Source organism: Cupressus sempervirens, chromosome 3 (assembly GCF_028749045.1).
Source record: "Cupressus sempervirens isolate cs-2001-9-10 chromosome 3, ASM2874904v1, whole genome shotgun sequence".
In the NCBI taxonomy this organism is placed as follows: domain Eukaryota; kingdom Viridiplantae; phylum Streptophyta; class Pinopsida; order Cupressales; family Cupressaceae; genus Cupressus; species Cupressus sempervirens.
Window position 1 is genome coordinate 944,834,399 of NC_143120.1, and position 144,179 is coordinate 944,978,577.

Here is a 144,179-nt window from a genome sequence, read left to right on the forward strand (position 1 = left end):
GTGGTTATCAAAAATATCTACATTCAATATCTATGTATGAGACTCATAAATCCATGCATTTGTAAAGACATCCTTAATTCTACATCACATTCCAAGGTCAACTCTTTTGATCTTATGAACATGCAAGAATCTTCATGGATGTATGAGCAATTTCTACATATGTCCATTAGGGCTTATGCAAGGTGATTCTATATTTTATCTTTCTATTTACTCTCCTTTATGAAATTTTATTTTGAAGGTTGATTCCTAAATAGGGATAGACTAAGGGAAACCCCTTTACCAAAACCTTTTTTCCTTTTTTTTTTGTATGCATGAGCATGTTATGAAGTTTTTAGACAAAGTTTGGGAAAATTAGGAACAATTAGATATGCAAAAAATCTAGTCAACAACACTAGGGACAATGTCACATTGCCATTCAATTCCTTGCATTTTGAGCATACATTTTGGCCACAAGTCATATCTATCTTTAGGTTTTTCATTTCTAGATTTTTTTATCGAGTTTCTATTTGTCACAGTTAGTTTTTACCATTTCTTATTAATTTTATTAATTAATCATCTACATTGCTACATTTTTTATGAAGAAAATAAGAAGTTAGAAGAAGAAAAGAAAAAGAAGTTAGAGGAAGAAAGAAAGAAAAATGAAGAGGAAACAAAGAAGATAGAAGAATAAAAAAATAAATTGGAAGAAGAGAAGAGGAAGTTAGAGGAGGAGAAAAAGAGGAAGGAAGAAGAGAAGAAGAGGAAAGAAGAAGAGGGAGAGAATAACAAGGAAGAAGAGAAGAGGAAAAAGGAAGAGAAAGTTAAGAAGACGAAGACAAGTGAACCTAGTTCCTCTAGGTCAACACTTGAGTTTACATTAGCAATTTTGTTAGGAAACAAGTTAGATGATGACGATCAAGTTGAATTGATCTCATCATTAAGAAAATTGTTTAAAAATAACAAAAAGGTAAAGAGTTTACAAAGCTATTTGATTAAAATAATAGTGAACTTGCGTAGTGTAATATCTAAGAAGGTTATTGAAACTAAATCCCAAGATAGAGCAAAGGTAATGATCAAAGGCTTTGACATTGAATTCATGCACTTATCAAAAGTGGCAACCACCAAAGCTCAAAACTTACATGATGAAAAAATGTTCTGGAAAGTTTATGAAAATATTAAGGGAGATTTGAAAACTCTTGATGAAAAATTCAATGAGTTAAGAAAATGTTTGATAGAAGGCAAGACTATGTATGGGAAGTGTTCTATCACACACATTTATTAGAGAAATTTTAGATGAGTTGAGCGTTAAAATAAGAGAGTTAGAGGCACTTGTGAATGAATTGTAGAATCCCTCAATTTAGATTGTAGACCTAGAAACAAGAATAAGTAAAATTAATGATGAAATCAAGTTTTTGGAGCTGTAAAAGGAAATGATACTGAAGATATATTCATGTTAAGGGAACACCTTACTCTGGCAATTGATATTGTATGGAGACAATCAAAAGAATTCCTATCACTTAAGGCATCTAATGAGAAGTTTGTGTACATATACTTCTAAGTAGTAGAGATTTCTTCATATGCATTATGCGCAGTACTTAGCATTTTGGATGTAGTGAAGGATAAATGGGATATGGAGTTTGTTACTTTGAAGACAAACTTTTCTGATTGCATCTAACAAATATCCACTTAGAATCCAAGAAGGTAATGTAATTTTGACATGTATATGGTTCCTTTTTTAAAAAATTTCATTGATTTCAAAGGGGGGGAGATAAAGAAAATTGTATGTATATATATCAACACTGGGGGGGAGGGGCAGTGTAGAAATTGCAATCAGAATGAAGAATTACAATTATAGTCAAAGGGGGAGTTATAATGTAACTAGGAGATATAAGGAAAAGATGGTATATGTGATGATCCATTGTTTTGAAGTTTTGACATTTTGACATTTTTTAAGGCCACAAGTTTTGTAAATTTTGAAGTTTTTGAGAAGTCTTGTTTTGGGACTTAGCTGACTTTCAAATATATCGCCATCAACACCAAAGGGGGAGATTGTTGAAATTTTGGCTAGGTTAGACATTTTGATGTTGTCATGTATGGCAACATAGCAGTCACATGAAGTGTTCAGAGCATGAAGATGAAGTTATGGTAGTTAGACTTAAAAAATTGTTAAGTATTATATAATTTATCTCGTAAAACAATTAGAATTTTGATTGGTGAGATTCATAAGCATGCTATGGACACACAAGAAGTTAGGTAAGACTACCTAAGACTATGATGATGATGTTTGCAAGTTTTTAGGACAATACGCACAAAGTTACAATGAATTTACTGGTTACAACATTGTACATGCAACACATATCATGATAAGGAAATGGGAATTTAGGTTAAGGAATTATTTTATTTATGAAATAATTACTTAACTAGTTAGGGATGCCATCCTAGATTTTAACCCTAAGTGGGAAAAAGTAAATTTTGTATTTTGATAAAGTCTATAAAGGCGTGAAGGCCAACTGAGCAGATATTTGTTAATTAGCAATGTATAAAGGAAGATTGCTAATTGTGATGATATGTGTGAGTTATGTGATATTGATGTAATGTTTATGAGATGTGAATTCTGATGTATTATTAGAGGAATGAGAATTATGATAATTTTTTGTGAATAGCAACAAAGACAACATCAAACATTAAAGATATCAACAACAATACAAATGTTTTTTTATCTATCTCTTTGTATTGAAGAACTTTATTGTACATTGCATGTTTGGGTAGTGAGATCATCTTGCATATATTTTGTAATTATATATAACAAACCCTAACATGTTTGAGGCTTCTAACAAGGACTGAGACCCTATAAAAATGTAATAGACTCCTAATAGGGTCAATATCTTTAACCAAATACTTTTGATTAGTGGATCATTTTGTGGGTACCATCCCCACCGGGGTTTTCCCTTGGCCATGGTTTCCCTAGTTAACAAAATATGGTGTTATGAGTTACTTTATTACATGGTTATGTTTACTATTCAACATAGTTATATTACTCTCTCATGCAAGTTATAAAGTTATTAAAGATATCCAGTTTTGGGCAAAAGTTTGTGAAATATTGATCCATCCCCCCACCTCAAATTTCCTATTTCTAACAATTCATATTTGATCAATCACATATTTTTGTGGAGGAGCACTATCTCACTTTGTATATGAGTCCCCTCTTGAACCTAGTGGGGCATGTTTCTTCTAAAATGTGTAATGAATGAAAATGAGAATTGATTCTACCTATCTATATCATTACTTCCCTTTTCACCACACACACAGTAAATGTTGTGGTTACATAGTAAACTAGGGAAACCCTACTTGGTTTTGAATGACCAAAAGAGAAGGAGGTCTTACCTACTGCAACTATTGGTCCCCAACCACCCAACTTGAAGATAATTTTGTCATAATCTTCCTAGATTTAACACCCTTGACACATAGATCATCAAGCTGGGATCTACGATCTACAACTTTGATTACCGAAAACATTATATAATTTTATTTTTATTTAATATTTTTTAGCATTAAATATTTTATATATAAGTGCACTACATTTCTACATCAATACACTTATGTAAGACTAGTCTTATTGAATTAACTATATAACTATTATTTCTATATTTTTACTTAAATTACATTAATTGATTTGAGTGAAATTGGACCAAATAGAAGTGAAATCCACATAACTTTTTAATTTTATTATGATGAAAATTTAACACTCATGTTCATTCACTTTAGGTTTTGGAGCCCTTGGTTTGATTAAAGCATTTATTATTATTATTGAGTATTGAGTCTACAATAAGATATTTTCTAGTGAAACTTGACTTTTTGTCCTTACTCTTTTGTATTTCACCATCATTTATATTTGAAAATCGATCCAAATATCTAGATTAGAATCATGAGTATAGAATTAACTATATTATTTATTTAGTCATGAATTTGAACCTCACACTTTTATGTCCCAAAATTCATGATTAATCCCTTACAATCTATTCAAAGTCATTGTCACTCTCACACATTTGTGTTAATTTGTGTGCTACAATATTATTTTACAAGAAATTCACATTCCATTTAAAATCACATTCATTCCCTAATTCATTTTCACATCATCATAGCAACACCATTGAGAAGATTAACAACTTCATTATCTAAACACACACAATGCATCATCCTAGGTATATTGTATGCCTATCTCCCACCTTTGATCTTTGTTGGAAACTTACAATTGGAACAATTATTACTTTCTCATTGATGTCAAATCTATTGATAAGACATATTGCTACCTAATCTAAATGTCATATCTATTTGACTGATGAAGATGATTTGAGAAATTGCTCATAACAATAGCACCTAGAGAAAACTTTGAGTTATGGAAAGGAAGCTACAATGGACATTTGATTAGCTAGACCTTGATAAGACAACGTGATTGTGTATATCAAGAAAGTAAAGCTAAGTTGATCAATAGAGTAAAAGGTTAAAGAATACTGAGTGATGCTAGTCTCAACCGAGACACAGTAAGTGCCAAGCAAATCTAATGTTGATCAAGCATCAATATTTTCCAAGAAAGTTAGTTGATACTGAGCCAAGAAGTTTTTATAGTGATTAAGTGATGACCAAGTGTTAGAACTTAGTGATTGCCCAAGTAATAGTGTTAAGAATGAATTTGAGGAAATCATGTAGCCAACTTAGTTGATTTCTTGGGAGATGTAAATTGTGTTGAAGATAAGATTGATGAATTGGATCATTAAATTCAAGGTGAGGATTAGGTATAATATCTATGACCTAATTTAATGGATGAGAAGATTCTAGAAAAGAAGGAAGATGAACAAATACAATGAACCTGATCGTAAACCCTAAGATCTACAAAGATCATGGAAAATAGCAAAGCAAGAATTACCTATTTAAAGAGGTATAAAGCCAAAATTGAGTGAGGTGCATAGAGAAAGGTGGATTAGAGATGCACAAGGGTGAACTCAAGTGTAAGAGTGAGAGTGAAGCAAAGGGGGATTGCTTGCATAGATGTTGCTGATATTGATAAGTGAATATGAGCAGAAGGCTTAAGTTTTGTTGAAAGGAGAAGATTGATTGCTTGAAGGTTTGTTAAGTGAATCAAGATCATAGATGAAAATGGGGAGCTTATCAGTGAATCAACACATGAACCAAATAGTGATCTGTACCTGCAAAGTAAGTTGTATTCATATTGAACAAAAACTTACTATTTTCTTTCTAATCATTTTAAACACTTTGTATTGAAATCCTTTTAACAGAGGTTGATGTTATTACCAAATATTGCGTCCCTATCCAAAGTTTTTACCTAAGGACAAACTTGTGAAACATGGAAACAAACTCCAAGTTGTGGGACTTGAACTATGAGGTTGAGTCTCCGGAGAAGGTTGGCTTCCTTTGTTATCGAGATACACCTAAACTACACCTGGAGGGGAAAAGGGAGAAGGAATGCGTGAAAGAAACTACCTAATCTATTTTAAGGAGGTGATGCACAAGAATAGAGTGTTCAATCCTATCTCTACTCATACATGCACAATTAACTATTATGAAACTAAAAGATATATAGATTCAAACTTGTTTTAACCTATCAATCACATGTAGATCAGAGAACCAAATGAGTGATACAAGGAAAAGAGTTCCACTATATATCATTTATAGGCAAAAAGAGATACAATGATGCAAATTATAGATATCCACAATACATTAAAGAGAGGCAAGTAGATCTTGCACAATACATCAATGGCTGAAAGAGATGAGGCAAAATATCATGAATAGTTCAAAGGCAAAGGCAATTTACACTATGCATGCCAAAACATGCCAAGGAAAACAAAAAAGAATTGACCCTTCAAAATATTACAAAATGTGCTTTTATAGCTTAAGCATAACTCTAATAGCTTCTATGTTAAGACAAAACTTAATAACTGTATTCAAGATGGTAGAGAGTAGTCACTGCAAATTTGCGAAAGATCTAATCATGACACACATCCAAACATAGGAAAATCACTTATTCACCAAACAAAGCCCTTGAGAATCTAGAAATGGTAGCCATTAACATTCTACCTGATTTGATGGACCAATAGGCAGCGATGGAGTGTCTCTCTTCATTTATCAAACATACAGAATGATGAAAGTGGTTGCAGGAGATTGAAAAGATCAAATCTACCATCAAAGAGTTGCTTCCTTTATCATTAGTTTGCCAAATCAGGCAATTCATTGGCCAACTTGGAGTCAATCTTTAGAACTTTCCATGTGGACCAGTCGTTCTTTATTATTTTTCCACCTTGCTAGCATTCAACTTTTATGTTTCATGTTTGACTACCCATGATCACAGCTTCACAACTTGTCTTCAACATTTCGCACTAACTGTCATGACCTTGCAAAACTAAGATCCTAACCTGCATTCATGTCATCGCCACCTTAACTTGAGGATCACCTCTTAACCTTGTGACCAAGTGAAACAAAGGAAATTGCTTGATCACAACTCTAACCATAGTTCTTTCTTAACACGCCGTGATAGTGCACTAGCCATAGATCTAAAAGATCTAAAGGCAAAAAAATGCATCTTTAAAGAACTAAAGGTTTTTCCCTTATTACACTATCACAACTTAAACCATGGTCTATCAAATGAACCTTGTGATCAAGCAAAAATAACACAGTCACCCTGTCGAGACCCTGACCTTGGTTGAGCCAACTAACTCTGTGATGATGCTAATACAGTGTCATTGCACCTTTACCACTTGAACCCCAATTAACACTTAACCTACCATGATTGTGTGAACCAAAGGCTGATTCGTATGGTTACAACTTAAAATGTTTCAAGGCATGACATGAAAATAGGGCTGCAAGACTTAGGATGGAAGGGTATAGTCAAAGGTTTTTAAAAATAGATCCATATATAATATTTGATCATTTGAATATTTTAAAAGGTATGACTATTGGACATGTTTGATAGGAAAACTAAAATTTGGTGGGAGGGGAAATATGGCTAACAAATTTGGTGACTTAAAGAGGATGCAAGCCTACTATGCATGGACTGGTAACCTATGCATCCATTGGGTAACAGAGTCATAGAAATCACAAAGATCCACCCAACAAACAACCTAAAAATGTAGAAAAAACATGCCCAGTAAAACCTCAGAACTGATCTCTACAACTACAAAGTAGGAACCAGACTCATTGCAACAAAACATGTACTCGTGCACTTCCTGGAAAATAGGAAATAATAGGAAGCAAACTAACTAAATATATACATTAAACATTTATTTCTATCAAAAATAGGGCTTAAGGTATATTCCATTGACTGAAATGGGCAAGATTTCACCATAAGGCTTGCTCAACTGGAAAGCATTAGCCTGCTTGCAATTGATAATTACATAGGGACCACTCCATAGTGAATCAAATTTTGAGTGCCTCCTTGGTTTTTCTCTATCTACATCCCATTTTAACACAAGATCACCCTCTTTGAAAATTCTAAACTTAGCCTTTTTATCAAATCTCTTCTTCATCTGATCTTGGTGTGCTTCCAAGGTTTGCATGGCCTGATTTCTTCTTTCTCCTAGCTCCATCAACTTTGTTATTCTTATAGACATAGCATCATTTTCAATTAGTTCCAATTGATGGGCTAATTCCAAGGATGGAAACTCCAATGAGATAGGAAGCCTCACTTCCCTGCCATACACCAACATGAAAGGTGAGTTTCCAATAGCCCTTTTAGGTGTTATTTTGTCATCCCAAAGGGTAGTTCTCAATTTCTAATGCCAACACCTTTGATTATTTTTAATAGTCCTCTTGATGATTCTAATCAAATTCTTATTAGAGGAGTACTCAACCAAGCGATTACCTTGGGGGTAGTAATTGGGAGAAGTGCTCAGGTATATGCCATGATCAATTGCCCATGCACAAATTTGAGCTCTTATAAATGATTTCACACTATCTAAAATTATGGTGGAAGGGGAACCACACGTTGTAACCAGTCTATCTAAGAATTCAACAACTGAATTGCCCATGCACAAATTTGAGCTCTTACAAATGATTTCACACTATCTAAAATTATGGTGGAAGGGGAACCAAACCTTGTAGCCAGTCTATCTAAGAATTCAACAACTAAATTCTTAGTAGCATCTTTTAATGCAATTGCCTTTGTCCACCGGTAAAGTAATCTATAACAGCTAGAATCCATTTATGACCAAAGCTAGAAGGAGGATTGATAGGGCCAATAAAATCTAATTCCCATTGAGTAAAGTGTTGATCTACTTGAATGGGATGAAGTGGAAGGGTTGTGAGTCTTTGCTTACCTGAAAAGAAGGCACAATTTTCACACTTCCTTACACATCTGCGACAATCATGGAACAAGGATGGCCAATAGTAACCAGCTCTCATTATCTTCATGGAATTTGTCCTTGTTGAAAAGTGGCCACCGTTAGGACCATCATGAAGCTCCTTAATCATTCTCTCAGCTTGATCTACATCAATACATCTTATCAAATCTCCATTGAAATCCTTCCTAAAGAGAATACCATCAACTATAGCATAGGGGATTGAATGCAATCTGAATTGTCTCCTTTTAGCTTTGTCCAATCCTTGAGGATATCCATTTCCTACTAAGAAGGTCTTCATGTCATCTATCCAACTCTTTAGAATATCATCTCTCACCTCCTACTGTTCTGTCGACACCAAGGTGACTTCTTGATTTGATTCTTGAGATGAGATCATCTACTTGTACAATCCTTTCCCCCTTACCAACTTGGTGATCTGGATGTCTACATCATATTCCATCACTTTGGTGATCCAACCTACTCTTTTCTCATTAATATCCTTGCTTAAAAGGAAATCTTTCACATTGGCATGAGGCACTAGCAAATGGATTCTATTGTGAGATAGGAGATGTCTAAACTTCTTCAAATATTTGATAATTGCAAGGGCTTGTTTTTGCACATAACTTTACTTATCTTCATACTCCTTCAACCCTTCACTAAAGAAGGCAATAGGTTGTTCTCCATTGTTATCACTCAATTGAGTCAAAACAACATAATTGCTTGATTGTCCTCCTAAGGTGTAAAGAATAAAGTCTTTCTCAAAATTTGGATTGATGAGAGTAGGGGTTGAAGCTATGGCTACTTTGATCTCTTCAAAACCTGCTTTCCCTTCCTTGTTCCATGAAAAGACCATGTTCTTCTTAAGCATAATTGTAAGAGGTTTCACCATGGTAGCTAAATCAGGAATGGATCTCCTCACAAAATTTATTCTACCAAGAAAACTTTGTAGCGCTTTCTTGTGGTTGGGAAGAGAGAGAGCAAGTATTGTCTTAGTTCTTTTTGGATCAATAGTCAGACCATCCTTGGATATAATGTGTCCCAACATATTTCCTTGATTAGTAGCAAAGACACACTTGCTTGGATTCAAAGATACTTCATCCTCTCTACATCTTATGAATACTTATATGAGATGGCCAAAATGATCTGCTACATTCTTTGAATACACTGTAATATCATCAAGGTTGACCAACACAAACCTTTCAATCATGTTCTTGAAGGCCATCTCCATTTCCTTTTGAAATGTGGCACTTGTATTTGTTAGTCCAAAAGGCATCTTACTGTAGGCATAAGTGCCCCATTTTATGGTGAAAGCAGTCTTATATTTGTCAACCTCTTTGACTAACACCTAATTGTAACCAAAGAATCCATGAAGGAATGAAAATCTCTGTGAACTACTGACCTTGGATAGGATCTGCTCCATGGAAGGAAGGGGATGATCCTTAAGGGAGGCTTGGTTAAGATCCCTAAAGTCTACACATTATTTGAGTTCTCCACTCTTCTTCCTAACAGGGACAAGGTTTGCTACCCAAGAGGAATGCTTGATAGGGAAAATGATATTGGCCTCAATTAATTTGGATAGCTCTTTTCTCATTAATGACTCAATCCTAAGATTCACCAGCCTCTGCTTTTGCCTAACAGGTTTGACATTATCAACTAAATCTATGGTATGTTGAAACAAAATTGGGTCAAAACCCTTTAAATCATTATATGTCCAAGCAAATACATCATTAAATTCTTGACATATATGAACATAACTTTAAGCTCAGTTTTAGAACATACCATCCCCATGTTTAGAGTTCTTCCATCAATAACTGCAACTGGTATATGATCATCTTTGTTTGTAGCAAGGTTCATGCCTCTATCTCTTGCTTGATCATCAAGATTGAAGGCACTCTCCAAGGTAATCAGTGTTAGATTGTGGTGACTGATCAAGAAAGTATATGGCCGACATGTTATAACCCTAAAGCAGTTTAATACTTGTATAAAAGGGCTTAGGATTGGGTATTTTTCATAATGTTGTGATACAAAATTGGTTCTTGCGACGGTATTGAGTTGTAAGGGATTACGGATTGTAATTAGGTTGTAATCACTGGATTGTAATAAGATCGGACTTGCTGTTTGGTGGACGTAGCCCAGGGATTGGGTGAACCACGTTAAATCTTGGTGCCTTGTGTTCATTTCTGTGTTTTCTATTATTTTCTGTTATTGGTTATATTTGCATGTAGTTTTTAATTTCTGTCCATGGTTTATCCTAACAAGTGGTATCAGAGCAAGGTTGTCTTTCAGTTATCCTCTGCAAGAAAGTCTCATGGTTAAGTGGGAGTCTCACAGTTGAGTGGGAGCGATGGCAGATGAGGGTAAGTTGAGGGTTGATAGGTTTAATGGGCAGAACTTCCAGTTATGGAAGATGCAAATGGAAGACTATTTATATCAGAAGGATTTATGGAAGCCGTTGGAAGGAAAAGCCAAGAATCAGGGAACTATGTCAGAGGCTGAATGGGATCTTTTGGACAGAAAGGCACTCGGAAGCATTCGGTTATGCTTGGCACCATCGGTGGCATTTAATATTACAAAAGCAAAGACGACAGAAGATTTGATGAAAACCCTAGCGACACTGTATGAAAAGCCCTCCGCTTCAAATAAGGTATTTCTCATGAAGCGTTTATTTAATATGAAAATGGCAGAAGGTGGATCTGTTGCAGATCATTTAAATGAGTTTAATACTATTACTAGTCAATTATCTTCTGTGGGTATCAATTTTGATGAAGAAATTAGGGCTCTCTTAATTTTGTGTTCTTTGCCTGAAAGCTGGAATGGCTTGGTAATGGCGGTGAGTAATTTTGTTCCTGGATCTAGTACCCTAAAATATGATGATGTGATCGGTGTTATTTTAAGTGAGGAAACTCATAAAAAATCCTCAGGTGGATCTACATCAAGAAGTGCTTTGAATGCACAAAGCAGGGGCAGAACGACTGAAAGAGGAAGTAACTCTGGAAATCGTGGGAAATCAAGAGGAAAGTCAAAGGGGAGGAGGTCTCAATCGAGAGGACCAAATGATTGCTGGTACTGTGGGAAACCAGGGCACAAAAAGAAAGATTGCTGGAATCGAAAGAAAAATGAAGGAGATAAATCAGATGGAGACAAGGAGGCAAATGTGGTAAGTAACAAATCCGAAGAGGATGCTTTGCTTCTGTCTTTAGAGAGTGTTGATGATTCATGGGTTTTAGATTCTGGTGCTTCATTTCATGCTACACCTCATAGAGGTTATTTCATTGATTATGTCCAAGGGGATTTTGGGCTTGTTTATTTGGGGGATAATGAACCCTGTCAAATTGTTGGAAAGGGAAAATTTAAGATTAAGTTGCAGAATGGGAATCATTGGCTACTACATGAGGTAAGACATGTTCCAAAACTAAGTAGAAATTTAATTTCAGCAGGGCAACTCGGTGATGAGGGTTGTGTAGTTACTTTTAATGATAAAAATTGAAAGGTTTCAAAAGGTTCCCTTGTAGTAGCAAAAGGTGTGAAAGTAGGCACCTTATATCTTTGTACAGGTCATATTGTTCCTTCTACTTTGATTGTTTCAGAGAAAAATGAATATTCAGGAACAATTACTGCAGTTGAGCAGGGAGAACAAATAGCTGCTGTAGATTCTGATACAACGTTGTGGCACAATAGACTTGGGCACATGAGTGAGAAAGGTATGAAAGTACTTCATTCAAGGAAAGTTTTACCAGGTCTAAAATGTGTGAATATGGATTTCTGTGAAAGTTGTGGGTATGGAAAACAAAAGAGAGTGAGTTTTGTAAAGACAGGGAAGGAAAACAAAAAGGAGAAATTAGAGCTTGTGCATACAGATGTATGGGGACCAGCCCAGGTATCTTCCCTTGGTGGCTCTCATTATTATGTTACATTTATTGATGACGCAACTAGAAAAGTATGGGTTTATTTCCTTAGACAGAAATATGATGTATTTCAAACTTTTAAGAAATGGAAATGCTTGGTTGAAAATGAGACTGGTAAGAAATTAAAACGTCTTAGATCTGATAATGGTGGTGAGTATTGCAGTCATGAATTTGAAGATTATTGCTCCACTAATGGTATTCGTAGAAAAAAACTGTTCTAAGGACTCCACAGGAAAATGGAGTGGCTAAACGCATGAACAGGACTATAATGGAGCGCGCAAGGAGCATGAGGTTGCATGTTGGGTTGCCCTTACACATGTGGGCGGAGGCTGTCAATACTGCAGTATATTTGATTAATAGAGGTCCCTCTACTCCTTTGGGCTATGGTATTCCAGAGGAAGCATGGACTGGTAAGAAGGTGAGTTATTCTTTTCTCAAGACCTTTGGTTGTGAAGCTTTTGCTCATATAGACTCTGAAAATCGAACCAAGCTAGAAGCTAAATCAAAGAAATGTGTCTTTGTTGGATATGGCATTAATGAATTTGGTTATAGGCTTTGAGATTTTGAAAATCTTAAAATTATTAGAAGTCAGGATGTCATATTCAATGAGAAAGTGTTGTACGAAGATCTGTTGCAGCAACATGAGAAGAAAGAAGATGATTATGTAGTGCTGGATGATACTCCAAAAGCTGATGTTCTAGCCATTCCTCATGATGTGCAACAACTGCAACAACAAATACCACACACACTAGTGAATGTTAGATGGCCAACAAGGCAAATTAGACCTCCACAAAGGTTTTCTCCCTCTTTGTATTCTATTTTACTTACTGATGCTGGTGAACCTGAAAGTTATGATGAAGCTGTGCAGGTGGATACTAAGATTCAGTGGGAGTCTGCAATGAAAGATGAAATGGACTCTTTGCTGAAAAATAAGACATGGGATTTGTGCAAGTTGCCTACAGGTAAAAAGGCTTTACAGAATAAATGGGTTTACAGGTTGAAAGAAGAGGAAGGAGGTAAGAAAAGATTTAAGGCTAGGTTAGTTGTAAAAGGATTTGCACAAAAAAAGGGAATTGATTTTGATGAGATATTTTCTCCTGTTGTTAAAATGACTTCTATTCGTATTGTTTTAAGTCTTTTGGCTACTGAAGATTTTCATTTAGAGCAGATGGATGTTAAAACAACCTTTCTTCATGGTGATTTGGATGAAGAAATATATATGGCTCGGCCACAGGGTTTTCAGGTCAAAGATAAGGAGAACTTAGTGTGCAAATTGAAGAAAAGTTTATATGGCTTGAAGCAAGCACCTCGGCAATGGTATCTGAAATTTGACAATTTTATGCATGAGCATGGATATAATAGGTGTCATTCAGATTACTGTGTTTATTTTAAGAGGTTGGATGATGATAGCTACATTATTTTATGTTTATATGTTGATGATATGCTTGTAGCTGGGTCTAACATGGATCATATTAAGGGGCTGAAATGCCAATTAGCACATGCATTTGCTATGAAGGATTTGGGGGCAGCAAAACAAATCCTTGGTATGAAGATTTGCAGAGATAGGAAGAATAGAACATTGACGCTATCTCAAGCTGATTATGTTGAGAAGGTGTTGCAACGTTTCTCTATGGAGAATGCTAAAGTTGTCAGCACACCTATACCTGGTCATTTGAAATTGACTAAGGAGATGTGTCCCAAGACACAGGAAGAGGAGGATAAGATGTCCAAGGTACCCTATGCTTCAGCTGTAGGAAGTTTGATGTATGCTATGGTATGCACTAGGCCAGATATTGCACATGCAGTGGGAGTCGTTAGCAGGTATATGAGTCATCCAGGATTTGAGCATTGGAATGCTGTCAAGTGGATTCTCAGATATTTGAGAGGAACATCCAATAAGTGTTTACACTTTGGGGGCTCTACTACTGATTTACAGGGCTATGTTGACTTAGATTTGGCTGGGGATATTGATACCAGGCGGAGTACTACAGGTTATGTCTTTACTGTTGGTGGGGCAGCCATGAGCTGGGTTTCTAGGTTACAGAAGATTAATGCTCTCTCCACTACAGAGGCAGAGTATATTGCTGCTATAGAGGCAGCCAAAGAGATGATATGGCTTTAGTTCTTCTTGGAAGAATTGGGACATCCTCAGAAGGATAATTATTTGTTCACAGATAGTCAGAGTGCCATTCATCTTGCTAAGAATTCAGCTCTGCATTCTAAGACCAAACACATACAGTTGCGGTACCATTTCATTCGGTCAGTTTTGGAGGATGGACAGTTACAGCTGGAGAAGATACATACCAATGACAATCCAACAGATATGTTGACAAAGGTTGTAACAAGGGAGAAGCTGAACTCCTCTTCAACTTCGGTTGGTCTTTTAGATTGAACATGAATAAAAGAATAGTAGAGTCCAGGATGGTTTGATCTAGTGGGAACCCCATGTGGTAGTGGTATTGCTACAGGATCAGTCTCCAAGTGGGTGATTGTTGTTTAGTGTGGAGCCTGATCAGTCCCCAAGTGGGAGATTGTTATATTGTGGTGACTGATCAGGAAAGTACTGTACATACTTCATAAATAGTGGAAAATTTTTTTTGGGCAGTAGCCGACATATTATGGCCGACATATGGCCGACATGTTATAACCCTAAAGCGGTTTAATACTTGTATAAAAGGGCTTAGGGTTGGGTATTTTTTATAATGTTGTGATACGAAATTGGTTCTTGCGGTGGTATTGAGCTGTAAGGGATTACGGATTGTAATCACTGGATTGTAATAAGATCGAACTTGCTGTTTGGTGGACGCAGCCCAGGGATTGGGTGAACCACGTTAAATCTTGGTGCCTTGTGTTCATTTCTGTGTGTTCTATTATTTTCTATTATTAGTTATATTTGCATGTAGTTTTTTATTTCTGTCTGTGGTTTATCCTAACAATCAGACCCTTAGGCAACTTGTTAGAACTGAGATTGATGATCTGATCCCCATACTAGTCATGTAGCCTTGACTGATTTATATTTGAGAACTCTACTTCATTCTGCAAGAAACTTACAATTCGTGGATCAGATTAAAAAAACTTGTCAATTTACATTATTATTAGAGACAACAGGTCTAACCACCACTCTAATTTGCCACTTATTTTCATCTTCAAGGCTCCCTAGCACATCATAAGACATACCAACTACTGCAAGTCTATCAACATGTCTATTTTCTTTTCTAGGGATGCTTTGAATATTAAATGCATTGAAACTTTCAAGCAAGTCCCATACTCTATGTTTATGAAACTTTAGCAAACCATTCTTAGTGACATTTTGATTTCTCACCTAATTGACAATCAACTCACTATCTCCATAAACACTTAAGACTTGAATTCCTCTTTTTTGAGCAAGTAGGAGACCTTGGATCAATGCCTCATACTATGCTATGTTATTAGTACAACTAAATTGAAGCCTAAATGAGAAGTAGTACCTTTCTAGTGCAAGAGAAACCAACATCACACCAGCTCCTGATCCATTTTTATTTCTTGATCCATCAAATTACGTGCTCCATACCCCACTTGTGTCCTCTTTCTTCTTCATTAGGTTAGGGACAAAAGCATCCTTTTCTAAAATATAATAAGTACCAAGGCCTATCTCAAGTTTCTGATATAGGATCAAACTAGTATGCATTAGCCCATTCATCTAAGAGAAAATTAGGTATCTCTTCTAGGGAAGTGGCAAGCTCATTTGCTATGTCATTTTCATCTATCTCTAGGATAGTACAAATCATATTGATAAGATTAGGAGTGTGGGGCTCAATATGATTGAGGGCTAAAGGTTCTACTCTGATTGAAGCTTTAGTTCCATATCTTGTTCTAAAAAACATGTATGACCAATCAAAGGATATGTAGCCACCTATTTGGGTGGTGAAATCTCTTGAAAGGTAGATGGAAAAATGTGACTTAACTTCAGTAACTGATACATCTTAAACTACAATATAGCCAGGGCATGCATGTAGGGCCATATCAACATTCCTAAGGATTCCTACAGCCTTGACAATACTACCATCCAACTACAATATATCCCTAATAATAGGCTCATATTTCATTTCTAAGGCATCAACAATACACTTGGGCATTACCGAACTACTAGCCCCTGAATCAATCATGCAATTGTGGACTAGCTTATCCCTTCCAATCAGAGACACATAAAATGGAGGAGGTCTAACCCTTTTACATTTATGTACCTCCTTTGATGGTTGTACAAAACTTGTGGCACTCTCCATGCTAAGTGGTTGATCCTTTGGTTCAATGCTCTCCAACTCTCATTGCAATAGCTTCTTCTGTGATGGTATAGTAGCAACAACGTCCCACATGGAAATATTCACACATGTCTTCTTCATTTTATCTACCACACTGAATGATGCATTAGGTGTTTTGTCAGAAACCTTGGGAGCTGCATATGTAGGAAGTTGAGATGGGACGACCTGAGGGTCATTCAAATCTCTTTTGATATTATTTTGCTTTGCTGTCAAGGAGCGTTAGCAAGTTGATTAGTGTTGTGTTGCTGATCCATTGCTTGTGCATGAGGTGTTTCATTTGATGTTGAAGCCTAATTGTGAAGAGGGGGAGTAGCATCTTCAATGACTCTTCTTTTGTTCCCAATATTGCAAGCATAGGAATCTTGTTTTACATTACAATGCTCTTCCACCTGATGATTCATGAAATAACAACCACCCTGCTAAGAAGCATCAATAGATTGATTAGCATTGTGTTGCTAGCCCATTGTTTGTTCCTGTGTAGTTAATGCTAAATAAGACTCTGCCCTCTGACACATATAATATCCATAGGAGTAGTTACAAGAAGGGCAAGAATCTTGATCTTGAGCAAGATTATTTTGAGGGACTAAAGCCCTATTTAGGTTGGTATTCATAGTATGGGTGTTGTTAATAGGTCTATTCTGATTGTAGGGGACATGACTCTGGTTCAGAGGTCTATTATGTATGGGACCTTGATATTGAAGGTGGGGAGGCTTATTATTTTGAGCTTGTTGCCTCTTCATAGTCACCAACACATTACCCATTTTTTGCACTACTGTACTATTGTCCTCCATCTTCTTTTCTTGATTCTGCATCCTCTTGTCCACATTCTACATCAACACTTGCATCATGGCCTCAATCTTATCAAACCCATTAGAGGATGTGGAAGATATTGGGACCACAACAAGAGGTTGACTTATAGAGGAAGTATGAATATGGGCTACAATAGGCTGACAATTGGGCATGTCAGGAAAGAAGGGCATTGGAGGTCTTGGAGCTAACTTCCCTCCTTGTATCAAGATATTTTCTGCTCTTATGGAAACCTCACAAGCATTTGGTAAAGTGTCCCCTCCCACAGATTGTAGAGTGGTAGCAATATCGCTATTAAAGGCTCCGAGGTAATACAAGAATGCATTACCTAGAGAAGGCTTTATTGTAGTGGGTATTCTATCCCATGTCTTCTGAAAACTATAATTAAAATTTGTCATAAATTCATGGGGTGCCCTCTTGATAGTTGTTAGTTTCTCTAGAAGTGATAGGTGATCACTTTTGTCCTCAAAATGCTTACAATACCCTGCTCCTAACCCATCCCAATCAATAATAGAGTTATGAGACAAACCTCTATACCATTGTAGTGGTTTCTCTTTTAAGGACGAAGCTAGAAGCCTAACAACAACATCATCCTTAGATAGTCTATCTATATTACAAACATTTGCAACTTCTTGGATGTGTTCTAAGGGAGAGATGGAAGTTTTACTAGTGAAGTCAGGTATACTTTTGAGAGCTGACACTGGAATATCATGTCTTCAAGCCAAAAGGAGAGGACTCCCACCATCAAAGATGGCAAAAGAATGAGCTCTAGGTTGAGCCATATAAGAAGGTGATCTATTGATATGAGCAGATGGCTGTTAGGAATAAGGTGTCTCAACCTTGTATAATTCCTATTCTTATTATTTGTTTTGTAAAATGTTTTTCTTGCAAATAATGTTGATGTGTCGACATCTTGAATTGTGTGTAAGGAGATCATGACTAAAACAGTTATGACGGATTCCTATGACACATAAGAGCTATGTTAGGAAGATTCAATGACAAGTGAAGACATGTGGCAACTAAGATATTTGAGTACTATACACTCTACCCAAATAGTGGGGTTTCAAAAAAAATTTTGGGGTTCCTATTTTCTTGGAGAATGGTAAAACCCTAATACGGTTTACCTTTTGAGAGTAGCCCTAAAGTGAAGTGCATGTTATAAGCATTTTTAGGGTTGCGAAGTGGTGTGAAAAATGTTTATTGTTGGTACTGCAAGTAGCTATTGGAGTCTTATGTTGTTGATGTTGAACTTGCATTGCAAGTGTATTGTAATCTTGTTTTGAAGATAATACATTGTGCAGGTTTTGAAGGGGTGGGGTTGTTTTACCGAAAGGTTTTTCCCCACCGGAAAATCCTTGTGTTATGGTTTTCTTTCTCTGTCTAATTTCTGTATGCATGGTTGGCTGCAATATTGTTATTTACATGATATTGAATCTGTAAGTGTAGAAGATTTTAATAGGATTTGCATCATACTTTCCTTATGAGATTAGTGTAGGAAGCTATTTCCGCACCTGAGTTTCCTTACAAGTGGTATCAGAGCTTGATCAACTTTTGATCCTAGTTGTTGGGTAGGGTTTTTTGAGCTAATCTCAAGTTGAGTGGGAGTCTTGTGTAGAGCATCCTGAATCTTATTTGCAGATTGAAATGGCGAGTTCATCATATGGAAGAATGGAGGTGGAGAAATTTAATGGCACTAATTTTGAGTTGTGGAAACTCAAAATGGAAGACATGCTGGAAGATCCTGACCTATGGGAAGCGACTACAAGCGCTAAAAGACTAGCAACTATAGCTCAAGCAGATTGGGATATCAAAGACCGTAAAGCTAAGGGTCTCATAAGACTCTGTTTAACCGATGCAGTCCTTCTGAATGTTCTAGAAGAGAAAATCGCATATAGTTTATGAGAGAGACTTGGGGCCATGTATTAGGCCAAATCTTTGGTGAACAAGTTGTTCCTGAGGAAGAAGTTGTATTCTCTGCGAATGGAGGAAGGTGGATCCTTAACAGATCATTTAAATGCATTTAATCTACTGGCTGCACAGTTGACATCAGCTGGTGTCAAGTTAGAGGAGGAGGATCGTTACTACACACTTTTGTGTTCTTTACCAAATTCATGGGACCATCTTGTGATGGCTCTCGGAAGCACGTTAGTCACTTTCAAAATGGATGATGTGGTGTCTTCGTTGCTATCAGAGGAGATGTAGAGAAAGGCTTCTGTTTCAGAAAAAGAAGCCCTTGCCGTTCGTGGGAGATCCACTGAAAGAGGAAAGAAAAATGACAATAAGTCTAACAATAAGGGTAGATCCAAATCCTGTGGGAAGTCAAAGACTTCCAATAAGTCCAAGGCAAAATGTTGGAACTGTGATAAGACTAGGCACTTCTGTAAAGACTGTAAAGAGCCTAAGAAGAAGAAGAAAGCCTCAGATTCTGGTTCTGAAAAATCTCAAGAAGATGGCGATGCATTCATCATAGCTTTGGCAGGCCATGCATCTGATGATGTGTGGTTGGTTGACTCGGGTGCATCTTTTCACATGACCTCTCATCGAAATTGGTTCTCAAGATATGAAGAGTTCGATGGTGGAAAGGTGTACTTGGGTGATGATTCTCACCTAAAGATAGTTGGACACGGAAGGGTCACTATCAAATTTCCTGATGGACGAGTAAAGGGAATCAATGGAGTTATGCACATTCCAGGTTTGGCATGAAACCTATTATCTTTAAGTATGCTAAATGATGTAGGTGTGCAAGTTGTTTTTTCTAAAGATGGATGTAAGATGATAAGAGGAGCTATGGTACTTGTTAAGGGTACGAGGAGAGGTACTTTGTTTCAGCTTGATGCACACATTTCTCAGTGTAATAGTTCTTCTGTTTCAAAGAAGAGAGTAGCTATCACTTCATCCCCACCATCTGAACGAGCAGTAAAGAAGACTATGGTTAGTGGTTCTGATGGTAGTGCAACAAGTGTACCTAAGGGTGTAAACACTTTGGAAGGAAAGCTTCCTGCAGAAAAGACAATGTTGTGGCATATGAGATTTGGCCACATTGGTGAGAAGGGTCTCAAAACCCTGAAAAATAAAAATCTTGTTGAGGGGTTAAATGATTGCAATCTCGAGTTCAACTTCTGTGAACACTATGTATATGGTAAACAAAATCGTGTTGAGTTTTACTCTAGTTCTCACAAATCCTCTGATGTTTTGGATCTTATTCATTTTGATGTATTTGGTCCTGTAAAAGTTCCTTCAATCTCCAAGTCTGTATTTTTTGTATCTTTCATAGATGATTACAGTAGAAGGACATGGATTTATTTCCTTAAAAGTAAGACACAAGTCTTTAGTCAATTCAAGGAATTTAAAGCCCTTGTAGAGAATTAGACTAGTAAGAAGATTAAGTGTGTGAGAACTGACAATGGTGGTGAGTTTTGCTTAGCAGAGTTTGAACAGTTTTGTAAAGAACAAGGTATCGAGAGGCATAAGACAACTCCTTATACCCCGCATCAAAATGGAGTTGCAGACAGAATGAACAGGACATTGATGGAGAAAGCTAGCAGTATGCTTAGTGGAGGTGGTTTAGAACAAAGGTTTTGGGTTGAAGCTATGGCCACTACTTGGTATCTGGTTAACAGATCTCCTACATCAGCTCTTGTTGGTAAGACACCCATGGAGGTGTGGTCTAGTAAGAAGCCTTCAGTTAGACATCTTCGTGTTTTTGGTTGTGAAGCTTATGCACATGTTCCAATGGAGAAAAGATCTAAGTTGGAAAACAAAGCTATTAAATCTATTTTCATCAGGTACAGTGCTGGCGTGAAAGGATACAAGCTTTGGGATCCTGTGACTAGTAAGGTGTTGTATAGTAGAAATGTTATTTTTAGAGAGCTAACATCTTCTCCTATTGTGCTACAACAAGATGAAAAAGAAAAGGAAAAAGATGTTGTTCAGTTGCCTCCTACCCCTGAGAAGGCTGAACAGAGAGACCATGTTGGATCTAATGATGAGGAGAGCTCTTGCAGCTCTGATAGTTCAGAAGAAGAGGAAGAACAACCTCAACCTCAACCCTTGCGGAGATCCACAAGAGAAAGAAAGCAACCAAAAAGGTTTGGTTATTCTATGTTAGATTCCAATTGTGCTTTTGCTTTGATTACTAACACTGATGAGCCTAGATCTATGAAAGAGGCTTTGGGCATGGAAGATGCAGGTTCTTGGATTGAGGCTATGTATGATGAGATGGCTTCATTAGAGAAAAAAAAAACATGGGACCTTGTACCTTTGCCTAAAGGGAGAAAATCTGTTGGCTGTAAATGTGTGTTCAAGAAGAAATTCTGTGCAGATGGCAGTGTTGAAAGGTATAAAGCTAGATTGGTTGCAAAGGGGTATTCATAGGTAGAGGGAATAGATTATGGTGAAATATTCTCTCTTGTTGCAAAGTTGACATCCATTAGATTTCTATTATCTCTTGCTTCATCATATGATTTAGAGATAGAATAGATGGATGTGAAGACAACTTTCCTTCATGGTGATTTGGAGGAAGAGATTTATACGTCACAGCCTGAGCACTACATTGTTAAAGGTAAAGAATCCTTAGTTTGCAGATTAAAGAAATCGCTATATGGTTTGAAGCAATCTCCTAGGATGTGGTACCTTGAGTTTGATGCCTTTGTGTTGTCAATTGGATTTGTAAGATCGAAATCAGATCATTGTGTTTATTTCAGAATTGAAAATGATCGCCTTCTTATTGTTGCATTATATGTTGATGATATGTTGCTGTTTGGGAAGGGTAAGGGTATGATTTCTGATTTTAAATCTCAGTTGTCAGCACAGTTTGAGATGAAAGATCTTGGGGCAGCTAGGTACATCTTGGGTATGGAAATCAGTAGAGACAGGTCTAACAGAAAACTTTGGTTGAGTCAGAGTAAGTATGTGAAGTCTGTGTTGGACAAGTTCAGCATGGCAGATTGTAGACCACTATGTGTTCCTATTCCTGTGGGAACAAAGTTATCTGTAGATGATTGTCCAAAATCTCCTAGTGAGGTGGAGGACATGAGTAGAGTACCTTATGCTAGTGTAGTTGGCAGCCTTATGTATGCTATGGTCTGTACTAGACCAAACATTGCCCAAGTAGTGGGAGTCTTGAGTCAATTTATGGCTAATCCTGGACGGATACATTGGGATGCAATTAAGCGAGTATTCAGATATTTGAGGGGTACATCAGATTACTCCATATGTTATCATGGTAACTCTTCTGGATCTCAGCATTCAGATTGTATTCATGGGTTTGTGGATTCAGATTGGGCAGGTGATATTGACCGTAGGAGATCCACCAGTGCTTATGTGTTCACTATGTTTGGTGGTGCCATCAGTTGGATGAGCAAGTGACAACCCGTGGTTGCTTTGTCCACTACAGAAGCTAAGTACATGGCTGCTACTCAAGCTTGTAAGGAAGCCATTTGGCTTAACAGATTGTGTTCTGATGTTGGTGTTGATGCAGAACATATTACTATTTGGTGTGACAGTTAGAGTGCTATTTGCCTGGCAAAGAATCCAACTTTCCATGCCAGAACGAAGCACATTGATCTGCAGTATCACTGTGTGAGAGATATGGTGGAAGATGGAAAGGTAAATTTGGAAAAGGTAGATACTGTGAAGAATGTTGCAGATGCATTAACGAAACCAGTGGGCACTGAGAAGTTCAGATGGTGTTCAGAGTCTATGGGCCTTTCGGCCTATAGCGGTTAGTTCCTGTTATGTTCCTGTTGCTCTTACAAGGTGTTCGACAAGTGGGAGAATGTTAGGAATAAGGTGTCTCAACCTTGTATAATTCCTATTCTTATTATTTGTTTTGTAAAATGTATTTCTTGCAAATAATGTTGATGTGTCGACATCTTGAATTGTGTGTAAGGAGATCATGACTAAAACGGTTATGATGGATTCCTATGACACGTAAGAGCTATGTTAGGAAGATTCAATGACAGGTGAAGACATGTGGCAACTAAGATATTTGAGTACTGTACACTCTACCCCAATAGTGGGGTTTCAAAATTTTTTTTGGGGTTCCTATTTTCTCGGAGAATGGTAAAACCCTAATACGGTTTACCTTTTGGGAGTAGCCCTAAAGTGAAGCACATGTTATAAGCATTTTTAGGGTTGTAAAGCAGTGTGAAAAATGTGTATTTTTGGTACTGCGAGTAGCTACTGGAGTCTTCTGTTGTTGATGTTGAACTTGCATTGCAAGTGTATTGTAATCTTGTTTTGAAGATAATACATTGTGCAGGTTCTGAAGGGGTGGGGTTGTTTTACCGAAAGGTTTTTCCCCACCGGCAAATCTTTGTGTTATGGTTTTCTTTCTTTGTCTAATTTCTATATGCATGGTTGGCTGCAATATTGTTATTTACATGATATTGAATCTGTAAGTGTAGAAGATTTTAATAGGATTTGCATCATACTTTCCTTATGAGATTAGTGTAGGAATCTGTTTCCGCACTTGAGTTACCGTACAATGGCAACATAGGCTAAGATCTAACATTAGGAGGAGTGGAGATGGATCTTGCAGGAGTATGTGTTATTGTTGCACTCCTAACTGGTGATAGAGATACCTAGGATTTGAAAATGAGAGGCCAGTGTATTAAAAATTACCTGTAGAAGATGCCCTTGTATGAGCTTTGGGCATGAATCACAACAACTTGGTCTAGAAACCAGATATATTGTAGGATAGAGTGGCCAAGTACTTGAAAATGGACCTCTTGAAAGCCTAAAAATACTAAGAGCAACACTATCTTTTTAGCATGTATTAGAACTTTTCTTCCTTGACACTGGTGAACATATAAAACTTCAAGAGTGTGTCCCGCCGGGCATGCCAAAAACTATTGTCACAAAAGCTTGCACCCTTGTCCAAAGTTTTTACCTAAGGACAACCTTGTGAAACATGGAAATAACCTTCAAGTTGTGGGACTTGAACTATAAGGTCGAGTCTCTAGAGAAGGCTGACTTCCTTTGCTATTAGGATGCACCTAAACAACACTTGGAGAGGAAAAGGGAGAAGGAATGCATGAAAGCAACTACCTAATCTATTTTAAGGGGGTGATGTACAATAATAAAATGTTAAATCTTATCTCTACCCATACATTCATAGTTAACAATTATGACACCAAAAGATATACAGATTCAGACTTGTTTTAACATATCAATACCATGAAGATCAAACAACCAAACGAGTGACACAAGAATTTTTTTTTCACTATATATCATTCATAGGCAAAAAGAGATATAGTCATGCAAATTACAGATCCACAATACATTGAATAGAGGCAAATAGATCTTGCACAGTACATCAATAGCTGAAAGAGATAAGGCAGAATATCATGAATAGTTTAGAGGCAAAGGGAATTTACAATGTACATGCCAAAACATGCCAAGAAAAATAGAGAAGAATCAACCCTTCAAAAGATTACAAAATGCGCTTTTATAGCTTAAACATAACTTAGATAGCTTCTACCTTGAGACAAAACTTAACAACTGTATTCAAGATGACAGAGAGCAGTCACTACAAATCTGGGAAAGATATGACCATGACACACATCCAAATGCAGGAAAATCACTTACTCACCAAATAGAGCCCTCGAGAAGACAAAAATGAAGACCATTAATGTTCTGACTGATTAGATGGACCAACAAGAAACGATGGAGTGCCTCTCTTCATTTATTAGACATAAGGAATAATGAAAATGGTTGCAGGAGATTGAAAAGATTAGATCTGCCATCAAAGAACTGCTTCCTTTGTCATTAGTTTGCCAAATTAGCTGAGTCATCAGTCAACTTGGAGTCAATCTTTAGACCTTTCCATGTGGACCAATTGTCCTTTATTATTTTGCCACCTTGCCAACATTCAACTTTTATGTTTCATGTTTGACCGCCCGTGATCGCAACTTTGCCACCAACTTTCTTCATTAGCAGTTATTACTTGCGAAATCGTGACCAACTATCTATCACTACTTCGCAACTTGTCTTCAACATTTCCCACTGACCATCGCAAGCTTGTGAAACTGAGATCCTAACCTGCATTCGTGTTGTTGCCATCTTAACCCGAGGTTCACCTCTTAACCTTGTGACCAAGCAAAACAAAGGAAATCGCTCGATTGCAACTCTGACTACAGTTCTTTCTTAACACATTGTGATAGCACATTGGCCATAGATTTGAAAGCTCTAACGGTGAAAAAATACATCTCTTAAGAACTGAAGGTTTTGCTCTTATCGCACTGTCGCAACTTAAACCATGGCCTATCAAATTAACCTTGTGATTGAGCAAAAATAATGCAATTGCCCTGTCGGGACCTTGACCTTGGTTGAGCCAACTAACTTTGCGATGATGCGAACATAGTGCCATCACGCCTTTGCCACTTGAACCCTAGTTAATGCTTAACCTACCATGATTGTGCAAACCAAAGGGTGATTCACATGGTCCCAACTTAAAATGTTTCAAAGGCATGACATGAAAATGAGGCCGCAAGACTTAGGACAGAAGGGTATAGCCAAAGTTTTTTAAAAATAGATCCTTATATAACATTTGATCATTTGAATATTTGAAAAGGTATGACCATTGGACATGTTTGGCAGACAAACTCAAATTTTTGTGGGAGCGCAAATATGGTTAACAGTTGACCTAACAGTCATTTGAAGGACTTAATAGTCTATGTAAATCCTTTAACAAGGTGACATTCTAAATGGAATGATCAAAGTCCTCTAACAAGGCCACTCCTAACAGGGTGATTAAATCCTCTAACCAGGTCACATTTAACAATGTGTATTATAAACCTTCAACAGGATTGGCTCCTAATAGAGCTCACTTCGAAAAAGTGGTGACATGTTGCTGGTGGTTTTTCCCAAATTGGGTTTTCACATAAAAATCATAGTGTCAAACTTGTGTTGAATGCTTCATATGTTTTACATTTGATAAAGTTTACATTTGACAAAGTATGTTTGAGATAGTACAATAGATACTGAGCAACAACAGTATAAGTATAACAATGAATGTTTTATTTTTGATTGTTCAAATGGTACATATGGACCTTGAGTAACTGATTCACCCCCCCCTTAGTTATTCTAAATATTTCTAATAGATTCATCATCATTTAATTGATCTACCTTGAGGCTTCACTTAGAAGAATTTGATACTGGCTCAACAAGCTCTTAAATAATGTCTTAGAGATCTCTCAATTTTATACAAACATAATGGGCTAAGTTGAATTTATTACAAATATTCATTCTTTACCTATTCAATTTTGCTATTCAAGATTATTTTTTTGTGCTACATGAATTTCACATAATCTAGAAACAACAAATAATCACTTTAGAAAAGTTGAAATGTTCATTTAAAAATAGGATTAAGAATTTTTTTAATTAGATAGAAAAGGAAATAGATATCTTCATTCATGTTTGAAGAATGCTAAGTAAGAGTCCAATGTCAAATTTTGGTTGTGCCTATAACCCTCCATGATCTTCATATACACACAATTTAGATTTATTAAACTTAAAAATTTATATTGTACTCAATATATTTTGTAAAAAGATTTTTATTTCATCAATTTTAAAACATCAAGAAAAGAAGTAGCAGATCAATTAGTAATGCATATACACCATATTTATAATTAGTTTTATATAAATTGTATAAATAAATTTATATTTTTTTATTTTTTATTGATTATTCGTTCCACCCCTAAAATTCAGTGATTGTCTATTTGTTTAATTGTTTACTCTATAAGAAGTTTAAAATCAAAACAAAACTAGTAAACTGGTTTTGATTCTGATAGAAATTGTTCCATATTCGTCGATCTCCGTGCAAAAATAAGTGTTTCGAGTGATGTTTCTGCGTTACTAAATTTATCGGGGACGCAGGCTAATGAATTGCGTACCCAAAAAAAAACAAAATCAAATCGCTTCACAGACGAGGTATGTACGGGCTTCCCTTGTTGCTAAGCTGTAATTCGACATTCATTCACTCTGCAGTAGAATTTTTTATACGTTTCTAAACCCTATTTCTTCACTCTCTCAAGTTTTCAAGTACCATGAGTAGTGGTGCGTCTCCATGACAGTTTAATCACCCATACCTATCTTTGTTATTGCGCGAGAGAAAAACAGGAAGAGTAGATATCCTCTCCCTGTTCCATTCACGTGTTTGAAACCCTACCTATGATGAAGAATCGTCTAAAGCTTTCAACCATATATTTAACTTATGTCAATTTGAGCATAACGAAAGGCTTTGTAAGGGATGAGTGACCCTCTTGGAAATTCAGGTTATGCGTGTATAGATGACAGTTAGTTCATTTGGCTACTTCAAACTTCGAACTGTCACCAGCATCACCTGCTGCATTCAAATGTAATAATTTCTATTCACTTTTGCACCTAAACATTATCAAATACCCTTCCGCAGGTATGCATAGCCTCCGATTCCGGTAAACCCATAACCAGAAGTATAGCAACGTGAAAGTGATCGGGATATCGGTACTAACCCAAAACCTATGATCAGACAAAATGATCTCTTTCCCCTTTATTCTCTGAACTGCTCTCAGTGTTACATCGTCCACGTTGTCATTGATTATCCTACTCCATCTTTCTTTAGTACCCCCCCCCAAAGAAATCCACTTGCATTGGGCTCTTAATTAGTAGACAACGTATAGCCGAATCCATTTGCAAAGACAAAACCTGTGGAATCGTTCCAAGTCAGGAAAGGGAGGATGCAACCTATGCTAAATGCTGAAGAAATAGGAAGACCGAAAAGGCTGCCAATTTGACATCAACGGGAGGATGTTTTCATGCTCGTCTATGCTTACATGTTTGGAATTCATGTCCATGAGGGTCGCAGATGTGCTGGTGTTCGATTTTTTCATTCGCTCCCTGCACTATAATTATGTGATTGCAAAAGATCTATAGGTGGATTATGAGGAAATATAGACAATAAAGAGATACATATTTTATGATTATAGCTTTGAATATTGATCACGAATTTTTCAGTAATTCATATTTATTCATGTTACAACATTGGGAACAGTATATGCTTTTAGCATTGATCTGTACATTTCTCTTCATGAGTAGTTTGATTCTATGAACTATTGCTAATCTCTCTAAAAATGCTTCCAGGACGGATTGAGAAGCAACAGAATGATGAGAGGTTATCATTATATTCAAAGTCTTGCGGGCTGTAGAAAAGAACACACGTGGATGCTACCTGCAACCATGGGACTGAATTGGTGGCACATAATTTCATTAAAGAGGAAGTACCTATACAAATTGTCATTGTGATTAGTTTCTTCAAAAAGGAAGAAATGACATTCAAAAGGAGACTATACAGCTACAAAAATTAGATTGAGAGGGAGCTTGAATGGCAAGGGGAGAGTGTTAGATCCTTTTGCTGAGGATGAACAAGCTCATGTAGTAGTATGATTGCTGAAGCTCCTTGTTTGGTCAAACTTGGAATCAACTTTTTATTGTGTTAATCAAAGCAATGAGAATGTTGTTCCTATGAAAGAGATTCCTATCAAGAGAGAGTCTCAACTTATGTGATTCTTATACATGTTGTTAACGAGTTCTCTGTAAGGGAGAAAATCCCTTGTTAATGAGTTCTTCTTCGTGAGGGAGAAGTTCAAGGTGCAATTTTTTGTTAATGAGTCCTCCATGAGGAAGAAGTTTGAGGTGCAATTCCTTATTAACAAGTTCTTCTACGTAAGGGAGAAGTTTGAGGTACAATCCCTTGTTAACAAGTCCTTCTCTGAGAGGGAGAAGTTTAAGGTACAATCCCTTGTTCCACCCTTTGGGAGTTGCCATTGTGGAAGTTGTGTGAGACTCCATGACTTAGCTCGTGTAATTCACCCTTTGGGAGTAGCAATGGTGAATGTCATGTTGAGATGACAATATCACATTGAGATAGTTTGTGATAAAGTTTTGTTGTTGACATTTATGGGTGTAGCCATTGTGTTTATCACAATGACATGAAAATCTGGAATAATATCTCTTCTGCCAAGAGGAAGTGTTAATGTTTGTAGCTGCAGTAGATAATATTCTTACCTATGATGGACATGTTGTCTTCATTGTTGATGCGCGGTTTGAATTTGCTAATCATGGTTATTTTTAATTTGTTCCTTTGTTTAAGTTCAATCACTCTGTTAGCTTCATTGTTCTCTATTAATCTATATTGGAACCTAACTGACTCATCATTGCCAACTCAGATGCCTTTGTGATTCATCTCATGGTTAATATATGCAAGACTTTGTATGCTTTGAGGGTGAATTGGCTATTCTTATAATCATCATTGCTCTCGCATTGTAAGTCAATGAACAAGTGTCAAATAGCATTTATCTCGGGTGAATGTGCGATGTATGAGTTCCTCTTCATGTTTACATTCATCGCTGGAGGAACTCGTAATGTCTCTATGAAACTGTCACCAACTCATACATGGCAATGGTAATGACACTTCAGTTACCAACTTCTTCTCAAATTGATACCATTTTAGTTGGCTTGTGATTTGGAGTAGAGCCAATTTTTGGTATTAGAAAAGTGGAGTGCGACTTTCGTAGGAAAGATGTCATTATGTAACAATCAGATTTCCCGAGTCTTAATTAACAACTAACATATAGTTATTACTTCAATTTCATAGGAAGATAGTTAAATCAGTTTTATTCATATGAAAGGGATTGACGGTTAAAATTAGTTTAACAAATTTTTCTTAACTAAGAACTTAGAACACTATCATATGAATTTACTACAGAAATTGAAATCCATATACCATGGAATTTGGATCCGAGAAATTATTGTAAGAATGCTTCTGCAATCGCCTAGATTAGTCAACAAATACCACTATAACGACTATCATTCAATACTTCCATATCAAAATCAAATGACGTTTACTATTAAATACCACTACATAAAATTAGGGCATCACAAATCACTGTATCAATTAGGGCATTGATTACCATTGAATCAGTTAGGGCTTCGAAAACCACTGTATCACTTAGGGCTTCAATCTCCATTGGATCATTTAGGGCATTAGATACCATTGTATCAAATTAGGGCTTCAGATACCACAGAATCAATCTAGGGATGCTTTAGATACCATTGTATCATTCCTTTCCTTTCAATTGCTTAACTATGGCAATAACTCAAGATTAGAAAATATGCTCATATTTATTATTCATGTAAGACAATCCATAAATCTATCTTTCGCATCTAGGTGTAAAATAATCGTAATGATGAAAAAACTCAATTAATCTTACCTTCTTGCACATACATCATAAAAGTGATAATACCTGTATCCGACAACAATTGAATGTATAGTTTATCTTTGTCTGTTGTACGTCTGACAACTTGGGGAGAGGTGAAACAATGTTAGTGGCTTAACCACCCAACCTCGGACCATAACATATCCCCACACAATCTCTAACAAGAAAGGCCCTTCCTACTTGGAATTGGACTTGGAACATCTTTCATCTACTGGGCAATTTTGGTATCACACCATTTGTCTTGGCAACAGGAGGTTACAATTAACAGGATCATGCATGAGCTATTAAGTGTTTCATTATTCAAATCTGATTTCATTGTTGATTCTTGCAGGTTAATTCCACCTCTTCACCCTTCCGTGGCTTCTATGCCCAGGTGAATCCTAGGTGTTTGAAATTTTATGATCACTTTGTTATTATTTACACCTCTTCACCAATTCTATGGCATCTTACCGGTGAATTCCTCAGTGTCTGTAAGATTGTAATCATTCTATTTTTATTTACACCTCTTCACCATTTCATGGTTTCATCGCTTGGTGAACCTAGGTGTTAAAGATTTTAAGAGCATTCTGTTCTTTGTTTCGGGAGTTATAATAGCATGGTTATTGATAATGGTTCATAAAATCATTTAAAACTCGTTCAGCTACCATTCGGTTTCATAAATGATATTTCAATCACAGAGCTAAAAACTAAGAAGATCTACAATGGAACTCTATGAAATGCAAGAGATTAACAACAAGGTATTTTGCATTTAAACAATGTATAATTGGCTGTATTCGGACTTCGAAAAGGAAGGCTTATGATATATGAATGCATGTATTGTTTTATTTACAGTCCTGGCAATGTATAGCTGGCTGCAATCGAACTTATACTTCAGAAAAGGAGGAATTACGAATGCATATATTGTATTATTCACAGTCCTAGCAATGTATAGCCGGCTGTAATCGGACTTATATTAAAAAAAAAGGAAATAGGAAATACAAATGCATATATAATTCATGACTTGGGGTTGTGCTTGAGGTTTGTCTGGACGTGGCTCCTCCCGTCCTCAGCTGGAACTCTTGTTAGCTATTTGTTCTGCCTGCTAGTAGAGACTTGATTTCAGATTTCGAACGCTAGAGTAGTAAGGGAGAACAAAGTAATGTTGGCTGTGTAGTCAGAAAGAATGCTTCGGCTGGGAATGAATATACTCGGATTGAATTGGGAAACATAGCAGACAATAAAAAGGAGAGAAGAATTTCAGAAATGTGTAAACAAATGGAATAATAAAAGTTCGGCTCCTCTCATGGTTTCCTTAAATGAAGAGCAATAGGACTCCTTGGCTCCCACCGGTTACAAAAAGATTATTTCCCATTCGAATTCCAAGCATTAAATTGATTGGAAAAAGAGAAGGAAAAGAAAATAAAAAGGTTGGAAGAGAAGTTGGAAAGATTAAAGTTTGATTATTACCAATTTATCATGCCAAGTGTTTTAATCGGTTAAAAGCAAAGAATATTAAAAAAAGGAAAGAATAGAGTTGAAAAATTGTAATTCGAATATTATTAAAATTCAAACGTTATTATATCTTGAATATTATTATTTATATAAGCACATGTAAATATATTAATGAGGTGAGAACACCTAATTATAATATAATGGTGCAATTTCATTTTTATATCAATATGCACGTATATAGATATATCTATTATAATAATATGATGAAAGATTATTTAACTTCTTTTAAGGTACGTTTTATAATTCAATTATTTTAATTAAATTATTAATTTAAACAGCTCATGCGGGTCCCATAGATGTATCCTATTTTCAAGTTGGTAGGTCCTCAACCCATTTGCCTAGTGATGGTGATGTTCCCGACTGATTCTTTTCTGACAATGCTTCCACCCTTTCGACATGCTTCCTACAAGGAAATTCTCCACAGTTAAATTATATTATCATAATAAATTATTTAATTATAAATAATCACAACGGTTAACCATCTTCTCAATTTTATGAATTAGTGATTAATAATCAACTAGCATGTTATCTTCACTTGAAATTATAACGACTAACTATCTTACCATTTCATAGGATTACAACCAATTTAACTGTCAACTAACTTCATGTGAACCTCAACGGGTATATTTCAAATTAGGTCAAAAATTGGAATGTAACACATTATATTAATAATATCAGATTCCACAATCCATTTTCAATGATTTTTGTTTTTGGATTTGATTGTGTATTTTTTTTGACATCAATGTTTCAGATCACACTCGGTGATCCATCATCAAGATCATAGAAGGATGTAAGATGAATATGTAGAATAGCTCGACAAAGGAGAAATAAAAAGACTAGAAGAGAGAGAGAAGCACGCAACACAAAGAACATAAAAAGAAAAAAAGAAAAAAATATACAAAACAACTAAACCAAAAACTAGAAACAAAAAGAAGAATTACAAATATAAACATAGAAGAAAGCATAAATACACCCAAGAGAGAATATTAAAGCAAATAAAAGAAATAAAAGAAAAAACAAATATAAAAATAAAAATGAAAAAATAATAAAAAATGGAGCACAATATATATATAAACAACACAATACTCAAAAAACAAAAAACAAAAAAGAAGTATAAGTTTATATATGTCAGTATATACTATATATGAACAAGCTCAATATATAAAAAGCCTGTTCATATATATGCGTATAAATTTATACAGAAATTAAAAGTTGTCATTATATTGTTGAGACTGTGAGGAGTATTTTACATCAGTAATAATCAGGAGGTTGATATAATGCAACTGTGATTATCGAATATGACTCTGATCATTGTATTGGTGCTCCAGCAAAATTCTGTATCTATTTAGATACTATGTTTATGATCAGATCTTGATTATTCTTATCGTGCCTATATTTTATTTAATATCTGTCAGATACTTAGTGTATTGATTGTACTGTAGGAGTTAAGCAAACTATGCTTGAACTCTCAAGGAGTTAGAAACATCTGAATTGTTTTGATCATCTGTTCAAGATTGAGATCTTTGTACAGAACATTTGAGTTTTTGAATAAAATGATCAATTTTGAGTGGGACTGGAATTTTCCCTCGAGCAGGAGGGTTTTCCTAGGGTAAATCTTAGTGTCTCAGGTGCTTACGTGTTTTGATTTTCCTGCTATTTATCTGTTATTCTGGTTCTTGAAAACTTTAACAGATATTATCTTCTTTCCCCACCCCTTCAGTATTCCCCCTCAAGGCTTTCTTTTTCATTTTTGGACATAGTCTTTTATGATTATTCAATGGGATCAGACCAAACTGGGTTTGAAATTTACAACCGATTTTTGTTGAGTTTGAATGCATAACTTCTCCTCCAATTTGGAAGGGCATGGTTCACCTTCTCACACTGGACAGTAATGATGAAATTGTCTCATCTTCCTCCAAAGGTCCAGTGAGAATTTCTTTTCTAGTGTTTTCAAGAGAGGATTGATGTTTTTCCATTACCCTTTTGACTTCCTCTTCCCTGAATCCATATTTCCATCCCCTAATTCCTGACTAAAATCTGATCCATCTAATGGCATTGCAGATTTCCTGCTACTATTTGGGGTTTCCCCTACCCTTTTTTGGAGTCACCAGGGTGACCACCTTATTACTATCTGGTCCATCGTCGCAATTTAGATTATTGTTGAATGATTGAGTCCTGCTTCCAAATTGGTAATGGTATCATCCTTTGCTCTACTTCCCTGCAACTGTCTTCTGACAATATTTGATCTGCAATTCTTCAATTATTTTTGTTTATCAAACGAGCACCTCTGTACAAAGGCTTCCATATCATGATTGGTTATATGGGCATCAACACATAGTTTATCCTTACAGAGATCCTTTGGATTCAAACAATTCAAAAAATTATCTAATCCCTCTATCATTAACATTATAAACAGATATAATGAGAAATGTTCTTTCCAACAGATATCACACCATTATTTTTAGATGGTGTATAAACAAGTGGCTAGAAGAACTCAAAGGTCTCCACAAGAATTGTTGGTTTCATAGACATATAAATTATGGTGCAATCTTGTTAAAAGAATTTGGCTTATACAATGCTCCAGAATCATTAAGATTGAAAAATCCTTGGAGTTTTGAGTTACATAACAAGTTGCATTTTTGTGATTGGCACCCCATCTCAGAAGAGCTGTTGTGAAAGTTTCAGCATTATTTCTTGTTAGTGACATATATGCCTCTAGGTATTTGTTTGAGAACAAGACAAATTATTTGGGGAACTAGAGCTTCAAATGGCCTGAGTTTTTAATAAAGATAAAACTTGACTTCGTAAGCATTTCAATGCCTCTATATTCCAAGAACTGAATACTATCCACTTGGATGGGATTGGCCTCCAAAAGATGTTATCGAAGATGACATTGTCAAAGTATGATCAATTTTATTTGCCAAATGTATTGAATGGAATCAAATTTGTTAATGTTATAATTCTGTCGGATAAATTATATTTTATATATATGAGATATATAATATATGACAATGTTATATATGGAATAATTAACTTATATTAAGAGTGATATATATATATATATTATTATATATATATTTCATTATAATATATTGAGAGTATATTATTGTGTTATAACTATAACTAATGTAAGTTAACATATTAAAGAGACATGTCTCTTCAAGAGGCATGCCTCTTTATATCATATATATATTCATTGGAATAGTAACTTGCAAAACACATAAAAATTCCACAAGTGCTATTACAAGTTACAGATCGTATTTCACTAACATGGTATCAGAGGAGATTCGAACTCTTAGAATAAAAGATTATAAAACAAACAATGTCTGATCTTCTATATGCGATTAAAACCACAATGGATATATTCCAACCACATTAAATCAAGACATTACTACAGATATGATTTCTCCCAATTTGTCACATACTGCAGATGCCCTATGTGGGTAAAGTTGGCACGGTTATTCCACCTTGCGTAGACGAAGAAGCTCCCTGTATGAAGTGATCTAGCCAAAAACACTCATCATTCATGTGACAATTGTTGCTGCAACAACTTGCCATTGAATACTCACAGGCGTAGTTGTGGTGATTACATCTTGGACATAGACAGTCAAAGTACTGTCAAGATTGGAAGTACAACAGTATCAAATCATGAAGAGAAGGACTCTACTCACATATAAAAGAAAGATCCGTGTACTCTATGTTGACTGGTTGAACTTTTGAGCAAGCTTGTGTTTGCCCTATTTCTTCCCTGCGTGATCTTCACGGAGCTAGGGAAATCGGTCACTTTGGAGAATATGAGAGAATGGTGGTTTATCCCCGTTAATGTTATGATCAGCACAGAAATAGGGTGCATTTTGGGTTACTTGGTAGCTCTGATTTGCAGACCACCTCCTTAGTATTTTAGGTTTACCATTATAATGATGGGGCTCGGAAACACGGGGAACCTTGCAATTGCCATTATTGGATCTATCTGCCATACTAATAAGCAGCCATTTGGGCAACACTGCAATACAACGGGAGTCGCTTATGTTTTCTTTGCACAATGGGTTGCTGTGATTTTGGTCTACACCTTTGTGTACCACATGTTGGAGCCTCCCAAGAAATTTTATGAGATTTTTCCTAAGGATGGGGAGATTGAGAGGGAGGAGATTAGGGATGCAACGGTGCCATTGCTCTTTGAAGCTGAATGGCACGCGATGCATCACAAGGAGATGGAGCATTGCAAAACCCCCTTCATTGCAAGGATCTTCAGGAACATGTCTGAAAATATGGAGTATAATTCTGGAGTTCTGGGTCATTACGAGGAGGAGATGCATGTTGAAGGCAGTAGAAGTCCTAAATCTGTTAGGTGTTTGACGGAGCCAAAAGTGGTGAGAAAGGTGAGGATTGTGGTAGAGAGGACTCCAATACAACATATACAAATACCCAATTAAGGCAAACATTAAAGGGACTCATGTTACGAGAATAACCACATTAAGGAAGGAGAGCACTAGTTAGTATTAAGGTATCGGGTCCCAAATAAGGTACGTCAAAAATTTCCATATAAAAATATATTAGAATTGATATAGATGAGCATGGAATGGTGGAATTTACAATGTTCAGAGGTATTTATGAAATGGAAACCAATCCAAAATGCCTTGGATCTAAGTAAAGACAAGGTCTGCAATCACTTGGAACTATTCCAATGTGATTTAGAATAGTGAGATAAGTATTCTCTCTCAAGATTAATATTTTTTATTTTGCAATCAGGCTCTTATATGTATCCTTGTATGTATTAAAAGTGTTATTTATCTCCTTATGCTTTTGTTCTTTTCTTTTGTCTCTGAGTATGTTCAATAATATAAGAGTGGGAATATAACATTGTAAGGGGAAATGATAACCAATGTTCTATTACCATTTGATTCATCCTTATATGGGAGCAGAAAAGACCTACTCATATTGTTTGACAAATTCGTATTACATGTATCCACTCATTGTAGTCTCTCACTCATTTTGTATTTCTATAATTACTATAAAGAGTTATTTGCCTTGATCTTTTCCTTTGTCTCTGAGGATGTTTTTGTAGGAAAAGAAAATTGGTACATTAGGTATGCTACCAAATATTGTGTAGACTCAATCTTATGATAGTAGTTCCAAAGAAGTTGTGATTTAGGATTCATGAATCATTTGATGATTAGGTTGGATAATGTGAGTTTCTTGAAGCAAATATCCTTGATAAGTGAAATTATGAGAGGGAGTCTGATAGTTCATTAGAGGCAACCTTGGAAAAAGAGAGGGAGCAGAAAATAAAAAAATGCTTAAATCAAACTTTTGACGATATTGGTTCAGAAGGAGTAGACCTTGTTGATGGATTCAACACTAGTCAGAAACTATAATAGCTAAAAGACTATGATTCATGGGATAAAGTCTCATGTATGTAGGCTGGAAGGCTTTATGCTATCAGGATACCCATTGAACTAGGGAAGCATGACATGACTTGCTACCAAGAGATTAGAAGGATGATAACAGATTCAGAGGAAGTCTGATACTTCATCGGAGAGAACCTTGTGCTAAGAGGTCAGAAAAGTTGATATCAAACTAAGAGGGAGAAACCTTATTCTCTGATATGCTTATGGTGAATGTTGTGACAACACCACATGATAGTATTCATGGAGACTTCATGTGAACTTTTGATGTCATACATGTATGAGCCTGTCCCTTGTGTACATCATGAAGAAGTGATGACTTCCAAATGATTATCACTTGTATTAGGAGAAGTTGTTGTAAAGTGACGTCCTTACAATAACTTGTAGCATGATTCATTTTTGCGAAATTGTTTCATGTAAAGACTTTATCTTATAAATCAACAACTAGGTGGTTGATATCATTAATTTGATTATCTACAAGTTGCTTGTATAGATATATTTTTTGGTACATGGTGTATATCTTGCCTTGATATTCTGATAGGCCATTACCACATTGAGTACTTGGTGGATATCATTTAGTTGATGTTCTGATAGGCCATTACTCAGAGTATTTGGTGAATGTCATTTGATTGATATTCTGATAGGCCAATGCTCATGTTACCAAATATGATATCAAATAGTAATTGGTGAATATCATATGTTGATATTCTGATAGACCAATACTTACATGATATCATATTCTAGAAATCTTCTGATCAAAGATTTCCTATATGTATTATTTTTGAAATATTACCTATGGTGTAATATCTATGTGTTTTATCCTTCTTCATTAAGGAGTGTTAATGTTATAATTCTGTCGGATAGATTATATTTTATATATATGAGATATATAATATATGACAATGTTATATATGGAATAATTAACTTATATTAAGAGTGATATATATATATATATATTTCATTATAATATATTGAGAGTATATTATTGTGTTATAACTATAACTAATGTAAGTTAATATATTAAAGAGACATGTCTCTTCAAGAGGCATGCCTCTTTATATCATATATATATTCATTGGAATAGTAACTTGCAAAACACATAAAAATTCCACAAGTGCTATTACAAGTTACAGATCCTATTTCACTAACAAAATTTAATAAGTAGGATTAAGGCGAATATTTTTTACTTTTGAGCTCAGTGGACATATTTGATAAACCTCATCATTTGACCTGTGATGACTTAATGGCTTCTGGATTGTCTCAGGATCTTCTGCAGTCCTCCGCAGTCCCCTGCATAACCCTGTGTACTCTTTTCTTGTTGAGAAACATTGAATGAGTAGTGTCTTGTGAGTATTTTAAGCTACACAGTCATTTTGACAAAGGTTAGAAGCTAATGACTTGGTAAGTTAAACTTAGAAAACTTTCATGATTCATTTCAGATCACCCTGTTGTCATTCCTATGTGCTTTGATCTGCTCTTTGGTAGATACTATCAGGGTGATTGGCCAATCAAACAGAGCATAATCCTTAAGTGACATCGTTTGAAGAGAACAAAGGTGTATGCTTATCTAACATGTTAATGTTCTGAACCAGAATAATATGAAAGCAATATAGAGAATCAAGAGAAGCTTACGAACTGATGACACCATTATTTACCCTGGGAAAACCCTCCTACTCCAGGGAAAAACCCAGCCACTCCCAAAAGATAGATCCATTATTTATATCTCAAAGATAAATACAAGTATTCTTGCTTATGTTTCAAGTCTTCAACCAGTCAATCAATAAGCTTGACTTTTCTCTTATCAAAATAATATTTCAGTCTCACAGATTTCTAAAACCAACTGATTACAATCACAATGAATCAGATAAACAACTGAACAATCACACACTGATCGAAGCAATAAGACAATACACAATATAAATGTGATACTTGTTAATGTTTTAGCCCAGAAATAGAGATAAACAGAAATAAAAGAGCAGAAATAATAAATAGAAGACACAATGCATTTATCCTGGGAAACCCTTTCACTTGAAGGGAACCCTTTCACTTGAAGGGAAGCCACACCAACAAAATATCTGTTTTATTGATCATAAAATGTTCAAGCACAAGGTTTTCACTCAATCGAATTACAATATACCAAGCAATCATCTAAATAGATTGCATAAGACTCTTCATCTTACACACGAAGGTCTCTTTGAGTCCCAAAAATAAGACCCTTCAAATTTCTATACATTCCCTTACACATGCCCCTTTGCATGACGTATGACACGTGTTCTGCATAATATTAACTTAAATATAATCACAAATATCTCTTTCAGCTGAAGATGACCGTAACGGTCATAACAAACATATTTTTATCAGAGATAAAGATATCCATCACAGTTACAAACTTCAACAATACTCACATATACACTTGGTACAACTAAGTATTACTACACAATACACAGAGATATCTTCACAGATATATTCTCAATATATGTTCACATGTGATAATACTACCGACAGTACTCAATTCTCACTGACAGCAGTCAGTACCAAACTTCCTTTGATAACTAATCTGAATTCCTGATACTGCAAATGGATTACCAAATATTAATTGCCGTGATTGCAGATGACAAACAATGATTGGCACACTCAGAACTGCCAAAGTAAGTAGCTCTTCTAACTGTAGTCACCTACACCAATAGCTCACACTGATAATATTCTCATAGCAACAAGAGAACATAAGAGAGGACATAGCTGAAGCAGCACATCCATACTCAAGCATTAACGGTTACAAAGAGAACGATGTGGCATTAATATTAAAACCTTATGAGACCATAAATAATCACCGATGAACATGAGTAGGCACCAGCACCACATCTCAACAAAGCTGGTACAAGCAAAGGTAAGCATAAACATAAACTCCCGACACAGTTGATTACACTTCAATGATGCTTAGTCAGCATGAATGTATGAACATATGAAATATACTCCAGCCACAAAAGGAAAACTTAAGCTGCACAATGACAGGAGAAGGCATGAAGGAGCTTGAATCACAATGCCAGAGAGACACCTGATAAAGAGGTGAAAGGAACCACCAAGAAATGAACTCTCTGAGCAAGTCAACACAGGTACAGAGATCTCTCACAGCTATAATCTACAACATAACAGTGATGTTGTCTAATGCACTTAGGGCCCGTTTGGTTGCTGGAATACAATCATAATAGGAATAGAAAATTAGAATTCATTTTTAATTCTCTGTTTGGTGCGTCAAATCGGAATTGGGAATAGGAATACGTATTCCCATTTTGCCCCAAAATGAGCATTTGTCCATTCTCCAAAATACTTGTAATTGGAATTGCTATTCCCATTCCCATTTTGAATTTTTCTTATTTGAAAATGTTTTCAGATCCGCTTCATTATAACTTCTTGTGGAGCTCCCCAAAATGAAAAATCATGGCCATTTTCAAACTGATGATACTGAAAAAATATATATATTCCTTGGATTCTACTCACGGAAGACCAGCGCACAGTGGCCAACGAATCGCTCAGCAGCGCGATTCGATTGCTCGATTTGGGGATTTGGATTCACCTGTTTTAGTGTTTTTTGCTTCAGATTCTTTTTGCAAACGCCATGAATTTGTTAAAAATAAGCACGTGAGAAGATGAAACCCTCTATAAATTATGTTTTTTCTTTTTCATTCATAAAATTTGATGGGGTTCGAACCTTCAATCTTCAATTCAAGTTTGTGCAACCAAACAAGAGATAAATGGGATTGGATTATAATTTCGCATTCTCATTCCCCATTTCCATTCCCATTCAAATTTTCTCTTCTAATTCCCAATTCCTATGCCTGCAACCAAATGGGCCCTTAAGTACCTTTTTCAATCCTAGTTTGTAGAAGACTCTGTTGATCTATTTAGAGGATCATCTTTGGTACACTAACCAGATAACACTTCCATAGGTGAGATTAAACGTGGAAACTGAACCAATCAATAATCAAAACATGCAGGTCACATTGTGTATAAGCCTTCTAGTTGCCCTGTCTGCAAAAGCAATACTTTATGTATACTAAGTGCTTGATTTTTTCTGAAAACTTTAGATTGCATTAATAATTGTTTGATGGCAGGGAAGATACAGTGATGCTTTTTGAAGCAAGTAGGAAAATACTTAAACACAAGCACCTTCACATCTTTGTAAGTGACAGTATCGGATATACCAATGAGGAATTTCTGACCTTCCCAACTTGGAATTTTTGCCACATGGATAAGGCAACAAGTTTTGTAGCCACCTTTAATCTTGTTGTATTACTATTGAAGAGTTCAAGAGTTTATGATTCTCTCATGGAGGATATTGCAGAGTCTGGAAAATGATACAACATTTTCATCTTCCTCCTGGAAGATGAAATACGAATTTCCTAGTTAGAGCTTTTCTTCACAAACTAAATTTATCTTATTGACTTTTGTGCAGAACTTTCCTCCTAAAGTAGGGGGAAATGGTTAACACTTTACATTTAGATTATTTGTGCTCAGCGTGACTTGTTAATATTAAGTGTAGTTTTAAGTGCAAGATCAATTAACCACTCTTATTTAGGACTCGAGTATTTTCTTTCTGCAATATTTGGTGTTAATGTATGGCAGCAACTGATATATGGATTTATCCTCTATTTAGAGGCCTTTGGTGTTTGTGTAACAGATATATCGATTTATCCTCTATTTAGAGGCCTTTGGTGTGTGTGTAACACTGATTGAGTTATAGACTTTTAGTTGTCATCAGATCTATCTGAATTGAGAAAATTTTGTGTATCTTCTATCTGCAGTTCATTTATTGTTCTCATGTGTCCCCATTTTGGATCAGTTCACTGTTATGATTTGTTGGCTGATGTGAAACGACAAACAGCCTTGCGTGGATGTTGAACCCATTTTTTTCTCTTCTATATCATATGGTTTGAGCTTGGATTTTGACATTTATGCTCTTTCATGTTGTTATTAAGCACACATTTCAGCTCGTGGGGTTTGTAACTTTTTTCTGTTTATATTTTAAATACTTTATCATGATTGCAGGTTTTGTTAAATTCTGTCTCACTATAAAGCTACATCAGTTTTGATTTTAGCATGGAGGAGGATAAAGCAGTTGCTTATTATGATGAACTGGCACGCAAAGGTGGGGGTGCAGCCAGATTTAAACAAGGTCTTGGGTTTTCAAGCCAGTCTTCTCAGGGACCCCCTAGTAAAGGCAACACTCCATCTTCTTTGAGTAATTTCGTGAAGGCAGCAAGCCCTGGCAAGGCAGATTCAATGGGCAAAGAAATCAAGATCGAAAATATTAGAGAAAAGCTCAACAGAAGAGGTCAAAATGTCCTGGACAAACACAAGGGAAGGGATGTTGCCAAGAGTCAGCATTCAAGGCACGAAGGCAGATCATCTGAAAATGGTGAAAGAGATAGATCAAGGAGTTTGTCACCACAAAGGATAAATGAAAAATCACATGAAAGAGATGCAAAATATTCAAGACACAGAGATTGTCATTCACGGAGCCCATATGACAAGCATAGAAGACACAGGTCAAGGTCTGCAGGGAGGTCTTCCAAACACAGCGGTAAAAGAAGTCATCAAAGAAGCTATTCACGCAGCAATAGAAACAGAAGTACCTCCTCTGATAGAAGTAGGAATCATCAACGTCATAGAAGAGTTAGGCATCGATCATCTAGTACGAGTAGTAGCAGTCAGACACATAATAACAACTACCGAAGAAAAAAGAGAAGAGAGCGAAGTATCTCCTTCAGTGGGTCCGAGGATGAGGGTAAGAGTCCACTATACAACTCACGGAGGAGGGGGAGAGGCAGGAGTAGGTCACCTGCTTCTCGAAGGGATCACTCTAAGGAGAGAACGAGGAAACGAAATAAAAGCTTATCTCCTAGGCAACAAAGAACAAGAGAGGAATGCCTTCCTCAGAGAAACAGAAAGATAGAAGATGCAAAGTTTTTGGGCAGGCAGAATGGGAAGGAAACAACATTGAAGAGCAATGCTAGTTGTCTTAAAGAAAAAGCTCAGACTGTTGATTATTCAAAGCTAATAAATGGTTTTGATTCCATGGTAAATGTCCTTCTGATTACAATGTTTTTTACTATTTGTATTATTTTCTTTATTATCAAGTGTTGAATATTTTAATCAGTCATAGAAAATGTTACCTTTTTATAGTGTCTAACATGTGAAAGCATTTAGTTGCATACAATTTCTTGTTACAGGTGGGCCAGAAGAGTGACAATTATCATGTGCAGTTGTACATGATGACTATATATATATTTGTATTGACTTTCTTATGTTAAATAGATGTGGTATGGCTGTGTTGAGTATGCACCAGTTGCTGGCTATATCTGATCCTGACGAGCAGCTTTTGCAATTAAAATACTTACAATTTTGATTCCAGATTGTGTATCTAATACAGTAAGGAATTCTAAGTACTGGTTTGATGATGTTGATGCTCATTTGGTAAAGTTTAAATGATGGAGGAAGATGATCTTGTAGCTTAGAGTAACTGGTTACTGTACATACACAGGGTTCTTAAAAATTCTCGTATCCTAAAATATTAGTCCTGCATATCTCTGCCTTGGGTGTTACCGATTGTTCATTTTATCATTCTAAATTGCATTTCATCTCTACCTGTAGTCTTTAAGCTCTTACAAATATCTACAAATTATGATTGTCTGTTGTAATGTCCCCTCCTATTGATAAGGGAATTAAGTTATTTTATTAATAGGGGGCCTAGCAAATTTAAACGTATAACATTAATTAGGACCAGTTTAATGTTTTTCCTGACTAAGGGCCCAATTGAAAATTAAATATTCTGGAGGGAAAGGTTCTATCAAAGTAGTAAAAAAGGAAAGCTTGAGGAAGCAAATGAGCAGGGAAGTTTTGAGGAATTCTTCTTTCTACCAGAAGCTTGGAGTTGAAGGATGTAAGCAATTTTGGTGTGGATTATCACCCATCCTAGTGTGCTATAGATTTTGGCAAATTCATGAAGTCTCCAGTTGGAGACAAATTTGTGAATCCAAAGAGCATCAAAGATCTGACATAGAAGGGTCAAGTATCTAAGATGATTGCAGTTGGGTATCCATTGCATATTTGTTATCAATATTGGTTGTAGGTCAATCAAGGAAGAACAAATCACATAAAAGTGCCACTACCTCATTCCTGTGGACCTAAGCTTTTTATTGACACAGGGTTGTATTGTTTGAATTGGACCAAGATTGTCCATTATGCCATCTTTGAGCTGCTGCAGACTAACTCAGTAAAGGCAATTTGAATCTGTCAGTTGTTGCCAATCATTATGGAGCACCTCTAGGTGGTGAAGTCTCAAACTATTCATAATCATACGGGTTCTGTGATAATTTTTCAGTGAGAAACTATATCTCTATCGAACACTATAGGGTGCCCATCCCTTGATGCATGCAAACTTGATCAGAACCGAGCAAACTAGCTGAGGGATCTCAATCAACCTCTGCAAATACAAAGCTCAATGGTTTCGAGCTAGGGTAAAGGTGAATAGGAATTGTTGATTTCTCAAATCATCTGTATCGGTTTGAGATTATCGCTGCCTCATAAGATCCTAGGCAGCACACAATGATACAATGGCATGTTTGAGCAACATACGACAGCATCCAAAGATTCAATGACCTAGTGATTGTATTCCTTTGACAGTTATTACATAGAGGGTGATAATTAATCACATTCAGTTTTTCTGATTTGATATCCATTAGGTTGTCGCAATAAGTGCCTGCTGTAGGGGAAGTTTCCAAATTTATGGTTGGAGCAGAGTGATTGATCCCTGCAGTAATTCATTACACAAGACTAACTCAGTAAAGGCGATTTGAATCTGTCAGTTGTTGCCAATCATTATGGAGCATCTCTAGGTGGTGAAGTCTCAAACTATTCATAATCATATGGGTTCTGTGATAATTTTTCAGTGAGAAACTATATCTCTATCGAACACTATAGGGTGCCCATCCCTTGATGCATGCAAACTTGATCAGAACCGAGCAAACTAGCTGAGGGATCTCAATCAACCTCTGCAAATACAAAGCTCAATGGTTTCGAGCTAGGGTAAAGGTGAATAGGAATTGTTGATTTCTCAAATCATCTGTATTGGTTTGAGATTATCTCTGCCTCATAAGATCCTAGGCAGTACACAATGATACAATGGCATGTTCTCTAAACTTGTGGGCAACATACGACAGCATCCAAAGATTCAATGACCTAGTGATTGACAGTTATTACATAGAGGGTGATAATTAATCACATTCAGTTTTTCTGATTTGATATCCATTAAGTTGTTGCGATAAGTGCCTGCTGTAAGGGAAGTTTCCAAATTTATGGTTGGAGCAGAGTGATTGATCCCTGCAGTAATTCATTACACAAGATAAACCAAGGGAGATTGAAATGTCGGGAATAAGATGTTAAGTTTTGAGCCCAGAAATAAAAGAAGATAAACAACAATGAGCAAGAGTCAAAACTGAAACAATAAACAGCAGAAGTATCCTGGGAAAACCCTTCTAGAATGAAGGGAAAAACCCAGCCATACAACAAAAATATCATTTTATTGATCATAAAAGTTCAGTGTACAATATCCTTTACTTGATGCGAATATATAACAATAGGAGAGACTCTTCACATTATAACCGAAGGTCTCTTGAGATTCTCAAAACTTCTATAATTAATTATGACTCTTCGAATATTCACACCTCAATGCATGTGAATGACACGTCATTTACATCTAATATTACAAATTAAACTTAAGTGTCTTTTTCAGCTGAAGATGACAATAACGGTAATAATGTCCAAATGTCGAGATATAAAGATCTCTATCACAGCTACAAACTTTAACACTCCCTCTTAGCAAGAGAGAGATCTTTAGCTGAACAGTCACACAAAGCTGCAACCAAAAAATATTAGTGATAAATTCTGATTGCACGAATTCAAAAAATAATAACTCAACATCAAAACCTGTAACAATGAGTCATATTCATGGAATCACTCAACATGAAAACCTATAACAATTACTCATATTCATGGAATCACTCAACATGAAAACCTATAACAATTACTCATATTCATGGAATCACTCAATATGAACAGATTTGTAAGACTCACATCTACGCCTTTATTCATAGATTCTCTCAATGTGAATTGTCATGGAATCTCTCAATATGACATCCAACTCCCATCACGGAATCTCTCAATGTGATGACATCATGAACTCTCTCAACATGATGTTCACTATCGCATAGTGAAAGAGTTATCATAGCTGATCTTACAATCTCATTTATTCACACAAGAATAAACTAGGCAATAACAAACTACGACTTGATTCCATTTAAGTCTCAAATTTTATAAATATCACAAGCATCACAAGCACCTACGAGAGTGATGGGGATTCTATAAGTACTCCCTCTTAATTATTAAGCATCCTTTTGAAGTTAAAATCTCCCTCTCAAGCTCAACGTCTCCCTCTAGAGCTATAATCCTCATCTTGTTGCATTCTGCAACCAAGAGAGATTATTAAAATCAACTATCAATGCTAGGCATAATCTCTTTTCAAGTAATATAATCATAAATAGTCATCTCTTTGTGGTCTAATCTCAATAAACACAAATACACAAAGAGGTTCATAATGATGCCTCAATAGCTATTGTAAATTTCATAGCATCAATACAATTATAAGAATATAATATAAACATCATAGTACTACTTATCTCTTCAACTCCATGCAATACTATTTAACAACAAAGTCCCACTTTGTAGTTGAAGAATGCAATCAAAGTGTCGACTTGACACAATCTTGCATGAGACAATGATCAATGTGCACCCATGGTGGCCATGTATAAGGTCAAGCTTTCCTAAACCATCCAACAAATTGTTGATCCTCCTCCAAAAACCAGAGTGAAATTTACCTACTGAAATCTTTAGAATACAATCTTTTTTATTAATCTTTTAACAAAATTAAATCCTACTAAGAGGTCGAGAAATCACTTCTGTTCAGTTCTAAATTTCTTGACCAGAAGAAGTCTTTAAAACCAACAATTTAAACTTTTAATTCTTCAAATCAAAGGGGGGAATAAAAATTGTTACCAAGACCCGATGAAGCCAAAAGAATTATAATGAATTGTTGCCACGGTAACGATTGAGATGACCATATGCGATTTCCAAGTAGTGATGATAGCATATTGACTCTCCATCAAATTCACATACATGAAAAATGCCTTTGCCTGAATATAGTCATGTACAAACTTCATACCCAATGGGTGGAAAGTAGCAATACTACCAATTTATGATGCTCGCCAAATTTCCATCAGATTGAAGCACCCAACACACACCATGCTTGGATCATATTTGACGAAAGAGCCTCTTTTCAATGGATTGAAGTATAGATTTGAAAGATCGATCACTTTCTCATCCTATTCTCAAATGTCAACAACTAGAGATTCTCAATTTAAGCCTTGCAACATTGGTGCTCTGGCCATATAGCATTAGAAAACAATGGAAGATAAACTCCTGACATTCTTATAGAATGGACAACACCTCCAACATATATAACCCAAGAGAATGAAATTTAATACATACGTCTAGAGCCAAGACTAAGAGCCATGACATCAAAACAACTAAATGGCCAAAATACATAAGAAAAAATCGCATATGCAAACACAATAAGAGAGAAGAGAAAGCTCTTCCTTTGACAAAAATTCCAAATATAGAAAGAATGACAGCATCCAAGTTTCCGTGAATCCCTTCAATGGGACGATTGCCCTGTGAACCTTGCGCTTACTGAATTCTGTTTTTTGCCTCCTTGGATTTCTCCACCATGACACTTCGCCTTGTGAACAAAAGCAATCGTTGTAGAATGTCCATCTTTGAATGGTTGGGTTACGCTTATTCACCCATAATAGCTTCTGGCTTGCGGCTCATTCCACGGTATAAATTGACCATATCTCGAAATGCTACCTAAGAAAACATTTCATGCTTCTTGGACCCTGAATACTGCATCCAAGTGCAGCCCTTCCCCTTATATGGATCAACAACCTGTTGTGAGGTTTTCATACCATCACCCAAATTTTGGGACCCCCCCTTTTTTTTAATCGCCTCAGCAATAGTTTTTTTGAAGTTGTCCAAAAGTTTTTTTTGAGTTTTGAAAATTTTGAGCCTTGGACACCTTTAGGCCAGTGGGAGAGGTTAGATTTATTTTCACCTGGTTTTTTAACTTGATTTTCCAGAGCCGCCAATTTCATCCTTAGGCCGGACAAAATTCAATAGGCAACATTTGGTAGGATAAAATTGTAATTTTGTAGTTAGACGTTTTGTTTGAAAATTTGGATATAATTGTAAAAACTTGAGTAATTTTCAAGAAATGAAAATTTTGTTAAATTTGGTCTTTTGGAAAATCTTAATTATTTTTGGTGAAAAAGATTAATTTTTGTGATGATGAAATCAAATTGCAAAATCAATTTTAGACTTTAGAGAAAAATTTATGTGTTAAAATGCTAAAATTGCTTAGCAAAATCGATTTGAATTAAAATTGCAAAATTTGGCTTTAAATGGATTAAATTGCCTTGAAAACTTTTGCCTTTAGTGAAATTGGTAATTTAATATTGAAAAAATGGCTTTTGGTTAGCCAAAATCCAATTTTAATGACATATTAATTACTAAATTCTCATTAAATGGAAATATTTAACACCCCCAAGGCACCATTTAATTTCTTTTTGCAATTTAGAACAAATTGGCAATTTTAAAAGGCAATTTTCATTTTGGCAAAATTAAATTTTAGCCAAGTATGTAATTGTGGGCCATAATTTTGAATTAATTTTTGTTTTTTCTCCCCTCCAAGTCCAAGTCGGCCAGCTAGGGAAAGTTTGTGGAGTTTGCTATAAGAGGAAGCCCCTTCCTCTTCATTCCTCACTTCTCATCTTCTCCTCCTTGCTTGTGGGTGATTTTTTGGCAAAGGCAGATTTGGTGTTTGGCAGATTTTCTTCTTTCTTGGGCAAATTTCCTTCTTGAAGCAGCTTTTGGTGTTGGGCGATTTTCCTTGCAAGGCAGTTTTTTTTCTCCATTTTTGGCGATTTTGGTTTTGAGGGCAGATTTCCCTTCCATTGGCGATTTTTCTTGAGGGCAGATTTGGCCCTTGTCTTGGGCGATTTTTGGTTGAAAGATAGATTTTTCATGGTGTTGGCAATTTTTTTTGCAAATTCTGATTTTTTGCAAGGAGCTGTGATTTTTGCCCTAGGTTGGGCGATTTTATTTGAAGGTGAATTACATGATAAATTTCTGGTTTGCAAATGGATTTGAAATTCTCAAGGTCTGATCCTAAATCCGAAAAGTCATTGTCCGGCTATTGGTTAAGGTGAATTTTAATCATTTAGAGTTGAAAGGGTTCCTTAAGTTGACATCCTTCTTTTGTTCTAGTCTAAGGATTGCTTCCCTTGGTTCTGCTAGCCTTCTGGTCCACCACTTTATCATCCCGTAATAGGGCGACGAGTTGGAGGATGTTACTGCAAGTAAGAATCTCAAGCAGACAAACACTAAGAAAAACAAAGAGGATATGATGCCCAAAACAACTTCCTTCTCGAAAATGAAGCGAATAACCGACACCAATATCGGTACAATAGACATGATACGGATGGAGGACAGACTAAAGGAAGGACAATTCCCCTTGGCAAAGAAGATACAGAAGGCGGTTGTACATCATAGTCCAAGCGTTGACACTTCCATTTCAACCATGATGAGCGATGTTGGGATGGCACTTGATTTTGAGGATACTGGAGAAGAGAATATCAATGAGACAGATTTTGGATTGAGGTTGGGTGAGTTAGAAAAGGTTGTTGTCAAGAAGAAGCATTTGGACACCCTTTCCTCTCTCAATGCTTTTATTGGATTTGCAAAAATGCATGAGAAGGATCATGAAAAGATACTACAAGCAACAAATAGTATGTTGAAGTTAGCGAAACTTAGGGCGAAGCACACTTTGTCCTCCTATGGAAGAAGTTAACAAAAGGCTAGCTAAGTTCATTGTCTTAGCTCAGAAAATGAAAGAAAAGGGAAGATTTATGTTATAAGATCATTTGATGTAAGCCCAAGTGGCAATTTCTCTTTCTTTTAGAATAGGACAAGTTTCTATTTCTGATTGGCCACCATTTTGGTGCCTTCTCATTGGTTGCCACTTTTAGACTTTTTTCATTGGTCCATTGATGAGGTGGTGGCTTCTCATTGGTCGATGGGGTGGCAACCCTAATTAGGGTTTTGAGGATCCAATTTGGATCGTTGATCTTGTTTTGATCTCCACCATCCATTGTATTTTTGGCCCCTATATAAAGCCATTTGCTCTCATTTGTAAGGTGTTGGAGAAATTGTTGCTAAGATAATACCAAAATCGCTCTCTTTTTCATTGTTGTGACTTGCATGGTGATTAAGAACATTGGGTGTTATTGCATGTTTTCTACTTCCACATAGTTAGATTTCTTGTCAAGTTGTTGAAGCAAATTTCATTTCAAGTTGTTTAAGCAAGAGTAAAGTAGATGGATAGTTGCATGGTAGCATTAGTAGATGTTTGATAGGGATCAATACTATACCACTAGCATCCTAGCGGCTGGTTGGGAAGCTTTGTGTGGTAAACTAGTTTATTATTCTTTTGAATCATTGCACCTATGGAAGTGAGGCTGCTGGTCAGCTTTCATTAGGTTCGATCCCCGTCCATTTGCTAACCTTCCATTAATAAGAGGAGTAGAAAAGTGAGTAGTTGAGTAGTCGAAGTTTAGAAAGAAAGCTAGAGAAGTAAGTCAAGTATCAGAACACACCCATTCACCCTCCACCACCATCACTTTTCCATCAACATCATCATTGGCAGACATATCCTCCATCATCACCACCATCAACATTATCTGCCACCCGCATATTCCACAAATCTATCATCATCTCCATCATTCCACCAAAGTCCAAGTCATCCTTGAATGAACAACATAAGGCCGCCTACGTGATTACTAGCAAATCACATCGATAAACTGAGCATCCACAAGAGTAAGGAACATTGGAGTTATTCTCATATCCCATGAGCAATAACTTTTCAAGAGAGGAATTGTATGTTTGATACTTCGTATCGAATATCCAATTACTAATATGTTATGTAAGTGATACAAAACTCGCATCAACACAGCCCCTTACAAGAACAACAACAAGACAATGTTGGGGGTCAATTTGGATATAGCGTAATCATTGGAAGTTTGAACTGCGAAGCGTAAGTGGAAGAGCCTTATGTAGTCCATGTATCTAGGCAACAACTGTTACATTCACCAGTTTGTTGAGCCCTCAACAAGATCGCAGCAGGCCTGATGTGTGCTTAGTGAGTACAATTTATAGTGCCTATTTGGCAACAGAGAACTGCATTATTTATCCAAACCGATGAGTTTATCCCCCAGGAGTGTCAGGGTAGCTACCATGGCAAGCAAGGAATCAGCAATATTGAACTTCAATATAACAGGTCTCAAAAACTTTTGGGCTTGCTTCATCCAAACATATCAAGATTCAAGACTCTCCTCTGCAACTCCCAATGCAGACATATTGTTAGATGACCAGGTGCAAACATCAGTAAACTTACCTTGTTTAACTATTTGGGAAAAACATGTTTTCATTCTCCTATATAGTTGTGATGCATTCAAATTTCCAATTGATTTAAATTACATTAGTTTATTGTCAAATTTCAGGTTAAACGTTCTTGCAATTTGCTGTAAATTGCTTAGGGATATTTCAATGGTATTAGAGCTGGTGATTTTGCCAGCCTGTTCAGAAGGTTCAGGGTTGGAACTGAAGCATGACATCATAGTATGGATAGCGGTTGGTAAAAGCACTACATGAAGCAAGTAACAAGCCTAGGCTTCAACATCAACCAATGGATGTTGTTATCAATACCCTACATGAATTAGAAGGATACTTGAACACAGTGAAGCTGTCACCTTTGAATTCATTGCAGCTAGTTCTTGCTCCTATTGAGACTTCTTGAAAGCAACACAAGTTATTGAGGCTATCAGATAATGAGATTAGACTAATGTTTATTTCATGCCTAAGTTTGATTATGTGAATTTCGACACTTCAAGTTCCTCATGACATCAATGGAGGAGATATTGCACTTGATTATAATTGGTTTTTAAGACTTGATGACATCGATAATGTTCATTGTTCAAGCAGGGTTGCAATATTAAAAAGCTTTGAAAAAATCAGAGTGGGTAACCAATTGTCAGACTTGGGGGTTTGCAAGATTTGATCTACGATAGTTTTCATCATTTCTTGGTAATGATGAAGGGATTACCATTATATAGAGGTCATTTCAACGATGAATAGTATTTTGGTTTTGACTCTCAATGAGAGTGATAGTATATCTCCCAATCTATTTTATCTATGCTTCTGGCTATTTGGAGACAAGAATGGGTTCCTTCTACTGTTGCATATGGATTGGTCAACAATGTGAGGAAAAGCTGAAGCCCTTCCTGTATTAATACGAGAAACTAGAAGACAATGAATTCATTTTAGAAAAAAATACTTTGCTTCATGTTGAAGATGCAACAGATTTCTAGGATGTCCCCTTAGATGTGCATGGATCTCTCTCTCTCTCTTTATATATATATATAAGATGTGCATGGATTTTTATCTCTCTCTCTCTCTCTCTCTCTATATATATATATATATATATATATATATATATAAGATGTGCATGGATTTATACATATATATATGTATATATATATATATATATATATATATATATATATGTATGTATATATATATATATATATATATATATAAGAGATTACAAGACAATGTTTCTAAATGAAACAATTGTATACTGAAGCCATAAACTTTTAGTTTAAAATAATAAAATCCACAACATCAGTCATGATATGAAAATCTTGATGTTAAGAAAACTTCAAAAATCATGACACCATAGGTAAAAACATGCTGAGCAGTTTGTAAGAGAAAGCGATGTAGTTGTGCAGACTTGAATAGAGAAATGCTAGAGAAATAGAAAAACACAGCTTCCTTCCCAATGCAGGGCACTATGGCATGTGGATGGGTTTGGCCCGGGAGGGAATAGTTGTTGAATATAGGGGTGTTTTACAGAAAAAGTGCAGCTTTTCAAAATAAAAAACCGATTCTCCGAAAATCTTCATGAGCTTCCTTGTGTCCAACAGGAAAACATGACACATCAGCAGGAGGAGAAGACTGGACTCGGGCATGTGCGTGCAAAAATACACAGGTCGCATTTGAAAAATATAAATATCTGAGCTCGTGTGAAAAGAAACTGGAAATCAATGGCATCAGTTTGTAGACATAGGTGCATGGGCTATAAAAATGTAGGAACAAATAATCCTTGAATTTGCAGAGGTCAAAAACCCCAGGGCTGAGGTTGCATGGGCTGAAAAATTGCAAATGACTCACCAAAAAGAACCTGTGCATAGCTACAAAAAACCCTTGCCGAAAAATGCACAAAAGCTTTCATAAAAAATTAAAAAAAAATCTGGAAAAATTTCCAGGTAGAGCCTCAAATTTTTATTAATTTTTTTTTTGTCAAAACATAACTCCATTGACTTACTCTGATGCCATGTTATTATAAATTGATATATATATAATAGAGATGAAGGCTCTATTTATGAGAGATTACAAGATGATGTTTTTAAATGAAGCAATTGTGAACCGAAGCCAGAATTATAAACACTCTAAAACTCAGGTGAGCATTATAGAAACATTACTATATTTTAATAATACATGCCCAAGGGCCAAAATGACTCAGGAAATTGTCAAAACAACTTCAAATGCAGTTATACAAATGTGGGATTGGCAATGAACCTTTCTAATTTTGGCCATGGAGATAATAAAGATGATAAGGAAGGGTGGACTAGCAATGAGGACGATAGGCTACAACAAAATGATACATTGAGCTCTAAGGAGGAATGATCAATTGTAAAATTAATTGAAGGTGAATGAAGATAAGATTTTTTCAGCATTAACAACTTTTGATAATACTCATAAGATGGCTGATGATAACCTTTGGAAGGTTCAAATTGAGAGAAGACAAAAGGGATTTGACAAAGAATCTTCTCATTTATAGGTGATCAAGGAAGCTATGAAGACAATGAAATCAGTTTATTTACATCTAATCTTGGATCAAGACCATTGTCACAATCTTGCAGAAATTTATTCAGAAGCATTGCATGGGAAAGAAGTTAACCTTACCTTCAAGTATATGATTATTATGGATATATTTTAGGCTACTCAAGTGGCCCTTCGAGAAGCCGGAAATCAGATTTCTGTCATTAATCATTTTAGGGAGTGGGGGAACAAAACAAGGGTCAAGAAGTCATTAAAAAACTTGAAAATGCAGAAGAGACTTCTAATTTGAATTAATGTTTAAAAAGATTAGATGAAGGTTCTTGCATAAGATAGGGAGATGGAATGGAGGGAAGAGCCTCTTATGATAGTCAAGCATGAAGATCACTCAAATTCAGGAAACTTTTGTTTGTACACTTAGTTTACATCACGAGTCCCTTAATTTGGAGAGCTCATTGAAGGCTCAAGTCATGGTTATGGATGAAATGGTTGAGCACACACGTGGTGGACCAGCTTAAAATGATATTCATGCAAAGATGGAGATATATGTGACTCAAATTTGGTTGGGTATTTAGCAATCCTTGAAGAGTTCGAGGAGTCTACTTGGGTTGAGCCACAACCTCTTTTTTTTTTCCTCGTCATAATGCAGATTCCTTGGAGTACGAGGGTGTCTCAATATCAAAATTTGTGTCACATGTCAGAGAAACCTTTTATGGTGATTGGTATGTATGATGAGTTGTGAAGTTGTGGCTGATCCATGATCTAAGGTATGAAGTTGATGTCAGGATGGTACTTGCTTTTGAGTGTCATATGTTGGATTTTTAGATAAAATATGTTTTATGGTACAGAGATGAGAATGAAGGCAGTAATATTTCAGCCCTAATCGATAGGTTACCACTTCATATGATAGTATTGATAGGTGGTTGTCCTACCTTGTTGATCATGGTGTTTGTGAGAACAACAGTTGTTTGGATGGATTGGAGAGGTTTGTACCATCCCTTTCTCATTGGGGAATGGCCTAATGATGAGCTTACATTATCTCTCCTCATTGGAGGTACTTGTTGCTTCATCAGGGGCAAAGTGTTAATTGGCTAGATGATGTTTGGAAGTATAACATCAGCTTGTGGTGGACTGTCATGACTGGTCAATGCATTCAAGAGTTCATTCAGATTCAGATGGACATTTAACATTGATTGTAGGATGATTTGGGCTCTAGGTATTGGCATGTTTGGTGTATTACTTTAGAGTTCAGTAGTAGGACCTGATTGGGAGTTGTGCTTGTCCTAGATTATTATGGGACCCAAGTATCGTGATTGGTTTAGAATAAGGAAACTACATGACGAAGGACAAGCAATGGCTTCACATCACACAAAAACACCTTGATAACTTGTCTTTCAAATCCTAGTGTACTACTTGGTAGTGTGATCCTCAACGTACAACAAAACTCACACATCATACAACTTTTGCTTCTGTAGGTTCATATACGATCTCTCATTTCTATGTTCTATCTTATATGACTTCCAAGTAGTAATATAAACACTCCTATGGTATTGTGATTGATTTTTGTTGTACGTTGGTTTGGGCAAATAGGTATTGTACGACCGAAATATTGTAGCATCCCACCTCTAAACTGTTGCATATTGCCTCAGTCATTTGGTTATTATACTATTGTGTAACCATTAGCTCCCTTCATATGGCTTCTATGTAATGAGCATGGCATATGATTGACATCATACAACATAGTACAGTTAGGTCATTCTTCTCTGTAATGTCCCTTCTTTGGGGACATTAGAATTAATAAGAAGGAACAAATTCTCAATATTAAATTTGACCATGTTACTTGGAGATTTATTATTTAAGGTCAAATTAATATCTAATGTGGTCAGAAGAGGACGAGGAGGAATAAGATGATTTATTAGGGAGAAGTTGAAGAGTCACCGTTGTGAAGATAAAAGGAGATGAGACTCATTCTTTTGGGTATGCTTGATTTACTATTTAGATTTCTAGTTCTCTCTTGTAAGAGTTTTTAGAAAGCTTCAGCTTTCAGCCAGTGTGAGAACGTAGCTCCTCGTGTAGGCAGGCAGTGGACGAAAACCATTGTCAGGGGAGATATCATTTCAGGTGTCTCGGTTGCGCTTACAGGTTCTTCTTTTTAGTTTTCCAATTTGACTGTAGAATTGTGTTTAAGATTGGATTTATAGTTGTTGGTTATTGTATTGCTGTTGTATAATACAATAATGTCTTATGAGTTATCTAGAAGTCGCTGGTTATTGTATTGTTGTTATTTAATGCAATAATGTACTTCATAATTATGGAAAAGTTACTGGTCTAGTACTTGGTTTGTAATGTATGTTCCTACTTTTGAATCCTTAAAATCATTCTGAAAATCAGCTCCAATAAGGAGTTAGACGGATTCTATTTGGGTGATTGTTATGAGATTCACATTTACTGGTTATTTATAAGCAACTGGGTATATTTATGATTCTGAGAGTTAACAAGGAGGGAAAAGGACAGTTCGGGATAGTAAAATACTGGTCCATCTTAATATCGTACTGGTAAATTTTATAGCCCTGTTGGTATGGGTCATTACAATGGTATCAGAGCTGGTTTCCTGCCAGCCTGTGAGCTTAGTCAAAATCTTTAATTAGAGTTGCTAGCCTGCGGAATTTTAATCAAGAATTCATTAATAGAGAATCTATCATAGACAAGTTTTAGACTTATTGCTGTGGAATCCGACCCAATGTTTACGGATTTTCCAGTGATTATTCATTATCACTGTGGCTTTTGGTTCAATCACTAACAAGAATTTCGTGCTATTTGAAGAAGAAGGATAGGTTGGGAGTATGCATTAGACTCCGTTCGTGGTGATGGTAATGTTTTGGTAGTATTGGATTTGCGCCCTGATGAGAAATTGTTTGATACAGGCTTTGAAAGAAAGCTGGTTTAGAACCAACTGATACTATGGGAGCTTACGTTAAGCCATCTGAAGAGAACGAGACTGTATTGAGGCAAGTAGTTGAATCACAGTCTGACTACTTGCGGGATGATGTTGGTTCACCATTGTTTCCAACTTATCTTTGCCCAACATATGCGGAAATCCTAGCATTAGAGAAATTTGCTGGTATTAATGGGATGTCATTTACTATCTCAAGGCCAACTTGAGATTCACAAACGAAGCATTTGATGCACGAATGAGAAGCATGCAATTACTCAGAATTAAAGGCCCAGTTTCACTTAGCAAGTGGAAATATCCGAGTAGTGTGCATTGAAGGTGAACCACCTGTTGAGGTTGTCCTTTGTGAACATTTGTATTTTCTGTTGGAGATTATTTTCTAAGTATCAGAGTACTACAGCCGTAATACAGTAAGTTCATGGCAAACGTCTGAACGTGAACCAGGAAGACCATTCCGTCATTTCTAGCTACCCCAAAAGGGCCACACAATGTTAATGGTTCTGTATTGGGCAGATACAAGTGACGTATAACATTATGAATCGAAAAGACATTCATGAAAATCAAAAGAAATAAATTCTAGCCATCGCATGGATATATGGGAAAAATGTGTGTTTTCGTCAAAGGGAGCCAGAAGATAATTACAGGTATGGTACGTTAACTTGGAAGAAATGAAGTTCCAGTGTATGAGTTAAGGTCTGCAAGGTGGATTTGGAAAAATGCTGCATGCTTTTCAACCAATACTGCTTTGTGGTGGGGAGCTATTGAAATGTTACCACACCTGCCGTGAGATTCTTGGGCGACAGAAAGAGATAACAGTTGGACGGGATGTGGCGACGTCGAATTTCCTATTCTACAGGCGGATGTTAGTATCTTTAGTGTTGGAAGTACCTCAACGTGGAGATTTGGAAAGATGTGCTAGTGTATATTCCACATAAGCATTGTAATGACAGTATGCACAATAAAAGCGCTAAACAGTAACGTTTCCTTGCCAAACGAAAGGAACTCTTTTTGCATGTTACGTGGAAGAGTAACCATCACGTGGTATTATCGTGACTGTTGGAGACTATTGCGAATGGCAGCCGTTTCTCTTTGCAGGAATGTTACAATGGACAAACACTCAGCTAGCATGACACTTGTTTGAGGTAGTCGATTTGTTCAAAGGGGAGTTATTATGTGTTGACATCTGTGATAAACTCGGCACCTTGACTGGAGGTATTATTGGTGCATTTCACGTCCTTACACTTGGCCATCCGCATGTATTGCCCCTCCTGATAGCATTCTACAGTTTTCGCTGACAAAACGGTGAACAAATTCCTTTAAATTCATGAATCGACGTAAGTACATAAGAACACCCTCTGCTAATGCCAACACCAGCGGCTACAATGAAAACTCATCATTCCAAAAATAAAAATGATTTTAATACACATAGAATGAAAGGCAGCAATAGAAGGCAAAGGGATTTTGACTATGGAGGAATGAAGAACCAGAGGACCAATTACCCGAAACAACAACCTAGAGGAGAAGAGAGTTTTCCAGCTTCTGAAAAATCTTTTCTCAAGAAAAATCTTGATCCTGAAACAGTTCAGTACTATACAAAAATATCCTCTCTTCTTGAAAAGAATACGACTGACATAGAGGAGAGGGCTATCCTTTGTTCAAATGCTCTTGAAGAAAGTCGGGGCAAAGAGTTCCAACTTGTGTGAGATAAAGTTTTCAGTAGACTATTTGAAAATCTCATCTCAAGCTGTGAAAGGGACCAGCTTTGCCAGTTTTTATTAAGATGCGTCAAAGTTTTTCCTTCTATTTCAATGGATCAATTAGGATCACATGTTGCTGAAGCTGCATTGAAATCACTAGCTTTAGCTCTACAAGATTGTGATGCAAGGACAGAGAGTCACACAGTCATAGAGGAGGCATTAACTAATATATGCAAGGAAGTTGCTGAAAATGTTTTAGATCTCATGTGTAACCAATATGGATCACATGTTTTGCGTAGTCTTCTATGTCTCTGCAATGGTACATTGCTTGAGTCTCTAGACAAATTTCATGTGAGAAATAGTGCCTCAACTCTAGCAAGCAGGTTGAGTGGTTACCTAAGTAATAATCGCTCTTGTGTTCCAACAACAAAAGAACTCTAGTCAGGTAGTAAAAGCCATCACGAGGAAAGATATAGGACTCCTACACCTTCAAGTTCTTGGAACAACACCCAGAGATTGACTTATAGTCCTTATTCCAGAGCTGGTCTAACACGAACCCCATATTATTAGGGTGCTTATTCACAACATTCTATTCAGAGGACGGATAATGCAGCAAAGGGTGATATGACATCTTCTAGGCTCACACAACATCAATACCTTGGTACATGTGGATATGAAACATTAAAGAGGAGTTTTGTGAGGGATGATGCTAACATTGAACCAGTTCGAAGAACTAGTCAAAAGTCATTTGGAAATGTATTGTCATTATCAACACCATATAAAGAGTATAGCAAAATTTTTTGGTGTACTTGCACAATCAAGTCTGACAGCACAAAAAATCCTTGAAAATAGTAATGTGAAGTATGTTTGAAGCCTTCTGAACAACAGTTGATCTCAGTGAAAGATAAAATTGCAAATCAAGTGACTGAGAGTGTTGCCAATGCGAATACTATGAAGATACAAGTACAGATGGCTCAGCAGTCCAAATCTGTTATAAGAGCAGAGGTGCTCGACATTTACAGGGAATATAAAATTCTTCCTATCTGAATTCAAAATAATCTATCATTCAATGATTATATGGATTTTTATCTCGACCAACAAAATAAGACTGAGATGACAAAAAGAAAGTATTTGGATTTGGTTCAAGATCTTCTTGCAAGGGGCCAGGACAAAAATGTGTATGAAGAATTTCCAACAGATCACAAGCTTTGAGTAGAGGTACTTGGAGAAGAGGAGCTGCCAACTACTATTGATGGACAACTTTCTAGCGACCACGTGGAAGGAGTTACCCAGGGTACAAGTTTTTATGTTGGTGAAATGGAGGTTAGGGTTGACAAATAAGCGGATGAGGGTGGTTGCACTTGAGATTATTGCAGGTTGGAACCTTTGTACGGCGAATCTTTTAATTCTAATGCCCATGACATAAGATTAGAAAAACCTATCGAGATGGCCCTACAAAACGATGAACCGCTTCGAAATAACGATCATGAAATACACACCTTAAGGAGTTAGTTGAAGGTTAATGAAAATAGTATCGTGATTTCTTTGGTACGTTATGACAACACTCATAAGTTGGTGGAATATCTATACAGAAGGGTTCAAAGGGGAGTGGAAGGAGATTGGCTTGTTGCTAATTTGCAAGTGATCATAACAGCTCTTGAGACTATGAAATCAGATTATTTGCATTTGCTTTCCGACAGGGATAACATTCTTAAGATTGCTGAAATTCTTTTTGATCAGCTGGGTAAAGAAAGGAATGAGATTATGGATCTCAAAAGGGAGTTTAAGGATACTCATGAGGCATTAGATGATACTCGATTTTCTGTTCAAGAGGCAGAAAATCAGATTAAGATCATGAATTGCTCTCAAGAGCAAGAGAATAGAGAGAGGCAGGAGTTTTTCCTAGAGGTAATTGATGAATTTGAGAGCATTCAACAGATGTATGACTTGGATAGCTATCCCAAACGGTTAAGTAGCAAAACTCCAGAACACTTTTAGCTTGTTGACAACCCTTTGTTTGAAATTGCTGCTGATTGGTCGTTCAACAATCCTCTTTTTGTGATAAATAAGGAATCTTCTCTTGTTTGCCACGAAGAGGAAGAGTTTGATTTTAGAGTTTGGGAGCCTAGTGCAGATCCCGGCAGTGAATCCGGATCTCAGCAGGAGGAAGATGAACCAATTTCTGTTGTTTATCATTTGATCAGCCCCAACATATTTCCTGATTTCACCCCATTCAAGAGTTGGGTGAATTTTCTTCATTAACCTCTGACCAATTTTCAGTGGAGTATTTATGTGAGGTTTGTGGGTAGTTTCTTAGCATTCTTTATATTCATAACTCCTATGCACTAGGAGATCCTCCAACTTTATTTCGACAGTATGAATTTTGTTGTCCATGGAATGATGGTTTGAGCTTTTGAGCAATTCATCTCTTATACCATCCACTTAGGCCAGGTTTTTACATTCTATTGGCTCATGCATGGACCATGGATATATTTCTATCTCATCATAGCAGCAATGCAGCATAACAGAGTTTGGGATCCAGGTGTTGGTAGATTACATCTATGGTTGGATGAGGATTTTGTTGTGGTCCTATTTAGTTTGAGGTTGATTATGCTGTTGATTAGTTTACAGGTGCAACATTTTTTCGAAGATTAATATGGGATCCAGGAATTCGGTTGATAGATATTTTGCAGAGTGGTACTGTGCTTAACAGTTTGATCGGGTTTGTTGTCAGTTTGGGCTACTGGATTAGCTACAGATTTATATGGGATCTTGGTACATATTGCTTGAGGGCAATCAATCTCAAGGAGGGGAGATTTGTAATGTCCCTTCTTTGGGGAGACTTGTAATGTGAATTAATAAGAAGGAACGAATTCTCAATATTAAATTTGACTATGTTACTTGGAGATTTATTATTTAAGGTCAAATGAATATCTCATGTGGTCACAAGAGGACGAGGAGGAATAGGACGATTTATTAGGGAGAAGTTGAAAAGTCATCGTTGTGAAGATAAAAGGAGATGAGACTCATTCTTTTGGGTATGCTTGATTTACTATTGAGATTTCCAATTCTCTCTAGTGAGAGTTTTCAGAAAGCCTCAACTTTCAGTCAGTGTGAGGACATAGCCCCTCGTGTAGGTAGGCAGTGGATGAAAACCCATTGTCAGGGGAGATATCATTTCAGGTGTCTTGGTTGTGCTTACAGGTTCTTCTCTTTAGTTTTCCAATCTGACTGTAGAACTATGTTTAAGATTGGATTTATAGTTGCTGGTTATGTTGAGATAATGGGTGTTGCACACATTGCATAATATTGTTATATTTTATTTTATTATGTAATGTTGTGCCTAGATGGACGTGCAACATGTAAAAATTCCAATGGAATATTTTTTGATGAGTTGTATTGTAACATTGTGAAAATATTTCATGTAATTATTTAATATTGAGAAAAAAAAAAGAATTAAATGCCCAATATTAAATGTGGGGTTAGTGGGTTAGGTAGCACATGGTTTTAGCACATGGTTTATGTAATACCACTTGGCGGTTTTGTGGGACTTGCTACTATATAAGCAGCCACAAGGGTAGTTGTTGTAGAGAGAGAGAGAGAGTGACAAGGAGAAGACAAAAGGCAAGAGTCGAGCGGGACAAGGCTTGACAGGTTAGCCAAAGGAGCATTTGTGAAGGTTGAAAGCATGGCATGAGATGTGTGGATTCATGCTTGTTCACATAGTTTGCTCGGTTGTGGCTATGGCCATGAAGGCTTCCATGGTTGTATGACAATGGTATTTTTTGCTGAATAATACATGATGATGGATGCTTTTGGAGGCTGGGTTTTTCCCTTAATGAGGGTTTCCCAGGGTATATCTTGTGTCACAATTTTGTGGGTATGTTGTCTATTCTCTTGCATGTGGATTTTAATTCCATGTTTATTTTAGATCTATTATGGGTTATGTGGAAACGGTTATATTCTTTATTGCCAAGTTTCCTTACAAGTGGTATCAGAGCTATGGTTTTATTATTGTAACCCTAGATTGAATCCATGGGAATACATGAGAGGATAAAAGAAAAGGGCAAGATATATGATTGATTTATTGCAGATCTAAGGGTTTTGGATTTGTTGTTATGATGGGATGTTAAAATATTTGGGCATGTGAAATTGTTGGACAAAAGAGTTTTTCGGATGTTTCATTTAAATGAGGGTTTTGAGGGGTAGCTTGCAGAAATGACCTCCTGGGTAAAAACAGACCTCACCATTGGATCCGGGTCGACATTTCCATAAGTTTTTGATATATAATATGCCCTAGTTTGGCCATGTTTAGAGGAAATGAAAGAGTTTTTTAGTTTCAGCCCATGATGGCCGTCAAATTTAATCCTGTCGAAATTTTCGTCACTGAAAAAATAAAAAATGAAAAATCGTACTAAAAATGGTAAAAAGACTGTCTTAGTAAAACGGCCATAACTTTCTCTCAGAATATCAGATTTCAGAGTTCTTATAGGCGTTGGAAAGCTAATTCAGAGCACTACAACATAGTGTAGGTTTGGTTCTATGATTTTAAAATTTTGTCAAGTTTTCAGAGCCCTAAAGTCAGATGTTATTTGTTTTGAGCACGGATTAGGGCATAACTTGGGCATACGGAGTCAGATTTTGGACTTCGAGTAGTCAACGGAAAGCTCTTGGAGAGCTCTACACATTGGTTCAGATTTGGTGCAGGTTTGGCATGATTTATTTGTTGATATATTGATCTGAACAGTTTATAGGTATATTTTGACTATGGTAACATTGTGAGTTTATGGCATTGGAGATTTAAGTTTTGATGTCATTATATACTCAGTTCATATTTCAAATTGGTCTCATGATAATATGGTTATCAGTGTTTGGTTTGGATATGCATGATGACTTGTTGGGTCTACAAGTTGTGCAGTGTTGTAAGCGGTCTATACTTACAGGTTGCATTTATAGCTTGGTTATGGGTTGTCTTTGCCCATTGATCTTTCATTATTGATGCATATTTAGATTGGTGGCTTGGATTTGGGTTGTCTATGCCCTAAGTCACATGATTTTATCTCCATGTAGAAGGGATGAGATGTTACCAGGTACAGTCATGGTGGAGGATTGTGGTTGACTATGTTGACAGGTTGGACATATTGAGAGCCAGATGCTCGGTTCATGGATGTGATCATGGTGTCATGGATTTTGGCATGGCATGATTGGTTATACAGGTACATCCTTGATGTTCATTAGCTTGGATTTTCTAATTCAGTTATGGTGGTATATCTTCTTGGTTGAGGATCATGGTTATTTGGATTCTTTTGCGGAGCTCATGATGTGCACTTTGAGTTCTTTGATGGTTTGATGCCTTGGTTGATTTTCATGGTTAGAGGATGGGTTTTCATCATGATGTCATGAATAGCTTGGATACACGGTTTAGTGAGAGCTTGTGACAGTGATGGGGTGACAGTGTAGGATTAGTTCGTAGTTTGGTTTATATCTTCTTGGTTTGGAGAGGATGGATTTTCTGATGCCATAGGTGACTTGGTACCACAGTTGAGTGGGAGTTGTTGGCAGTGATATATTTATTGAGTGTTTGCAGATGTTGGAGGTTTGTCTTAGATCCTGTTGCTGTAGAAGCGTCTTTGACATTTGCATGGTGCACTTGTTATCTTCATGGTGTGTGAAGATGGTTAGATCTTGAGGACTCATGGAGCTCTTGGTTATCTTCATGGTATGTGGAGATGGTTTTCTTCATGGTGTGTGGAGATGGTTGCATCTTGAGGACTCACAGGGTTCTTGGCAAAGGTGTGGTTTATATTTTTTATTTGGCATGTTATCCTTGGTATGAGGATGGTTTCATTATTATGTCATGGTATACTCTTGATACGCGTTTAGAGTTGTGACATGTTATAGTATGTTCATATGGAGCATGTTATCTCTTTAGTTGAGATGGTAAGATCATGTTGTCATGTTTATGTTCCTGAGGCCATGGTTGGAACTTTGACATTGATCTTGGTTTAGTTTCTTGGTATTGAGTACATTGATCATAAGCTGGATACTTCATGATATTGCTATGTTTCATTTGGAGTTGGCATGGATTGATTGGTTACAGGTGCTCATGGATACTTAGAGACGGTGGTGATGCTGATTTCTCTTGGATTAGAGAAGTATTTGTTGGGACGGTTGATGGTTTCAACAGGAAGTCCGAGGGGCAGTCACCTGATATGGATTTGAGAGGAGATTGTTCTTAGATGAGTCTTGGTTGGAGACTTGGGTATCTTGATGATCATTCTCATTCCCCACTCTTGGTCTACTCGGCAGTTTGCTACTTGAGAGGTATAGCCCATTGTTTTCTCTTAGTTGCATTATATTTATGCTTATCTTTCATGGATATGGATCTTGAGCTATGGTACATGAGTTAGTTCTGGAGGGTTCATTTGAGAGATGGTTTAACATTGGTTATCTCCATGCGCATATGTTGTTATGCTGGTTGAGTTTGGGAGATGGTTTTATATTGGGCATATTCCTTGGATTAGGAATGGTTATTCCTTGGTTTAGGAATGGTTTAATGAGTTTGATCTTCTTGTGAGAGGCTTACATCCATGATTAGTTATATGGTATGGTTTGGGTGTTGTTGAGGCTTCTTGTTGGGGTTTTATGAAGGAGATCATACTTGCAAGGTTTACATCTAGAGGTGTGTGTAGAAGGACATGATACAGGTTATGATTTGCATGGTTTCTCTAGTCTTGGTTATCTTCCTGGATGTTCAGCTTTGCTTACATTGGATTTGATATTGGTTAGAGATTGTGATCACTATTTTGTGTTCATGTATGTCACGTGAGAGATGACATGGTTATTCCTTTATCTCTTTCCTTTGTTGGTTGTGGAGAATTTGGAAGACTATTGGAGACTTGTTATGAGAGTTGTTCTTGCAAGATATTAGTTTATGTATTGTGGATGTCCTTGATACTACATGGATTCACTTCTTTGAGATGTGTTTAGTGGATTGGTTATAGATTTGACATTATCTTTTGCAGTGGGAGCTTCTTGGTATATATGTGGCAGGTATTGCTCTTGAGGCTTGTGATTGCAGTTTATAGATTGGATATGTCGGTGATATGAGATTCACTTGTTATACCTTTGAGGTATGGATAGTTGGATGGGTTTGGCACTTTATTGTGGGTGCTATTTCAGCTATGGATATTTTGACAACTATGGATACATGTGATTACCTTTGGATCAAGTTATTTGTGCTTGGAATTTCAGTTGGTATAGGATTTTATGATCTTCTAATGCGACAGGTTGGGTGGCTTTCTCTTTGGATGGCTTCTATGTATGTCTAGTGGGACTGGCATAATAGGAGGTGAGATCATTCATGTTTGAGATGCTGGATACTTTGATTTTGTTGCGGGTACCAGGATGGAGCACTTGGTGTATTTTGATCCATGATGGTGGATGTGCTAGGAGGGATTGTTCCCTTGTTCATTTATGTGGCTACGGATTGACCCTATGCAATGTATACAACAAGTGGGAGATTGTTGAGATAATGGGTGTTGCACACATTGCATAATATTGTTATATTTTATTTTATTATGTAATGTTGTGCCTAGATGGACGTGCAACATGTAAAAATTCCCATGGAATATTTTTTGATGAGTTGTATTGTAACATTGTGAAAATATTTCATGTAATTATTTAATATTGAGAAAAAAAAAAGAATTAAATGCCCAATATTAAATGTGGGGTCAGTGGGTTAGGTAGCACATGGTTTTAGCACATGGTTTATGTAATACCACTTGGTGGTTTTGTGGGACTTGCTACTATATAAGCAGCCACAAGGGTAGTTGTTGTAGAGAGAGAGAGAGAGTGACAAGGAGAAGACAAAAGGCAAGAGTCGAGCGGGACAAGGCTTGACAGGTTAGCCAAAGGAGCATTTGTGAAGGTTGAAAGCATGACATGAGATGTGTGGATTCATGCTTGTTCACATAGTTTGCTCGGTTGTGGCTATGGCCATGAAGGCTTCCATGGTTGTATGGCAATAGTATTTTTTGCTGAATAATACATGATGATGGATGCTTTTGGAGGCTGGGTTTTTCCCTTAATGAGGGTTTCCCAGGGTATATCTTGTGTCACAATTTTGTGGGTATGTTGTTTATTCTCTTGCATGTGGATTTTAATTCCGTGTTTATTTTAGATCTATTATGGGTTATGTGGAAACAGTTATATTCTTTATTGCCAAGTTTCCTTACAGGTTATTGTATTACTGTTGTATAATACAATAACATCTTATGAGTTATCTAGAAGTAGTTGGTTATTGTATTGTTGTTATTTAATGCAATAACGTACTTCAGAATTATGGAAAGGTTACTGGTCTAGTACTTGGTTTGTAATGTATGTTCCTACTTTTGAATCCTTAATATCATTTTGAAAATCAGCTCCAATAAGGAGTTAGACAGATTCTATTTGGGTGATTGTTATGAGATTCACATTTACTGGTTATTTATAAGCAACTGGCTATATTTATGATTCTGAGAGTTAACAAGGAGGGAAAAGGATAGTTCGGGATAGTAAAATACTGGTCCATCTTAATACCATGCTAGTAAATTTTATAGCCCTGCTGGTACGGGTCATTACATTCTCGCATTTTTCTTTGTCAAATAGCATGTACTGTATGACATATTGTTCCATTCATAGTATGACAACATTTCTCTAGTACATTGCCTTAACGAAATAGTTATTTTAAGTCTTCAATAAAAGGACTATAAATTTAAAATTAGGTGGACGAAATTATCAATTTTGGTTGGTAGTATGGATGAGAGTAACTTTAAGGACAAGAACCCTTGTAAGCCTTGAAACACAATAGGAACATGGAAGGGAGAGTGCAATTATATTGCTATGACGGGATTCAATTGCCTGGGAGAACCTCATCGAAAGTGAGTTGCAGAGTTGGTGCCAAAGTACACTGGATGATCATGTCTAGAAGGTTTTACTTCTCCATTCTTAGGTTGATAAAGCAACACAACTCCCAAAGTTTAATTTGAGGGACTTCTAGTAGTACTTGCATGCAATGGTTTTGCAATATAATAGGGTGATTCACAATTCCATTGATTACAGTGGATATCATGTTACCATTTCTTACCAACTCTCATGTGTCACGAGAGTAGTCAGCATAACCTCCAAAGGGAGCTCAGTAGGGAACCTACAAAAATTACCCATCACCATAAGGAGGCATTTATCAAGCAAGTATGCAAAGATGATTTGACAAAGGAGGAGCTTAATAGTATTTAGGGTATAGGGAATAGAGGGCTTAAGAAGAATTTCCTTGCCACAATTGAGTGGAGATGCATGCTTGACCTTGTGTCATCTAGATTGACTGGAGCCAACCTATTGTTATATTTTTCATTTTTCAGTGATAGATTTTATGATAGACTTGAGCATAGGCAAGGTCTACAATTGGGTGAGAGGGTTGTCAGAGAGTCTGCACGAGTTCATGGGTTGGTACAAGGATGTATCTTGTAAACTACGACATGTGATAGCTTCTTTGGAGGAAGCTAATAAGGCTAGGGAGAGTACTTCAACAGTGAGAGGGTGGTTGGAACACTTCAAAATATTCTAGGAACAATTGACCAACAAACCCAAGTCACCACTTTAGATCACAAAGAAGTTGTGGAGGCCACTTTGGTCAAACAAGAGGCTCTACTAGTTGAGCATGAGAGTATATTGGAGAAGCAAAAGACATAGTTGATCGAATGAGATGTACAATTGGCAAAGCAAAGCAAGCAAGTGGCTAAGAATTAGTAGTTTCAAGCCAAGGTGCAGGAATTGGAGTGGATGCAAACTCATGTAATAGAGGTGATCTTGATCATCAAGGGTTCCAAAGAACAAGAGTTGGTGAGAGAGTGTGATTGAGGATTCCCACAAAGGAGGTGCAATGCCTTTGCCAACTACTCTTTGCTGCATCAACTACGTCTATATCAATGTACTTTGCTTGTTTAGGGATATCTTCTCTCACCCCTCAGTTGATTTTTGTTTGTAGTTAGCCCTAGTTTTCCGTTTCTGTCGTGTGGAAGACGATTTTTTTTTAGGGGAGGGGGGAGAACTGATGTAGTCAGTCAAGTAATAAAAGCAAATAAAATTATTTTGGTTGAGAGTTTGTTTCCTTATGTTTTGTTAGTTATTTTTTATGCATTGTAATTAGTAGTTCCCAATTGGTTGTTGGTTACTAATTACTGATGGTTGTTGGTTTTCCCAGTTGTAATAAAGAACAAGAATGACATATCTTGTGTATATTGTTGTTGGAAACTCATTTTTGTTGTTTACTTGCAATTTTGTTTACTTTTGTAGCTGGTAGAGTTAGGCAGCAAGCAACTTTCAGATTAGGAACTTCAAGCATCATATTAGAATCATGAGAAGCAAGTGACTTATCTATAAGGATACTTCTATCTTGCATTTCAGCTTTAGTTATCACCTAGAACTCATCCATGTTTCTTGAATTATGTGTTGAAGTCAACACATCATATGGTTTATTTTCAGCATTGGCCTGCAATGTCAATACTTTTAACTAGAAATAAGAGGCCTCTGATTGCACTCTTTCTGCTGGATGTTGAAATATATAACTTGGTACAAGATAAGACAATGCCAAGATTGGTAGTGTGCATTCCAATTTTTCAATTGCTCCATATATTTCATTAATTAATCATTTGTCTTGCAATGTTCGAAGTGAACTTTTCTTCTTGGTCCTAGCAAGAGTCTTGAAAAACTCAAAGATATACTTCCATTGTTCCTATTTTGTTAAATACATCAGCAAAGTCGCTCACGACCCTTGCTTCATCCGCGGATACAAATTTATGAGTTTTGGCATGACTTCAATTGTGTTGTGATTAAGCAACATAAAAGATAATTACAGGAATGCAACTGTAAAATGTATATAGTAAGCTGCTTCAAATTTATTAGAAACTCAACAATTTAAATTTATTAGAAGACACAACAAGTGATAAACATAAGTGTCTTGTGTATTTAATTCATAACCATCATTGAGACATCGATGCATTCTTGTAGCAACAATAATACTAATTTGCAAGTTTTCCAAAGATGAGTTTGTGTTGTCTAGTTTGCAGAGAGTTTGTCTTTTCACAAGGTCTTCAATTATGCCTTCAATACAGTTTTATTTTTGTTTGGTATAGGAATCCCACAAAAGAAGAAATTCCTAAATTTTCTGGAAATGTTGAAATACATTTAACAATTTGACCACTCCAAATATGGACAATTCCATCACTAGAACTTATTCTTTCACAACTTGATAGAAGATGTTACACTTATCATCTTCAACAACCACAACCATCAAAACTCCAGGTGTGTATTAAAAGAATTAAGAAGTGATATTTTCTGGTTTCCACTAATGCTTATCCTTAATCGCACTGAATCTATCTAGAGACTCTGGTCCGTTTCCTATGGCCTTAACAGGAGGTAACCAAAACTAGGGTTCATATTTGCCACAAGACATCGCACTTCTTTATGGACGCTTTCTTGGTCTGGTTGTTGCTAGGTTTTTGCAGACTTGCTTGTTTTATTTTGGTTGGATTTGAAGGACTTTGTGAGCTCTTGTTGATACTTAACTTGTGAATGGTATCTCCAACCTGAGTCATCTCACCTGTACATTTCCAATTTCATTTGTATTGCCAAAATAACTTTCTCTAGAAGCAACCATGGAGGAATATTGACAAAGCCTCTTGCTTGCAAGAAGTAATATGTTGCGATTATGTGTATTGCACACATTGCATAATTGTTTATATTATATTATATTATTTATTATGTAATGTTGCACCTAGGAGCACCTAGATGGACGTGCAACATGTAGAGATTCCCGTAGAATATTCTTGATGAGTTGTATTGACACATTGCGATACTATTTGATGTAATTATTTAATATTACGAAAAAATAAATTAAATTCCCAATATTAAATGTGGGTCAATGGGGGTTTGGTAGCACATAGTTTTAACACATGGTTTATGTAATAGGACTTAGTGGTTTTGTGAGAGCTTGCTACAGTAAAAGCAAGCAAAAGGGTAGTTGTTGATGTGAGAAAGAGCAAGATAAGGCGAGAGATAGGCTAGCCAAGGGAGCATTTATGAAGGTTGGAAGCATGGCTTGGGGTGTGTGGATTCATGCTTGTTCACATGGATTGCTTGGTCGTGGCTATGGCTTTGAAGACTTCCATGGTTGTATTGCAATGCTATTTTGTTGAATAATACATGGTAATGGATGCTTTTGAAGGTTGGGTTTTTCCTCATTGAGGGTTTCCTAGGGTATATCTTGTGTCACAATTGTTGAGGGTATGTTGTCTATTCTCTTGCATGTGGATTTAAGTGCTTATTTATTTGAGATCTATTATGAGTTATGTGGAAAATGTGACATTTATAGTTGCAAATTTCCTTACAAGTGGTATCGAAGCTATGGTTTTGTTGGTGTAACCCTAGTTTGAATTCATTGAAATGTATGAAAGAATAAAATAAATGACAAGATATATGGTTTTTTTAGGCCGTTTATTGTATATCTGGGGGTTTTGGATTTGCTATGATGATGGGTTGTTGACAGAGTTTTGGCATGTGAAATTGTTTGTCAAATGGATTTTTTTGGATGTTTCATTTAACTGAGGATTTTATGGGGGAGCTTGTAGTACAAATGAAGAGGGGCAAGGTTGGTTTGGTTGACCCCTTGACATCAGCAGAGGTGAAATATTCTCTCCTCGTCAAGAACCACAAAATACTCTTTTTTTCGTTGTACTCCTTACATGACAAAATCTGTAGAGATTCTCTTGGACTATTCTCTAGCCATTTTATTTGAACAATATACGTGGAATATTTTTTATATCCAAGAATCTCAGGAAGATTTGTCAAGAATGTATCAGTGCATACTTCATGACTATCAAATTTTTTTTCTTAGTAGGGGTAATCGCTTCGGGGTTACCATGGCGAAAGGGGCATTTCCATGTGTTGTGAAGGGATTCACTTGTAATCTATTGCTCTGCATGTGCCTTGCTTGCACAATGTATAGATTGTAACAAATATATTTTTTTGAGTTTGAAAATGAGAAAATCTAAACTAAAATTGATTTTGAGAAAGTAATTATAAACCATACTAGTTTTTCTTGACATGATTGCACAAGTGCCATTAATGCAACTGTATGGTCATACAAACAACCACTGGGGTGATAATTTCTTAGAGGACTCTGTGGAAAGTGTTTGATTATGACAATTTGATAGTTTGAAATATTCACCATGAAGATTCAATAATGAATTATCTATTACTTCAAAAGAATTATGGCAACAATTTGATCAAATCTCTCCCTTAGCAAAACTACTCTAATCTAGCTAGCTAGTCTCTTTATAGTTTCCTAGTCTCTTGAATCTAACTTTTTACAAATGAGAAGGCCTTGGCCTTTTATAGATGTCCAATTACAACAAAAGGCCAAGATTGATGAAAGATCAAGGGATGAAATTAATCTCCATAAACCTTAATTAGGGTTGTGAATTTACAACCAATTACATGGGGGCACTAAATCATGGGCCAATAAGAAAATTACAATGTTTCGATAGCCAATGGGAAGATTGGAAACTTGGCATGATTTGATTGTTTGTGCATGGATCTGAAATTTCTTGATTGGAGGAGACAACACAGTGCCACCTCATCATCCTTATCCTATAGATATATTTAATCTTATGAAGTGAAAATATCTCTTGATACTCAACATTTTGACTTTGATAAACTCTTTGAAAATCTTTTATAAGGTGCCCATCAGGGTTTGACTCCCCTATCTCCCGCTTCATCTTTGGGTGGTTTCGGTTCTAGATGAAGTTGGTGATGCCCTTGGTGACTTTTTGATGGTTGGTGAGGACTCCTCTAATATTCTTCACTCTACCTATGCTCACATTCTTGTAGATATTGATGCTTCTAAAGGCTTACCTGCAAAGATTATGTTGAGGTTGCCCAAGGGCTCTTGGATTCAGCCTCGGGACTATGAGGGCTTCCCTTTTAGATGTATAAAGTACTCCAAGACTGGGCATATTGTAGCTAACTGTGGAATGGTGAAAGCTAAACTAAAAAAGTCTTCCTTATGGTGGAATGGTGTTTTAAATACTCATGACACAGTCTTTAAGGATCCTCCTCAGTCAGATGAGAATGCCCAAGTGTTGGCCCATGATGGTGTGGCTCTTTTTGATTCCACAAAGAATAATACCTCTTTGGTTGTTGTTGCCGCTCTGTCAAATGATGGTGTGACTGATGCTCCTACTTTAAGCAACTCAACTGATTCTTTTGTTGTTGCTGTCTCTTGATTTCTTCCTACTCCTATGGTGCTTGCTGCTCTTGCTATAGTGGGAAATGTTGAGCCCTTTGGGTGCTGGTTCTTCTTTTGCTGAGCCTGTCACCCTAATCATGGTTGCTGCTCCTCTTGTTCCTATTGTGCTTGCTGCCTCTGCTATGGTGAAAATTGTCTCCTAGGGAGCTTGTTGTCTCAGCTGGTGTTGGCTCTGCTTCCTAGGATGAGCCTATCCTTGTTGATTCTAATAGGTCAATGGATTTGGTGGCTTGGCATGTTGTGACGACCAATGACGACCAAGGTGGAAGATGGATGGATTACTGTAAATGGTAAACATCCAAAGAAGCCCTCCCCCTCTTTCTACACGATTCTTAGATGACACTTGATTGGATCTAAGGGAAAATCTTAATTTTGTTGCTAGACTTTCTTCCTAGGGCTTGGTGTATGAGTACCTTTTTTCTTGACCGCAAGGTTGTGTTTGTGGGGGTTATGTGTTGCTTGGCTCCCCGTTCATCTTTGTCTTGTTTTGTCTTTGTTGTGTTTCACTGTGTGGAGGTTGTTGTATATCTTTCAATGTGGGTTGCAGATCCGTTTGTTTTAAATCTGCTTTCTGTTGAGTTTCAGGGTCCCTTCAAAAGCTGTTGTCTCTTAATCAAAAACTTTGATAAACTCTTCCCAAACTATTATTTCCTTGAGGATGATTGTGATGGCTTACATTCCTAAATTGCTTCATCTTTTGAATTTTCACCACCTCCATTTGAAAATCTTCCTCATGGCTTGACTTGAATTTGTACTTGCATCTCAAACTTGATTGTACTTGATTGCATTTGTGAACTTGATTATATCTTCAGGTGGTGGGATCTTCCAAAATAAACTAGAAATCCAAGTTGATTTTTTATCCATCGCTGAATCTTGATTTTTCTTGAACTATCTTGATTTCAATGTGGATTTTCCTTTTGGTGCCTTGAACATGAATCTTTTTTCCTCACTTTGAAACCTCGAGCTTGACATTGAAGATGGCTTTCCTCCTCTAGGTTGCACTTGAGGTCCTTGAGGTCGTGATTAGGACCTTGCTATCATCCTCCTTTCGTCAAGCCCCTTCTTATCGAAAATGACCTTGCAAAACAAGAAGAGAAATGCATTTTGGGGACTGATGAGAAGAGACAAATGAAAAATCTTAGTATTTTCATGAAATAAAGATTCTTCTAGATCCCACCTTCCTCCCGTTATTACAAATCATCCATTAGACTTTGATATTTAAAGCCAAGGAGAATAGTCGAATTTGAAATTGATGAACTAAGTCTTGTTTTGCCTTGATGAAAATCTTATTATTTAAAGCTTTAAACTCAAAAAGAACTTAAAATTTTCTCCAATTAAAGAAAATATAAAAAAGTTCTAATAATTAATCTCAACCATAATAACGAGAATCACGACTATTTACACGATTCACACGATTCAGCGATTCGATTCTAGCCAAACGATTTTTTGTGAATTAGGGAATCAAATCAGCGATAAAGGGTTTATGAAATAAGTTACTAAATTTCAACGGTTTTTAAAATTTACTGATTCATGACCGATTCGATTCCAATTTATGGCCGATTCCCGATTTGATTCAGCCTTGACAATTCCGATTCTCATTACCGTGATTTTAACTTTAAGATTAATCTATATTATCAATAGAGAAGCTTCTAAATTATATTTTCAATTTGTTTCAATAAATCTCCTAATGAATCAAAATTAAGTTCACTCTAACTGCTCCTTGGTCATTATCATCTAATTTTGACTTTATTCATTTTAATTCACTTTGCTTAAATAAGAAATTTTAAATTTAATTGCACATTTAACTTTGACTCCTCTCGTATACTATTGATATTTGGTGATTGATCAGGAAAGTACTGTACACTTTTCATAACCCATGGGTTTCAGGGTTTGGTAAACTCGTCAATGATTTTTGAGTTGATTCATCAACGATTTCCCAAGGTTGACTTGTCAAGTATGTTTATGGTTCAATTGTTAAGCCAACATAAGTTATGGAATATTGGCTTAGGGTTAGGGTATTGAGCTGTAAGGGAGATTGAAGATTTTAATAGGTTGAAGTTACTGGAAATAATATTGGACTCGCTGTTTGGTAGATATAGCCCAAGGATAGGGTGAATCACATTTAAATTGTGTCATCTGTTCATTTATTTGTGCTTGTTCCTTTGTGATATTGGTTATATTTCTATGTAACCTGAAGACTCGCACCCCCCTCGCAAACCTTGAAGTACCCATCCCCGAGACATCCTCGCACCAGGGGCTTGAATACCCAAGAACCCCGACTTCCGCCATTTCGCAACCATGCCACTGTTGGGATGTGTACTTGAATTTCTATTTGAATTTTGATTTTTGAATGTTACTATTGGGTATGTAATACATTACTATGTTGAATGTCAATGATTCTAATTCATGTTGCAATTTTTCTATGTTCAAGTATTTTAATTTGGTATGTTCTAGTGAACTACTGAAACATCATTTCATAATTAGCATTTCAAGTTCTATATGTATACTATACAACACCCCTCTCTAGTCCATCCTCCTCTTGCCGCCATCCCCTAGTCGTCTCCCTGTCGTCCTGAAAATGAGGCCCATTTCCCTTGTGTCCTGGAAACTTGCCTCGTGCGTCCCGCCATTCCGAAGTACCCCCGTACTGGTGTAACAATGTTATATTTGCATGTAATTGTTATTTTTGTCTATCTAAACCATAAGGGCTAAGACAAACTTCAAAGGAGACCCAAACCTTTAAAGCCAAATGAGGAGTCTCGAGAAAACTGTCAATATCAGCCGCTACAGTAGCACAAGTTGCAACAAGACCGAGGAAGAACTATGCACAAGGTCCTATGGCAAACTCCACACTAGTAGTAGGAAACAAGGTTTGAAATGGGCGAGCAACATTCTTACTCCATTAGTTTTACAAAAATGTTTCCATCATGGGATTCATAGAAAATGAATATAATCCAAACATTAGAGAACACATTAGTATAATTAGAACCTAAAGAGAATATGAGTATAATCTTGACTATTCCTATATGACATGTCAAACAATAAAATGTTAAAATCCGACCTGTCGAAATCAAACTAAGGACCTGAGTTTTTCTAAGGCATTTGATATCCCACTACATGTGGTATCAAAGCTTAGTTGTTCAATTATTCTCTGTAGTAAAGTCTCACGGTTAAGTGAGAGTCTCACAATTGAGTGGGAGCAATGGCAGACAAGGGTAAGCTGAAGGTTGATAAGTTTAATGGGTAGAATTTTCAGTTATGGAAAATGCAAATAGAGGACTTTCTTTATCAGAAGGATTTATGGCGACCATTGGGAGGAGAGTCCAAGAAAGACAAATATGACAGATGAAGACTGAGATATTTTGGATAGAAAGGAACTTGGAAATATTCGTTTATGCCTAGCACAATCGATGACATTTAACATTGCAAAAGAAAGACAATCGGAGAGATGATGGAAACCCTAGTAAAGCTGTATGAAAAACCTTTTGCTTAAAACAAGGTATTTGTTATGAAGTGTTTATTTAATATGAAATGGTAGAAGGTGGGTCTGATGCTGATCATTTGAATAAGTTTAATACGGTTACAGTCAGTTATCTACTATAAATGTCAATTTTGATGAAGAAATTAGGGCTCTCTTGAGTTTGTGTTCATTTGCATGGAAGCTACAATGACTTGGTAATGACTTTGAGTAACTCTGTCTTTGGTTCTAATACCCTAAAGTTTGATGATGTTATTATTGATATTTTGAGTGAGGAAACTCATAGGCAAAGCTTAGGTGGATCTACATTAGGAAGTGTCTTGAGCACAAAGTAGAGGCATAATGAATGAGAGAGGGAACAATAATGGAATTGTGGGAAATCAAGAGGAAAATCAAAGGAAAAGAGGTCTCAATCTAGAGTACCAAGAGATTGTTAGTACTGAGGAAAACCAAGTCATAAGAAGAAAGATTGCTGGTTTGGAAAGAGCAATTAAGGAGACAAACAAGAAGGAAATAAGGAGGCAAATGTGGTAAGTCATAAATTTGAAGAGGATGCTTTGTTTCTTTCGTTAAAAAATGTTGACGATTCATGGGTTCTAGATTCGTGGGCTTCATTTCATGCCATACCCCATAGAAGTTATTTCCATGATTATGTCCAAGGAGATTTTGGGCTAAGTTTATCTAGGAGATAATGAACCCGTCAGATTGTTGGAAAGGGAAGAATGAGAATCATTGGCTACTACAAAAGGTAAGACACGTTCCAAGGCTAAATAGAAATGTAATTTCAATAGGGCAACTGGGTTGTAAGGGTTGCACAATTATTTTTAATGATAAAAATTGGAAGGTTTCAAAAAGTTTCATAGTAGTAGAAAATGTGTGAAAGTAAGCACCTTATATCTTTGTATAGGACATATTGTTCCTTCCACTTAATTGTTTTAGAGAAAAATCAATGTTTAGGAATAGTTGCTATTGACTAGGAAGAAAATCAAACAATTTTTATAGATTCTGAAACAACACTATGACACAACATGTAATGTCCCTGCTTTGGGGACATTAGATTTAGTAAGAAGAAACAAATTTACAATATTAAATTTGACTATGTAAGCTAGAGTTTTATTATTAAAGGTCAAATTAATATTCCATGCGGTCACAAGAGGACAAGGAGGAGTAAGATGATTTATTAGAGAGAAGTTGAAGAGTCACAAGGAATAGGACGAAGGCCAGAGGGGAGCCGAAAAGTCTCAGGATTGTGTATTAAAAGAGGAAAGAAGTTCAATGTTGATATGCTTGATTCATTATTCAGATTTTCAGTTCTCTCTTGTGAGGGTCATTCAGAAAGCTTCAGCTTTTAGCCCGTGTGAGGATGTAGCCCCTCGTGCAGGCAAGCAGTGGACGCAAACCCATTGCTAGCGGAGATATCAATTTAGGTGTCTCGTTTGTGCTTACAGGTTCTTCTCTTAAGTTTTTCAATCTGACTGTAGAACTGTGTTTAAGATTGGATTTATAGTTTGCTGGTTATTGTATTGCTATTGTATAACACAATAACGTTTTAGGAGTTATCTAAAAGTTGCTGGTTATGGTATTGCCGATATCTAATGCAACAATGCCCCTCCAAATTGTGGGAAAGTTACTGGTTTAGTACTTTGAATTGTACTGCATTTTCATATGCTTGCACCTTTAATGCCATTTTGAAGAAGACAGAGTGATTGGAGTGAGTTTTGACCCTTATTTGTTGTTCTTGTTTCTTCTTCATATGTATGTATTTCTGAAATATCTTTTCGGGTTATCATCTGTTGTTCACCTTTGCTGGTTATTTGATTAGAAGGTTTATATTTTGGGGTTAGCATTAAGGGGAAAACAGAAAAATCTGGTTCAAACATTATAGTGCTGGTTTGGGTCACTACAATGGTATCAGAGCTGTGTATCTTGCTAGCCTGTGAAGCTATAACAGAGCCTAGTCATTTTGCCAATCTGAGGGGTTACATTGAAAGAGTGATATTCTATTTTGAAGTCTAAAGAAGATTATTTTGATGAGGTTGTCATCTTTTTCAAAAACTAAATATTGTGAAGTTTATATGCCTGTGCATATACACAATAAATTTATGAACTTCAAATATTCAGAAGTCTGGTTGCTTAAATGTGATTGGTGAAACTCTGAGGATGAAAACCCTCGAGTTTAGTTTCCTAGGAAGTTGGACGTCACCCCAACCCCTCATATCAGGATTACTCAATACTACCAAATATGATTTTTAGTGGTTAACATGAGCATTCATATGAAGATGGAAACCAAGTTAGTGGTTTATGAATCAGTATTATGAAGTTTTTACAACGTATGCAAGAAGATTGTAGATTAAGCAAGACATGCACTCATGTCTGGAAAATATAGTAGTTTTCATTTTTATATATATTCATGGTAATACGTCTGGGAGTAAGGCACGAGCTGAAGGAAGTAAAATCGAATGTTATAAGGAAGCCGTGTGCAAGGAAGTTACAGGGTATAGTTGTAGAGTTCATTATCGGGTTTTAATAGTTGAGTCAGAGACGTCTAGGAGGTGGAAGAGTCTAATGAGGCTGGGTCCATAAACTTGTATCTGTAGTAAAGATGTTGAGGAAGGCTTTCCAAATATCATTATCCGTATATGGCTTTCATTAGCATTGGGTGTTGAACGACAGTAATTAGGAACTGTGGAAGCCTAATTTTCGAGTTTGAGGCAGGTGACAAGTCTAAATGTCACAGGTAGCAGAGATTTGTGGGAAGTTATTATCACCGGTCGGCATTTGATACATTCACTAGTAGGAAGGCACGCCATGGTAATCCGCCGGTGTGGAGGGCATTAAACGTGCATGTTATACGCAGTTGGAAACTATCCACACCACTAACGGGTGTTCGCAGACTCTTTAGACAAGCGGCAGGTAAATTATCTTAGGAGCATGTTGTGGGGAGCTCCAACATTGGTATCAGGTTAACTTTCCAGTCAACATCTCCCTTCATTTACCAACAAACACGAGTTTGTAGACTACTTCCCACTGATTTATGTGGTAGATACCAATTTTTCTCTCTCAAATTCCGCAGGGTCGCACAACAACACACATAGATAGTAGTGAATCTAGAGAGAAGTAGTGAATAAGCTCACAGTCAGATTTAGCAAGAACAGGTGACGTCGGTACATAAGGCCAACAATCTTGAGTGGACGACATGAATATCTGACTCAAGAACAACAGTAGCAAATGAGGTCGTGATTTGTGAAGTGAGTCATTAATAAACTCTATTGTAAGGTGATATATTCAGAGATATCATGGGAAGTGCTAGAAACGGAAAGGACAATCTCTGCTTATTCACATTGGTGGTGAAAAGAAGGGTTGAATTAAACTTTCTGATACTACCGTATAATGGAGAGCCCATATATGCGGGTTGTTAGATTTAATCGAGATGACGCTTGGCAAAGACATTATTAAAGATGTGGTTTTAGACGTGGTGAATTTTGGAAGTTGAAGTCGAGTCATCCTCATTATTCAGTGGAAAGCATCTCGTGAATATTGCCGATAACATGGGAGGATACAAATAGAGCGTTGCAGGATTTAAGCGTTAGTCTCCATTTCAAGTTAGGCGACTGTTACAGAATCATATGAAATAAAACTGTCAGGTGACCTCAGTAAATTCTGCTGTGCAGTTTTAAAAGAGCCGTTACTTACAGTTGACCCTTGGAATGCCACAAAACTGTAGTAAATTTAGCTGACATCTAAGGGATGTTGTGACAGAGTTTCGGGTAATGCAAGCACTTCTATCGCAACATAATGTAGTGTGGAAACTGGAGTAAGGTGAAGGTGTTATCAAAGAGGCTTATAGGTAGCAAAAATTTGTTGTGTTCTGAGACCTGGTGGTGTGTTCATGGCAACGACTTTTGTGTTACCTAAGATTGCGGATTGGGAAATCGTGAGGCCATTAAGACGAGCCGTGAAGCAAGCAATAAACACGCCTTCGGAGATTCCGGACTGGGAAATCGTGAGGCCATTAAGACGAGCCGTGAAGCAAGCAGTAAACATGTCTTCGGGTTATTTGACTGAAAGAGAGATACACGAACTCATCAAGATTTGTGCTTTTGTTGATTATTCGGTCATTAGGTGACAAGAATTAAAAACTCTTTTTTGATTATCATGAATGGGTTAACAATTTTGGTTGCTGATTCGAACTGGCCTGCAAATTAGCTCTTGGGGCTTGGCTATAGTGGCATCTTTCTGAATATTACTCTACTTGACTGTAAAGATATAAGAACTATTATTAATTTGGAGTGAGTGATAAGGGTAGGTGTTTTATTTATAGAGCTTGAACTTTGAGGGCAAATACTCTAATGATCTCGGTGTTGACTATAGTGATGAAGAGTCTCAGGCAATGACTCCTTTGTAAGTAAAGAGGAGTGAAAAGAATTCACAAAATTGCAAGATTGTTGTTTCAAGCCATATCAAGTGGAGCGTTCCACCTTTCAAGGATCTTAGTTGTCTTGTTGCGCAAGTGCAACACCACACTCTCTAAGGTCAATTTTAAAGAGGAGGGATTGACATAGTTCCATAAAGAATAGCACAGGATGGAAGAAATGTACAGGATTTTCCAATCAGTCAAATAATTTGGATCAAGTTGATTTGCTGTTAGGAAAGTGGTAAAGGAGGTGTTGCAGAGCGCATGCTTATTCAAGCAAAATATATAGCACCTCAAAGTGTTGTCTTCTATTGTAGCACTTGGTACTAAACGAATTGTGATGAATTCCCTTTAGTCATCATTTGATACCCAATCAATGAACCCTTATCCTCAATTCCAAGATGATTGTATTGGGCAAACTCATAAGAAGAATGCGCATCATTGTGTTGATGATCAATTTGAATTAAAAGTAGGAATACTTGATGTCTATAGAGAGTATAAAACGTTTCCTGACCGGATTCAGAATGACTTATCATTCAATGACTACTTGTATTTTTACCTAGGATAGCTAAATATGACTGATATGGCAAAACGGAAGTATCTAGAGTTAGCCTAGGATCTTTTTAGAAACACACAACACATAGGGGTGTACGAAAAAATTCCAATAGACTAGAATTATCTTTTGGATGATCTTGAAAAAGAAGAACATACTACTACCAGAGATGAGCAGCCTACTTGCAATCACTTAGAAGATGTTACACGAGGTGCAAGTTTCTTCTTTAGTGACTTGGAGTTAAGCTTTGTCGGGCAGAACAATGAAATAGATTACACACAAGGTAGTAGCAGTTTGGGACCTTGGTATCATAAACCATATACTCATGATACTCAGAACATGAATTTAGAGAAACAACCTAAGATGACATTGCAAAACAATGAACAACTTCAGTAAGGAGATAATGAAATACATGTCATACAGAATCAACTGAAGGTTAGTGAAGACAGGGTTGTGGCATCCTTGGTGCAGTTTGATAATACCCATGAGTTGGTTGAGGAGCTATACAGGAAGGTCCCAAGGGAAGGGGAAAGTGACTGGTATGTGGCCGAGTTACAAAAAGTCAAAACTACCCTAGAGACTATGAAATCATATTACTTATATTTGCTGTTTGACAAGGATTATATTCTTAAGGTTGCTGAGATTTATGTAGCACAGTCAAATCGGGAAAAGGATGAGATTGAGGATTTCAACAGGACACTTAAGTATGTTCGGGAGGCACTGAGTGAAATTCAATTTTCTCTTCAAGGAGCAAAAAATAAAATCAAGCTCATGGAACACTCTCGGGAACATGAGAATAGAGTGAGGCAAGAATTCTTTCAGGAAGTCATTGACGAACTTGAGGATATTCAACAGACGTATGACTTGGATAGCTGCCCGAAACGGTTAAGTAGCAAAACTCTAGAACACTTTCAGCTTGTTGACAACCCTTTGTTTGAAATTGTTGCTGATAGGTCGTTCGACAATCCTCTTTTTGTGTTAAATGAGAAATCTTGTCTTGTTTGCCACAAAGAGGAAGAGTTTGATTTTAGACTTTGGGATCTTGACTCAGATTCTAGCAGTGAGTCCAGGTCTCCGCAGAGGAATGATGAATCAACTTCTGTTGTTTATCATTTGATCAATCTCAACATATTTCCCAGTTTCATTCCATTCAAGAGTTGGGTGAATTTTCTTCATCAGCCTTTGAACAGGTCTCGGTGGAGTATTTATTTGAGGTTTGTGGGTAGATTCTCAGCATCTTTCATACTCATAGCACCTTTGCATTTGGGAATTCCCCTAGATTATGCCGATAGTATGAACTTTGATGTTCATGGGATGGTGGTTTCAACTTTTGAGTAGTTCATTTCTTACATCGTCCACTTAAGTCAGGTCTTCACGTTCTACTGGATTATACATGGTCCTTGGATATATTTCTATATCATCATAGCAGCAAGGCAACATAACAGAGTTTGGGAATCAGGTGTTGGTAGATTGTATCTATGGCTAGACGAGGATTTCATTGTGGTTCTATTCAGTTTGAGGCTAGTTATAGTGATGATCAGTGTTGATTAGTTTACAGGCGCAACGTTTCTTCAAAGAGTAATATAGGATCTAGGAATTCGGTTGACAGGTGTTTTGCAAAGTGATACCGTGCTTCACAGTTTGGCCAAGTTTGTTGTCAGTTTGGGCTACTAGATTAACCACAGAACTATATAGGATCCTGATACTTATTTGCTTGAGGGCAAGCGATCTCAAGGAGGGGAGATTTGTAATGTCCCTTCTTTGGGGACATTTGATTTATTAAGAAGAAACAAATTTACAATATTAAATTTGACAATGTAAGCTAGAGTTTTATTATTAAAGGTCAAATTAATATTCCATGTGGTCACAAGAGGACAAGGAGGAATAAGATGATTTATCAAAGAGAAGTTGAAGAGTCACAAGGAATAGGACGAAGGCCAGAGGGGAGCCGAAAAGTCTCAAGATTGTGTATTAAAAGAGGAAAGAAGTTCATTGTTGATATGCTTGATTCAATTTTCAGATTTTCAGTTCTCTCTTGTGAGAGTCATTTAGAAAGCTTAAGCTTTCAGCCCGTGTGAGGACGTGGCCCCTCGTGCAGGCAAGCAATGGACACAAACCCATTGCCAGCGGAGATATCAATTCAGGTGTCTCGTTTGTGCTTACAGGTTCTTCTCTTAAGTTTTCCAATTTGACTATAGAATTGTGTTTAAGATTGGATTTATGGTTTGTTGGTTATTGTATTGCTGTTGTATAATATAATAACGTTTTAGGAGTTACCTAGAAGTTGCTGGTCATGGTATTGCTGATATCTAATGCAACGTCCTTCCGAATTGTGGGAAAGTTACTGGTTTAGTACTTTGGTTTGTACGGCATTTCATATGCTTGCACCTTTAATGCCATTTTGAAGAAGACAGAGTGATTGGAGTGAGTTCTGGCCCTTATTTGTTGTTTGTGTTTCTTCTTCATGTGTATGTATTTTTGAAATATCTTTCCGGGTTATCATTTGTTTTTCACCTTTGCTGGTTATTTGATTAGAAGGTTTATATTCTGGGGTTAGCATTAAGGGGAAAATGGAAAAATTTGGTTCAAACATTATAGTGCTAGTTCGGGTCACTAACAACAAACTTGGGCACATGAGTGAAAAAGGTATGGAATTATTTCATTCAAATAAAGTTTTATTAGATTTATGTGTGAATATGGATTTCTGTGAAAGTTGTGTGTATGGAAATCAAAAGAGAGTTAGTATTGTGAAGAGTGGAAACGAAGAAAGAAGAAAAGAAATTAGAGCTTGTGCATATAGATGTATGGGGACTTGAAAGAAATTAGAGCTTGTGCATACAAATGTATGGGGACCTGAAAGAAATTAGAGCTTGTGCATATAGATGTATAGGGACCAATTTAAGTATCCTCCCTTGGTGGCTCTTTGTATAATGTTAAAATAAATTGATGATGCAACTATAAAAGTATGGATTTATTTCCTTAGACATAAATCTGTTGTATTAAAAACTTTTAAGAAATGAGAAAACTTGGTTGAGAATGAGACTGTTAAAAGACTAAAATGTCTCAGATTTGATAATGATGGTGAGTATTACAGTAGAGAGTTTGAAGATTATTGTTCCTCAAATGGTATTCGTAGGTAAAAGATTGTTCCAAGTACGCCACAAGAAATTGAGTGGCTGAATGCATGAATAGGACAATAATGGAGTGTACAAGGAGTATGAGGTTGCATGCTAGGCCACCCTTAAACATGTGGGTTCAGAGTGTTAATATTGTTGTATATTTAACCAATAGAGGTCCCTCTATTCCTTTGGGTTGTGGTATCCCCGAGGAAGCATGGATAGGTAAGAAGGTGAGTTATTCTTTTCTTAGAACCTTCGGTTGTGAAGCATTTGCGCATATAGATCCTGAAAATAGAACCATGCTAGAGCCAAAATCAAAGAAATGTATATTTGTTGGATATGACTTTGATGAATTTAGTTATAGACTTTGGAATTTCAAAAATCATAAACTTACAAGAAGTAGGGATGTTATATTCAATGAGAAAGTATTGTAGAAAGATCTGTTGCAGCATCATGAGAAGAAGAAAAATGATTATGCAATATTGGATGATACTCCAAAATATGATGTTCTAATAATTCCTCATGCTCTAAACAACAACAAGAACAGTACTGCAAACCCTAGTGAATGTTAGATGGTCAACAAGGTAGATTTTCTCCCTTTTTGTATTCCATTTAATTAATAGATGCAGGTGAACCAAACTGTTATGATGAAGGTATGCAATTAAACTCTAAGACTCAATGGGAGCATGGAATGAAAGAAGATTTGGGATTTATGTAGGTTGCCTGCAAGTAAAAGGGCTTTACGAAATAAATGGGTTTACAGGTTAATAGAACAGGATGGAGGTAAGAAAAGATTTAAAGCCAGGTTAGTCGTGAAAGGATTTGTAGAGGAAAATGACATTAATTTTGATGAGATCTTTTCTCTAGTTGTTAAAATGACTTCTATTAGCACTGTTCTAAGTATTGTGGCTATTGAAGATTTGCATATGTAACAATTTGATGTTAAAACAACTTTTCTTCGCAGTGATTTGGATGAAAATATATTTATGGAACAACCACAAGGATATGAGGTCAAAGGAAAGGAAAATTTAGTGTGTTGATTGAAGAAAAGTTTATATGGCTTGAAGCAAACACCTCGGCAATGGTATATTAAATTTGACAGTTTTATAAATGAGCATGCATACACTTGTTATCATTCAAACTATTGTGTTTATTTTAAGAGGTAAGATGATGACACCTACATTATGTTATGTTTATATGTTGATGATATGCTTGTAGATGAGTCTAACATGGATCACATCAAGGGATTGAAACAATAGTTAGCACATTCATTTGCTATGAAGGATTTGGGGGCAGCAAAATAGATACTTGGTATGAAGATTTGTAGGGACAGGGAAATAAAAAATTGACATTATCTTAGGTTGATTATATTGAGAAGGTGCTGCAATGTTTCTATATAGAGAATGCCAAAGCTATCAGCACAATTTTGCCTAGTCATTTGAAATTGACCAAGGAGATTTGTCCAAAGACATAGGAAGAGGAGGATAAAATGTTCAAGGTACCTTATGCTTTAGTTGTATGAAGTTTAATGTATGCCATGGTATGTACTAGACCAGATATTGCACATGCTGTGGTAGTGGTTATGTTGACTTAGATTTGGCAAGGGATCTAGATACCAGGAGGAGTACTACATGATATGTATTACTATTGGTGGGACAATAGTGAGTTGAATTTCTCGGTTACAGAAGGTGGATGCTTTAGCCACTACAGAGGTAGAGTATGTTGTTACTACAAAGGAAATCAAGGAGATGATTCAACTTTAGTTTTTCATGGAAGAATTGGGACAACCACATATAGAAAATTGTTTGTATATAGATAGCCAGAGTGCCATTCATCTTGCCAAGAATTCTGCTTTACATTCCAAGACAAAACACATACAGTTGCAATACCATTTCCTTCGGCCAGTTTTGGGTGATGGATAGTTAAAGTTGGAATAGATACATATAGATGAAAATCCAACAGGTATGTTTACAAAGATGGTTCCAAGGGAGAAGTTGAACTCATCTTCAACTTCGGTTGGTCTTCTAGACTGAACATAATAAAAGAACAATAGAGTCTAAGGTGCATTAGTCCAATGGGAGCTTCAAGGGTAGCGGTGTGGCTACCATTTCCTTCGGCCAGTTTTGGGTGATGGATAGTTAAAGTTGGAATAGATACATATAGATGAAAATCCAACAGGTATGTTTACAAAGATGGTTCCAAGGGAGAAGTTGAACTCATCTTCAGCTTCGGTTGGTCTTCTAGACTGAACATAATAAAAGAACAATAGAGTCTAAGGTGCATTAGTCCAATGGGAGCTTCAAGGGTAGCGGCGTGGCTACAGGGTTAGTCTCCAAATGGGAGGTAGTTTAGTGAGGAGCTTGATCAATCCCTAAGTGGGAGATTATTGATATTTGGTGACTAATTAGGAAAGTATTGTACACTTTTCATAACCCACAGGGTTCGGGTTTGGTTAACTCGTCAAGGATTTTTGAATTGGCTCAACCATTTCCCAAGGTTGACTCAGTAAGTATGTTTAGGGTTAAATTGTTAAGCCGACATAAGGTATGTAATATTGGCTTAGGGTTAGGGTTTTATAAGGTGAATATATAACCTCTTGCAGTAGTATTGTGTTGTAAGGGAGATTGGAGATTAAAATAGGTTGAAGTTACTGGATAATAATATTGGACTCGCTGTTTGGTGGAGGTAGCGTAGGGATAGGGTGAACCGCATTTAATATTTGTGTCTTTTGCTCGTGATATTGGTTATATTTGCATGTAATTGTTATTTCTAGCTATCTAGCCCTAACATATACTATAATATTTACTTTAATCACAAGGGAAAGCAATTAAGATCTAGAAGAAAACAAAAACAAGCAGTTTTGGCATTATAACGCTTCTATATTTACATTCTCACCATCCTCTGGGACATAGCGAGCTAAAATATTGAAGTTTGCTCTTAGTCTTAGGATTATTTCGTTGCGAAATGGTTTGCAGAGTTAGTCATTTTTATTTGGCTATCAAATGTTTTTGTTTTGCCTCCTTAGGAAAACATGCAACTTCTACATGGGCTGACTAGGCAATATTTAATCAAATTACATTTCATTTATTTATTTATTTGTTTTCGGGCCCTCTAGGCCAACTTAGCATTCAACTTTTGAACATTTAAATCTCCTTCCAAATAGGTCTCTCAAGAGCGGCGGAAATAAAACAAATGAGAGGATAATTATCCTCATGGGAGGGCGGAATCTGCCCTATTGTGAGGAGTTCCTCTTATCTACCTTCTAATCATGCTATCCCTTATATCATCTCTGACTTAGATCTCTGTTTAAATCACTAATATTTCAGCAAATATTGCCTTCACCAAATCTAATAAAGGGGGCAAAAAATCAATATCTAAGAGGATAAAATCCTCAAGGGAGGACAGGACCTGCCCTCCATCGTAGATTACACTTGCACGTTTGCTGCTAGGATTACTTATCTCAGCCCTTGATTCCACCATCCATCTCATTGCTTACCAACAATCTCATGCTCAAACTTTTGGATTATTCATTCAATAAGACCATCACCATAGTGCAATCTATAATAGTGGGAGGATTATCTTCTATGGTACATTCGTATCCCCTTTTCGTTTAATCCTCTCATCGATTTGTTTTTTGTCCACAAATGCTTAACCTCTATCAAACTCTCTACTCTCCAAGGCAAGAATTCATGTTGGGTAAGTATTCTAATTGGAGGATGGGTGGAAATATAACATATCAAAGGGTAAAATCCTCATCATTTTTTGATCTCTACAAAAGCATATTACTTTCAAAATTTGACCTATCACCTCAAATTTTGTTCAAACATTGTAGTTAATCAATTCACTCAATTTTTTGTTGTTGTTTAGGATGACAAACATCATTTTAGACCCCGCATATAGAACGGAATTTGGGATTTGAAGAGGATAAAATCCTTTGGGGAGGGTGGAATTTGCCCTCTACAGAACATAGATATTTTTTATTTTCTCTTACATCATCATATTGACTTGATTTGCTTTTGTTTGCCTCTAGCATCCAATCACAATTAGGGCGGAAATTGAAGTGTATTGAGGATTTCCTTTATTGCTGGGTGGAATCTTCAAGTTGGAGAGGATAAGAGGAATCCTTTGAGGGTGTTGCCAAGACTAGAATGTCTCATCAAAATATGATCAAACTCTGCCAATCATTTCTCAATCCGATCGTTTTGGCTGTTTTGGAAGAAGACAAACTGATCCTTGAGTTGGTAAGCCTTCTCACATGTGCACTTCAACAAAATTAATTCAATCCTCCAACTCAAATTCACTTTCTCTAAGGCTAAGGAACTTGAAATTGCTAGACCCCAAAGATCGCCTACTTTGACAACTTGAGCGAAAAAGGGGGCCCCTATTTGCAATGGGAAGATGGTGTGAAAACTTCAACTTTTAGGTAAAACACCCTTACACATGAACCAATTCCTTGTTTGTTAGGCTTTCAACCAAATTTTCTTAAAATTGTATGGCCACTAGGAAATGCATTCTTTCTACATTGGTATGTGTTTTGTATATGTTGGCTCTACTTATTCTTTGCGTATACTTCTAGTTTTCCTCTTCAATTCTATGCCAATAGAAGTGTTAGCATCAGGGTTCTTCATCAAGATGATTGTTGCAAGTTTGGAAAGCCTTCCTTATTGTTTTTTGATGCTTCCTTTCTTTGTTGTACTGGGTGATAGTATATTAATGGCATATGAGGGCATTGAATAAAATTTTCTTGATGAGTTAATATTCCGGTTTATAGTCCCATCGAGATTCATTGATGAATTGGGTGAAGTATTTTCAGATTCCATTCGCTAGTTGAATTAGGTTTTTTGTTTCCTTGGCCCTCAACCAAACTTCTTTCAGTTGTATTGCTATTGGTGAATGCATTCTTCCATTATTGGCATGCATTTTATGCTCAATGTGTACTTAGTTTTCCTCAATTATTTGCTAGTGGGATGCATTAGCATTAAGACTCTCACTCCATCTACAAGACTGACCCACGTTTGGAAAATCATTGTAATTTTGGAAATTTTTCCATAATGTTAGGTGATGCTTGTTTTCTTTGTCATGCAGAAGACAAATTTTCCTTTTTTTTTTTCGGGGAGGTGGGTTAATCTTGTTAGCATCCAATGGTGTCTTCAGAAAGAATGAGCAAGAAAGCAAAAAAATAGAGCTAGAGAAGACTAGATGCTCCTCACGAGCAAGAAGTAGACTTGAGTCAATGGATATGGCTCAGGGTGGGGCTGTTTCCAAAATGTCTAGAGGAGCCGTTGGAAGAAGGGTGAATCTGTTAAGTGCGACCTTTGTGATGCCTCACATATTTGGTGTGATCCAAAGAAACAAGGTCGAGCGACCACTTCTTCCCCAAGCAGGGGGACCTAGGCATGAAGAAAGAGGTGATGAGCTGGTCTAAGTTTGCCTCGACAGAAATAGGGTCCCCAAGGTAAGGTTACAAAGCCACATGGTCTCTTGGACATAGAGGGCAAGGCAACACTGGTTAGTGTAATTGACGAAAGAGGAGAGGGACCTACATTCCCTGAATAAGCAGTGAAATCTCCCCCTGATCTCATAGTAGACGAGGCATAACAAAAATGGATCTTAGATTTTGCCTCCCCAAGAGAGCAGAGGTGACAAATCCTGTCATCCTTGTCAATCTGGTCGTAAGTTTGGATATGTAGTTGGTGAGAGCCCACCCTTAAAGTACCTAGAGAGATGCAAAGGGCATGAGTCATGTGGTGAGTGAGGTGCCAAGGGTGCAATATAACCCCATCCAGAATAACCATGTGATGCTCAACATAAACGGCCATCCTTGGGAGGAGTCCCCTCAGAGCGTTACAAGGGGGGGGAGGCGGTCCATTGCAAACCAATTGAACCAAGAAGAGCAGAGGCTTGAGCGAATGAAAGACTGGCTTTGCTAGTAGGATCAGACTTGACAACCACTTGGAAGAGCAATAAGCGAAGTAAGAATACTTGTGATGACTCTCAGCTGAGTCTGCGAAGCCCTGAAGCCGATGGAGAAGCCAAACCAAATCAAACATAGTCTCAAGCGTAAAAGATGAGCCCCAAACTTGGTCAATATAATATTGTGTGGAGTAGACCAATGACATTTGTAAATGTCGAAGGAGGGTTTGGACTCTCTCAATCGAAGCCCAAGAGCCATAGAGGATGGTGGGCTTGACCAAGTAGTCCAAGACGGACACCTTGCTCGTGGTATCTTGAAAGTGATGTCTTAGGCATTGTATCTCAAGTATAGCCGGGAACTAAGTCCCTTATTCACCCGGGGCCGCATGATAAGTCTCATACTAAAACGAGCTCTAAAGTAAATATAGGTAGGTGTGATCTCGATCTCCTCGCCCTGAAAGTAGAAGTGGTGATGCAAGGTCTTTAAACAGATGAAGACCATCACCAAGATCTTGCCCAGCTTCACAACTAATCTCCACGAGTCACAAAAGGAGGCTAAACCAACAAGAAGTTGTTGGAGTCCTTTCAGGTAAGAAGCCAAAAGAACCACATCGTCGAGAAAAAGGAAAAAGGAGATCAAAACCCAATGCAAGTAGCAGCCATTGTCAAGGAGTGAGAAATGCCAGAGGAAATCCTTGAGCTCGTCAATGTAAATACCAGAAAGAGTAGGGGAGAGGGCAGCCTTGCTTCATCCCAATGGTGCTCTGAATAGGATCTGAGAACCTCTACAGAGTCTTAAATCTGCTCACAACACTCTCATAAAGCTTCATGATATTTGGGAAAAGTCTCAGAAATCCCAATGTCCCTAATCCATTGGAAGAGAGCCGTTCGAGGAATAGACTCAAAAGCTTTGTGAAAGTCTACAAAGCAGTAGTAGACTTTTACAGAGCGTTGTCGAGCCTCCTCAATGAGAGTCTAAAGAGTCAGAATGTGATCCATGATTTGAAAATCAGTACAGAAACCAACCAAGCTCCGAGCTTGACAGTGTTGTCGATTAAGCTCCTTGGATAAGATAGTGTTCAACACAGTGGCACAGAGTTTGGCAAACATATGCCCAATCATGATCATTCAGTAGTTACTGGGGTTCGAGGCCAACCCGGTCTCATGAATTAGATAGATAATATACCACAACCAAGAGTCGGGAAAGCCAGTAACAATTACCTTGTTAAAGAGCACTATGAGAAAGGAACCCAAAGTCGAAATACCAAGCTTGAAGAGCTCCGCTTGGAACACTTCCTCATTTGCTTTCTTGTTACTGCTCATGCATCAAATAGCCTCATTGATGTTGGAGGAAGTGAAGAGGTGGCAATGTAGTGCAGGGGTGAGGTTGAGAGAGGACTAGTTGAGGATCTCATAGAGAGTGGAGGTGTGGAGATGAGGGAGTGGTGATCCATGGTGTAGGTTGGAGGAGGGTGGCAAGGGAACATGATGCGCTAGAAGAGCTCTAGAAAATGCAAAAGAGAGGCACAAAGTGATCCATACTACAACAAGGAACAACCACTTCTTGTGGCAAAGAAAGCGGCAATAGGCAAGCCTTAGTTGGACAAACGGGGGGGGGGGGGGGAGGGGAGCATGCAAAGAGCCGATTGAATCAAGTAGTGAAAGGGCTTGGAGTCCTTGTCAAACCACTAATTCATGGGGTAAGTGTTCCTATGCTTGGGGCTATGGATTTTCCTAAGCAAGCTTGACAAGTATGGATGGAGCGTCTCCAAATTTGGTGAAAGAATCTCAGTGGAGGATCCACCTATGGTGGTGGACAAAGAGGTCATAAACACTATCAATGAAGCAAAAGAAGGTGTGAGTGGAGGGAGTGGTCGTAGGAGTAGGGGGGGGAGGAGGTGGTTGGGGAGTGAGGGAGAGGGGAGCATCTAAGTGTAATGCTAAGGAGGTGTGATTGGCTAGAGGGAGTGAGAGATGGTGAAGTAGATGATGGAGGGGACGAAGGAAGTGCAAGAGAGAGCATAGTCAACAACTGCCTTGTATCCATGGCTAACCATCTCTTGTCTACTTCTACGGTAACTTCATGTGCAAATTAAGATATATGTGTACACAATTGTCTAGTATGTATTGTTACTTATGTTATTAATCAAAGTATTAATTATTTAGATAGATGAGAAAACAAATTGAATAGATTCTCATCTTTCCTTAACTAAATAGGATTGATATATGAAAGACTCTTTTCAGCAGATTCTTAATTAAAATTAGGAAGGATAAAGAAAAATAAAGAAATCCCTAAATTCTCATTAATAAAGCCAGGCGAGTCTCTATGAAAGCAATGCATATTTATTAAATTATTAATTAATAGAAGCCACCCAAATCTACTTAAACATAAGAACTAAAGTTCTTAATACTTCTTAAAAGGCATGGAACTCTTGACATTGAACATGAAATGTTAAATGTTTTGTGAGCTGTCATTTTGGTACCTCTTATACTTTGCGTTTTACAGTTCTTGTACAGCGAACACTTTTAAGGTCACAGGATGATTTGGCTCATGCATCATTTTTCTAGTAGGAGTATTCTCTGTGATAAATAAGTCTGGTAGTTGATAACTGTCGCTTAGAAGTCTAGCAGTCACAACTAGCTTTGCTCCTTTCTTTATCTGAGAATAGCCCACAGAAGATATCCTTTGGTGTTCTAAGAGTGGTTCATGACATTTTGCAGACTCCAGCAGAGAAGGTTAAAGCAAAGATGAGGTTGCAACTATCAGAAACTGGTAAGGTTCTTGTTATGCAAATCCCTAAGTGTTGTTTAGTAGAAATCTGTTACATATTAAGATGTTTGAGAGGATTTCATGCTAAATGGATGGAAAAATATCAAATCATTGGCAATCAATCCAGCTTAATGGTACTCCAGAGAAAAGCATAAGCTAGTTATGTTCTTTTGAGGTATAGGTTATTTTTATATTGTATTTAGTCTTAATTTGTAGGTATTTTGCCGATGCCATTGAGGTTTTGTGATTGAACTCTGGAGCTAATTATAAGATATGGGTATTGTAGTATTTTAATTTTGTTTTCCTTCTCAGAGTTCCATGTCAAAAGTTCTCAATTATTTCATTTTTTGGAAGCTTCTTCTTTATTATATGTTTGTTTAACAAATTTCAGGCTCTTGTTTGCAATCTAATCTAGAAGTCAATGTACCCATATTTGGTGAATTTCAATCTACCCTTGTCTTTTCAAAGTCACTTAGCCTCTGTTCTTGGCTTTGATATTCAATTTACTACTACAAGTTATGGGTCATTACCATCATAGTTTGCTAACTCTCTAAGTGCACTCTATTTTTTTTGCTGGGAGAGTTTTCAAAGTTCAACTTTTGTTTTTATAGATGCAAAAAAACATGGATAAAAATGTCAGCACAGATAAAATACTGGCTAAAATGTGTTTTTCACATGTCTTAGCTATAAACCTTGCATTTTCTCTCTTGAGATGTCAATTATTAGTTTAATTCATTTTATAATTGAATTTTACGAAAAACAAGTATGTTTCTTTTAGGGATTTTATTTTTAGTACATTCTAAGTTGCCGAGTTTTTCCTGGGTTTTTGTTGATTTTTCCCGAGTAAAAATTATTGGGCTTGCTGATTACTCTCTGAGTTTGAGCCTGCAAACTATGATTACCATCAACAGGATATTTTTATTATCTATGTTTCCTATCAAGATATATGGAAGATTGGAGATAGAGTTTATACTTTACGTATGGATTCTATGGAATGTAGTGTTTCTCTATTTTTTTTTCTGCAGTGCCATGCATATTCTTGAAATAAGAATGCAAAGTTATATTAGCTCATAGAAGAGAAGTTGTTGCCACCTTCTGCCATCTTAAAAGGGTACTTAGTTTTATGTATATTCTATGCCTAGAGAGGAGAATGATATAAGCTGACAATATTTTGGTTCTCCCAGTTGGGAAGGATACAAAAAAAGGCATGAGCGAAGACTGGGAGCGGTTTGACTTCAACAAGGAGGCACCTCTTGATGATGATGCCAAGCTTGATTATTTTGGAGGTCAGTTCCTCATACCTTTCTTGTATATATTTTTTAGCTCGTACTGAAAGCCTTCTGCAATACATTTTATATTACATGCCGTTCGTTGAGTTTCTTCTCAGTTGATGTACTGGAACATAGACAGCAGTGCTTCCAAGTTTTTCATATTGTTGTACTATTTTTTGATCACTTTTTCATTCTCACTGGTGCCAGTAATTTTCTATTAGTGAATACCAGATATTTATGTGCTGTATACAAAAAGTTCAGAGTACGGTAGAAATGTTCAAAAGAGCCAAGAATACAAAAGTTACAATGGGAAATTTTGGGATTTTTTAAGCTGAACTTTTTAACAATATAAGATTGGCCATGACACTGATGAATGTCTCATAAAACAGAAATCTTCCACATTTAAGTAAGTGAAGGAACAGCTGAACCATTTAAAATTCTTTGTAAACATCTGTAGAATCTTTGTTGATGCTTTACTCCTTCGCAGAAAATTTATGCATTCATTGTTCCTAGTTTGCTTATTTCCGTTTTACTACTCTGACTGACTTACTCGAATCCTTCATTCATTTGAATCATTCCTTACTTTTCTGATGGATTGCAAAATTCCTGTGGGTACTTATTTTGCTTATTTCTGTTTTACTACTGTGTTTGACTTACTCTAATCCTTGGTGGATATTAGCATAATTTCATTCATTCAATTCATTCCTTACTTTTCTGATGGATTACAAAATTCCAGAGTTTGACAATAGTAACTTGGTGCTATTTTTTATATTATTGAACTAGCAAGTTTACTTCACCTAACAAATATCCTGCAGCTATCTATAATGTAATATTCTGTTGCTTCCTTTTGAAGTTGCACGATACCAATTGTGCAATGCAAAATGCAGAGTGAATGAAGTGGTTTACTTTCAATTAGCTAACCAAATTGGAAAACATTCTAATATTTAAATCTTAAGCTTTAATGCTTCTTCTGATGAACTAGAGTATGTTGCATTCCTGAACATCTTGCAATGCTTGGTAATAAATTCATGAAATTGAAGAAAAGATCAATTTTCTACTTCTAGATCTGTAGATTCATACTTCTTTACACTGGATTTTTGCATCTAAACATTGCATCGTGGAAGTGAAATGCTCTTTTCTCTATGTTATGGTTATTATGTTGGTTAACTAACGTCCATTATCTTTTCAGTAGTTCTGACGGGGCATTTATTTTTTCAATGCTTGTTATTAGCGTGATCTAGCAATATAAAATGATGCATCTACTAAATGCATTTCAATAAAAGAATATTAAAAATCAATTTCTTTGAGACTGTTGAATATCATGTTCTAAATACTCTTCCTATTTAAGTTTGGTAACTAAAATGTTAATATAATCTTTATTGCTGAATCATTGAAAATTATTTATGGTAGAAGCTTGTAAGTTCCTTAATTGTGGTTACTTTATGACTAAAGATCTCTCTCTCTCTCTCTCTAATTCTTGGAAGCATAGTCTTATTGGTTTGGATCATAGTGTTGAGACTAAGACTCAGATAAACCTCAGCAAGACTTGGTGTAAAAAAAGATCAAAACTTGGCACACTTAAAATATCATTGAAAAATGGTGAGTAGTGGTTGGTTAATGATATCTCAAATGGGCCTATGATTGTCATCTAGGTTGCCATAGAAGAGTTTAATAGATTCCTTGGCCAGGTCCATACCCTCATAAATGTAGCTTATTGTTGGCTTTTCTCCATATACTACATGATAAGATAAGATAAAATTATTAATGTCCAACAAAAGACCACTAAAAGTCTATGGGACTGAGAGTTACAAACGGACAGCTGACAGCAGCAGGAGCACCAAACGGTGTCCAAGAAAAGTGAACAATAGAAAATAACAAGAAACAAGAAGAGAGAGGACAAGAAAAAGACTATGAGTCTTTTCTTAGCAAGAAGAAATTAGCCACCAAAGGATAAGGCTGTGAGTGAACAGGAGTCCTGAACTGTCTCTGTGAACTTGTGGAAGAGTGTCGCTGACGTAAGAAACCCCTGCAAGGTCTGATAGATCTGGAATGACCACCAGAACTGGTAGAACAAGCTGGCCTTTTCACACCCCGCAAAGGAGATAAGGGTGCAAAAAAGGCAGTAATAGGCTGATCGGAGATAAGGGTCCATTACTTTTGTTGATAATTTCATCAAGTTGAAAGTAGATAGTACTGTAAAGCTTTATATTGTAAACATATGTCTAACTCAGTTATGGCCTTGAATGCAACTTCGCTATTTATTTTTTGAAACTATTTTGAAAACATATGTCTAACTTATTTGTGGTCTTGAATGCAACTTTGCTATTTATTTCATGAAACTATATTGTACTCATTTAATCCCTTTTGCACAGAATAGTTGGTTTATATTTTAGCCAGATAGAAAGTGCACTTTGAGTGTTTGTATTATTAGTTTCTTTCCTTCAATATCTTAAGAAGCTTGTTTGCAAGGCATAATTTTTGGTGGCTAGTTGCGTGTATCTAAGGCCAAAACATACGGCATGTAATGAATGATTCTTGTATAGTTTACATATCAGTATATTTTGTATATAGTTTTTTAGTCTGTAGTTAGTTTATCTTAGGTTTACATTAGTAAGATCTTTGCTTACTCTCCTATCTAATAAATCTAAGTTGCTGGTTCAGATTCCGGTTTGACATTTGTTAATTTTTTTTCGGGCCAGGTTTAGGTTTGTTCGTACAAGTTTATTTTCTCCTAAATTATATATATATATATATATATATATATATATATATATATATATATATATATATATATATATATAACAATGTGCTGCAGCAAATAAGTTCATACACCACTATACTAATATTAAATCAACTTAGCAAAATACACCACTACATATATTAATGATTTAGTTTGAATGACATAACAAAATGTCAAAATACACCACCATATCAATGTTTCAGCTCAAAAACAATAATGTAAAAATTACTAATCAGTCATATGTGAACAAACATCATAAAAAATCATTATCATTATGCAGTTAAATTAGAAGCATGAAGAGTGCCATTAGCGTAAGGACTCTCAGGCCCACCCTCAAGACCGGCTTCAACATCACTAAGTATCTTGTGATCACTGTCATCAATTGCAAGTGCATCAAAGTGGGCTTTCAACTCCATAGACTTTAGTTCAACATCCAGATGTTTTGCCTCCCCTTCTTTGTTAGCATTCTTTTTGTGAGTTGTGAGCTTCAAGTTTGAATGCACAAAGACCAAGTTATCTGCCTTCTTGGAGTTTAATTGTTTGTGTTTTATTGAGTGGATGAAGGAATATGTGCTCTAGTTCCTCTCAGATGATGATGAACTATCAACCTATCCAGATTTACAAATTTGAAATTATAGATTGAAGAGTTTTGGATATTCATCAACAAAATTTAGAAATCAAAATTTTAAGATTAAAGTACTTACCCGTGATAGAATTTTGATGGCAGTGGGTTACAAGCAAGGTTACATGGGGATGGTGGTACTTGATTGCTTAGGGTAATGGTACGGGTGCAGCTATTTTTCAAAACAGGGGATAGGGATATTTGGCATGTCAATCTTTTTTTTAATATAATTTAATATTTATATAATATCTGAAATAATGAGTCACGACAATGACTTTTCAAAACAAGAACTGATAAAGTTTGCAAATGTAATGTACTGTTTTCAGTTTCATATTTGCAGTATGTTTGTAATAAAAATATATGATAAATGGTTAGATGCATAACGTAGAAGGCAGACTTTAAACATGAATTAAGAAGATCATAAATCGCATAACAATGACAGACTGCAAATTGATAAATTTCTGACCTGAACAGTGATGAAGTTTACTGTTAATCAGTCTGATCATGTATTGAATTAAGCTTGATAAACAAGAAGCTGTTATGTAAACACAAATCTGAAACAAAATCAGAAATCTTAATCAAGGTCCTTAGCTATGATGCTCTCCATTGAGTATGCGGTACTTGGGGTATGTGTACCCCGTAATTGGGTACGTGTCCCAAGGGTGTGGGTACGCGTAACCATGCAACCTAGGTTGTGAGTGCTGGTACATTTGTCCATGGAAGTACCACCATTAATGAGCATCAACATTGTTCTTGTCTTCAAGAGCTTCAAGATGGCAATCATTGGTGCTCACAAAACTCATAAATTCAGAGCTCATTGCAAGTCGTTGTTGCTCATGAAAGAGTCTTCGAAGGGCTGGCTTGTACCCTTGAGCAACTTCAAAATCTCTATATGGGGCAACTCTAGTGGTACTCCCACTAAAGACCGAGTGGCTATAGAACCTGGGGCTTAATGCAAAGGCAAGTAGATGCAAAGGGGTAGTCATTTTGTTCCATCTCTCTACTATGATTACTTATAACTTCTTGAAGAACATTTCATTAGAATCTTCTTTTCTCTCATTTATGATATTTTGGATATCCTCAATTAGGGAGTCAATGCGATCATATACCTCACCCAAGCAATGTCTACCCATGTCAATGTATTAGATCATGCTCAATATAGGCTTGATGAACTTCAAATGGTACTCTACACAATCCCACCAAGAGTCATCTAGTATTAAAACCTTAATGGCAGCTGCCTTGGCACTATTAGCTTGCCTCCATATGCTCCAATTAACACTGATTACTATTCTAGACAACACCTCTTTAACTTTGACAAGGCGTCTCAAAACAATAGTGTTGGAGGCTAAATGGGTCATGACAACCTACTTTAAGATCAAAACAATAATAAATAAAACAATTAAAATCAAGATTAAAATTTAAATTTAAAAACATAGAAAGTTTACTAAACTAAAGTTGCTAGATTTCTAAAACATGTTTAAAATTTAAACAATTGAACTTGCCTTCAAGAGCTCTAATTTCGAGAATTGTCTAAATATGGCTTGCATCATATGGTGGTTCATGACAAACATTGGGATCTCCTGTGCCATCCACTCAACCTTATTGCCAATTTTTTGTAGCATTAGGTTGAATGAGTGCACAACGCAAGGTGTCCAAAAAATGTGTTTGAACCGCTCAACCAATAAGACGACAAGCCTACAATTCTTGGCATTGTCGGATACTATTTGAACAACATTATGTGGGCCTTGCTCAATGACTTGGATGAGAATGTTTGCAATGAAAGGACCGTCCTTCACCTCTCCTTCACAATCCACAACTTTCAGAAACATTGCACCTCTTGTGGACACTGCAATAACATTCAACAAAGGACGATACAATTGTCACACTTATTTCGATCCATGAATCCTTGATGGGCTATATGGAAGCCTCTATACTGGACACCTCTCTATCCAATAAAGTGGTGCATACCTTCTCATAATTTGGGCCCTTGAACCCCTTTGGAGCCTCATTAATTTCTCTTGCCGTTTGTTGCAAATACAGTGAGCTTACGACATTAAATGACAATCTATTTGCATTGACACATCTCACTATGGCTTGATCGCCAATGTCTCTAGCTTCACTTTGAAATGATGTTTTCAAGGGCCCAATTGCTCTCTTACAATCGGTTGTTGAGGAGACCGCAAGAATGGATGGCCCTCTGCAGGTGGTTTATTGGGATTGGTAGTTGAAGACAGAGGATGTTTTTCCTTTTTTTTGGAGGCCTACCACTTTGCACCGGATGAGAAGAATTTGCCCTACCAATAGCTTCCTCTACTTGCTTTTCCTCTACTTGCTTTTGTTCTTGAATGTATTTGTTCACAATGTGGTTTGGAACTTTGGAAGGAGGGTTTAAGGTAGCACTCTGTTTTATCTTGGTTTCCTTGTACAAAATTTAATGCTTTGTTGAGGAATAAGTGCTTTTACTCTACTATAAGAGCTACTAGATTCCTTTTTGCAATGGCTGCAAATCCACACATAACCTCTCCCACCTGACATTGGTTGAATGATTTCCATATATTTCCATAATGGGGAACATCTGTAGATTTTGAAGTGGGGTTCTTTGAGCTAGAATCACTTGCAACCACTTCTTGAAAGTTAAATCTACAAACTAACAAAGCAACAAAACAACAATGAAACGAGAAAATAAACTAAAGATATCATTTTATTTTGTAAAAAATGCAAAAAATAACTTTCAGTCACTGACAACAGATCAAAATGCATCTTCAATCATACTATTTTGATAAAATTATTAAAAAAACCGTTACAAATAATCAACAAACAATTAGAAAACAAACAAGGTACCTGTAGCTACCCAGAAAACCTTGCAATTGCTGCTTTGGATGCCCACATTTTTGAATTCTTTGTTTATTGACTGCCAAGATGCTTGCATTTTAGTGGTCCTCAGTTTTGCTAGCCTATGCTTGTGTATGCCACATTTTTGTCTGCCTATGCTGTGTATGCCCGTATAATCCTGCGTTTTTTTGCTGACCTCGTGTTTTTTCTGTAGACCTCATTTTTTCTGCTTAGCGTGTGTTTTACTGTCGATGGCATTTTTCCTTGCATGCAGGTATTTAAATGTTGTGTATTACAAAATTCCGTGGATATGTGGGTGACTTTAGGTTTTGGAAGCAAAAGACAAAAAGCAATATTAAAAAACAAAACCTACGTCACATGAAAGTCGGTCAAATATCCAAATTTGCCCAAAAGGAGACAAAATCCTCTCCAAGTTGTTTGGACATTTTTTAATTTGGTCAAAGTTGCTCATTTGACCAAGGTCCTGCCTAGTGCTTTTACAATGATTTTTTCAGTAAGATGATGAATTGGATTCGAATTCGAACCGAATTTGAATGTTGAGCAAAGCAACTTTCAAATTCGGTGCTCAAAACTGAATATGGTAACTTAGTAATAAATGAATACTTGAAATAATGAAACTTGTAAGTTTACATACCAGTTTATCTTGTTTATAATAAGTCTAGCGGCTCTTTAGCTTAGGTTTGGATTAGTAAGATCTTTATTTACTTTACTATCTAATAAATGAATACCAGATGGAGCAGAAGTATATTTTTCTGCACACATGAATTGTAGTAGACCCAAGATGGTTAGCCAAAGATCAGATTCAATCTAATTAGGCTGTACTGCTTTTGTTGATGATACAAAAACTATTTGAAGGAGTTGAAAATTTGGTAAAAGGTAAGGAATTGTCAACTAACTACTATAATCATTCAAAGCTGCCAAATGATTAGTACATGGTTGGATAACCCATATTATCATATGACTATCGGCCTTTTCTGGTGTGATCAAAGTCTCCCTATCATAGACTTTTCCTATGCTGAAGTTTAGTGTTTACAATCATATAATGTAATTTCCGTGTATATCAACTTCCTCTTAATTATTGTTTTGTGATGGTATGCTACATGATCGCCGAAAATTTTAAATAAGTCATCATCCATACATGGGTGACATTTTATTTGATATGTTATTTATTAATAACAACTTATTTTTTATATAGAATTATATGTTTATTAATAACATGATCATTTATTAGTAAAATTGATTGTTTACATAATCATGATGATATAATTAAATAAATATTATTTGCTAATATATGAATTCATATCAAGAATTAAGCAACTGTTTTTCAATTTAGTTATATATTCAAAGCAATGTATAATTTGGAACAATTCATATATGCATTAAAAATACATTTTGTATTAAATATATGTCAATCCCCGTGACACCTCTTTAGGTTTGGTTGGTGATGAAGTAGGTGAAGTGAAACTCCCCCATCTTTTCTAATATTTGCCGTTCTCAACTCTCCCTTCCTTGAGGTTGTCTATATCTTTTAAGTCTCTTTTTGTCCTCATGGAGTGGAGGCTTTCTGTTTTGTATTTGTTTAGATTGTGGCTCATGCTTTGGAGAAACATTACAAGCTTTTCAAGGCTTTACAAAAAATAATAGTAAAGGAAATCTTTTCAGGTAGTCATTGGTTTTTGCATGGTGTAGACCCTTCTTTGGGCTCTGTCCAATTTTCCTGCTTCCATAACCAAGGCTGGTGTGTAGTGGTTTTTCCTTGATGATGGGTTGAAGTATTCCTTGACCATCTTTGCTGACAACATGAAGCCTATACTTTTGAAAAGTCTTTCAAACTTGCTAGTTGGTATTGGAAGATTTAAAACTGATGAAGCCAAACCCCATTTTCTGTTTGTTCTTCTTGAGTATGACTTGGTCCACTCTTTCTTGTGGACTGCATTTTCTCAAGGATTCAAATTATTTTTGTACTTAAATTGGTACTATTCAGTTTGCAAATCTTCAGTTTTTCCTCAAATTCCGTACTTCCTCTTGAAGAGCATTGTTCTCTGCCAATGCTTGCTTATGGCTTTCTTGGAGATTTGAAGCTGCTGCTTCTAAGATATGTCAAGGCTATACCTTGCAACCATCAGTTTGCAACACCTTGAGAAGAATATGGAAAAATGGTTATACACAATCCTGTATATGGCACCTAAAAGCTATGTACAAGCCCTAGAGAACTTGTGGCTATGATATCAATTGGTTTGTAATCTCCTATAATTTCAAGTAGAAATTATGAACCATGCTACTTGGGGTTACTGAATTGACATTTTGAGTGGAGGAATTAAAAGTACTGTTGTAAATTGAAATGAAGAACACATGCAACATAAGTACAATATTTATTCTGGGAAAATCCAAAAAGTGGAAAAACCTTCATTGTAGTGGCAAATGCTTTGTTAGCAGAGTATAGCTGAAGCAAACAAGTAAAGTTACAAAAGTTGTATTGGTACTGTTATATTAATTCAGCCAACAGAAACTACTGGAAACTAATTAAACTTTGTTGGTTCAGACTTCAGTAACTTATGTTTCTCGGAAAGTAAGTGTATAAACACGATCCTTAATAATGTGACATTCATGGACGATGTCATCATTGTGGATTGGGGAATTTAACTGAGTTATCTTTTAATGGATTCCCTATAGTTGAACTATTGTCTAAGAGTGATGAGTACCTAGACAGCTTTTTCCTAAGGACATATTATGATTAGGATATGATAAGTGCCAATGACATTGTACATGATGTATAATTCAGACTTGTTTCTTATATATGTTACACATTGTGATTCGCAATTCCTTAGGTACTATTCTGTATTTAAGTCTAATGTTCAGAACATTTAATAATATTATGACTTGTTTTGGGATCATTTTATTATTGAGTCACGTATTCACTTAATAAATGCAGAGGTGGTAACTGTGCCTGGCTATATTGGTCGGAATCGGAAAAGAGCCTATTTCTAGCATAGATAGACTACTCATAGAGAAGTCAGGAGTTGCAAAAACTTGCCAAGTACTCACCAAGTTTTTTGGCAAAAACTCTGCCACAATTTAATAACAGCCTCTTTTTTTTTTTTGATTGGTAAAAGGCCGAAGCCATTTAATTATATTTTATAACAGCCTCCATTATTTACAAAGGATAATGTCAATTATTTGGAGAGGCAGGCTATGGAGGAGGAAGGGGGTGGATTTGGTTTTACATTGGATGACATTGAGGAGGATGGGTCGACTGATTGCCAGTGCTGGGAGAAGCTAGCAGCAGAGCTACATCCTGGATGGAGGAGGAGCCACAAACTAAGTTAGACATACTGACTGAGGGGACACAGTAATGCCTAGTGCAGACTTCTAGGATTAGACTCCCCAGTTCTACCTATCCCTTAGTTTTTATCAGAGCTGGAAAGGGCGAGATGAAATTGTAATGATGTAGATGAAATTGTAATGATGTATTTACTTTTAGTTTTACAGAAAATATATACTAAAACATTCCTCATGAGAATGCGATTTTGTACCCATTTTGCATTTAAATATATCTAGACTAAGTTCTTTTGTGTTCTCATTTATTGATTCATTGAATGCATCTTCTCATTGAATTTTGCAAAAGAAATGCATTACTAATTAAATTTAAACAATTTTGTAAGCTCCTGAGTTTTTGCTGAGAACTGGCCAAGTTTTACCAGAGTTCTTTTTTTCAGGCCTTGGTGAGTTTTTGGTTCTGGTGAGTTTTCCATCTATGATTTCTTGTATATAGAGTTGTAGATACATCTTGTAGCAAGCACTCGGACCTATCATGTAGCAGATATACCACAGAGAACAAGTGCATGTAGGCCATGAACCCTGAATTTGGGGTCCATTCTAGTGCATGCATCCAGTTCTAGTCTTAAAAATGCATTAAGAATAAGATTTTAAAAAACAAACAAAAAAATAATAATTTGAAGGCATGCTAAGAAATTCATTTAACTTTAAGAAGTTACTTTTACATGCTGAGAAATTCAGAGCCAGTATTTTTCACGCTTTTACAATAGATTTGCAGCAAAATGGATTGTTTTGTCTTTTCAATATTCAAATTTAAACTCTTTTCAATTGATGGTTATTATATAATGATATATTTTTGACACCAAAAGCAAGTGCCATGGACTGCTCTTAAGTCAAAAACCATATGATTGGCAAAATTTCCAGTAAATTGACGTTCAGTGTTACAAAATCTAGTTCCAGAAACTACAGCTGTGATTCTCCTCTGTCCAATCTTAAATAACTTGGTGCAAACCATAGAGCTGACTTTATCTAAAAATATTGCTGAAGCTAAATATTGGATTAGAGATTTCGAGTCTAATGTAATGCTTTGTTCTGACCTACAAAAGTTAAAATTCTCTGTTTCTCAAAATTGCACATAATATCATCTGATTTTCTTATCATATTCTTAAATTGTCTTTTGTTTCTTTTCAGATGATACAGGAGCCAAGGATGATACCGAATTCCTACGGAATACTGGAACAACTTTTCTTTCTTCTGCAGGGCAGGTAAGTTTTTGTGAATTTTACCTATATATATTTCTTACTTTATTGATTATTTTAGTAAGTTGCATAGACTGGGAATAAATCAATCAGATCTACACTCATTGATGAATTTATTCTTTCAAAATTCAGTTGAAGCTATTGTCATATCTGTTTGACATTGAGTCCTCTTGGTATTTTAGGCCAAAAGAGAGTCAGATATTCAAGCTGCACATGACACAGCAATATTTGGTACTCATATCCGTTCTTCAGCTGACATTTCCAGTCTTAATCCTATAGTTGAGAATACTTTGCAAGATGATCAAAATCAAGATGACATAATACGCATTATTGAGAGTGATATTGTAGAGGATAAAGGTTCCAAAGGTAATGTCGTTGGAAACAGTCTCATAAGTGAGCAGGTAAGCAATTGTTAGTGAACAGGTAAGACGGTTCTTGGATTGAAATATTGAACAATTTTACTTCTCTGCTTGTGCCAGCCTTGGGCAAACAGACCATACCAGGGTGCTTCATTTGAAGCTTTAGATGTTATTAAGATTCAAATGAAACTTGTTGAAAGAACATCTTTTCTTCATTGTAGGTGTACTCAATGCAGCAGGGATCGTGGAGGGAACGTGCACGCAAGCTGAGGGAGCAGAAGGAAAATTAAACAAAGATTTAAAAGAAAGATTTTCTAATAAACAAAGGTTTTGGCCGCTTGGTACCAAGTGTTTTATCATCTAAAAACCTTTTTTTAAAATTCTTTGCTTGAACTAAATAATTTTAGTTCTGGTAATTTTAATGAAGGTTTGGAGTATTCGGTGGCTGTTTCGTTGTCTGAAACTCTGCTTGTACGGGTGCCAGTTCCCCTAGTCTCCGAGCTTCCACGATGCAATGTTTTGCTTCCTGCAGGTTGCTACATTTCTCACCCTTGCTGATAGGTTTGGATCACTTATTACTTAGAAGTGAAAAGCTTTAAAAGCATCAGGCATGTAATTATAGTTCAATGCTTGACTTTTTAGAGATCTGAAGCTGATTGTTACTGTTTCTAATGGGGGTTTTTGGGGTTGTCATTAAAATGTTGTTTAAAGCCTGTAGCTTCTGGCTTATAGAGATCTGAAGCTGATCTTCCACTGTAAACTACAACAGCATACAAGGCGGTTGTCATTAAAAGTTTCCAATTTGATTTTGTTTTCCTCGTTAGCTTTTACCATATGGAAGGACATGATCATAGATGTATCCTGGGTGTAATTGTTCTAAAGTTAGAAATCTGGGGTTCTTAATTGGGCTCTCAATTACATTGTTTACTAATTTTAATTACACGGTGGTGTATGATCATATTTAAATGGTCCTTGTAGCTAGATGTATGTATTACAAACTTCATTATTCACAAAACAACCAAGTATCAATGCCTGAAAGAAATGGGATAAGATCTGACTTACCCAAAGAACTATTGGATTTATATCGGACTAAAGTATAACAAAGTAACAGAACAAGAGATGAGGATTTTATGTTTAGAAGAGCTAAATGGGATGTCAAGCTACAAATGATGATTTAGGATTTAGAAGAGTTAAACTTGATACATTGAAATTACAAATGAGGTTTTTGGTACACAAGAGCTAAACTTGATATACAATGTAGAAATGACGATTTTTAGTTAGAACTAGAACTAAACAAGACATTTTATGTTGTAACTGACCAATTGACTTTTTTTTTTTCGGCAACATAAAAGATCTTTGTGCAACATCTTCAACACTTATTGATCATCTTGATCCTAGAGCGGGTGAGAGCATAAGGTGCTTTGGACCATAAAAGTATTCTAAATGAATGCAATTACAAAATAATGTGGCGACAAACCAACTAAATGCACAAGTGGTAGAGCAGCCCTATCAATACCTATATGACAAACTCTGTAAAATGACACGCAAATGGTAGAGCCAACATTGGCAATGCCTTTTTGATGGATTGTGGGAATGCAATGCAAGTCATTGACATAATGTCTAAGCTTAATTCAAACCAAAATGGTTAAGGCTAACTCTTTTAATGCCAAATGAGCTAAATGATATGGTGTGATGTTCGATCATAGGCTTACATATCTTATTATGTGAAATGCATGAAATAATATCAAATTGGCTGTAAAAAAGTTATAAAATAGTCATGAAATGTATTATAGAAATTAATCTGCTTATAAACTATTGCAATTCAGTAATTTATTAATTCCAATATCAAAATTAGATTGTTGCAAGACATAGGATTGTTTCAATTAGCAAAGATAATTTACATATTCATGTTCCCAAATGAATTACACCTTAGTAAATGATATCTAATGTTGAGGTGGGTCTTATAACTCAATCCACTTTTGACAACACTACAGAGAATTAATTGAGAACTAAAACCAATCATATGAGCTAACTACCCCACATGCAAGAAATCAAAAGCCACATTGTGCTATGGTTGAAAACATATGCAAAAACACTAAGAAACCAATCCTAAACACCAAGTATAGAAATAGATCAGGCCAAAGAAGATTGCTTAGATTGTTGTGGGATTTAAAGAGGCTTATTTGATTTCTAGTATAAGTATGACAAACACAAGTCCAATATAAACTTCAGAATCATCATAAGCTTATCTTGCTAATGATTGACATCATCTGGATCCAATGAGTGTTAAGTGTTCCATTCAGCCTAATGAGAGATGGGTTTGTGTGAACCACTACTCATGAAAATGGGTGAAAAGAGTTTGACTTAAAAAATTACATATTTGAATCCTAATAGCAATATCACAATTTGACTTGCCGTGGAAAATGTCTTCTACTTATCAATTGATGAGCTTAGGGGGCTTTCTAATGAGAACACTTAGTGAAGGATTTGTAATGGGGTTGAAAGGAGAGCGTGTTTAATAATGGAGGAAACCCTGTAGTTAAGTGCACTTAACCTAGACTAGTACTGGGATGGGTGACCTCTTGGGAAGTCCCAATGCTTCACTTTTGTGAGTAGATTGTAGATCCATTGAATGTTGAGTGTCCCATACATTCTAATGAGAGATGGGTTCATGTGAATCACTACTCATGAAACGTGTGGGCAAAAGAGTTCGTCTAAAAGAAAACTACACAATTGAGTTTTGATAGGAATATCACAAATTGACTTGTTGTGGAAAATATCTCTTGCTTATTAATTAATGAGCTTAGGGGGCTTTGTAATGAATGGTTCATAAGGCACACTTGAAGGTTTTGCAAGTGGGGTTGTAAGCTGTGTGGATTTAACCATGGAGGAAACTCTAGAGTTAGGTGCGCTCGAGTTGGAGTAGTATTGGGATGGGTGACCTCCCAAGAAGTTGCAATGCTTCACCTCTATGAGCATCAATGTTGAGATGTCATTTTGCATGATGTTGAATGGCAAAAATCCTTTCAGATTTCTCTTGAAAAGTTGATCAATGACCAACTCTAAGGTTTTGGATGGTTGCTTTTCAACTTGTTGGGTAACTCAATTGAAGATAAATGTGTATGTTCACAAGGAGACATTTGCTAGTACCGACCAATCTACACACTTGTTGAAATGTAACCATAAAAGAAATATGTTTTTGTATTTTCTGTTTTATGATGAATGAAATTTATCAATGCAACTATATGAAATCCTATTTTAACCAAGTATTTGAAAAACAAATAACAAAGAGAGTAACAAGAGATTTTAAGCAACTAAAAAGAAATTTCTTAATGGACATAAGCCAAAGTAAAAAAATGTCTGCAAATTAAATTATCAAAAGAATCTGGGTAGGAAACCAATGAAATTAGGAGCAACGCTTCCTTAGGTCTACTGATGCAATTTTAGATGGGAACTTCAATAATAATTGAAAGATATTTGATGTTTAATCAAATCACAAGGCCACGGAAAGTGCGCTCACACGAGACAAAACACTATGCAAGAACAAAGATGATCCTTTCTCCAATTCATCACAACAACATAATTCATTAACATGAGGCAAACACTAGAACTAAAAGATCGCACAATCATAACAACACAATTAAACCATTAGCTCCATTATTATTTATGAACATGCATTCACAAAAATAACACACTTCAACAATAATAACTACACTCAAGATGAGAGCACCACTATCATATATTATTGAATCAAAATAACGGTCTAGAGTACATACTACATCCATGTATTTTTAAGAAATCCTCTCCTCCCTTTATGTTAGGAGTGAGAGCTCTTCTAATGCAAACTCATGCTAAAAAACTAATAAAATAAAGCTATTTACATACAAACTGACCCTCTAAATTGTGCTAAGTAGGTCTCCACCCTTGTTTATATCAATTAATGGGTGCATGAGACTTTACATGACTTAAAAGAATAAAAGAATGAGAAGATAAGAAGATAGAAGCAATGAGATAATCTAGGAGTCTCTAAGAGCTCTAATAATGGAAGCTCGACTTTCTCTGAGTGAATTTGGAAGTTGAATTGCTGTCAAAATGCATTTTTGATGCATGGAATGCTCTAAAATAGCAAGTAACAATTAACTGTTGGCGCACTGCTTCTCTTCAAAACCATCAGCGCACCTCTGAGAAAAGTGCACCTATGCACTGTGGTGATAGGACTTAGAAATCCAAAAAATCTTCTTAGTATCAAAACTGAATTTCCAACATCTGGGTTTTCTTCTCCTTTATACCAAAACAATGTTTGGATGCTTTCTTTTGAACTTTTTTATTATCTCCACTACTTCGCTAGCCTCTGGTAAATATAATGAATCATACTTATTCTTAACTACTTACCGATAACTACTTACTAAAATTCTTATATCCGCAAAATCCTCAAGCTTGGTGTCTAGTTCCAACAATGCTTCTTTAATTTTGAATGCTTGTTGTATATCATCTTCTGACGAAGAATTCTCAAGAGTATCTCTGAATTGTTGAACTACTGTTTACACTGAGGAAAGCTTGGTGTTCAACTCATCTTCAAAAATCTTAAGGCTAATGACATTATTGTAATTATTCGCTTCCAAAAATTGCTCGAGTTTTATTCTTTATTTGTTGGTTTCCTTCGTGCAACCCCTCCACAACCTTATTCCCTGACAATATATTTTCTATCAATTGTCTAGTTTATCTAGCTCCTCTGCTAAGTATATCTCCATAAGCATTTGGTACCTTTGCCCTTTGATAGATCTAAGTGCTTGTTGATCATTAGCCCAGGTACACACTTCATAAATTAGTCCAACATCTGGGTTTATAATGGAAACCAACTTGTTGGCATTATTTTGGACATTATGTAACAAATTTAAATTGCATTGTATTATTTGCACTTCCTTCTCCTCAAAATTGTAACAACATTGCCAACATGCATCCAAAAATGAATCCATCTATGGCCTCACTTGTTTTCTTCAAGTGCAGCTTCAAGAGCAATTTTAGGGTTATCCAAGTCTATAGGTCCCACCACCTCGTTTAGTTATCCTCTGAGTAGCTCATTCTGCTCTTGCAACATTATCAGCTCTCACTCATCATGGTCCATATGTTTGAACGCTTGAGGCCTATAGTGATCAAGACCTTGGTTGTATCCACTGCAAGCTTTTTCAATATAACCTCCTTCATCTGATAGTCTTTTGGAGTCAATTCTTGGGTGTTAGCATGAGGAGGGGGACTGACGATATGTGCTAGGTCTTGATCTTGATTCTTCATAATGAAGGTAAGTGTTCTAACATCACCCTTAGGTAGCTCAGGCTTCTTTATTACTTTAATCAATTCTATCATTCCCTCCTCTTTTGTTAGTTCCATCTGCTTCTTTTGGTGAAACACGACCTTCTTCAACCATGATGGTGTAGTCCCCATTGGTGACATGTATTTTTTTGAAGAAGTTGGTTCCAAAGCAAGCTCCTTCCCCTTATCACTCCTCTCTGGAGTCTTCTTGTGTTGAGGGAGATCTTTGAAATGAGCTTCTGTGCTTTGTTGGGATAAGGATCCAATTGTATCTAGAGGAACTTGTTGAGTTTCTTATGCCACCTGTCCTTCTTTAGATACTTCATCGGCATGCAATTGTACATATTCTCCTTCCTTTGTATCTTGACATTCTGATGCTCCTTCAATTGTCGAAGGAGGTGGAGCTACTAAACCTTTGTCCATTATTACAACCATGTCCCGTGCTGGTGGTGCAGGAATGCTGAGAGGTCCTTGATTTAGAGGAGGTAACTAGTTCCAATCCTCTCCCAATGACTCATTTCTAGGAGTATCCCTTATTTTCTCATCCACCATCTCGGTGCCTATGAGCATGAAATCAAAATTCAAGAGGTAAAAAATGTCAGCTCCTTAACCTTCTATTTCCAATACCCATTTTTGTTGTTCATCTTTAGATGTTTCAACTTGGATAAGCTCCCTAGGAACAAATGGAGGTGTTTGAGTTGAGCTTCTTCTTCTCTCCTCTTATGTTGCAGTAGCCGAGCGAGTTCTTTTATTCAAGGGGACAAATTCAATTTGTTCCCCTTCTTCCTCATCTTCTACCTCACGAATGGTCTCTGGCATCTATGGAGAGGGAGTGCTCTTCTTCTTCAATTTCCACCTTTTTACACCTACCACCATTATTTTTGTTCGGGCTCTCTTAGGCACTGATAGGGAGATTTCTTCCTCTGAGGTTCTACGTGGTGGAACCCCTTGCTCTTCCATCGGTTCCATCTATTGTTGCTCTAGCTCAACTTGCCCCGACTCTTGCTGGGCTTCTGCTTCTTGGGCCTCGACCACTTGCTTTCTTTCCCTAGAGGCTACCCTTTTCCTCTTACCCTTGCCCTTTTCAGTCTCAAAATACTCAATCTCCTGCTCATGCCGATGTACCATTTGTAGCCTCACTAGGGATTTGGCAGGGTAGGTCAGTATTGTGACTTTGGTTCCTTTCCCTTTCTTGGGCCTAGCTGTAGCCTGGAGAGGTATGGCTTGGGGAACTGGGTCCATCTGAAATGGCTTCCTGATCCATTCTCTTGTAAGTTCTACTACATGTCTTCCCCAATGATCAATATCATCATTTTCCTCACGCCCAATTTCTCATTCATGATGGGCCTATCATAGATTTGATCCCTATTGTATAAGGGATCCATTATCTCAAGGACATCCTTGTCCTAGGTCTCTAAGGGTATCTCCATGTTGAGCACTTTTCCTACTAGACGTAGAATCATCCTACAATAGTCCATAATGCGAACATCGTAGTCATCTACTGCATTCATCCAATGGTGTTTCCTCATGTATAAACTTCTTGCCGACCAAATGTTGAACCATCCCAATTTTATCAAAATATGGATGTGAAGCCTAATAATCTTCCAAGGGATATTGATCCCATTTTGAGTCGAATGTAGTAATATCTTGCTTCTGCTTTACCTTGAACGCTCCAATGGTGATTGGCCAAACCCATGTTTTCTTATTTTGTTTCCTCACTCTGTCATATGCAAAAGTAAGTTGACGGGCTATCTCTAATAGTATGAACCGGTCTGAAGGGTACCTTGGGAGCTTTTTGGGACACGAGAGTACCAACTACCCAGAGATAGGTAAAGGTCTTGAACTTGATGTAGTAGGCACCTACTTCAGTTATCCTTGCTGCTGCCTCTACTGGTATCCTTTTGGCATAATCACCTTCAATAAATCTGATGATGTTGAATATGAAACCATCATTGACCACCCTATATTCCACACTTTGTAGTGGGAGCTTCTTCTTCACTAGCTATGGATATACCATATAGGGCCAAGCATTTATGTCTTGCATGCTTCCCTTCTTGTACAACCTTGGGTATTCTATGGTTTTTGGTTGCCACTAGATACACCATATAGGAAGTCATGTAGAAGTGTGGATCATTCTTGATCGACATCAGATGCTCATCAAAATTGTCACTTAGGATGGTGGCCCAATTAATAGGCATCTTAGCTGTTCTGATGGTTTCAACAAAGTGCACCATCCATGTTTCTAGGTGACTTGCTCCAGGAAGGTCCATGACTCTACTGTGGAGAACAATTGAATATCCAATATCATCTTTTATGTAACCTTGCATCATATCCACCTTTCCTACTCTTTGACCCAAGGGTGTCCTGTCAATCAAGAATGTGGGTTGCACCAATTGCTTGGCCTCTCTCATTTGCTCTATACTATCTTTCAACACCTTCATAGAATATCTGGAGGTATTGGTCTGCCCTTGGAAGGTGGAAAACTTTCTCAATATTCTGTGGCCTGACGTCAAGGACTACCTCTCTAGTCACGTTCTTCATGACCTTCTCATCTAGTATGTAATGTTGGGCTAGTATCATAATTAGCTCATAGGATTGAACTGATGTAGGGTGTGAAGTGACATTCACTAACTCACTTCAGATTAGGGTTGACACCATTGCTGATCTTTCTTTTGGTTTGTTGCATAGGGGTAGGAAAGCATTCTAGTTAATGTGGCCAAGTCATGTGTCCCAGATCTCTGCATGTTTGTCTTGGAATTTGGACATCTTTAGAGCTCCTTGGTATTTGAACACTACTAGTTTTAGTGCCATCTTTTCTACAATAGAGGATGATGATGATGACATTATATTTGCACAAAAGAGGGAAACATTAGTATCCTAATGTCGAAAGATTATTATGATGCTCAGCTAAAACCTAGACTGATGAAAAATTGAGCAAAAAACCAAACAGGACTAACAAAATTGAACTAGACCTCTTAAATGCCTGTTTTGCACACTAGATTTAATCATTTCGACACAATGTGTGCAGATGCACACCTTTCACATGTGCATAGCTGCACACATTGCGGAGGTGTGACTTTGCTTAGGAGGGGGTGGGTTTCTCTTTGTTTGCCTTAGGTGCAGAGGCACACACCATTTGAGGGTGTGCACCTTCAAAAGGTAGTGTCTTTACCTTGTAGGTTGGAGAGCTCAGAGTTTGGTGCAATAAAGATGCATAGTTAGAGGAGGTGTGAGGGTGCACATCTGGAGAGAGAGTAGAGACAAAGTGAAGAGTGGAGGAGAGGGGCAGGGTCTATTTATAGACCCTTGCACAAGTGCACACCTCCCAGAGGGTTTACAAGTGCACTATTTTTGCACTCTTGAAGCAACAACTCTAAAAAACTAAATTTTAACCCCTCTAACCTGGTCGAGAGTGCCTAATTGAAGACCAAGGCTTGACCTAGACCAAAAGGAGAGTCCTAAATGACCGAGGCGCTAGACTAGGTGCCTCATAAAGGATTTCAAAACTAGGGGGTCCCCATTTTGTGACTCAAAATGGGGTGTGCGTTGTGGGAATACAACAATCACCTAGATCCAATGAGTGTTAAGTGTTACATTCACTCTAATGAGAGATGGGTTTGTGTGAACCACTACTCATGGTACATGGATCAAATAGTTTGACTCAGAAAAAAAACAAAATATAACATAGTTGAATCTTGATAGCTATATTGCAATCATGAAACGTATGCCAAACACATTTAAAGAAGTTAGAATAAGCTCAAAAAAGTTTCATTTTCTAGCTCCCATGCCACAATCACAATGGTACAATTGTTTCTAGCTTAAAGTATGACTTACATAAGAGCTATAAAATCTGCTCAAAACTTGGCCAGTTTGCATAACTAAGTCAAGGAGCAACATATAATATGTTAAAACTTTCAGATTAAAATAAATCTCAAGTGGTACAATTTGGAAATAGAAAAGTCACGACCAATCTCTAGTTGAATAACCTACTCTAAAATCTCTTCTAGTGATTTGAATTTCTTTCAGAGAATCATTGTAAGTTAAAATGCACAACACCAAAGTTTTAAGCATGTCAAAATAAATAAAAATAAATCCATTGTTAGAAACAAATCAATTGTTTTTCATTGCGTAGCATAATAACAATCTTTGTATGAATTTTTTTTGATGGATGTTGGTAGTCTTCAACAACAAACTCAAGAACTTCAAAATGAGTATTTTTTAGATGAATTTATTCTATTTGACTAGAAGGGTTTTATTTGACTAGAAGGGTTTTTGTCGTCAAAATTGGTTTTGTATAAGGGGTTTCAAGAAATGTGAGGATTCAAGTTCTCACTAAACCAAATAAAAAATACAAATAATAGTCCAAGCCTTCTCTACTCAACTCTTTATATATACACAAATTATGAACAATTAGATATTTTTTGTAGTTGTTAATTGTTAATCCTCCATCACTTTTAAAACAATACTTTTTGAAATTACTTGTATACCATGCTCAATACTAACACTAGTGTAGACCAACTTTCTTTTTAAAGAATAAATAAATAAAAACAAGATGTGTTTGTAATATAAAGTGGCTTTAGGACAATTTAAAAAAATAAAAATTGTTATCCATGCATCCAAAGGTCTTAGAAAAGTTGATGCTATCCAAGAAAGTGTGGAATAATATTTTGAAAGTTGGACTTGTACATGGAAAAAAATTATATTTAGGTTGATTTTTGGAATATTTTGTTAATGTTATAAAATTATTTCAATAAAACCATTGCTTTTCAAGAATCTTTGAACCTTTAGTAAAATAGTAGAATTTATCAAAAGAGAGGTATTATAAGTCCTTTGCCAATTTCATTTGTCCTCAAGCAATTCAATTTCATCTAAGTTTTCTATCCTTGTTTAATCAATGCAACTTTAGGATCCCAAATTAGTCTAGCATGTTTTTGTCTTCAAGCAATTCAATCTCATCCAACTTTTCTATTCTTGAATAATCAACTTGGCATTAGATACTCAAATCAATCTAGAAGGTTTTTGAGTCTATTTGATATAATGTGCAATATTTCACCTTCAAAATTAACCTTGTCAAAAGTATAACAATCTGAGACTCTTTAGAAAACTTGTTGGAAATGTTGGAATTGTTGTCAAGAAGATATGAACTCAATGTCATAGTCATAGATAAGTTGTGATGCAGGAGCATTGTGGGTGTAAGAGAGATCTTGTACCAACCAAAAATATTTCATTTTAGTTGTTTCAATAAGGGGTTGTCTTAATGCAGAGATGTTGTCTGTGGAGGCTTGCTACTTAGTAAGTCAGTCATACAAGCTTAGAATGTCCTAATTTTAGAGGTGAATATTCATCTTAGATTAATTAGCCTACCAGTTGAGGCTCAATGCCATATCCTACGTATTCATGGATTTATTGCAGATTTTTGCTTTACAATTTTGGTATATAAACTTTAGGCTCACCGTTGGAGGCCTAAAAGTGCTCAGATGAGGCCCAAAAACTCAATGGATGGGCGCTTACACCAATCTGAGACTATAGATCAAAAGCTGAAGTTTTCGAAAAGTGGTTATAATAGCCAATTGAAGCAACGGTTCAAGAATTATGGTCTTCTAAAGTTGGGTTGATGAAAATGTCCAAAATAAATGTCAAAAATGTATTTCGCTGACTTTATATGTATTTTTATTGTCTGTCATCCCCAGGTTTTAATTTTGAGCTTCTAGAACCTTCCCAAGTGGCATAAAATTGCCTATTTAAGAAATGCTTGAACATTGTCTAGGACAAATCTAGGTGATAGGTCGCAACTTTGTCTTGCATATTATTGTAATGAAGGCGCCTATGTGGGTAGCATATTGTAATTGTGAATTTTGTAATTCTACATTTGTGGCAATAATAAGAAGCCCATATTTTGTTCCTACAATTGTTGTTGTTTCTTTGTTTTTGTTATGTGTTTATGGTATTAAGGGGAACTCCCTTCATCAAGTTGTCTTTGATGTCAAAGATGACCAAGCATATTAATGGAGATTGATATCATTGATGTTGAAGGAAAGAATCAATTTCAAGATTGAGATTAATGTGATGAAAGGAAAGATTTTGAGGAAAATTTCAATAGACTAATCCTGTCGTAAGATATGAGAGGATGGAAATGATGTTTGAAGTTAAAATTTAAAATGTATTTGCTTCTATGAAGAGTGATCATGCATGAAGGGATGATTATATAGAGATGATGGAAGACATGAGAACATTATTAAGCCAATAGGTTGGATTGTTCAAATAATCTGACAGTCTTATGCGAGAGAAAAGTTTCAAACTATTTCAAAGGAGGTAGCTAAACGGTACCTTTTGCCACATTTGGGATTGCCCTGGGTGCTTATGTGTACTATCTTCCTCCCTCTGGCCTTCACCGCTATGTTACTATTTCAAGGATAGTTGAATGAACATTTGGGAATATAATGTGCTTGGCTGCAAAGGAAATATTGGCACTATTGAACATTGTGAGCACTTAACAAGGGTAGTTTGATTTCCTTTCCTTCATTTATACTCACTGTTAGGTTTTTTTTCCCTTGTGTAAATATGTTCTATTTTCAAAATTCTCTGGATTGATTTTTTATCTGATTCTCTATTTGTTCAATGTTTTGGGTGCTTGAAATTAAAGTATACTATTGAAATGTGAAATATCTACTTGGTGCAGAGGCACCTTAATTTCAAGAGAACAAAGATATAAAAGCTAGAGAAGCCATTTGTAATAAGTTGTCAAAGGAGGTCTTAATATGATAAATAATGTAAAAATGTTTATTTGATTGGTGAATGGATCTATTGGCATCCATCTAAAGTCATTTGAGTGATAACGTTGGTCTAGGTTGGGTTTGTATGGAAGTTGAAATGTAAAAATGCATAAGATGCATAAAATGTTGTCAAAAATGCAAAAGGGTTAAAAGAATGTAATGGGTTAGTTTAAAGGGTGGTTTGGAAGTTATAACCAACCAAAAGATCTATAAAAATAGATGTATGGTCGAACCAAACTATTAATGAAAGGAAGAGATACATTTTGAAACAAATTTGGTAATATCCTAAGTTGTTATTTTGATTGGTTTTTAGTTTTAGTGTTGGTTCCAGGTCTTGTATGACCATGTACAGCCTGAGAACCATGTAAATCTTGTATATTTGATAGAGTAGTGAATAATATTTCTTTTGACTTTGGTTTGAATTTATTTCATCTAGAAATGAAGAAGTTATGCACATTTTGGTGAAAGTTAGTATTTGCAGATTTGAGAATTTCAAGAAACAGTCATGTTGCAGTATTTGGTACGGACACATTTTGATGAATCAAGACCTCTAACAGTATTCATTGGAAATATATGTGAATTAAATTTCTTTCCCTTTTGATTTGAGTCATTTTTATGTAGATTTTTGAAAGTTATCAACATTTTAGTGGAAACTGGTTTTTAAAGATATCCATTCGTGATGAAGGCAGTGATTTGTGTGTGAAAAATTATTTATGAATGGGAAAAATAAATGGCTTACAGATTTGGAAACTAGACTCACAAATGGATACTTTGGAATTGGTTTGATGTCATTTTAATTTTCTTTGTGAAATATATTTGATGCCCTAGACATGGTTATTGGTTTTACATTTGGTTTTTGACAGAAAATATGGGTCTTGGTGCATATGGTATAACTTGTAATTGGTTTATTGGATGGGTATCATATTTGAATATGTTTTACTATTCCTAATTTTGAACAATTACTTCAAAGTTTTTGGCAAGATGTGTTAAGGATTAAAAGTTATGAATAAAGGAATCATATATGGAAATCAAATTATGTAAATGGTGGAATATTGATGAATGTTGTGTTTGCCTCATGAGATGCCTCTAACAATGGAATTTATTTAATGTGTTTTGAAGGGATTAGAATGTATCCCACTAATTGGTTGATTTTTATGATGCTCTGCATCACTGCTAGATCTGTGTTAATGCATTTATTTTATTTTTTAACTATGATTTTCTTTAATTTATACACCAAAAAGGGTGATACATTCCTTAATTTGTGTTTGAGAGAAACATCCCTTCATCAACACCAAAGAAGGATACATTTTTTTCCCTCATGATTGTCCTTCATGTTGTTTTGCTCCATTACTTTTACAAGGAATTTCCATCTGTTACGAAGTAAGTAGAAGCATCCAGATTGAACAATTTTGTTTACTTGTTTTGGGATACCATAAATTTGGGTTCAATTATTAAATTACATATTAATTTCTTAATGATATTTTGTTTTCAGTGAAGTCATGTCGTTATAACATCATTTTGATCTAAAGGATCTAAAAGTGTTAGAAAATAGGGTTATAGATATGTTAAAATTGATGATAGATAAAGTGCAATGTGAAAATCACTAAAATTTTAAAGAATTAAATGATATTCTTCATAAACTAATTAACATTTAGTTCAAAGAATGTAACCATCTAAGTAAATGAAAAGAAGCATATAGATAGATTGTTTCGTGTTTTTGTTTAGGGAGATAAGAAGTTTAATACTCTATAATAAATTGGGATTTTCTTTGACTATTTAAAAGATTGATGATTTAAGTCTTAATATAATATCCTAATTCATATGTTTTAGGATGTGCAATGGAATAAGTTAAATACTCTATTAAAAATTGGGATTTTATTTGATTATCTATAAAATTGATGATTTAAGTCCCAATATAATTTCCTAATTCATATGTTTTAGGATATCTAATGTTAAATCCATGTTGAAACTTTTGAACCACTGTGCTCATATCATCAAATATCTTTAAAGATTTTTTTATTTTTATTTAAAAAAAAAAAAAAAAAAACAAAAAAAGAAAAGAAAAGACATATATATATATATATATATATATATATATATATATATATATATATAATCATATTCAATATGGTTGTTTTATAAGGATTCACAAATATGAATTGAAAAAATGGTTTTAATGAGCAATGTCCCTCTTATACGCTAAATCAGTTCAACAAATTTAATAAGAATCAACTTTGAAAATTTTGATTTGGATTGAAAGTGGCCTGTTATATTTGGTGTCGTCATGTCTTATGAATAAATTATGGTATATTGAACACTATTATGCCATAAAATCAAGTTCCATTTGGATAAAATAATGAACAACTACGTGTAAGTTGAATAAGGGAATTTTAGTGATAGGGCATGCACTAAATATAAACATTTGGGCAAATAAATGATCTGGGCTCCATTTTGGCAGAGGATTGGAATCCCTCTCAACTTCTAAAAATTTAATATTTAAGGATTTACACAACCTATGGCCCTCCACTAGAGCATAAATCTCTACCTAGTTGTTGGTAGCTTCACCTATGTATTTGGAAAAGTTAGCTACTTCAATCCATTGATCATTGTGAATGCAACACCCTATACCTACTTGACCCAAATTTCCTCTAGAGGCTCCATTGAAATTGAGCTCGAACCAACCATCTTGCAAAGCCTACCAAATACATTATAATCTCTTTAATTTACCTAGAGTCCTTCCATCACCCAAAAAGGGAGGAATTTTTAGTCCAAGCCATCTACCTCTCATCCTTTCATCCCAATGAATCATCTTAGCATGTTTGGAGAGAGAATTAAGAAATCCATTTTTAGTTAATTCAATGATAGAAACTTCAATCTTTTGTTTGAATTGATCAACAAGTATCTTCTTATCCTAGAAAATCCTACGGTTCCTCTCCTTCCATAGTTCCCATAGAATTATGGAAGGAGATGTAATCCAAAGGCTATGATATATACTATTGGAATTCTTTAGAATAATTGAGAGGGGGGGGGGGGGGGGGGGAGGGGCGGGGGTGGGGAGGGGGTGAATCACTTATCCAAGGTCTAGATGTACAAATAAAACTTTTCACAGCTTAGTGAACCCATATCTATGAAACATTTCTTAGTACACTTTCTCCCTCTTTGACAACAATGCCAAAGACTTGTCAACTTCATATTTAAATATGAATATTTTCAATTTCTCCCTCTGTCACCTTGCTTGTGACTGATTTATAGCTCTAGCTCTTTGATTACTTTAGGGAGGTCCTAAAGTAAGATCCACTACATCAATGTGTAACATATGTCAATCAACTTGTTTGATGTAGGGCACTCCTCATGCTTCTTAGATAGCCTTTGATAGGGGTATCACCCCTAATTTACCTCTTAGATACTCATGAGAATCCTTAAGTAATGATTTTGTGAAGATATCATCTATTTACTCTTTTGCGTTAACATATTCCATCTTCACCTCTTTATCTTGAACTAATTCTCTCAAGTAATGATACTTGATTGCAATGTTTTTAGTCTTTGTATGCATCACATGATTCTGTCATATATTTATAGCACTTGTGTTATCACAATAAAATATCGCTGGTTTAGTGATTTCCTCTTTCATTCCTTTGAGTAGTTGTTTGATCCATACAATGTTTGTACAGTTTACCACAACAACAACATATTCAGCTTCAGTAGTAGATTGAGAAATGCGGTTTTGTTTCTTAATAGTCCATGTAACCAACCTTTTGCCTAAGAAAAATTCTCCTCCACTAGTGCTCTTTCTGTCATCAATATTTCTAGCCCAATCAACATCAGTGTAGGCTCTCAATTCAAATTTCTCATTTTTCTTGTAGTATAGATCATATTCTTTTGTTCCTTTCAGATATCTCATTATTCTCTTAACAACTATCAAATGATTCTCCCTAGGATTAGCAGAGAACCTTGCAACTATCCCTACAAATAATGCAATATTAAGTATGCTATGTACTACATATTAAAATTTGCCTATCATAGACTTGTATAATGTTTGATTCACCTTAGCTAAATCATTATTCTTTGACAATTTATGTCCTATCACCATAGGTGTACTTATTGGCTTGGAATGCTCCAATCCAAAAGTTTTCAGTATCTCCTTTACATGCTTTGACCGAGTGATGTAAACCCACAAAGAACTTGATCTCCCCAAACATAGACATCTCAAATTCTTTCTTCATTTCATTTGCAAAAGCATTACATAAAGTATCTTGACCTCCAAATATGATATCATCAACAAAAATTTCAGATAAAAAAATAGCTTTGCCTTTCTGTGTCTTCAATTATAGATTTCTATTATCATTAGTCCTCTTAAATCCAATCTTCACAAGATAATTATGAAGCCTCTCATACCATGCTCTTGGTGGTTGCTTCAAACCATATAAAGCTTTGTGTAGTCTACATACCATGTTTTTGTTGTTAGCATCAACAAATCCTTCTGGTTGTTCTATATAAACCTCTTCCTCTAATATAACATTAAAAAATGTAGACTTAACATCCATTTTTAAATTTTAAAAACTTTGTATGCAGAGTAAGCAAGCAGAGTTTGTATTCCTTCTAGTTTTTCAATAGGGACAAATGTTTCTCTATAGTCAATCCCTTCTTCTTGTGCATATCCTTTACAAACTAATCTTGCCTTGTTCCTTGTGACTTCACCATTTTCATCTAACTTGTTTCTGTATACCCACTTATACCAATCATATTTTTGTCTTCTGGTCTAGGAACTAGAGTCCATGTCTTGTTTTTCTCAATTTGTTCAATCTCATCTTTCATGGCTTTACTCTAGTTCATATCTTCTAAGGCATCTTTCACTGTTATGCTCAAAAAACATGTATCTTTTCTCAACTTGTTCCTTGTCATTGATCTAGCATCTTTATCTCCAATGATTTGTGTAGAAAGGTGATGTCTCTTGACATACTTAAACAATCTTGGTTCAGCTTTGGCTTCTACATTTGGTCTCTCAACTTCTGAATCACTATGTACCTCTCTATTAGGTAGTTCAAAATCTCTTTCATGTACACTAATATCAGAATTAGAATGTGCCTCAATTTCATTCTGTAACTTGGCACTTGAATGTAGCTTAGTTCCTCAATGCAAATTGACATTCATAGTATGTGACTTGATAGTCACTGAAACTCGCTCTTGGTAAGAAACTTGGCTTACAACATCTTCATCAGTAGGAATACCTTCATAAAAGTGTACAAATGATTTGTATTCTTTTGGTTCCTTCATAGGTTCAACCTCATATACTTCTGTATATTCATCAAATTTCACATTTACACTTGCCACAACTTTGTTAGTGTTAGTATTTAAACACTTATAAGCTTTACTTCTTGTGGAATAACCAAGAAATATACCTTCTTCACTTTTTATATCTAATTTATCATTTCTAAAATCTTTGAGAATATAACACTTGCTTCCAAATACCTTAAAATATTTTGCATTCAGTGAGTATCCATACCATAGTTCAAAAGGTGTTGAATGAGTACCATTCTTGACTTGTACATGGTTCAAGGTATAAACAATTGTACTTACAAGTTCTCTCTAGTATTTCAAAGCAACATTTTTATCTATCATGTTTGTCCTAGCACAATCCATTACAAATTTGTTCCTCCTTTCAACAATTCTATTTTGTGGAAGGGTTCTAGGGGCAGATATCTATCTTTTGATTCCTTTCCCATTACAAAACATCTCAAATTCATTTGATGTAAATTCTACTCCTCTATTAGATCTTAAATATTTCAAACTTTTACCTATTTCCTTCTCAACTCTTGCTAAGTACCACTTAAACATTTGAAAAATATCAGATTTTTGATTCAGAAACATAACTATCATCATTCTAGAATAATCATGAAGACGCATAATGTACTTATCTCCTTTGTAGCTTTGCACTTCAATTGGTCTACACAAGTCAGTATGAATAATCTCTAATATTCCTTTAGAGGTATGAGTCTTACTCTTAAAACTTGACTTTGTTAGTTTGCCTAATTGATATTGTTTGCAAATTATGTTCGGGCTTCTTCAACTTAGAAAAATCTCTTACTCTTCTCATGTTACTAATATGAAGTTATCAAAATTAACATGACATAACCTCTTGTGCCATAACCACACACATCAAATTCTACAATTAAACAAGTAGCATTCTCTATACCAAGGTAGAATAGATTACCTCTAGTTTGATCACCTTTTCTAATAAGCTTTCCATCAATATCATATATCTTAGCAATCTTGTTTTCATACTCAACCTTACAACCCAAATTATTTAGTTATGACACACTCAACAAGTTATAGCTAAGTCCTTCAAAATAATAAGCATTGTCACATAAAATCTTTTCTTTGAGCTTGATATAATCTTTTCCTTTTATCAAACATGGTGCATCATTAGCAAACCTTAAACTATTTCCATCATAATATTTCGAGGTAATGAATTTACTTTTATCTCTAGTCATGTGACATGAACACGCATTGTGAATGATCCATTTGTCATTCTTGTTCACACAAGACACTAGTGCAGTTGCCTTATCCTTGTCAGATTCATCCTTCATTGCAACATACACCACTTCATCATCATGATCGTCAGATCTATCTTTTGTTTCCTCTTCAACAATGTAGCAAGAATTCTCACCTTTATCTTTGTAGTCTTTGCTCTCTTCATCTCTTCTTCTTTTGTACTTGTCACTACCTCTGTAATTCTTCTTCTTTGGACATCTAGCACCAATATGACCAACCTCATTGAAATTGAAACACATGATAGGTAACTTACCTTTAAACTTGTCTTTACCTTTGTGAAATATACTTTTCAGTAGTGTTTTAAGTTGATCTACATCTTCCTCATCTGTATCACTATCATTGGATACATATTTTGTCTTTTTCTTCTTCTTCTTCTTCTTCTCATCAGGTTCCTTCAATGTCAACTTAGCTTTGAAAGAAGATTCAATATTTTCAGGTCTGTAGTTATCAAAATTAGATAGCTCAAAAGCAGTAAGCCTACCTACCAGACCTTCAAGAGTTAGACCATTCCCTGGAATAAATCTCAGTTCTTGTATTGCAGAAACTCTAATAACATAAATAGACAACAATGTTCTCAAATCTTTGCTTAGTTCAATATCATTATCTATTGTACCAGTAGCTCCTCTTATTGCATTAATAACATCTTTTATCTTAGAGAAATATTCTTACCTTCTTGCATTCTCATATCATCAAACTTACCTCTTAAGACTTTCAGCTTTGGCTCTTAGAACATTCTTATCACCTCAATAGATAGTGTGTTGAGCATCCCACATTTTTTTTGCACTGTCACAACTTTTGATATCATCAAACTTGACATAGCTTAAGGCAGAGGCAATCTCCAACATTGCATGGTTGTGTTCTTTCTTCTTTTTCAAATCTTCACAAGTTAGGGCTTAAGCAGGATCAACATGCTCAACAATAATGGTAGATTTTGCATAATCTTGAAGACTTCCTAGGTGTAGCTTCATTAGAATTTTCCACGTAGGAAAGTTATCTCTATTAAGTTTGGGTACTTCTCTTTTTGACATCTTCATCTTTTTGCTTCTAGTACCTTCAAACTAGTCCTCTTAAGTGGATGACTTTGATACCAATTGTTGGAATTCTTCAGAATAACTGAGAGAGGGGGGGGGGGGGGGGGGGGGGGGGGGTGGGGGGGTGAATCAGTTATCCAAGGTCTAGATGTACAAATAAAAATTTTCATAGCTTAGTGAACCTATATCCATAAAACATTTTCATCATGCATGCATCCATTAGATTATGAAATCACTTAAACTTGTACATTATTGTTAAATCAATTTTCATAAATGTAAACATGAAACATAACATATTCAATAACACATTTGACACAATTATTTAATGTGAAAACCCAATTTGGGAAAAATCATCGGTAACCTGCTACTCATTCTCACTCTTATGAAGTGATGCCTTGTGAAAAGCCAATCCTATTAAAGGTTACAATGCACATTGTTAAAGGTGATTTGGTTAAAGAATTCCAATCATCTTGTTAGGAGTGAGCCTTGTTAGAGGACTTTAGATCATTCACTTGGAATGTCATCTGATTAAAAGATTTACAAATGACTATTAGGTCAACCTTAATCCAAAGGATTTAACCTAGACTGATACAATTATTAGAAATTAACAGTAAGGCTTGGTCTGATAACAACTTACAACACACTTATAGATTATAGATCTCTGTTTTAGTCCTTGATTCTGCTAAGCTTTCACACTCTTCATCTCTGATAGCTTGTTCACCCTTCAAGCATCCATACTCCTAAACCTTCTTGCTTTGCTTGCTAATGTAGTCTCTTCTCTTAGGTCACTAAATGAAGCAATACCCTAGACTCCTTATCTTCCTTAGGTTCTCAAAAATGCCAACCCTTGCTTTTGACCAACCATCTCTATAAATAGAGAATTAATATATTTTTCCATTTATCCTCCACCGTCCATTTTAGGGTTAGGTCATATTAGGTAGGACTCAATGAATCTATCCTTTATTTCATTACATTCTCTTCTAGAATGTCTCTTGCAACCCTCTTTGAATTCACCTCAAAATGATTTACCATGGATTCTGTGCCACCAACTCATCAAACTTATCTTCCACACAGTTTAGAAAATTCAAGAAATAAAACTTGTTGGCTTAGATTCATCAAATTCTCAATCTTTCTTATAGTGCTAACACTCGACATTAACTAGCTTTTGATGCTTGACACATACTACATTGTATGACATCCTCTATTAAATCACTTAGCATGAACTAAAGTTATTGGTGCTTGACATCAACTAAAATTTACTTAGCTTACACTGTTTTACTTGGCTTATACTAAAACTGACTTTGCTAAGCTCCAACTAATTTTCTGCTTAGCTTGCATTATCTTTTCTCAGCACCTACCATGTAGAATGTTAAGCTTGGCAGAAAAAATTCGTTTAACTATTTCTTCTAAATGTAATCAATGTAACCAACCTTTGCAACCTTAAGTAGATTATCAATGCACTATAATATCACTATTTTAACTGATTCTTGTACTTCTTTTCATATCATAACTCAACCTTTCCTCTAGGTGCTACTGTTACCTCATTTGATGAAAATCATCTTCATCAATCAAATAAATGATAGTACTTGAATTATATAAGAAATTATCTTAGCAACAACTAGCACATTAGACATCAGTGACAACAATGATTGAAACATATTTATCATACTTGCATCAATCTGTTTTCAACAATATACTACCATTTCTCAATAGAGGCCAAGAAGTCAACATACTCCTTATTGAATTTGGAAAAGCCAACATAACTCCCACTTACGAACATAGCCAATGCCAACATGAGCTTGAGTAAGGGCAATTAAGAAAGAGAAGGTCAATAGATTCCTCATCAGATTCACATAGTAGGCATCTGCTAGGCCCCTGAATCCCAAACTTTTAAAGCTTTTTTGCTATAGAGGCCCTTTGATGAAGGACAATCGATGAGAAAAATCTTCCCTTGGGAAGGAAAAAATTAGCCCAACACAAACAGAGAGGGAAAGGAGATGGAGAGAATCCACGAAGAGATTCAAGATACAAATAACCCATTTTTGAGTTGCCCTCTCCATTTTTGCTCCCATCCCGTATGAGTTTATCATCCCCTCCCTTAAAGGATATCACTCTAGATCTAATAATTAACTAAAGAATTAATTTCTCTTCTAAGGGAATGTCTTCAACATTAAGATTTCTCCACTTCCAATGCAATCCATCTTATCCAAAAATCAAATAGTCCTTCACCTTTGTTCCTCATCTCTCTACCAAATAAAATTTGTCTTTTAGAAGGGAAGGATAACAAACAAGGGGCTTATAGCCACCCCAAGAGTCTTCCCAAAACAAAGCTTCGTTTCCATCTTCTAGATTCCATGAGAGCTTATTCTAAATAATATGTTTACATTTTAAGAAGAAATTCCAAAATCTTGAGCCTTTAGGAGGGTTGACCTCCCTAAAGATATTGATTGGACTAGGGGATGAAAAGTATTTGTGGGAAATAATCCCAACCCATTTGAGGCTAGGAAACCTAATCGTCTTTCATAATAACCTTGCTTCTAAGGCCATTCTTTGACGTATCATATTTTGATACTAGCTCCACCTAGACTTTTAGACCTACATATTTGGTCCCAAGAAAGAAGGCAAAACTTATGTTGATCTGCATTACCTTGCTAGAAAAGGTCCTAAGTAGACCTTCAATTTCTAACACTATGCTATTTAGGAAATCCAAACTTGAAAGCTGATAAATAGGTTGCACTGACAAAACAATAGAAATCATAGTCTTCCTACCTATTGAGGAAAGCCACTTACCTGTCCATCCAACCATCCATAGCCTTCCTATTTGCTGAGGAAAGCCACTTACATTTCCATCCAACTATTTTACATTTAATTTTTCTACTATGGGATCCCATAGTTTAGAAACATTGTGTCCCAAAATTAGAGGGAGACCATAATTTATAAATGAATGAAGTTAAGGGTTATTAATTTTAATGATTACTTGGAATAAGAATTGATATTTTTTCTAATTTTTAAATATGATTTTTTAGTTGTTGAAAACTGTTGAAAATTAGGGCTGTAGTTCCCACCAACAACCTATATGTAAATATAACATTTTTTTCCCTTTGATCTCATAATCATAATATGTTATAGATAACCTGTATAGCTAGTGCAATAAAAAAGAAAAAATGATTTTTGACCCATGCTTTTGCTTTTATAACAATTCAAATTCAAACTCACCTAAAATTGATAGTTTTCATCTCCCACCATATTTCTCATAAGAAATCAAAATTCGAACCAAAACAAATATTATACATTCTAGAAGATGACTCTCTCCTTTAGTGCACCATATATTTTTCATTTTTTAAAATATGGTTTACTATTTTTTCCTTTCTTAGAATCAACACCTTCTCAAGTGTTAACATATATATTTGTAGCATATTTTTATTACAATATACTATGTCTAATTAAAAAACTATAAATTCTATATGTGGATATTCTTGATTGTGAGCTCTACAAAATGATTCTTTTGTATTATTAAAAAAAACATTAAAAAGAGTAAGAGTTATTGAAATATCAAATTTTTGAAATAACTCTATTTCTTTAGTAATTGGACACAAATTGGTATAAAACATGTATTTTATAGACATTTTCAATTGGAAAACTTGGAGCACTTATATAACTTAGTTGGGATGAATATATCTAGATCTTATTTTTGACCAAAATTGATTTTTAGTTAGAAATATTCAAATGAGTCATTCTAATAAGTCATCCTAAAAGGTGATACAACTTTGTGCTTTTACCCAAGACTCTTCACTTTTTCTTGCATACTTTAACATTCCTTAAATGAAATAAACCAAGCCATCATGGTTTGGTATGAGAAGATGAACACTTTTATGCTCTCTTCCAATTTCACACATTGACATTTTGTTCCTACAGTCTACACTACATGATAAGAGGGATATCTTTCAATATTTGTTTTGTATTTGGATGATTTGATTCTTATTGGTAGATATCCTTCCATGGTTCACAATGTTTAGTGATTATTTTTGGAATAGTTTGATATGAAAAATCTTGGTCTTTAGATTATATAGTATCTAAATGCAGTTTTGTTTATTACTATAACTATGCCCTTGACATAATGAAAATGTTTGGTATGTTTTCTTACAAACCTAATACACATCTATAGTTTGGTGTTGAGTTTTGTTTTATTATTTCATTTCCTTCTATTCTTGCTACATTAGATAGACACTTTTTTAGAAATATTTTGTACCTAACACACACTCATCTTGAATTTTTCTTTATGGTTGGCCTAGTCTCTTATTTGTCTCTCACTTCACATGAGAGTCACTAAAAAGATTCCAAATGTATCTTGAGGTACATTTAAGGAACCTCTCATTTTGAAACTTAGGTTGCATCAAGAGAATCTTGATTTGTTGGTTTTATTAAATTGAAATGGATAGTGATGTTGGTGATCAAAATTCTACATATGGATTTTTTTGGCTTGGTTACGGTCCCATTGCATGGTCTTTCATGAAGAAATCTACTATTGCATTATCATATATGTAGGCTTCATACTAAGAAAAAAATATTTTTAACCCAAAGGTTTCATGATTTTGATAGTTTATGTAAAAGTATGTTTTTCCTCTGAGCGGTCTCAAAATATTTTGGTGTTACAATTTGAGTTCTATTCACATTTTTCTGAACCTAGTGGAGCATTAAAGGATAAAGAACATTAAGATCTATAAGAACTTAATTTGACAATTTATTAAGGACAATTTTTCTAATGTCATAAAAAGTTTTCATTGTTGTTTAGGTAATGGTTAATGACCTAAGAAACCTTGTGAAACATGGAATCAATCCCCAAGTATGGGACTAGACTACTAAGATCGAATCCCTAGAGAAGGAGGACTTTCTTTACAATCAAGATGGACCTAAATATTGACTTGGATGGAAAAGGTACAAGCCATGCAAAGTCAAAGGTTTTCTCACACACATGTGAGAAACCTAGGATGTGAGGGTCAAGTGTACTCCAAGTACACATGTAAGTGTGCGTAAGAGGTGTCTAAGAAAGTGTAAGAGGAAAAGGCCAATTAAACGCTTTAGAAAGTGTAAGAGATGTCATAAGGGGTGTAAGAGTCCCTTGTTTGGAGGAAATAAGATAATTTGATGGAAATGGTCATATTTAGGTTTATTTGAGTTTTTTTATCACACATTGGAGAAAATAGTTAAGACTAATAGCTATAGGAAGATCAAAATTAGTATAATAAAATTTAGTTAATTAGTGGGTAGGGTTATTAGATAGAAAGGGATATTAGTAGGGTAGGTGTTACTATTGGAAATGATTGAAAAGATCTTTGAATCAAGAATGATGGAATTGGTAAAGAATGCTTTCAATCATTGTTTTGTCACTGATGTCAAATTTGCTAACTATAGGAATGACAATTGCTTAAGTGATCCAAATACTATCACTTAGTTGATTGACAAGGAGGAGTTAATCAACAAGATGTAACTAGAACACCTAGAGAAAGGTTGAAGTTATGATGTTGTAATGAAGTATAAGGATCAACTAAGACAATGATGAAATCATGTATTAATGACATACTTTAAGACACAGGGAATGGACACTACAAAATGCAAGGATTGACTAAACCATTTGCAAAGACTGACTAAGTTCATCTGTGAGTGCTGAGCAATCCTTCAGGTGCCGAGAATCAAAAAAAGGTAGTGGACGCTGAGAAAATTTCTTTAGCTACTGAGCATTTGGAAAAGGTAGTGGATGCTGAGAAAATCAAGAATCATTCAGGTACTGAGTGATCCAGAAAATTGTATATGCTGAGTAACAGAGATGTTCATATGTCGAGCTATATAGAATTCAACATGTTCCGAGTAACTCAAGATCCAACAGGAGCCGAGCACTACAGAGTAAATAGAAGCCGAGTGATTCAAGAAAATAGTAGAAGCTGAGAAATATAGGAAAGCTTTAGGTGCCGAGTAAAGTAGAAACTACAGAGGATGTTGAGCAATCCAGACCCAGTTAATGCTGAGCATCAGTAAACCAATGATACCGAGTTGCTGCATTATTTGTTAAGTCAAAAAAATTGCCAGATTAGTAGCGATAAGTTTGTTACATTGAATTTTGTGAATCAGTTGGATGATAAGGATGATGAGTAGATGTCATAGAATTTTATGTAAACCATGCAAACCAATTCAAGGCGAATATTGATGGATTTTCTAGAAGAAACAGTTTGGAGGGAAAATAATTTCGAAAATCAATTCAAATTAATAAGCGGAAAGACTTGAGTGAAAAATTAAGAACATAACTTCTTTATAAGGAGTTACAAGTTAGAGATCAAATGAGAGAGTGAGTTGGTCATAAGTGTGGTCATGTGAAGAAGCCAAGAGAAGGCTAGTGTGAAGTGTTAAGAAGAAGACACAGTGAGGAGTAAGCACATAGCATCAAGACTCTGAGTTGATCAAGTGACCATACAGTGCATTAGCATAACGAGTGGAAGAACTCAAGGAGACAGATCTTGAAGGGTGGATAAGCTATCAACACTGTAAGGAAGAAAGGCCAACCAAAGAAAAGAACTGAAGAGTGATCTAAAATTTGCAAGGTTAGAGTTGCAATCTTTATCAGGTCAAAACCTTTCTAATACTTTCTTACCATTGTATTAGACATTGAAATCCTACATTGCTAGGTTAGCTTAACAGTTAGGTGGATAAGCCTCAAGATAAGGATAGAAGATCCTCAGGAGAAGGATAAGAGATCCTCAAGAGAAGGATAGGAGATCCTTAGAGAGGGATAAAATATTCTTTTGAGAAGGTGACTATAAATCCCATGGACTTGGGTGGGCCTAACAGCTTTATGTAAATCCTTTAATAGGGTGGCATTCTAAGTTGAATGTTCTTAAGTCCTCTAACAGGGCACACTCCTAACAGGGTGTAGAAATCTTTTAATAGGGTCACATCTGACAGTGTGTAAAGCCTTTAATAGGGCAAACCATCAGAAATGGTTGAAATCAATTGCGCAATAATTTTGTGGGTGTCATCCCCACCCCAATTTTACCTTCTTATTCCTGGAGGGTTTCTGGGTCACCAAAATCCTTTTTGTTGTGAGGCGATGCATGTTTACTTTTCACGATTGTTTAATGTTTAGTTGCATGCATGATAATTTCAATTATATGCCATTAAGGATTTGATAAGAAAGTAAAAAGGCTAGTACTTCTGATTCACCCCCATTTTATTAAAAAATTTGCATTGGACATTATTGGGCCTTGAATAACTGATTCACCCCCCCCTCTTAGTTATTCTAAAAGAATTCTAATAGTTACTCCCATATGTAATCATGTTTCCAATTAGTGCTAAAAAGAGTAAAGAAGATGTGAATATTTTAGTTGGTGAGTATAGTAATTGAGTCACTATATTTCTTGAGCAATGAAGGAGGAGATGAATAAGTTTTACAGTTATACCTAAGCTTAGTACTTACCAAGTGTTTCTATATACACCAAGCAGAAGACCTCACATATCTAGACATAGATCACCAAGTAGAGATAACAGTGAATGCCAACCGAAAGAATAGAGAATTTAGTGAGTGAAATAGAAGCTACATACAATTTTGAATTGGCACAAAATTTGATGAGACATGATCATACCAAGTGGAAAAATGGTTTACATAGTTCGAGGAAAATATTTGCAAATATTTCTTGAAGATTGCGTATTGATTTTTTTATGATTCCAAGATAGAACATACCAATGAAAATAATAAAAGAAAAAGTATGGAACAATGGATTATTCTAGATAGTTTATTTTGATTAAAGATGCATTTTAGAGAGTTCTTGAACCCTAATTAGGCGAGAGGCCAAAGAGTAAAAAGAATACTATTAAAGGATCTATGATGAACCATTTTAAAGTTGTTGTTGAAGTGAGAAAAGGGGTACTATTGTTATTGCTATTAAAGAAAGTTTGTGACAGAGGTAAGTGTTGAGTATATTAGAGGTCAAGATTCAAAAAATGTAATGAAGAATTGAAGATCATTCAGATGAGGTGATAAAAAAATGAGTAGAAGTGAGATCCGATCAAGCAAAGTAAGTTGCTGTCATATAGATCATTTGTTGCTACTTTCTAATCACTGTAGTAGTTCTAAAGCCTTGGAAAAGAAAGACCTAATAGTCATTTATTGAAATCTCTTAACCAAGTACACTTAGCATAGTGTTGTAAAATCCTTGAAAAGGTAAATCCTAATAAGTCTAATTGTGTACTACTAACATAGTAAGTTACCCGAAGTAACAAAATCATTGTAGCCATAACAAGGCACCCTCTTATTGCAATAGTGATGGATTTGTGGGTATCATCCCCACCACAGTTTTTCCTCTAACCATGGGTTTTTGTGTAACCAAATATGTGTGGTATGTGTTATGACTTCATGTTTATGAGTTTAAGGTTGATGCATCTTGAATTAGTTAAGTTACTATCATGCAAAAGTAATGTGGTAAATGTTATATGATTACCAAGTCACAAAGGAATCAAGGAGAATATTGAATTTATTTCGAGTTGAAATTTTTAGAGGATACTACTTCACCCCCGCCCTCCTCTTAGCATCCTACCTTTCATAATATTCCAACAATAGGATCTAGAGATTGATTAGGATTAAATTAAATAGGATATAGTTCAATGATGGGTTAGGAAAAATTATGTCATATTTAAAAGGGGATTAATGCAATAAACACACATTAAATTAAATTGAATATATTAGGGGATATAATTTGAATAATTTAGGAAAATGAACATAATTAATTAAATAAATTCAATTAAATAGGTAGATAAATATAACATATATAATTAATTATTAAATAATTAACTATAGTGTTAGAGGAGACATTAAATACATTAATATAGTCTTAGTTATTACCTTAAATGTCTACAAGAGATACTCTATTTCTTTGTCTAGAACTTTAAATTAGGAGTTGAGTAAACTGAAAATTTCCTCTAGAAAATGCCCTTGTTTGAATTTTGAGAACAAATTTAGAAAATCTTGTTTGAGAAACAATATGTAGAGATAGAGTTGCCAAGTGCTGAGATGTGAGCCTCTTAAAGGTTAGGATGCTAAGAGAAGCATTGATTTCCTATCATGAATGTTGAATTGCTTTATTTGACATCATCTAACCAATAGGTCATGTTGAATAAACTTGGAATTTAATCCCATTAGTCATTTTCTACAAATATATTTCCACAATCCATATATGCTGTCATATAATTCTTGTGATTTGATTGTGTTTGTATTTTGAACATTGATGTTTTGAATTACACTATGTGATCCATCATTAGGATGAGAAAAGTTGAAAGGAGAATGATGATGGATTACAAAGTGCGATTTGAAACATTGATGATACAAATACACACACAACCAAATCCCAGAAATTATATGACAACCCATTAGTCATGCCAAAAAATATTGCCACAAAAATTTGTACCCTTGTCTAAGTGATGGTTAGTGACTTTAAAAACATTGTGAAACATGGAATCCATCTCCAAGTGTGGGACTTGACTAGTGAGATTGAATCTCTAGAGAAGGTTGAATTCCTTTACAATAAGGATGCAAATAACTATTGAATTGAATGAAAAAGGGAGAAGGTTTGCATAAAAGGGAAAATATGATGCACCAAATTGATATTTTTGATCTTCCTTTGACCTAAAACTACACTTGAATTCGATATTTTAATCTAACTACACTACCCAAATACTTATTAACACTAGGCCAATATGAAGGTAAAAAATTAAAACCATTCCTGCAAGAAATACATTCATTCACTAAATAGGGTGGATAAATCAAAGGAACACACACTCATAGGAGAATTTAGATGGTGAAATAAATGAAACCTATATAGATAAAAGATAATATTTGCACAATATATTTGAACTTTAGGATTGGGTAAACCAACAATCTCATTGAATTTCGGCAAGTCTAAATTTGGAGGCTAATCACCTCTTCCACTTATTGATTGTGAAGGGCCCATGGATGCAGAGGTAGTCACTGTAGTGGTGGAAGTGGGTGTAGACATTTTTTGAGCTCCTCTAGATACACCTACAGATGAACTAGTAACACCTACTCTCTTTCTCCTAGCTCTCATCCATTCTACCCACTTAGCAGCTCTTTTGAATAGACAAAATTGTGTGATAGAATAGGAGAGACCCTAAAAATATGTACATCACCTTTGGAGATTAGAGATAACTTTGATTTTACACTAAAGTTCCAACTCTAACTAGGATTAGGTCACAAGAGAAGGAAGAACTAATCACAAGATATGATTAGTGCAAGTTGACATCAAACTTAAAGATAAATGACAATCAAAGTTAATTTTCACACAATAAAAGGAATGTCTTCTACCGTTGTAAGCAATATAGCAATACCTTTGAATTAATATGTTTGCATTCTTGTTGTTGAAGTGAGAAGAAGGCTACTATTGTTACTACTATTAAAGAAAGTTTTTCATAGAGGGAAGTGTTGAGTAAATAAGAGGTCAAAGAATTGCAATGTAAAGAAGAATTGAAGATCAGCCGCAGGAGGTGATAAACAAATGAGCAAAAGTGAGATCTAATTAAACAAAGTAAGTTGCTATCATACATATCATTTGCTACTACTTTCTAATCACTATATTAGTTCCAAATCCTTGGAAAAGAAGGACTTAATAGTCTTTTATGTAAATTTTTTAACCAAGTACACACTAAACATAGTGTTGTAAAATCCTTGAGAAAGGTAAATCCTAACAGATCGAATTGTATACTGCTAAGAGAGTAAGTCACAAGAAGTAACAAAAACATTGTAGCCCTAAAAAGGTACCCTCTTACTATAGTAGTGATAGATGTTTGAGTATCATTCCCACTGTAGTTTTTCCTCTGACCAAGGGTTTCTTGGTAACCAAATATGTGTAGTATGTGTTATGACTTTATGGTTGATGCATGTTGAATTAGTTAAGTTACTTTCATGCACAAGTAATGTGGTAAATGTTATATGAATATTGAGTGACAAATGAATCAAGGAAAATATTGAATTTGTTACAAGTAGAAAGCTTCAGAGGATACTGCTTCACCTCCCCCTCTTAGCATCCTACCTTTCCTAATATTCCAACAATAGGATCTAGGGATTAAATAAGATTAAATTAAATAGGATATAGTTCAATTGTGGGTTAGGAAGAATTAAGTCATATTTAAAAGAGGATTTACACAATAAACATGCATTAAATAAAATAAAATACATTAAAGGATATTAGTTGAATTTAATTTGAATAATTTAGGAAAATGAACATAATTAATTGAATAAATTCAATTAAATAAATTTAACTAAATAGGTAGATAAACATAACATATATAATTAATTATTAAATAATTAACTATAGTGTTAGAGGATATATTAAATACATTTATATAGTCTTAATTATGATCTTAAGTGTCTACAAAAGATACTCTACTTCTTCTTCTAGAACTTTAAATTGGGAGTTGGGTAAATTGAAAATTACATCTAAAAAATGCCCTTGTTTGAATTTTGAGAACAAATGTAGAAAATCTTGTTTGAGAACCAATATGTAGAGATATAATTTCCAAGTGTTGAGATGTGAGCCTCTTGAAGGTTGAGATGCTAAGAGAAACATTGATTTCCTATCATGAATATTGAATTGCTTTATTTGACACCATCTAACTAGTAAGTCCTCTTGAATAAACTTGGAATTTAATCCCATTAGTCATTTTCTACAAATAAATTTACACAATCCATAGATGCTATCATATACTTTTTGGGATTTGATTGCGTCTATTTTTATCATCAACATTTCAAATCACACTTTGTGATCCATCATCAAGATGAGAAAAGATGAAAGGAAAATGATGATACAAATACACACACAACCAAATCCCAAAAATTATATAACAACCCATTAGTCATGCCAAAAAAATGCTGTCACAAAAATTTGCACCCTTGTCTAGGTGATGGTTAGTGACTTAAAAACCTTGTGAAACGTGGAATCAATTTCCAAGTGTAGGACTTGACTAATGAGATTGAATCTCTAAAGAAGGTTAAATTCCTTTACAATAAGGATGCCCATAACTATTGAATTGAATGGAAAAGGAAGATAGTTTGCATAAAAGGGAAAAGATGATGCACCAAATTGGTATTTATTTAATCTTCTTCCTACCTAGATCTGCACTAGAAATTTTTTTTTTTTAAAACCTAACTACACTACCCAAATACTTATCAATACTAGTCTAATATGAAGGTAAAACATTTGAAATCACTCCTACAAGAAATACATTCATTCACTAAATAGGATTGATAAATCAAAGGACCACACACTCATAAGAGACTTTAGATGATGAAATAAATGAAAACTATACAGGTAAAAGATAAGGGTTACACAAAATATCTTAACTTTAGGATTGGCTAACCAAAAATCTCTTTGTATTTAGGCAAGTCTAATTACAACTATAGAATAGACATAATTGTGTGATAGAATAGGAGAGGCCCTAAAAATATGTACATACATCACCTATATAGATTAGACATAACTTTGATTTTACACTAGAGTTCCAACCCTAACTAGGATTAGGTCATAAGAGAAGGAAGACCAAATCACAAGATATGATTAGTGCAAGTTGACATCAAACTTCAAGAAAAATGACAATCAAATTTAATGTCCATGAAATAAAAGGAATGTCTTCTACTGCTGTGAGAAACATAACAATACCTTTGAATCAATATGTTCACATTCTCTACTCCAATGGCTTTCAAAATTAACGTGAAGCTCTCTACAAATAAATAAGTGTTGGTCCTAAGTGATTGGATTACTGAGAAGGGGAGGGGGTGGGGTGTGAATTAGTAATAAAAAAATTAAACAAATTTTATGCCTTTTAAACCACCAATAGGTAATCAAACTTAAATCATCAAATGAAACATCCAACATATGAAATCATTCACATATTTTACACAGATATATTGGTTACACAAAACCCAACTTGGATCAAAACCACAATGGGGATTAGTACCCACTTTGTCCTATTAGGAGTTTACAAAGACACAATTAAGTGCCACCTTGTTAGGAGATTTAACTCTAGCCCAGTTAAAAGCTTTACGCTATTAGGGATAGCCTTGTTAGAGGACTTTTAACACTAGCTAAAGTGTCACCCTATTAAAGGATTTATAATGAGGACCTATTAGCATCTGCTTAGTTAAGGGTTTTTCCCTATTGTAATTGTTAGGGAACAACATAAATATTGATCTATAAAATAAAACTACCTCTACCTGTTCAGATCTACTTAAGCACTCTATCTCTTCTCAAATCACTTCTCTTCTCTCTGGTTGGTTCACACCTTCCACTTTTTCAAACACTACCTAGACCATGATCAACAAGATCAAACTTGTCCTTCTTTCACTCATTATACTAGTTTTTGCCACGTCTAGTATCTTAACAAACCCTAAATGTATTATAATTATAAAATTCAAATATCCCACTCATATCCAACTTCCATAAGATGTTAGATTATGTCACAAGTCACCTTTCATGATGATAATAACTAATTCATAACATTCTGTGCCAGAGGTCAAACATGTTTTGATTTGTCACAGATTTGTCAGGAACTTCCTCTAGAAACTTTACAAACTCAATCTTGATCACTATAGTGCTAGCTCATCACCTCCACATGTATATCCACATCACTAGATTACAACTAACTTACCCCAAGTCATTTCAATGTTGACAAATGTTACTGATTCCAATTATCTGATCATTACTAATGAACTCATTATTGGTTAATGTGTCTATCTCTTTTTTTATTGGTGTGTCATAACTCCATCAGTCACCTATATAACCTAAAACTATCTCACTTGTCACCTTTCCATCCTAGAAATAGTTTACCTATCATGACAATGAGTTGCTACTGTAACTCCATTAGCTTCACTAACTAGTGGACATCATCTTGTGATTGTTCCACTCCATTCACCATAGATTTGATAAACCAATAAAATCACACATCATTTGTCACTAAATGCTCATAGTAGTTGTATTGTTACCTCACCAATTATTTCATTCTTCTCTTCACCAATTGCATCATACACCTTATTTTCTTTACAACACTCAATTATATTTGACGACATTCTAAGAATACTAGGTCAATAGTTGACATTAATGAAAACACAATAACAAATTATAATGCAATCAAATCCCCACTCTTCTTGTCATCACCACATCAACACTTATGATATCAATTTCATCATTTATGCCAATAATATGGACCCGTAAAAGTTTCTACACAAAGTCCTAGCCATCATCACCCTAATCTACACTTTATTTGAACAAGGTCTATAATACTCTTGTTTAATGAGCATGGAGGAGAGGATTAATGCAAATTTAACCATGTCTTTATGGAGCCAATCTACCCCAAGGGTCACTGGAAGCATCTTGAACTAATGCATATCAACCTCTAAAATTGCAAATTGGAAAGAATCCCAGAAGCAACCCTGGATACTTAAATATCTAAATCTATCTTTTTCATTTTGTGGGTAAAACATTTTTTACGAAAGGAGCCCGCAACATGGAAAAAGAGCTCTTTCACTCAATTCTTCCTCACTGCACTTTCTTTTAACTTGTTTGTCATTTCATAGTCATCCCAAAATGACTAGAAATGCACTTTTATAGATAATGGAAACTTTATTTGAAGTGGGGTTGCAATCCACCTTTTTGCAATTTTGTAAATCTATTGTCCCAATTTTTTGTATTAGCCAAATTTTCAAAATATTTATAATATCAAACAATGTCACTTATGGAGTCTAGTCTTTGTAATTATGTATTTTCACATATTTTCCATGGTCTTGGTTAGTTAGATTTAAAAAATCTCATCATTTTGATTAAAAATAAGAAAAATCATGCCAAACTTTGAGCTTAACAATGTCAATCATTTGTGGAATTTTTAGCAATTTTATAATTCTAAGATCTTTGACTCATCCCCGACTATGTCTAACAATTTGAATTTATAATTTATCCACTATCCAAGTCAAAAGTTATTTAAGGTGAGTCTTTGAAATATAGATTTTCAATTGATTCATAGCCTAAAAAACAAAAAGAGGTTAATAAGTCCTCTCAAAACATGTATTTTTCTACAATTCATTAATCTCTCCTATACAAAAGGTTAATCAATCAACCAAAAAAAAAGTACCTCAAAACACGTATTGCATGGGAAGCAATGATTTGTTTGACAAAATGTTGAACTTAGAATCAAAGTTATTTAAAAAACTCCATCCCACGTTCATGGAGTCAAAACAAGTAGTGATTTGCTAAATGAAGAGAATGTATCTAATTTGTTTTTCCACCTTGTTTTTGATTGATACTCTGACATTGACTTGTATTGAGAGGACATAATATCGAGTTCAGTATGAGACCAGTGGGCTTAAACATTACATATGAATCATTGATTCTTAAGTTAAATGTGTTAATTAGTTAAAATTGACAAATTTTTCCTAGACTGAATTTGGTTCTTAGTGTATGATGTTTAAGGGCTTCCTTCTATGTGAAATTTAGACTTGATTTACAAAGTTGATCATTCAGTAAAAACAAACCCAATGAAATGAACCATTTGGTTTGCATATCTTAGAGATTTGATATCTTTTCATAGAACTTGCATTGCCAATTAGATCTATTGTTGGATCCACAAAATAAACCTTGTTTTATGATGTTTTTATTGCTTTAATGTAGATTTTTTTGGTCTAGGGCCTTTAAAATTTAAATAATCAGACATTGTACCTTACATTTGTCCCTGCATTATAATTTTTCATTGGCTTGTTCAGCTGATTTAACGGTTTAAGTTTCTTTGTTCATGTCTCATCAGTTGTGACTTTTACAATCCCATTTTATCAGTAAAACACGCAGACTCACACCCCCTTCCCAAATGTCAAAGTACCCGGCCTCGAGACGTTCCTGCACTAGGGACTTGAGCACTCAAGTCCTCCAAGCTATTCCACAATCATTTCACTGCTAGGATGGGTACTTGAATTTCTATTTGAATTTGACATTTGAATGTTAGTATTGGGTATGCAATATGTTACTATGTTGAATGTTTAATGGTTCTAGTTCTTGTTGCAATTTTTCTATGTTCAAGTATTTAAATCTGGTATATTATACTTAAACATCATTTTATAACTAGCATTTCAAATTCTATATGTATACTATACAACACCTCTCACTACCCCATCCTCACCTTGCCTTTGTCCCATAGCCATCATCCGCTGTTCTGAAAATGAGGCTCATTGTTCCCCGTCCTAGAAATTCGTCCCGCTGTTCCGTTGGCCCGATGTACCTCAATATTGATGTTATATTGCTTGTTATTATTGCTGGTTTGGCCAATAGGCCTTCTGGTTGCCCTCATTCAAAAAAAGAAATCTTGAAGATTTGGAAACACCTTGGTATCATGTTCTTCTAATATCCTTTCTTAATGAACAATCCCCTTCTAAATCGTTTTTTGCACATGAAATTACCAGTTCCTTAAGCGTCTCCACAAATTTACATCCATCTTGTGAGGTTAAAATTTAGTGTTGTAAAGCTGTTCATCTTGACTGCTAACAGCTGCACGAAGTGTTTTCCGCTGGTTCACAATGGTTTGTGATATAAAATGTAAAAGGTTGCGAAGCTAAAAAAGACTTGAATGTGATTATACCAAAATATCATCGCATCCTTGCAGACTCTTAACTGTTAGAGGTTGCAAAACTGCAAGTGTACATCAAACAGTTAACAGTTACAACAAATGGTCTGTGTAGCTTCACAGTGTGAGGGTGATATTTAAGTGTATAGCATATGAATAAGGATGCATTTCAGAGAGTTTGTTTGTTCACGTATCAATTCTCAGCCAGTTTTCTTAAATAATGAAGGGAATTATAGAGATGTCTCTAGATTATGTACTTAATCTTCATACCAAGTTGGAATATTAATGATATTTATAATTTGTCATTGCAAACTCTTTGGAACTATTTAATTTGTGTATGGGTTTCCTTTTAAGGAAGGAATTAAATGTTGTACACAAATTGTTGTGATATTCACTGATCGATAAGGATATGCGAGCTTAATTTTTGTTGGCTTGTTACATATACTTTCATTATGGGTTATGTAACATTATCACCGTTGACAGTTTAAACCATTTTTTTAATGCCTGTTTAAAGTTACTTTGGTTGATCGAATGAAGTATTGCAACATGCATCAAATTTATATTTAGAGCTCTCATTTGGTACAGATTTCTGCAATGTTGTGCAAGCAATGGTATGAGCTTCATTTGAATTCCACTAAGGAACAATAGGCTGCCTTCCAATAACTTCTCAAAGGTTGTCTGACGTTCCGTCCAATAATATGTGACATGACAAATGTAATGGGAAAATACTTGAGAGCACGTGAAGAGGAACTTGTTTATGGCCACCCTTACCCATTGTACATAAGGAAAAATTTGAGCTCAAAAAAATAAGTCAACTTTGTTCTTAGTGTGTGATATTTAAACGTCTACTTGCTTATCCTCATGTTAAAAAGTGGGAGTTGGCTTGCATTACAAAAGGATAGTGTGAAAAGGACGACCCTTGGACAGCAACAATCCCATAGAGATCAATAATTAGAATTGTCATGATTAAGGGATTCATCGAATAGTTTGTTGGCCTCTTCATATGAGTAAGAATTCTATGAGGCTAATTACCTACACAATTTCTTATAATGGTTCCTACAAATTTTAGGAAAATGGTGGATGTTGTGGTTCAATTTAACTTTTAGTTTATGCTATTTGGGTTTCGAGTAATATAGGGAAAATGGATAAATTAACTACGATTGTCAAATTTGAAGGGTCTAAGTTTCACATATGGCAAATTAAAAAATAATCGCCTCTTATTGAAAACAATCTATTTTGGATATTGTTAATGGAACTATTAGAAACCCCCAAGATGTAGATGAAGTAACCAAATCGATAGCTAAAGAACGTAGGGACACACCATCGATTGGACTTGGTTTATCAAATGCATATCTACATCACATTGATTTGTGAAAAACATCAAAAGAAATATGGGATGGGCTTAATACTGTGTTTGGTTTGATGACTTCCAGTGCTAAAATGTTCATAAAGCAGAAATTGCCCGGGTTAAAGATGGATGAAGGTGATAATATTGTTCAACATATATGTACTTCCCATTCACTTCTTAACCAAGTTGCAGATGTAAAGTTTAAAGTCGATGACGATGATGCCAAATCAATTTTACTCAATAGTATGCCTTCAAACTTTGATCATATTGTTTTC

At 35.7% G+C, this 144,179-nt stretch overlaps 1 protein-coding gene and 1 pseudogene across 2 annotated transcripts; both read left to right on the forward strand.

Moving 5' to 3' along the window:
• The first annotated feature begins 27,106 nt into the window (after nucleotides 1-27,106).
• LOC149569860 (serine/arginine-rich splicing factor) lies at nucleotides 27,107-107,057 on the forward strand. 2 transcript variants are annotated; one of them, XM_089822576.1, is made up of 8 exons: nucleotides 27,107-27,270; nucleotides 42,536-43,567; nucleotides 93,806-93,857; nucleotides 95,039-95,140; nucleotides 105,808-105,881; nucleotides 106,058-106,276; nucleotides 106,456-106,561; nucleotides 106,642-107,057. In XM_089822576.1, exons 2-7 carry the CDS (start codon nucleotides 42,587-42,589, stop codon nucleotides 106,522-106,524), a joined length of 1,497 nt encoding a protein of 498 aa, XP_089678702.1. In that variant the 5' UTR covers nucleotides 27,107-27,270; nucleotides 42,536-42,586; the 3' UTR covers nucleotides 106,525-106,561; nucleotides 106,642-107,057. The 2 variants fall into 2 exon arrangements, with proteins under 2 accessions (XP_089678702.1, XP_089678701.1); XM_089822575.1 differs by having other exon boundaries at nucleotides 106,662-107,057.
• On the forward strand, nucleotides 35,789-36,581 carry LOC149569861 (protein PIN-LIKES 2 pseudogene; annotated as a pseudogene).
• Nucleotides 107,058-144,179: the final 37,122 nt, after the last annotated feature.

Coding starts and splice junctions, on each gene's coding strand:
- LOC149569860 (XM_089822576.1), top strand. CDS start 42,587: ATGGAGGAGGATAAAGCAGTTGCTTATTATGATGAACTGGCACGCAAA. Junction 93,858..95,038: donor GTTGCAACTATCAGAAACTG/GTAAGGTTCTTG, acceptor TGGTTCTCCCAG/TTGGGAAGGATACAAAAAAA. Junction 106,277..106,455: donor ACAGTCTCATAAGTGAGCAG/GTAAGCAATTGT, acceptor TCTTCATTGTAG/GTGTACTCAATGCAGCAGGG.